This window comes from Anomaloglossus baeobatrachus, chromosome 1 (assembly GCF_048569485.1).
Source record: "Anomaloglossus baeobatrachus isolate aAnoBae1 chromosome 1, aAnoBae1.hap1, whole genome shotgun sequence".
Lineage (NCBI taxonomy): Eukaryota > Metazoa > Chordata > Amphibia > Anura > Aromobatidae > Anomaloglossus > Anomaloglossus baeobatrachus.
Genome location: NC_134353.1, coordinates 860,822,943 through 860,967,121, shown reverse-complemented (window position 1 = coordinate 860,967,121; position 144,179 = coordinate 860,822,943). Strand labels below are relative to the sequence as shown.

General features: G+C 45.8%; 1 protein-coding gene across 1 annotated transcript; it reads right to left on the bottom strand.

Moving 5' to 3' along the window:
- Positions 1-34,072: 34,072 nt before the first annotated feature.
- Positions 34,073-136,308, bottom strand: THBS4 (thrombospondin 4). The gene is made up of 22 exons (XM_075325819.1): positions 136,054-136,308; positions 123,317-123,520; positions 120,548-120,795; positions 115,908-116,010; positions 113,146-113,228; positions 112,927-112,978; positions 109,538-109,731; positions 104,069-104,206; positions 91,675-91,752; positions 90,506-90,661; positions 86,991-87,095; positions 86,532-86,639; positions 83,878-84,037; positions 83,643-83,761; positions 76,996-77,048; positions 61,948-62,141; positions 52,840-53,018; positions 52,126-52,174; positions 49,267-49,463; positions 40,344-40,516; positions 36,075-36,214; positions 34,073-34,527 (listed from the first exon to the last, which is right to left on the bottom strand). Exons 1-22 carry the CDS (start codon positions 136,136-136,138, stop codon positions 34,475-34,477), a joined length of 2,871 nt encoding a protein of 956 aa, XP_075181934.1. The 5' UTR covers positions 136,139-136,308; the 3' UTR covers positions 34,073-34,474.
- Between the last annotated feature and the right edge of the window lie 7,871 nt (positions 136,309-144,179).

Here is a 144,179-nt window from a genome sequence, read left to right as displayed (position 1 = left end):
CAATTAAAATTAGTATGTGCCACCAGAAAACAACAATCATGGTTGTCATAATCTCATAAATACGGAACAAAGCTAATGTTTTCATTGAGACCAGATGGATATAGAGGAGGAGTCAATGCGAAATCTAGAAGTGACATCAAAAATTTTTTTGAATTGAATTCTTTAAATCAGAATGAGTCAAATATTCGGATTACCTATCAATGGTCATCAACGAGTATTGATCTTCTGGACGTGACACTAAGGAGAGACGACCAAGACTTTATACAGACAGACCTTTTCAGAAAACCATCGGCTACGAATGCCCTATTGCATGCGACTTCCTCCCACCCTAGGTTTATGATTAATAGTATCCCCACCGGACAATTTTTGCCCTTAAGACGCATCTGTTCAACTGACATGGACTTTGAGCTACAATCAAGGGATTTAATGATGAGGTTCAGGAATCGAGGGTATAGTAGGAGAGTCTTAAAAAGAGCATACCATCGTGCTAAACACTCTGCCAGAGAGTCCCTCCTTTACCCTAAGTATGATAAAGACACACATACTAAGGATGTAATAAGATTTATTACGAGTTATAATTCTGAATCGGAACATATCCGAGTGTGTCTGAAGAGGGCATGGCCGATTCTTCAAGCTGACCCGGTTTTTGCTAAACTATTACCTAACGAACCAAAAATAACTTTCCGTAGATCAAAAAACCTAAAGGACCTTTTGGTTCACAGTCATTACGAGGATAATAGACAGAGAACCCTCTGGGATTTACCCCCCAAAAGTGATCAAGGTAGATGTTCCCCATGTGGTACTTGGCATGGCCGAAACACGTGTAGGGCGTCCTGTGTACCCGGCTCCATTCCTGCCTGCCATAATCCTGCTGTCACGCTTAGGTAAATACCTGCATAAGCTCCTTGGATACAGTGGTTGCCTTCTATGGGAGGCTGCTCATAGACTCTTGCCCCTATTGGGTTTAGCAGTCTCCATTATAGTGGGTCTATATACAGCATCTTGCTTCAAATGGAAGTATCTGACTATTTGAATTTATAATGTGTGCATAGTGGTTTTGTATTGCCATATCGTTGCAATTGTATCTTATAGTATTATATCTATGCATCACTTATAGTCAATTGGCCTCTTGGATACAATCCTATTTTTGATCCATCATCTATTGGAGTTTATAATAGCTATGTTTATCTTGTAATGACATATAATCTAACCATTTTATATCTATAGTGACTGTGGTAAATTGATGCATGTTTGCATGCACCCGGGAATATTTGTATCTCCTTTTATGGTGTTTTAACCCCTCACTTGACCAATAAAATAATTCATTCACCTATTGGACTTTTTGATCGTGTTTTCTCTCTCTTTGGTCAATTATTCTTACTGGTCATGTATAAGGTATTCAGCTGGTAAAATAGACCTGTTTAAAGGGTTATTTTCATCTTTGTTGCTCTGGAATGAACCGCTCCCCCGCCTCATGCTTCATGCTTGCTGGGGATGGAGCACTCAGATGCTGCACACAGAGGAAACGTTGCCTCTGCAAAATCGGTGGGGTGCACTGGCACAGAAGCTGGTGGGATTGGGAGCTAATTGTGCCCTTCAACGATTAGGAAAGTTTCGGGTCACACGGGTTTGAAAGAGGGGCCGTTCTTGTTTAGGAGACTGGCAGCCGCCGATAGACTGCGGTTGTGGCCTGGACTTACATAAACAGCAGTACACAATAAAGTTAAAAATCCCTCAAGAAGAAGATTTTTCATAACGAATAGCCAAGTTGCTTGTTTTTATCCCTACAATTCAAAAGTAGGGTAACTTAGATATTTCCTTATTTTTTAACGAAAAGCACATTTTTTTCAATGAAGCTAAATTAAATTAAACAGAAATACACTCTATACATTGTTAATGGGGTAAATGATTATTCTAGCTTCAAACATCTGGTTTTTAATGCAATATCTACATAGGTGTATAGAGGCCCATTTCCAACAACCACCACTCCAGTGTTCTAATATTACATTGTACTTATGTTTTAGAAGGCTGTTTATAAATCCCTTGAAAACCCTTGTGCAAGTATGTTAACACAGCTGAAAACAGTTTTGCTGAGTAGAGAAGCTTTAAAACTGACCTTCCTTTGAGCTAGTTGATAATCTGGAGCATTACATTTGTTGGTTCCTTTAAACTCTCAAAATGGCCAGAAAAAGAGAACTTTCATGTGAAACTCGACAGTCCATTTTTGTTCTTAGAAATGAAGGATATCCCATGCGAGAAATTGCCAAGAAACTGAGGATTTCCTACAACGGTGTGTACTACTCCCCTCAGAGGAGAGCACAAACAGGCTCTAACCAGAGTAGAAAGAGAAGTGGCAGGCCCCGCTGCACAACTGAGCAACAAGACAAGTACATTAGAGTCTCTAGTTTGAGAAATCAACGCCTCACAGGTCCTCAACTGCAGCTTTATTAAATAGTACCCACAAAACACCAGTGTCAACATCTACAGTAAAGAGGCGACTCCGGGATGCTGGCCTTCAGATCAGAGTGGCAAAGAAAAAGCCATATCTGAGACTGGCTAATAAAAGGAAAAGATTAATATGGTCAAATGAACACAGACATTGGACAGAGGAAGATTGGAAAAAAGTGTCATGGACAGACGAATCGAAGTTTGAGGTGAACTATTTAGTGAAGAAGCAGGCGGCTGGTATTCTATCTGTAATGGAGAGACCAGCCCAGTCACCAGATCCCAACCCTATTGAGCTGTTGTGGGAGCAGCTTAACCGTATGGTATGTAAAAAGGGCTTCTGGAAGCATGGGGTGAAATATCTTCAGATTACCTCAGCAAATTAACATCTAGAATGCCAAAGGTCTGCAAAGCTGGAATTGCTGCAAAGGAGCATTCTGTGATGAAAGCAATGTTTGAAGGAGAAAATTATTCTTTCAAGTAAAAATCATTATTTCTAACAGTCAATGTCTGGACTATATTTGATATTCATTATGCAACTCATTTGATCAATAAAGTAGGATTTTTCATGGAAAAGACAAAGTTGTCTGGGTGACCCCAAACTTTTGAACTGTAGTGTATTTTGCAATTTTAACTATGATGATAGTAACTTTTTTTTTTTTAAGTCCCACTTCCAAGGACTGCCTTAAAGGGAATCTCTCAACAGGTTTTTGCAGCCTCATCTGACAGCAGCATGATGTCGGCAAAGAGACCCAGAGTTCAACAATGTATCATTTAGCTTACTGTGTGCAGCTGTTCTGACACAGTGAAAGATTTTAGATTTTGCATGTAGCAGTTCTGGGAGAGCTGGCTTTCAGTGTTCATTTCCGTAGACAAAAGCTGCTAATCACAGAAGGGTGCTGAATCTGACTACAACTCAATTAATGCTACAATTAGTGCTGCTAAGATTCACTAATGATAAAGATAAAAGGCTTAAACTTAAGGTACTGTCACACATAACGAGATCGCTAGCGAGATCGCAGCTGAGTCACCGTTTGGTGACGCAGTAGCGATCCCGTTAGCGATCTCGTTATGTGTGACACTTACCAGCGATCAGGCCCCTACTGTGAGATCGCTAATCGTTGCAGAATGGTCCAGGCCATTTTCTTCAAAGGCGATGTCCTGCTGTGCAGGACACATCGCTGTGTTTGACACTGTGTGACAGGGTCACAGTGACTGCTGAGATCGTTATACAGGTCGCTACTGCGACCTGTATTGTTCCTGCATCGCTGGTAAGATCTGACTGTGTGACATCTCACCTGCGACCTCCCAGAGACTTACCTGCGATCCCTATCAGGTCGCATCGTTTTCGGGATCGCTGGTAAGTCGTTGTGTGTGACTGGGCCTTAACATTGCAGGTAAACAAAAGCAGACTATACGATAACAGCACAGGGCTGAATTTTCTGTTATATAACTCTTACAGGATGCTGTCTTCAGATTACATTGCAGAAACCTGCTGATCGAGTCCCTTTAAAAATGCCTCAAAAAGGCTGGAACCACCTGCTTTCATGTGCAATTTACCATAGGTAAATTTCACCCCTTTGAACATCAGACATGACTGAATTTGCCAGAATTGGGTACAAAAAAATGGGATTGTTTGAAGAAAAGAAACTATTACCATACTGTGAGACTGATGTGGGATTAGTGGATGAGGGCAGGTATATCTCACCCCGGTGTCGGTCCTATGTGACTTAGCCTGGTCAGGATCACCTGGTTGCTAATGGATTAATGGGAGGTGAAGGACTGATGTAAAAGGAGTCTGAGAAGTTGGGGGAGGGTCTCCATCTGGGAACACAGTAAGCCTGTCTGTGTAGGAGACACTTGTGAGGAGCAGTGCCTGATGTTTGTATGGTTTAGCTGGAAGGGAGAAGCCCTCCAGTTGGTAGTTAGGATAACACCGTGTATAGTTAGTGCCGGACAGGCAAGGATTTATTTTGTTGGTGTTTTTCTTTTGTTTATGCTTCACTGCAATAAACCTGACCAATCGTCAGTTACACCTTGAATTCGGCTGTCTGCCTGAGGTGAATACGTGCCCTTTGAACCCAGCAAAGGCGATCCCCGAGCGTGTTACCACAATACATAATCCATTTTTTTTTAATAATCCCATTTATTTCAAATTGAAATAAATATACTGTATATCTTAACAAATAAACAGTAATTATATCCCCTTTAAACTGACCATACACGAGATAGCCATGTTTTCTGACTCCACCATAAACATATATGCCCAAATTGCCCCTACATACCCTGATAAACGGCCCTTATGCTGTAGATATTACATTGGTGTTCCCCCAACTAATCGTGAGATCCCTATCATTGACTCCCCAGTAGGTTGTTTACTCAATAAGTTGCACAACAGAAATGTGTCTCCAACACATAAACACAGGAGTACTTTTTCATAAAATGTCAATTTTTATTAAAGATATAGAAAAAACACAATTGTTTAAAAATACAATATTCATCAGTATGTGAGGATACGCCCTTGCCTCCATCCCGCTGAGGAAGCGATAGCGATACGCGTTCGGGACTGGGAGTTACTTTCCTTCCCTCCACTGTCTGCGCCCGTTGCTTCGTTCCTGTCCACATATGGGTAAGCTTTTAATCATGCTTTAGACTTCATTGAAAGATTGTATAAGTCTGATACTTTCCCTGGGCAGCTTTGTTAGCGACTTACTCTTTACTTGCAGGCAGCAGATCCCCTAAATTGTGTATCATGAACTAATGGGTTTAACTGTTTCTGCTGTTATTTTAAATGCAATATGCCTTCTGTTTGCATTTAATTATTGGGCGCATACATACACTATTGTGGGGGGTGGTTGTAAGTAGAAGTCCTCCTTTTGTATCCTCACATACTGATTATCGCAGCACAGGAACATTTTTTTTACGCATCCAATTGTGGAAATTATTATTATTATATAGACCTACTGATTAAAATTAACTTTTTGGGAAATCCCCTTTAATACTAGTTTCCAGAGTACACAGAGAATGCTCATGGTTGTGGATTCATTATCAGCACTTTGTCCATTTTTATTTCTTAAAAATGTTTGGTTTAACAAGTTATCACCTTTCTCCAGGACAGATGATAACTTGTCATTCAGTCGGAGTTGGATCAGACCACTGGGACCTGAATTGATAATTAGATCATGGAACTTTTATTCCTGTTACAAGATGGTAATGCAAGTCGCTGTACCGTCGCGACATTCATTCTCTAATGGGCTTCTGGAAATAGCCGAGGCCAGTGCTGGATAGCCCAAACAAGGAATAAATAGAGCACAGGCCAAACAGGCGCACTTCTCCATTCTTATTGGGATAAAGGTTCCCATTCTGCAGTCCCAGCAATTGGACCCCCACCGATGAACAATTTATTACCCATCCTACACATAGGTGATAACTTATTGTAACCCCTATAAGTCGTAGTAGTCCATTATACAACCTGAAAAAGCTGAAGCCCTATTACACAGGGATCCTGCTTCATGCACCGAACTGGTGAGACACATTCACTTCCACATTCATATCCCCCCATGGTAGAGGATTAGATGTGTAACAATCCACAGGTGTAACAATTCAGTTCATGAAATTTCTTCCTTCCTAAATTTCCATGATCACTTGTGAATGTCATTATTGAAAGGTCTTAGCAACCCACAGCAAGTCAGCCATGAAGTGAAAGCCACGTAAAGGTACAAAGTGGTGTCACCAAGTGCTGAGGAGCAGAGGGCATAAACGCCCAAACCTCCACTGGTGTTAACAGCACAAAAACGGCGCACAAGGAGTTTCATGGCTTTGGTTTTCATGTTTGAGCAGCTGTAAGCAAGCCTTATATCACCAAGCACAATGCCAAGCATTGGAGTGAATGGTATCAAACCACTACAGGACTCTCTGCAGCAGTAAAAAGGTGTTCTGTGGAGTGACATTTTTCTCTAGCAGTCTGAATGAGTCTGGTTTTGGCAAATGCCATGAGAACATTACCTGTCTAACAGCATTGTGCCATCTGGTGGAGGAAAGATTACACCATAGGGTTGCTTTTCAAAGGTCTGTGCAGGATCCCTAGTTTAAGCAAAGGCACGTCTTAATGTTTTAACATACCATGACCTCATGGAAGATTGCAGCTTCCACCTTTCTGGGAAGAGTTTGGGGAAAGCCCTTTTCTGTTCCAACATGACTACCACAGTGTTCAAGGCATGATCAATAAAGGCACAGTTGAAGAATTTGGGTGTGTACGGCTACCATGTGCTCTGTTGTGCATCATTTTCAGCTGTATACGTCTATTGAAGACGGACACCAAGGCATAGTAGACTGTCTGGGTGTCCGTCTCCAGTAAGCGTATACTCCCGAAAATGATTCACAACAGAGCACATGGTAACTCTCTTTGCACCATTATGTCAATGGCCCCATAGGCGCATACATCCGAATCTAGTTTTGCGGGGGTTCAGACAGAAGCCCCGATGGGATCACTGAATGGGGAGAGGAACAGAGTGTGAAAACGGCCTTAGACAAGACGATCTGTGGCATTCCTTATGCTAGAAATCTTACTCTCTGACTGGAGAATGATTTGTGTTGATGTGCACGGAGGAGCACACCACTTGTCGGACGCTCCTGATTGTTCCCCCCCGCAATACATCTGTGTACGTGTGTTGTATGAGTGTATTAATATAGTCACTGACTGCCGTCTTCTCTGGGATCAAGCGCCGTTCTGCTCTTCTTTTGAGTGATGTTATCACTCTTCAGACTTTCCAGGTCTCTCTGTGCTGTGCATGACCCATAAATGGCTTTTAGTCTACAGTGTGTCCACCCATATCCTGTCCACCGCCATTAACTTGAGAATGGCGGCAGCTATAGGCATAGAAGTGGTGTCTAGGTATAGTAAAGTAGACATGTGCTACACAATGAAACCACCTACAGCGCCACTTGGTGGGAAACAACGGAGTTAGCATTTTTATTTGGAAAACGGAACGTGATAGAGAAAAAAAGTGAATTACAAAGTTGTAAGGCATCATCAATTCAATACGAATCGACACCTTGCATACAGAAATGCTATGATAAGAACGTGTAAAACTCACAAGGCTGCGGACATGAAGCGATACCTCATGGAGACCTTCATACAAGTCATTGGGTATGATGGCTGCGTGGAGTGGCCTCCACGCTCACCTGACCTGACCCCATTGGACTTCTTTCTGTGAGGTCACATCAAACAGCAGGTGTATGCGACCCCTCCACCAACATTGCAGGACCTACAACGACATATCACAGATGCTTGTGCAAACGTGTCACCTACCATATTGCACAGTGTGCAGCAAGATACAGTATGCTGTCCAGAGTCCAGATGTGCATTGCAGCTGACGGTGGCCGCTTTGAGCATCAAAGTTAAATGAGCGCCATATGCGTGACAAGCATTCAAGGTTTCGGAGGGTCAGGGGTTTCATATCATAGCAATTCTGTATGCAAGGTGTCAATTCGTATTGAATTGATGATGCCCTACAACTTTGTAATTCACTTTTTTCTCTATATCGTTCCGTTTTTGAGATAAAAATGCTACCTCCGTTGTTTCCTACCAGGTGGCGCTATAGGTGCTTTCATTGCGTAGCGCATAGCTACTTTACTATATCTAGACACCACTTCTATGTCTATAGCTGCCGCCGTTCTCAAGTTAATGGAGGTGGACAGGATATGGGTGGACACTATAATATAATCCACTATCTCATTGCTAACTTTCATCTTGATCATTTAAAATCCAGTTTCCGCTCCTTACACTCTACTGAAATGAAATTGCTCTTACTAAAGTCTTTAATGATCTACTAACAGCTAAATCCAACGGTCACTACTCCCTGCTGATTCTCCTGGATCTCTCTGTAGTATTTGACTCTGTACATCATCTGCTCCTCCTCACGATGCTTCGCTCTATCGGGCTAAAGCACATCACTCTCTCCTGGTTCTCTTTCTTTCTACTTCTCTATTTGCTCCATTAAATACATCTTCTTCTTCTTCTCTTCCCCTTACTGTCAGAGTTCCTCAAGGTTCAGTCCTAGGTCCCCTCCTGTTCTCTCTATACAGCACTCATATTTGACAAATCATCAGCAGATTTGGTTTTCAGTTCCTATGCTGATACACATCGTCCACTGACATCACCCCTGTATTACTACAAAATACTAGTGATTGTCTGCTGTCTCTAACATGATGTCCTCCTTCTATTTAAGGGTGCATTCACACGAACATGCGACTCGTACGATCATCGGATCGCATCACTTGGCGCAGCTGGCTTCTCTCCTGACAGGAGCCGGTCTGTTGCATGTATTTCTATGCAGCTGAAATGCTCCTGTCCAGAGAGTTTGCAGCCATACCACATGATGCCGATGCGAAACTTGCAAGTGTGACTCCGGCCTAAAACTGAGTCTGTAAAAACTGAACTCTTTTAGTTTCCACCCTTTCCTAACCTTCCTAAACCTAATATTGCTATTTTCGTGTGTGGGGAGTGCTAACATGCTATTAAATGCCCATTACCTAGCGTCATCAGTGGTGATGCACGTACCTGTGTCTGTTGTGATTACATCGGACACCGGGTAGTGCGCATGATCAGAAGTCCCTAGCACTTCCAGTCATATGCACTAGACGTCTCTGAAGCTGGGACGCGTAAACCCGGCTTCATAGTGTCAATGACGAGAAGTTCTGGGACTTCTGATCACTGAGCCGAAAACCAGCGTCAGCTAAGGAGGCAACAGAAAGGTGAGAGCGACCATGCCTATGACGCTGCGCATTCATTAGCATGTTAGCACGCATGGTTACTTGCTAAGTGGGCCGACTAGCCAAGGTAAATAATGCCTTTGCGACTAGTCCCTGACCTCGTTAGCATATCATAAAGGATCTTTAGAAATACTTTTTCTGAAGATCCCTTTATCTATTTTACTACTGTATAGGTTGGGACTGCTAAGCAGGGATTAGATATATGCACCCAGAACCACTCTTGGTTCTGGGTGCATATTACACTTGACAGGTTCCCTGTAAGTTTAGTGAGATCTGCAAGTTCTTCTCATTTTTTAGGGCATAATTTAGAGGACTCCACCTGTCATTTTTGGTCTGTTTGGACAAACTGGAGCGCTAAAGTGAATTTCAGTTTGTGCCAGTTTGGGTTCTAGTTTTTATGTAGCTTACACTTGTCTGATAGTTGTCTTCTGTGCAGTACATATTGGATGAAAAAGAAATGGTCAGGATTAAATACAGCCGGCTTTCTGGAGTGGAAACCTCTCATCAGTTTGTGGTTGCTGCTGTCTGCTAACCTTACAGAAGAATATATTGCAGATCTATAATTTTGTGTCTCATGGAACAACCGCAGCATACATAGAGTCTTCTCAGAATCATATAATGCTAAAGTAAGAATATTCCTGGCAAGAGAAAGCATGTATACATAGGATAGAACATAGCATCGTATGACTCCCAGAAGTTGACCTCAGTGTATCAAAATAGTATGGTGCATGTCCTTAATAAATACCGTAAGTATATATCTTTATATATCTGTGTCTTTCCTTTGTAAAATGTAGCTAAATAAGTTACCCCTACAATTATCTAGAAACCAATGAGAAAGATCTGTAGAGTTTGCAGTAAAAATATCCTAGGTGTATATATAAATATGTGTACATACAAGTACTAATCTGTCTCTAGTACAACTATTAAGGTGCCTTTGTTGTGTGACGCTCAGAGGAGTGCGTCATATGTAAATGTGCTGTCTGCTTTAATAACCATATACAATATATATATATACATATACAGTATATATATATATATATATGTATATATATATATAAATATATATATATTTATTTATACAGTGTATATATATATATATATATATATATATATATATATATATATACATATATATACTAGCTGTACTACCCGGCTTCGCCCGGGTTAATAACTGCTGTTAACAATATAGAATGCATTAACAAAAATATATTCTGCACACAAAAAACACAAAGCAAATAGATAGAAATGTAATTATTAAAAGGCAAAAACTAAGCTAATAGCAGCATTTCACAACATATATTTCATCACCACAGATATTCCACACAGATTTAACTAAATTGGCCAAGTAATGTGCTCCGTCTGTCTCTTTCCAGATCTGTCTCTTTCCCCGTCTGTCTCTTTCCCCGTCTGTCTGTCTCTCTTTCCAGGTCTGCCTCTTTTCCCGTCTGCCTCTTTCCCCGTCTGCCTCTTTCCCTGTCTGTCTCTGTCTGTCTCTTTCCCCGTCTGTTTCTTTCCCAGTCTGTCTTTTTCCCCGTCTGCCTGTCTCTGTCTGTCTCTTTCTTTGTCTGTCTCTATCTATCTCTTTGTTTTTTCCCCATCTGTCTCTTTCCAGGTCTGGCTCTTTCCCCGTCTGTCTCCCTGTCTCTGTCTGTGTCTTTTCCTGTCTGTCTCTTTCCCTGTCTGCCTGCCTTTGTCTGTCTCTATTTCTCTGTCTCTTTCCCCGTCTGTCTCTATCAAGGTCTGTGTCTTTCCCCATCTATTTTTGTCTCTCTGGCTGTCTCCTCCTTTCCTGTCTGCCTGTCTCTGTCCCTGTCTGCATGTCTGTCTGTCTCTTTCCCTATCTGTCTCTTTCCAGGTCTGTCTCTTTCCCTGTCTGTCTCTATCTCTCTGTCTCTCTCTATCTGTCTCTCTCTATTAGTCTCCCCACCGACATCTTATTACCTCACATATAAGCTTCTTATACTATGAATGTCTTTTGTTCCTATAGCAACCAATCACAGCTCCTACTATTAACCTGTGGTTCCAGGCTCCATTTACTTTAATGAAGGCATGTTTTTTGGAGAGTAATTGTAAAGCGCGGGGTTAAATTTTCCTGTCAAAACATAGTCTATGATGTTCCCTGGGTCACATGAGGTGTCTGTGCAAAATTTTGCATATATATGTGAGTACACCCCTCACATTCTTCTAAATAATTAATTAAATCTTTTCATAGGACAACACTGAAGATATGACATTGTGATACAATGTAGTCAGTGTCCAGTTTGTATAACAGTGTAAATTTAGCGTGCCCTCTATATAACTCAACACACAGTCATTAATGTCTAAACCACTGGCAACAAAAGTGAGTACACCCCTAAGTAAAAATGGCCAAACTTTGCCCATAGTGTCAATATTTTATGTGGCCACAATTATTTGCATGCACTGCGTTATGGGCATGGAGTTCACTAGAGTGTCACAGGAGCCACTGGATCCTCTTCCATCCTGCACAACAACGTCACAGAGCTTGTGAATGTGGAGACCTTGCGCTTCTCCACCTTCTGTTTGAGGAGGCCCCCACAGATGCTCAATTGCTCAAGGTTTTAGGTCTTGAGACATGCTTGGCCAGTCCAGCATCTCTACCCTCAGGTTTTTTACTAGGGCATTTGTCGTCTAAAAGGTGTGTTTGGGGTCGTTATCATGTTGGAATACTGCCCTGCAGCCCAGTTTCCAATAGGAGGGAATCATGCGGTGCTTCAGGATATCACAGTACATGTTGGGTTCGCATTCATAGTTCCCTCAATGAACTGTAGTTCCCCACAGCCGGCAGCACTCATGCAGCCCCAAACCATGAAACTCCCACCACCATTCTTGACTGTAGATAAGACACATTTGTTCTGAGTGGAATCTGTCTTGTTAAACCACTGTATGGTCTTGGCCACCGTGCTGCAGCTCAGTTTCAGGGTGCTGGCAATCTTCTTATTGCCTGGGCCATCTATATGTAGAGCAACAATTCTTTTTTTTTCCAGATCCTCAGAGAATTCTTTGCCATGAGGAGCCATGTTGAACTTCCAGTGACCAGTATGACAGTGTGTGAGTGATAACACCAACTGTAACACACCTGCCCCCATTCACACCCGAGAGCTTGTAACACTAATGAGTCACATGACACCGGGGAGGGAAAATAAATAATTGGGCACAATTTGGCCTTTTTCACTTAGGGGTAACTCTTGGCTTTATGCCATGCCCTGACACACCATGCAGGAAGTCTGCTTCATACTGAAGCCCTTGGTTTCTTGACCACAGTCCCCTGATGACTAAGTGAATTAAGAAACGCGTTGGGAGGTCTAAGCACAAACTAAGGTCAGAGTGTTGCCATTTGAGGGGTATTGTGAGGCTGAAGGGTCTGCCCCCCCCTCTCTTGGACAACCGTTTGCATCATTTATTTACCATAGCAGGGCCTATCTATTGGTCCTAGTGACTGTTTTAAGCACTGCATATTGAAGTGTGGTATATCTTGGTGTGCATATTAGGGTGACAACTGTTTGGTCACCTTATTTTTTACGGTTACGGTGGGTTACCTTGCCACCGTGCCGGCGTCCTAACTTAGTAATAGTTGGAGCCTGTTTCGGGCCCTAGTCATTTAGGTTGGTTTTACAACCTTCTATGTTGTGTGGTCAATTATTTTCTTTTATTATAAACTATTAAAGGTTATATTTTAAAATTGTTACCACGTCACTTTGAGACCATATCTTGCTTTGCTAATTGTAGCTATATTGGGTAAGCAACTGACACGAATTGTTCATTACTTTAGTATATAGACCAATGTTATTGAATGACGACAGTTCATCGTTCACAGGGACAGTTTTTATCACATGAGCCGAGTGTACGGGTGGAAAAACAAATTGAAGTAGTATGCGCTATTCTTATGTATATCTGTTAAAACAAGCCTACTCACATACACGAGTGCACACAAAAAATTTGGACCACATAAGAATCATCCACATTGCATACGATTTTTATGGTTACATTGCAATTTTTAACAAAGGAAACGTTTGGACTTTACAAAAAAAAAAGAAAAAAGTGTTGATGTTTAAAAACAGATGCCATGATGATGTAAAACTTGAGACATGGTCGACTCACAGATGTAAGATTGATGACAGTTCAGATGAAATTTGGACAACTTTTCTTACGCCGTTTCTTTCGAAACCCGGCCTTATTTAGAACCTGGATTATTGCATTGGAAAAAGTGGCCCCAGATCCTGCACCATTTAACCCATTACTGACATCCACCATAAATGTTTGGAGCAAGTCGGTAGTGGGTGAATGGAGCCCCATACCTGGCAGATAATGGTTGTGGCACACAGCCGGGACCTGCCTCTACCAACTGTGGGTGGAGAGGAGCTCACAACTGTTAAAGGGAACCTGTCACCACTTTTTTTGGCTATAAGCTGCAGCCACCACCGGGCTCTTATATACAGCATTCTATTGTGCTGTACATAAGAGCCCAAGCCAGGGGTATAACATAAAAAACACTTTATAAGGCCCGTTTTACACGTCAGTGAAAAACACAGACGTTTTTCACTGGCGTGTAAAACACGCACATGTCCCTGCGTGTGCCGAAAATCACGGCACACGTGGGTTGTCTAAGTGCAATCCGGGCTCCGTTCTCCGTGGCCCGTGATTGCACTTAGAGATTCACTCACCTGTGCCCGCTCCCGCTGTCCATGGTGCTGATCGCTCCCGCGACGCAGCATCCGGCCGGCGGTGACCCCCGCAGCAGCTGCTTCCGGGTCGGCTGTGTCGCGCATAATGAATATGCGCGACAGTAATGAGCCGGCACAGAAGGAGCAGGGAGAACGGGCTGCAGAGGACATCGCTGGACGCCGGGTGAGTTAAAATGTTTTTTATTTTAAAAGCACGTTTTTTTCTGGCACGTGTTTCACGGACCACACCACTGCGTGGTCCGTGGGACATCAGTGATGCCAGAAAAAAATGGACATGTCTCCGTGCAGCAATCATGCACACGCGGGTACGCTGCACGGAGACACGTGTAGTGACAAATCACTGACGTGTGAGCAGACCCATTCATTATAATGGGTCTGCGTATGTCAGTGATTCTGGTACGTTTAAAAAAAAAGCACAAACGTACCAGAATCACTGACGTGTGAAAGGGGCCTAATACTTACCTAACGGTCACTCGGTTGCCCAGATGGGCGTCTCCGTTGTCCTGTGCCGGTGCTGCCACTTTTGGCCATCTTTGTGCTCCTACTTCTCTAGCCGCGGTGCATGACGGGTCCGACGTCATATACACTAGCCAGTATTCAGATCCTGAGCAGGGCAGATGAAAGTATTGTAGTGCACCTGCGCAGGACCGGCGAGTGTGTGTATGACGTAGAAGCGTCATGCACACAGGCTTCAGAAAGAGGACGAAGATGGCTGAAAGAGGAGGCGCCAACACGGGAGAACGGAGACGCCGATAAGGCTCATCACCCGACCGTTAGGTAAGTATTTTAAAGTGTTTTTTTATGTTTTACTCCCGGCCTGGGCTCTTATATACAGCATGTTAGAATGCTGTATATAAGAGCCTGGTGGTGGTGGCCGCAGCTTATAGGTCAAAAAAGTGGTGACAGGTTCCCATTAACCTGTTAATGTCACTGTCAGAATTTGATAGCGGCATTTAACAGCACGTCGGCATAGGGGAGCCATGTCGGCTAATCTCCCATGCACAGGAGTGCACATTCTCTCTGTTGAGCGCTCCTCCTGTTTTCTCTACAAGAGAGCTACTGCTAGATTCTGTTGGTGGCGGCTTATTTCTTCAAAAATAAAAGGATCAGCAGGCTGAAATTGGACATTTTGGACCCTTATCTCTCCAACATCATCTGTTGAGGGCCCCCATTACGCATTCAACTGTCAGCCAAACCCATGGGTTCATTTAACATTAGTCTAATGTGTATAGGGGAGCCTTAGCATGTATGAGTTTCCTGTACTAACCCCTTATAACTCCAGAAAAAATATCAAAAGGAGGTAACATTGCGAAAAAAACCACCATAATTCTGCCATTGTTGTTGGGTTCTGTTTTTACGGCATTCATTGTATGGTAAAAATAATCTGACAACATGATTTTCCAGCTCAGTAAGATTATGTTGACACATAAAGTATCTATTTTATTTAGTTCTTTTAATCATTTAAGATTAAGAAGAATAAAAATGTCATACTTGGTGTAGCCGCAGGGATTTAACTATAGTAAAAACTATACATTTTTGACCTGGTGACAGGTCCTCATTAAATTTTCATGTATTTTTTTATTTATTTTTTTTTGTATGTATTGTATATATTTTTGTTTATTAATCGTTTTATTTGACACATTGCAAGAAACAAATTAAAAAGATAGTCATGTATGGTATTGTTGCAGCCTGAAAAAAAAAGCGTATGTGTACAAATAGAAGGTGAGCCTTAAGGCCCCGTCACACGCAGAGATAAATCTTTGGCAGATCTGTGGTTGCAGTGAAATCATGGACATATTGTTCCATTTGTACACAGCCACAAACCTGGCACTGATTGTCCACAATTTCACTGCAACCACAGATCTGCCGCAGATTTATCTCTGTGTGTGACAGGGCCTTTACTGGATGAATTACACATCTGGATTAGAGTCCCAAGTCACAAGCAAAATGCCAGTGGGAGAATTAATGCTGAATATCTGTCTCATCAGACTGTGAGAGAACAGAGATAATGTACAGGAAGAGATAAAAAACATAACATGAACATAGCAACCAAATGAAACTACTTCAATACTTTAGGGTAAAAAGTTAAACCAAAGCCCCCAGACTGTGTGGAATTTAGCTGGACATCCTCCATTATGATATATGACTTTCTCATATAATGTAGTGGTATAACCAACATTTTCATCCTATTAGTTGTGGGGGTCTGTCAGCCATCCAGTGGAGAACAATTGTCTTCCTGGCTAATAATAAAGCTTGTCTGAGAAGATTCAGCAATGATGCTGTCTTTGTGTTTTATCTAACAACCCAAACAGCCCCAACTTAAGTTCGCCCACAACATAGGAATCAACACTATGGAGGACATAAACCCAAAAATATGGAGCTAAAAGTAGTCTACAATGAGACAAGTCCATATCAAATTCCAGAGATCAGCAATCGGAGTGTAACAATGATGGCATTCTGCAGAGGGGGTTTCTCTTCATCTTGCGCAGCCGAAGGTGTCTGGTAGGTTTGATATATAGTATAATGCTGAATCCTCTTATTCATAGCCAGTGAGACCAGAAGAAGCAAACACATCATGATCTGTCAACAGGGAGGAAATTAAATCTTTTCACCTTGTCCCCACTGACATTGGGGTGTCACATGTGACAAACCGTTATGTGGTTTCTGGCCATAGAAGGTCACAACATCTGGTTGCGCAGAATTCTCACCGACTTTCTATTGTTCCCGCTGTCAGTATTCATTGGTATAGGTAGCTTTCCTGCTGGATTCATCTCTCTCCCTTTTGGACCCAGCAGGAGCTCGCCCTCCACCCAGCTGTTGATTATCAGTATTTCCTTGGTGTTTAAATTCCCCTTCCTTCCCTTGAACTGTTCTGGTGATATATTCAGTTCCTTCAAGCAGGTGGTTTGTACTCCTCTGTGCTATCGTTGCTTGAAACTCTGCTGAACTTCTATCTGAGTCATCTAATGATAAGTAGTTCACGCTTTTCCCCCTGTGTGTCCCCCTTGTGTCTTCTACAGTGGTTAGTGGGGTTGGCAAAGAGCTTATCCTATTCGTTCCCTACTTAGGGCCCAGCACTAGGGCTACCTAGGGTCAGGTATCCGGCTAGGTGCATAGGTGCGGAACCTATCTAGGGTGGTGAGGAACCTCAGGGACCAGTCATAGATTTGGTCAGGGATCACCATCTTCCCTTTCCCTGAACACAGGGTTTCCCTTCCCTTTCACTGTACGTTTGGTACTTCCTCGTACCTAGTATGATATGGGGAGAATCCAACCTTGACCAACAAAACATGTGTATAGTGCCTTTGTGAGAACACAAAATATTTTTCTATATGCTTTTCTACTGTGAGAGTACAATATATATATTTTTCTATATGATTTTCTATGATCAAGCTTTCTTTTGTATATGAGGAGCAAGAAGAAGCCTAAAAGCCTGCAGCTGATGTCTGATATAAGGAAACACAATGAAGAGATTGATAATAATGATGACTAACTGCATCTGTGTGGCTGCGTGATAAGGACTCTAAGTTATGGAAAGCAGAAGAGGAAATTCCCAAATATGGACATAAACCTCATATGCTTTTGCATGTGCTTCTAGTTTTACCAATGGCATACCGCTGGGTGTTTTTGTAAGAGATCAACCCACTAGTGATATATACAAAGGCTTGTGTAATAAAAAAATAAAGCACTTGGGTGTGCACCTCCTCATATTACTGAACAAGGAGCTGATGCCAACTACATCTTGTGTAGTCTAAATTCCTCCTTGCTAGCATTCAGTAATGCTCGATTTGAGATTTCAGCAGACATTTGCTGTTAAGGAGATTTCTGAAACTATGGAATGTCTCCTTATCACCTTGAAAAACTATTCAAGCCCTGTCAACCTTTCCATGTTACACCTACAATCTTAAATTTACTTTGTCGGAATTTAATTTAATATACCAACCCAAAATAACAAGTATTTGTGAAGTGTAATGGAAATCATATGGTTGTGATTATGTAATTACAGCTGTTCTGTGAAGGCCTCACCAGTTTGCTTGGGTACACTAAGGATTAACCAGCATCATGAAAACCAAGGAATACACCAATAAAGTTGTGAAGAAGAGTAAAGCAGAGTTTGGTTATAAAATAAAAATAGCCCAAGCTCAGAACATCTCATGGATGATTACTCTTCAATCCATCATTCAAAAATGGGAGTATGGCACAACTGCAAAACTACCACGAGATAGCTATTCATCTAAGCTGACATCATAAGGAAGGAAGCGCACTAATTATAGAAGCAGCCAAGAGGCCCATGGTTATTCTGGAGGAGCTGCAGAGATCCACAGCTCAGGTGAGAGAATCTGTCCACAGGACAACTATTAATCATATACTTCACAAATCTGGACTTTATAGAAGAGTGACAAAAAGAAAGCCATTTTTGAAAGCAAGTCATAAGACTTCCAGGTTGCAGTTTGCAAAAATCCATTTAGAAGACTCAGCTAGGATGTAGAAGAAGGTGCTTTAGTCAGATGAGACCAAAGTAGAACTTTTTTGGCTAAATGCAAAACAATATGTGTGACGGAAAACTAACCCTGCATATCACCCTGACAAAAACATCCCACCGTTATAGATGGTGATGGCAGCATTATGCTGTGTGGGGATGCTTTTCTTTAGCAGAGACAGGGAAGCTGGTCAGAGTTGATGGGAGGATGGATGGAGCTAAATACAGGGCAATCCTGGAGGAAAACATGTTAGCGGCTGCAAAACACTTGGACTACTGCATAGATTTACCTTCCAGCAGGACAACGACCCTAAACATACTAAAAATGGATGGTTTAGATTAAAGCATATTCCTGTGTCTAAATGGCCCATTCACGGGGCGTGGTCTGGCCATGGAGGAGAGCAGACACGGGTAATACCGCTCCCGAGCTGAAGCCGGCCCCAGGACCACATTACCTTACAACACACAGCCAGAAAACCCCCCAATGTCGGCCAGACAGAGGGGGAACAAACGTAGACCGGTTCCAGACCTCTCGGTGTCCTCCACTCCTGGAATTACACGCTTTCTGAGAAGCTCGTCAGGCCCAGGGAAGCAGCAGACTGACCTTAAGATGGCGCCGGCAGCCTCTCCTGCAGCTCTCCCAGCGTGGCGGGACACAGCCGGAGCAGAGCAGGACACCAGAGCTCATGGCACTGAACACTCAGCAGCGGTGCGATTAACTGAAACAGAGCGGGAGCAGGAGCTGGGAGAAGAGGAGATGCCCCAGACTGGACACCGTGCAGATATATCAGGCAAGATGGCAGCAGAGATACAGGAGGGGATGGAGCCACATGGCCTGAAACCGCAGGAGGTAGGGAAAAGGCAGCGACAATCCAGCGGGGGGGAGGAGGACACAGGTAGCAGACCTCTGGGACCAGGCGCAATGCGGGTTAACACAGCCAGCCTTCCACAGGTAGATCCCTTGCATATACCCCCGGGCCTGCAGAGAAGCACAGGAGGGCAGGCATCAGGACCTGTGGCCATGTCACACAGCTCAGTTAATAAGAGATACTGCTGCCCTCCTGAAGTTAATGCAAATAATAATATACAGCAAAGGAATAATGATGAATCCCCTTTGGCCCCTAATATTGATATGAATACCACCATGTCAAGCAAGCAGATTATAACATCCACAATGTCTCTGCCATCCTCCCCCGAAAGAGGACTGCTCCCTCCTATACTCAGGACCCCTGCCTCCAGCTTAACAGGAGAGGTGTCACAGAGTTGTTCACAGCAAGAAGATTGTGTATGGGATGATTTAAAGGCACGGATACGGACCATCCCTACCAGGGAGGAGATGGAGAATTATATTACAAGAATGGAGGCCACATATAAGGCAGAATCATCTGCGATAAGAGGAGAAATGCAACAATTGACAGAAAGAATAGAGAAATCTGAATACCGCACAGATACGGTTTCACAACTAATTGCCACACAGGACTGGGCTCTAACTGAACAGGCCTCCCAAATTGAACACCTGACGGACCTACTTGACGACTTAGAAAATAGAGGAAGGCGCAACAATATTAGAACAAGGGGCATCCCTGAATCGGTGGGTCTGCAGGAACTGGACAGAACACTGCACCATCTGTTTAACTCGATGCTAGGCCTTCCTCCAGATGCTAAATTAGAATTGAACAGAGCTCGCAGAGTGCTGGGCCCAAAGCCAACACAAGGAACTAACCCACAAGATGTCATATGGAAAGTTCACAAATATAAGAAAAAAGAGGATATCCTACTTAAAGCACGCCAGATGGGGCAAATTATACTGAGAGATACTCCTATTCTGCTCTTACAAGACTTTTCTCGTCATACTCTACAAAAAAGGAGAGTACTGAAACCTCTTCTCGATATTTTGAAGCAAGAAAATCTTCTCTACTCATGGGAATTCCCCTTCAGACTGCAGGTATGCCAGGCAGGCTCCCTGCGAGTGCTCCGTAAATCTAGATGACCTCCTGGAATTCTGCTCAGCCCTACGGATCCCTTTGGTTCACATTTCTCCAGTGGACTGGCCTTGTGTACATAGAAGAGTTGAGAATTCGTCTGCTCCGATGCCTCCGCTGCCACAACGAGCCCGAGACCAGAGGAGCAGTGACGTCCCCCCGCAGGGGAGGAATCAGAAGACCTAATACCTCATCTACACCGCAGAGATGAAATACACTAATTTGAAATCCGTCGAGTTTTCTCTAAGTACTTTCTCTACAATAGATCCGGAAGAGGGCCTCTTTGGACAATCTTCATATTGACTGCGTCGAGTGACTGATCTCCACTATGACGGCAATATTTCCAAGAATCATACACTTCCTACTGGTTTTCATAATATGTTATCATATACATATATCTGCACTATCATTGAAGGATGTCTGGTTGTTGGTTTATGCTTATGCTTTTGTTTTTACTTATCTTTTCGGCTGTTGATGTTTTTATGTGATCTGACAAAGGTCTACCATATTCAACACTTGGTCTTGGGGCTGGTCCGGCGGGGAACAGGTCCCTGGTGGAAAGACCGTCCCTCCTTTGGGTCTCTGCTCGCTGCAGGCAGGAGTAGATACTAGTGACCCCCTTCTATATATATATTTAAACATCTTATACATATTCTACATCTACTAATCTCCAACATCTCTTCTTTTCCCTCCCATCGGCTCACTTCTTGAGTACCGTACTTAGATACATATCTGTATATCTACCAATACTTCCCTCTTCTCTCTTCCCCCCTTCCCCTTTTCTTTCTCTCCCCCTCCTCTCTTTCAACTATTTCTTTCTTATTCTCTCTCTTTCCCTTTCCTGCCCATCCTAACCTACTTATCTGAACGTAACCCACTAGATCTCTTCTCTTCCCCGTTCCCTAGTGTTTTACCCGTACCCTCCCTATCATCTGTTTCCCTCCCTCTGACCTCTGAGATCCCTAGAGCAACATGACAACACTTAATTGTTGCTCGATTAACATACGAAGCTTTAATACCCCTCAAAAGCGTTCACAGGTCTTATACTCTTATGCATAAGAAAAAAGTTCATGTCCTTATGGTCCAGGAAACACACTTTAAGAAAGATCATGTACCCACATTTCGAGACAGATTTTTTCCGGTGTGGTTCCATAGCACTAACCCGGAATCTAGATCTAAAGGGGTCTCGATTGCTCTCCACAAACAACTGGTACATACTATATTTGACTCGAGCATTGACGAACAGGGTCGATATGTTTTCCTTAAGCTGAAAATAGCAAACTCGCTGTTCGCACTGGCAAATGGGTACCTTCCCAACACTAAATCAGATTTCTCATTGCAGAACCCTTTTGGCATTACTCTCTGACTTTGCAGAGAGGACGTTGGTAATAGGCGGTGACTTCAACTTCACAATGAACTCGGCCTTGGACTCATCATCTGGACGGAACACCACTCGTATCAGGGAACTACATGCCTTGAATCGGACTCTTCACGCCCTCCGGCTGATCGATGTGTGGAGAATCCTAAATCCTCAAGGTAGAGATTACACATACTATTCCCCACCACACAATACATCTAGCAGGATAGATCTTTTCTTGGTAAGCCATGGGGCCTTGGCTTGGAAGCCAAGTGCTGAAATAGGAGAAATCCTCTGGTCCGACCACGCCCCAATTTACTTATCCCTACAGGTACCATCCTTTCTCCAAAGCTCGTGGACCTGGCGGCTAAACAATAACCTACTCAAGGACAATCTTTGCCTAGAGGAGTTGAAAGCCTCAATTGACTCCTTTACGCAAATACACAGTTCTGACCCGACTTCTTTGCCTACCCAATGGGAAGCGCTGAAGTATGTACTACGTGGAGTACTGATCAAACATGGCTCCAGGATCAAGAAGGAAAAGGCGAAGGAGGTGGGGGAGTTGTTGACACAGATCCACGAGCTAGAAAATCTGCACAAACTAACACGTACCTCAATGGTCCTGGCCGAATTAGTCCTTAAACGGACAACTCTTAGAGACCTGTTAGATCAGAAATATTCCCGGCACAGAGAGAGACTCCAAGGCTATTCCAAGACACATCGTCTGACAAATGCCCCCTGGCACGACTATTACACCCCCGGGCCAACACCTCTTACATCCCATGTATTACCACTAGAGGCAACAAAAAATCCCAGGACCCAACAGAAATATTGGAAGTCTTTCGGTCTTATTATGAAGACCTTTTTAACATCAAAGGACAGTACTCGGAACTACAGCCCGAGGTTTTGGCAGGGAAAATTGAGAGATATGTTCAAGAAACAGCCTTATCCCCCTTAATCTTGCGGTTGAGGCTCTAGAGGGAGATATACTGGAATCTGAAATTTGTAATGCAATACAAAATACCCCCTCAGGAAAGTCCCCGGGTCCGGATGGGTTTACCCCGGCCTTTTATAAAATATTCAAAGACCAATTAGCCCTGATTATGACCAAAACGTTTAACTCAATCAATGAAGAGACATGGCTATCACCACAGTCCTTGGAGGCCCATATTAGTGTGATCCCTAAGCCGGTGAAAGATCCATCACTAGCTCCGAACTACAGACCTATATCTTTATTGAACATAGATCTTAAGCTTTATTCCAAGATACTAGCTGACAGACTGGCCCCTTTTTTGCCCTCTGTTATCAACTCGGACCAGGTAGGGTTTGTTAAGGGCCGTGAGGCAAGAGATATGATCAAAACTCTGTCTCTCATTGCCAGGGCTAAGAAGGGATTAATCACAATGGGCCTTCTGAGTATCGACGCTGAGAAGGCCTTCGATAGGATCCATTGGGGCTTTCTAAGGGCAGCTTTGAAGAAATTGGGTTTGGGACCCCGGTTCTTACAGAAGATTAATGCGCTGTATGATAACCCATCAGCCAGAGTAAGGATTAACGGAACATTATCCTCGTCCATCGCGGTGAGAAATTGGACCAGACAAGGTTGCCCCTTATCCCCTCTCTTACACGTAGTGGTTATGGAGCACTTAGCCAACTCACTTAGAGGAAATATAGACATTAAAGGGCTTCAGATCGGTGAGAAACACCATAAAATTGCATTATACGCAGACAATTTGCTACTGTACATCTCCCAACCCCATAGTTCGTGCCCAGCCATAATGAAAGAATTTGAAAGATTCAGCCTCCTTAGCAACTTTAAGGTTAACCTTACAAAATCCGAAGCATTAAATATCTCCCTGCCACAAGATGACGTTTCAAGGGCGATGACCAACTCCATTTAAATGGAGGTCTTCCGCCATCAAATACTTGGGCATCAATATACCGGCGGATGTCTCCAAGCTCTACACGCTCAACCATTTACCACTGCTGGAGAGTGCAATCAAGAACTTCAAATCTTATGAGGGCTAAAATTATCATGGATGGGCAGGATGAGCGTTATAAAAATGGACATCCTGCCACGTTTCCTATATTATTTTCAGACTGTCCCCATTTTCCCTCCCACCAATTTTTTCTGTAATCTTCAGTCTGCCACCATTCGATTTGTGTGGGGTAGACTGAGGCCTAGGATTAACCTTCGCACCCTGACCCTTCCTAAGGCATGTGGTGGAGCTGGTCTTCCCAATTTTAGGGGCTACATGCAAGCTGCGGCTCTATCCCGCCTAGTGGACTGGCATTTTAATAAGGACTCTAAGCAGTGGATACAGGTGGAGCAGGAGGGATTGGAGATAGCACTTAGACACCTCCCGTGGCTACCTATCACTGACCTCCCGGAAGTAGGGCCGTACTCAGACTTCATCAACGATGCTCTTAGGGTTTGGCACACAATATCCAATAAAATCTCTCCCTCACAACACATTGGTCCCCTCACACCTTTATTCTCCACACCATCATTCCGCCCAGGATATAAACAAAGAGGCTTTTTCGGCTGGAGGGCAGAGGAAGATATCCGATTGGGGAACATTCTGATCGATGGTAAGTTACCTACCTTTCAATTACTTTGAGCTCAGCGCCCGGGCAGGGGAGTGAAGTGGTTGGAGTTTTTCCAGCTGCAGACCCTTATCTCGGCACTGGGATCCAATGCACGAGTTCGAGACACCTGTAGTGCCTTTGAAGAATTATTTGTGAGAGAAGGCCAGCCTGAACGTCCGGTTTCTCTGCTATACAGCATTCTCAATGGAGTTGGAATGTCGGGCAAATGAGGCTACCAGTTGGCTTGGGAAAGTGAATTGAAACAACACATTTCATCAGCTGAATGGGAAAAATGCTTTTTATTCACACACAAATTGTCAGCTACATGCTCCGCACAGGAGAAAAACTTTAAAATTTTAACGAGATGGTACCAATTTCCATCTAAGCTTCACTCAATATTCCCCTGGGTGTCTGCACTGTGTTGGAGATGTGGACGGGAGGTTGGTACAATGACACACATTTGGTGGGAGTGTGACAGAGTTCAACAGTTCTGGTAGAAATTTCTTACGAATTATCAACTCATAACTGGGAAAACAGTAGAGAATTGTCCCAAGATAACACTCCTCTCCGTCCTGCCTCACTCAATTGCATACCATAAGCGTGACATCTTACGTTTCTGCCTGGCGGCGGCGCGCTCCATCTTTCCTAGATACTGGAAAACTCCCACAACTCCTCCTATTTCTGAGTGGTGCATGGAGATGGCAACTATTTGTAGGATGGAGGAGCTCGCCGCCGACACTAGTGACAAATTTTATAGGACCTGGAACAAATGGATACTGTTTAGGGATTCACCAGACTTTCACAAACTATTTTAATAAAGTAGATCTAAGAGGCACCTCCCCCTCCCCCCCTCTCTCCCCCCCTTCTTATTCTCTTCTTGCTATCTATTCTATGCCTTACGTATCTCTTATATCCTAATTTACTTTATGCTCATGATGCTTACTTCTAAACTCATAAATAAAGATAATAAGGAATATCATAATCTTGAGGAGTTCTGATTGCAAGTTTAACCAAGGAACAGAGAAACTGCTTTACATGTTCTCCCTCATTTTACATGTGGTAATTTCTACTCCAGGGATTCCCCTTCTTAGTATTAGCAACTTGAGCATTTCCATCATTTTTGAATATTTGAATATAAGTATCTGTCTTGCAATTACAATGAGTTTGTTGATCATTAATACATGTCTCAGTAACTAGGAAAATAACTGATAAGTGATATGCTTCTTGACTGTGACATCGGCTAGCTGCTCACTTTACATGACTCTTTATATGACTTTGTCTGTGACTTTATTCTATTAATAATTTCAATAAAAATAGATTGAACATAAATGGCCCATTCACAGTCCAGACGTAAATCCCATTGAGAATCTGTGACAAGACTTGAAAATTGCTGTTCATAGACGTCTCCATCCAATCTTACATTAGCTAGAGCTAATTTACAAAGAAGAATGGGCAAAAATATCAGTCTCTAGATGTGGGAGACAATCCCAAAAGACCTGCTGCACTAATTGCAGTGAAAGGTGGTCCTACAAAATATCGACCCAGGGTGGCTTAAAACAAATACACATCACAATTTTCAGATTTAAATTTTTTTAAAAAATGTAGAACTCCATGTATCATTTCCTTTATACCTCACAAATACATTTAAGTTTGTGGGTGTTTCGTGGGGGAAAAAAAGCAAAAAGTTCATGGGGTGTGAATACTTTTTCAAGGCACTGTATGAAGACCTGTAATTAGCCCTTTAGTGTCCTGGTATGTAAAAATACCAATAAAGAGGATATTGTGGCTTTTGTTGTTTTCACGCCACTTACTCCTAGCTATGCCAAATTGGGTAGAGCTAGGGCGTAATGCCATAAATTGTCTAATTTAAGAAATCGCTGGTCTTGATGAATCAGGGCCATAGTATAGGAATCTTGTTAAGCAGCAGTTGAAAGCAGCTTCTAAAGGACCTTGAGCTGGGCATTGAAATAGCACTGCAGCACAGTTTTTTGGAAGAGAAGACAAAACAAGGTAACTAAAGTGTATTCCAAAATATTTATACCTAACTTTGTAACTTTTTTGTATACAGTACAGACCAAAAGTTTGGACACTTGTCTTACCCTTATAGCAGCTGGATTTTAATGTTCACTGGTGGGACCCGCTCGCAATCCTGGATGAAGCAATCCACAGAGTGTAGAAGGTATATAACAGAAAGAGATCCGGCGGTAGTCCTCAAGAACCAGATGGTAGTATAAAAAAATGAATTTTTATTAGAGAAAATGAGAATAAAATCCAGCAAAATATAAATGACAACACGGGACGTTAGTCAGAGACTAGTTTCGGCAAAAGCCTGCCTTCTTCCTGTCTGACTCAGACAGGAAGAAGGCTTTTGCCGAAACTAGTCTCTGACTAACCTCCCGTGTTGTCATTTATATTTTGCTGGATTTTATTCTCATTTTCTCTAATAAAAAAATCATTTTTTTATACTACCATCTGGTTCTTGAGGACTACCGGCCGATCTCTTTCTGTTATATACCTTCTAAAAATTGTAGATTCACATTGAAGGCATCAAAACTATGAATTAAAATATGTGCAATGAAATACTTAAAAAAGTGTGAAACAACTCAAAAGAGGTCTTATATTCTAGGTTCTTCAAAGTAGCCACCTTTTGCTTTGATTACTGCTTTGCACACTCTTGGCATTCTCTTGATGAGCTTCAAGATGTAGTCACCGGAAATGGTCTTCCAACAGTCTTGAAGGAGTTCCCAGAGATGCTTAGCACTTGTTGGCCCTTTTTACTTTACTCTGTGGTCCAGCTCACCCCAAACCATCTCGATTGGGTTCAGGTCTGGTGACTGTGGAGACCAGGTCATCTGGCGTAGCACCCCATCACTCTCCTTCTTAGTCAAATAGCCCTTACACAGCCTAAAGGTGTGTATGGGGTCATTGTCCTGTTGAAAAATAAATGATGGTCCAACTAAACGCAAACCGGATGGAATAGCATGCTGCTGCAAGATGCTGTGGTAGCCATGCTGGTTTAGTATGTCTTCAATTTTGAATAAATCCCCAACAGTGTCAGCAGCAAAGCACCCCCACACAATCACACCTCCTCCTCCATGCTTCACGGTGGGAACCAGCCATGTAGAGTCCATCCATTCACCTTTTCTACAAAGACATGGTGGTTGGATCCAAAGATCTCAAATTTGGACTCATCAGACCAAAGCACAGAATTCCACTGGTCTAATGTCCATTCCTTGTGTTCTTCAGCCCAAACAAGTCTCTTCTGCTTGTTGCCTGTTCTTAGCAGTGATTTCCTAGCAGCTATTTTACCATGAAGGCCTGCTGCACAAAGTCTCCTCTTAATAGTTGTTCTAGAGATGAGAAGGTGTGTCCAAAGTTTTGGTCTGTACTGTATATAAAAAAAACTTTAGTTGTTTTTTAATGAACATTATTTCTGGCAATACTTTGGATTTTACATGCCCAGTGTACTTGAACATGAGTGGTTGGTCACTTTAAAAATACAGTAGGACCAAAGCGAAGAAATGTATATGTGGCGCCCCTGACCTGGTCAGGCACCACTGAGTACTGCACCCATGCTGGGGACAGTACAATACAGGTAATCCAGAAGGCTGACCGAGGTGTGACTACACAGGCGCATAGTGATCAGGTCTCACACATGTACCTTTGGGAGGACCCCTGGGGATCCCAGGAGGGGGCAAAGCCTTCACCTCCACTTGAGGAGTGGAGGGGGCGAAGCCTCCATCTCCACTCAAGGGGTGTGGTAGAGAGCCTGGTTGCTAGGTGGCGTAGGCAGGCACAAGGGGAAAAGAGAAGGAGGAGTAAACAGTCTGAAGCAGAGTGTGGAGGAGTGAGGAGCATGGAAGTGGAGCTCAGACAGGAGCAGCCGTGCAGGTCCCACGAGTGAGCGAGTTTAGTGCAGCAGTCCAGGAAGAGCAGAAGCAGACCCTGGAGCTGTTGCAGTCTAACAGCGTCCGCGCAGTGACTACCGACGGGGGAGAACGGTCACCTGGTAGTGCTGCCCGAACACCACACACAGCTAGAGAGAGCAGTGTAGTGGAAAGTAAGGAGACTGTCAGGGAGTACCAGGCCCAAACGGGCGGCAGATCCCGATGCGGGGATAGATCCACCTTTCCTTGCTAAACCTGCCGGTGTGGGGCCCTTAAAGCCCACGCCACAACACCACAAAAGCCGCAGCCACGTAGCCACAGTTAGGGCCCATAGTTCACAGGAGGCAAGCAGCTGGAGTGATCTGGTCCAGGCGACAAGCAAACGGCAAACAAACGAGGGGAGCAGCTACTTCCCTGGGTGACCCCCATAGGGACTAAAAGTCGGGGTTACCACAAACCACAGAAGGGCTAAGGAAGGCGAGTCGGTAGCCACCCTCATCAGTCAGCCTGAAGGATACCTGGTTCCAGCCTGGTTCATCCCAGCTACGCCCGGGTTACTCACCCTGCCATCAACTGTGAGTAAAACCCCTGAAAGACATTCTGATTGTGTGGAGTTATTCTGCGCCTTGTGGTTCTACACACCTACACAGGGCCCTGGGGCTTGCCTCACTCTCAGGAGGCTGTTACAACTGACTGCACCCACCATCGGCCCCAGGCATCCCTTAATCTGCAGTTGCGGTCCCCACTGACCGCAATTCTGAGAGTGGCGTCACGACAATCCTAAAAGAAGATCTCCTACCTGTGACAGGATCCAGCCGAGTGGAGTCCCTGAAGGTAATGCACCGACACAACACTGGTGGGGCTTCACATCTGGCGTCACGAACAGGATAAGGACTAGACCTGTTCAGACAGGTGACCATGTGCCTGGGCGGTCCGCTTGAAAAATTGGAAGCGCCGCCATATTGCCACCATGAAAAGCGCGCTGAAAAACAACAGCAGCCCGCGCTGGGAGAAGTTACCGCCCACGAAGAGGTGTGGCTACCCAGAGATCCCCTGCAGAGTCCTGACCTCGCAAGTGATGAGAGCGGAGGCGTTCAGAGACGTCGGGACAGAAAGGGAGCCAGAAGCCTGCTGCTGGAAGAGGCAGAGCAGAAACTGAAGAGCCTGTTACTGGAGGCAGCGACGAGTCCACTGCTGGGAAATCGTGCAGAGGAAGGCGCAGAGGAAATGGCGTCTGAACGCAGAAACCCAGAACCAGGCTCCGCTGCCTGGTGGTATCGGGAGCTTGCCCAGTTCTGCGACCGACTGGAGACCCGGGTCGTGGAGCAGATCAGAGAGGAACGCATGGAGCTTCTGGAGATGGCTGCAGCGGTTCAGGCCTATGAGAGGGGAACCGCACGACGAGTGCCAGACCGGACGGCGACGACTCAGACCCCGATGGTGCCACCGATGGGTGAGTCCAGTGTTGCCCCTGCCAGCGCGAGTGCCCCGACCCCTGCTGCCACGCCCGCGGTCCCTGAAGAGGCGCCCGGCGCGGCGACGCTGAAACAGGCCGCTGCCATGCTAGGCCCGGCCCGCCAAGACCCCACCGCAGCAGCGACGCCCGTCCGCGCCGCAAGTGAGGTGCTGGACCAGGCCGCAGCCACGCCAGGTGCGGCCCGCCAAGCTCCGATCGCTGCAGCGACGCCCAGCCCAGCCTGCATAGATCCCATCGCAGCTGCGACGCCAATCCAGGCCGCCGCAGCGATGCCCTGCCTGGCCCGCCAAGAACCGGCCACAGTAGCGACGCCCGCTAAGACTCCAGCTGCGACCCTGATTGAAACTGCAACGCTGATCCAGGCCGCCGCCATGTCAGGCGCGGCCCGCCAAGACCAGGCCGCCGCCATGTCAGGCGCGGCCCGCCAAGACCAGGCCGCCGCCATGTCAGGCGCGGCCCGCCAAGACCAGGCCGCCGCCATGTCAGGCGCGGCCCGCCAAGACCAGGCCGCTGCCATGTCAGGCGCGGCCCGCCAAGACAAGAATGTACCACTGTTTACCCCGGCCTGCAAGGCCAGAGCAGACACCGCTCCCCAGTCTAAGGAAGTCCCTGCTAGGAAGTCCCTGATAGGAGAGGACCCCGAATACTGGAAGCTGAAGGCTGACCTAGAGGCCCAGTTCCCACAGGAGATGGTGGATCGGTATCTGCTCCCTCCGCACACCCCCAGGAGGATTCCGGCAATATCCACGTCAAGGAGTCCCCCGCCCGGGCCTGCTGATGACCACCCATCCCCGGCGCTGCCACAACAGGAGTGCTCCGAAGAACTAAGGGGGAGAGGAGGCCAGGAAGCTGAGGAGCTGACCCCGGAGCCATCAGCAGTGGATCCATGCCCAGAGCCAGAGATGCTGCCGTATTCCCGCTGGGATGAAGAGGAAGAGTTGTCCAGAAACCTCACCTGGGGGCCTGCAGGCAGTGAAGTAACAGCCCAGCAGAATCCAGCCCGTAGGACACGGCGCCGTAGCAGAACCAAGCTTTCCCCTGCACCGCAGTCTCCAGAGCAGAAAGACGAAGTCATGGCCAGAGACTTGGAAGAGAAACGGTTCCTAAGAAGAGCCAAATCCCAGGTTAGAGGTCCACTTTGTCGTGGTGTAGTAGAGGATTTCAGTTTGAAGAGTGGATATGGCTTCATAGTAGCTCCTGGTATAAAAGAAGGCATATTTGTGAATAGAAGGGATGTTAGAGCCCATTTGCCCAGAGGACATCCAGGAAGGAACCTAAGAACAGGAGATTCAGTGGAATTCACCATGCACCAAGGAGAACGAGGATGGTATGCATTGGATGTTACACCATGTTCCAGAAATCCCTACAGTGAACCTGCTGTCTCAACAGAAAAAGAAACAGATACAGAAGAAGAAGGAAAAGACAGAGATGGAGAAAGCAACAGGTGCCGCAGCCCTACAGGCCCAAGCCCTGGTAAGGAGGAATCCATGTAAAGTAAAGAAAGAAGTACAGCAAGTTACAGTTTTGACCAGTTTGCAACGTTTATAAGTTTAAGCATGTGCCCACATAAACTAGTGTGAGAAACCCATAAACCTTAAGGCTATGAACTGGCTATAGCCACAAACTCTCGCAGTGTAAATAGTTACCCCAGAGGTACCACCACCAGAGCCAGCCTGTTTAGGGGCTTGGCTCACCTGCAACCAGGGAGCACGTCCGTTTATGGGGCCTTGGCTCGCCTGCAACCAGGGAGCACGCCTGTTTATGGGGCCTGGCTCTCCACCACAAAGAGGGTACCTGGTCGGCACCAACTGTGGAGGCCGCCTCTGCATCCTGCTGAGAAGAGGCTGAAGGCGCGGCTTCACCAGGCCAGGTATGCCCTGAAGACCACCAGCCCATGAAAGCCGCCTCTACATCCTGCCAGAAGTGGCTGAAGGCGCGGCCAACGTGAGAGGGTTTTGGGTGGGTTAACGGACTTGTGGGTGGAGGGTGGTGATGTATGGTACCTGGTGGTTTTAAAAGTTTTACCATGTTTTAATGTTTTATGCATTTTTAAAATGTTGTCTTGCAGCCCGAGGACGTGCTGGTGATAACTAAGGGGGAATGTGGCGCCCCTGACCTGGTCAGGCACCACTGAGTACTGCACCCATGCTGGGGACAGTACAATACAGGTAATCCAGAAGGCTGACCGAGGTGTGACTACACAGGCGCATAGTGATCAGGTCTCACACATGTACCTTTGGGAGGACCCCTGGGGATCCCAGGAGGGGGCAAAGCCTTCACCTCCACTTGAGGAGTGGAGGGGGCGAAGCCTCCATCTCCACTCAAGGGGTGTGGTAGAGAGCCTGGTTGCTAGGTCGCGTAGGCAGGCACAAGGGGAAAAGAGAAGGAGGAGTAAACAGTCTGAAGCAGAGTGTGGAGGAGTGAGGAGCATGGAAGTGGAGCTCAGACAGGAGCAGCCGTGCAGGTCCCACGAGTGAGCGAGTTTAGTGCAGCAGTCCAGGAAGAGCAGAAGTAGACCCTGGAGCTGTTGCAGTCTAACAGCGTCCGCGCAGTGACTACCGACGGGGGAGAACGGTCACCTGGTAGTGCTGCCCGAACACCACACACAGCTAGAGAGAGCAGTGTAGTGGAAAGTAAGGAGACTGTCAGGGAGTACCAGGCCCAAACGGGCGGCAGATCCCGATGCGGGGATAGATCCACCTTTCCTTGCTAAACCTGCCGGTGTGGGGCCCTTAAAGCCCACGCCACAACACCACAAAAGCCGCAGCCACGTAGCCACAGTTAGGGCCCATAGTTCACAGGAGGCAAGCAGCTGGAGTGATCTGGTCCAGGCGACAAGCAAACGGCAAACAAACGAGGGGAGCAGCTACTTCCCTGGGTGACCCCCATAGGGACTAAAAGTCGGGGTTACCACAAACCACAGAAGGGCTAAGGAAGGCGAGTCGGTAGCCACCCTCATCAGTCAGCCTGAAGGATACCTGGTTCCAGCCTGGTTCATCCCAGCTACGCCCGGGTTACTCACCCTGCCATCAACTGTGAGTAAAACCCCTGAAAGACATTCTGATTGTGTGGAGTTATTCTGCGCCTTGTGGTTCTACACACCTACACAGGGCCCTGGGGCTTGCCTCACTCTCAGGAGGCTGTTACAACTGACTGCACCCACCATCGGCCCCAGGCATCCCTTAATCTGCAGTTGCGGTCCCCACTGACCGCAATTCTGAGAGTGGCGTCACGACAATCCTAAAAGAAGATCTCCTACCTGTGACAGGATCCAGCCGAGTGGAGTCCCTGAAGGTAATGCACCGACACAACACTGGTGGGGCTTCACATATACCATGTGTGTTGCCCCTGGACTATCAGGTCGTCACAGGGTACTGCACAAGCTGCCCTTCCGTGCAGTATTCCGCCTCCCTCTTGGTTCTGGGTCCCTAACCAAATGGTGTTGCCTCCAACAGCAAATCAAATCCTAGATACACCCTGCACCACACCCACCAGGCACACCAGTGGACGGCTTGAGTGGAATAGAGTCGCCCACCTGAGGGGTCAGGGAGGGGAGGGGAGGAGTGTAGTCAGTTGAGTGTTGAGAGGAGAGTTGGGAAGTAGCCCTCGAGCTGTGAGGAGCTCAGAGGAAGTCAGGAGTGGTGACTCCTGAAGGAACCGTCTAGGTTGCAGACGGTAGTCTGGGCCTAGAGAAGTCGGACCCCCGGTCGCAGGGGATTGTGGCAAAGGGGCCTGGAACTGTGGAGGAGGACAACCGGCAGCCTAGCACTATCACCGGTCCGGGGCCGAAGGCACAACGGGGTACACGGACCCTAGGTAGGGGAATAGCTTCAGGCATCCCGACAATTCACCTGAGGAGAACGGAGCCTTTATGATCTGTTCCCACCTGTTCCAGAATCGGGGCATTAGCGCAACGAGGGAGATAGGACTTTCCAAATCCAAAATGGTCCAGAAAATCCCAAGCGTGAGCCCTGAGACCAAGCTTGCATACTTAGCCATAGTAGGGAGCGGGGCCCGGCTAGTTCCATGCTACTGGGCCAACAAGTTGAAGTCAAACTAAGTGCCAGGAGGCAGGTCACGGATCACCAGGCAGCACCATTGGGGACGGGACCCGGACGAGCTCCCCTCACCAGCAGCGGTACCCAGAGACTTGGTTTACCCGGTTGTCAGTGTCTGCTTATGAACTGAGTACGAGAGTGACCCCTGCACCCCACGGCTCCCCCTACACTGAGTCCCGGGGCATCCCCCCTACCCGTGGAGGGTTATGACACCTTGCTGCCCCACTTCATCACCTCGGGTACTCCCAAAGGCAGCGGTGGTACTCCCAAATTACTGTACACCATGGGTGGCGTCACGAACTATATATCAACTCCCCTGTAAATGTCCCCCTTACATTTGAGTGGCCGCACGACCCCCGGGTCTGGAGACCCTCGAGCCACAGTGAACCCGGATCCAAGCAGCTTGGCTGCTGGCACGGAGGCGGCACACATGTGGTATGTGTATGCGCCCGACACGGGACAAAAGTAATGTGTCCCTAAACTAACCTATATTTAGAGGTAAAATCTCTAGCAATTGATCAGAAATGATGCTTCTGAGATATCCTGACAACTTACAGCGTACCCGCTATCCTTTATTGTATCGGTTTCCTTTCATATACATTCATGTACAGTAGGTATAAAAAGAACTTTGTTACATCAGACATTGTTTCCTTATTAACAAATAAAAATGTGATTACAGCAAAACAAAAAATACACTTCTTCTTCCACGGCTCTACATTCCTTTAACTTGAAAACTGCTGAGCTTGAAAAGCTTGAAAGTCCTCGGGGATTGTGTCTGGAAATAAAGAAGAAAAACACATTATCCCAGAGTGTTTCTCTACCGGTACGAGGAAACTATAGCAATTAGATTTCTGAAAAGTGAAATATTTAGTATCATTAGATATGCCTATGACACAACATGCTATTTGTGGTTTGTGTAAATTTGCAAAATAATGATTCAGGTCGACATGCAAATTCCTTAATTATTATCATGAGACTGAAGTCTTGGTCAGGAAGATTTATACCTTTGCCATCTTGCAGCCAACCTATAGTGCATCTAATGTTGGCCATTCTGGGGCACTTACCATTAATGAGATCATAAATTTGGGTAATATCCGCAACATTTTTCCCTTTCATCAAGTTTTTTTTATATATATAAACATAGTGTTTTTTTGTGGAAGGCCAGGCTAAAATGAGCATATAAGAATATTGTCTATTTTTTAGATGAAAAAACAGACAGACAAACAGACTGGATGACATACGGATGGCACACAAATCTAAATAAAGAATTATCTAAATATTAAAAGGCCATATACATTTTCCTATGTTAATAATTGTAAGGGATCAGTGAAAAACACATCAAGTATGGATGGTAACCTGTCTGTGATCCATTTTTGTGTGCACCCATTGACTTATAATGGGTGAGTTTTATCCACATGTGTAAGTGTTCATGTGAACTACCACGCTGACTTGCATTGGTCTGTATGCTGTCTATATACCATATGTTTTGCATATGGACAGCACACAGATGTTTAATACACCCGTCAGAAAGAACTCTTAGCAACAGGAAGTCTTATAACTGTGATAACTTTTTCCCTGTCATTAACCAAATCAACTGTACTGTAAAGTTCGAGATCCGTACCAGACCTTACCCTGAACACGGAAGTTCATGTTACTGTTCAGGTAAGACCACCAAGATAAGAAAAAGAAGCAAAATGGGGATTAAAGCGGGACAGTTATACTTTCCAAGTCTCCATGCGGCTGTCACACTGCTTCCTGGTCCACTCATTAAATCTCATGAATATTCATTGCTTTCCCAGCCCACCCTCTGTGACAGTATCTGTGATAGGTTGCAGTCAGGCTTCTGGCATCTGTGATTGGTTGCCCTCACACTAGCTGTCTGGGTACCCGAAGTGGAGTGTAAAATAAATAAATAACTTGAAAAATGGCATAGGGTCTTCTGTATTTTGATACACCGTGCAGATAAAGCAGACAGCTGGAGGCTGCAACCACATTTGTGTGCGTTATCTTGGCTGTGTATTGAAATACAAGGGACAGTTTCATACTTTTCCACGCCTCTTCTACACCACCTAGTGGCATGTTTGGATGGTGGGCCTCCATTTGATGAGAGAACATCTTGGTAAATGGCCAAAAAACCTTCCAGAAGCACTGCTTTCTGGAAAGATGTGGGATGCTTCCGTAGCATCCAAGAAATGTGACAATTTTTGAGGGGAGCCGAGAAGTTCAATTCTTTTTATGAGTGACTTCTAGATGATTGGGGAAATTTGGCATGTATGGACTTGATGGTTCTATTAAATTATTAAAATATATGAAAAAATTTACCATTACAACGATACTTCAGATTAGACCAGATGATGTTTTCCTGTGAGAAGCAGAATACTCCAAGTCTTCCTCCACGCATAGTGGTGTCTACAGTGACTCCTGAATCTGCTACCAGCTCCGTACCTTCATAAAATCTTGCCCTGGAATTAGATCATAATGTTATTTAATCATATTTATATAAATATGCATACATGTATAGGTAGCGCTCAGCATAAATGAGTACATCCTCTTTAAAAACTAAGATTTTAATCAATATCTTTTGACATGACTAAAGACCGCTTTATACGCAGCGACATCGCTAACGAGATATCGCTGGGGTCACGGAATTTGTGACGCACATCCGGCCTCGTTAGCGATGTCGTTGTGCATGACACTTATGAGCAACCGCTAACGATCCCAAATACTCACAAAATAATTGATTGTTGACACGTTGTTCATTTTCCAAATATTGTTGCTCGTTCTGGACGCAGGTTGTTTGTCGTTCCTGAGGCAGCACACATCGCTACATGTGACACCCCAGGAAAGACGAACAACAGCGTTCCTGCGTCCTCCGGCAACGAGTTGGGAGTGACATTCATGCGGCTGCTCTCCACCCCTCCGCTTCCATTGGTGGCCCACTGTGTGACGTCACTGTGACGCTGCACGAACCGCCCCCTTAAAAAAGAGGTTGTTCGCCGGCCACAGCGATGTCGCTAGGAAGGTAAGTTCGTGTGACGCGTACCTGCGATATTGTTCGCCACGGGCAGTGATTTGCCCGTGACGCACAAACGACGGGGGCGAGTGCTATCGCTAGCGACATCGCTAGCGATGTCGCAGCGTGTAAAGCGGCCTTTAGTTTTATAGAACATTTTTTAACCCATAACATGAAAGTAAGGTTAATAATATAAGTTTAATTACAAAATCTTCAGTTTTACTGAAATTAGCTGATACTAAAATGAGTACACCAAACAGCAAAACTACTAGTGTTCTGTAAGACCCCCATGATTTTTAAAGAATACTGAGTCTTCTAGGCAAGGACTGAACATGTTGGCGGCATATTGCAAAATCTATAATTTTTCATTCTTCAAGACCCTGGATGCTGGATGGAGAGTTATTATGACAACTTGTCTCTTCAGAATTTCCCATAGGTCTCCGATCAGGGTCAGATCAGGAGACATACTTGCTCAATCACTCTCACTGTTTTCTTAGTCATATATGCAGCAGTAGCCTCATATGTGCGTCTTGAAAAAATGCACGTCGACCAAGGGCATGGAGTGATCGAAACATCTACTCCTTTCAATATAGATCAGTACATCTGGGAATTTATGATGCCATCAACGAAATGTCGCTCCCCTATGCCAGCAGCCTCAAATAAGCTCACTGTCACCAGAATGTGTCCCTGTAGGCACCATTAATTTTCCTATCTATGTATGCCACACCTTTGCAATGGTGTACTGTTTTGAAGCCATCAGTTCCCAAAACATTTATCTTGGTCTCATCCCTCCAGAGAATAAAGTCTCAATAGTCTTCACTTTTTTCAGCATGAGCCCTGGAATTCTAGGTGGGCTTATGTGCATGGGCTTTAGGAGAGACTTCCTTTGTGGACACCACCCATGCATGCCATTCCTCCGCAGTGTACGCTGTATTGTATCATGGGAAACATCCCATATGGTTTGGCTTTCAATTTCTTAAGCTAACTCCTGTGAATTTGCATATTGATTTGTTCAACCCTTCTCATCAGAAGACGCTCAAGTTTAGGTGTGAACTTCGGTGGTCAGCCTGGACGTCTCTGTGAAATGCTTGCAGTTTCATCTTTATTATTTTTTTGTAAAACATTTCTTACTGTATTCTGACTGATAAGTAAAGCTTTGCTAATCTTCTTGTAGCCTTCACCTTTCTTGTTTAACTAAATTATTTTCTTTCTCAGGTCTTGTGACATTTCTTTTCCATGTGGTGCAATTGCTGACAGCATGAAGTGGAAGGGGTTTTCTTTGCTATCTACAGCCTTTTTATAGTGATTTTTATGCTGGACACCTGTTTAATGAACCGTTAAACGTAACTGTGGTTGAATTCTTGTTAATTACAATTTTCTCATCTAAACTTTAGCTTTACTCCTAATGCGGGCTTTACACGAGACGACTGATCGTGCAATGCATCGTCGGGGTCACGGTTTTCGTGACGCACATCCGGCATCGTACACGATGTCGTCTCGTGTAACACCTCCTAGCGACGCAGTGTCGCTCACAAATCGTGAGTCGTGTACTCGTCGCTAGGTTTCATAAAATTGTTTAATTTAAATGGCAGCGGTTGTTCATAGTTTCCGTGGCATCACACGTTGCTCCGTGTGACACCCCGGGAACGATGAACAGCAGCTTACCTGTGTCCTGCGGCTCCCACCGGCTATGTGGAAGGAAGGAGGTGGGCGGGATGTTTACATCCCGCTCATCTCCGCCCCTCCGCTTCTATTGGCCGGCTGCCGTGTGACATTGCTGTGACACCGAACGTCCCTCCCACTCCAGGAAGTGGATGTTCGTCGCCCAGAGTGAAGTCGTCCGGAAGGTAAGTGTGTGTGACGGGGGTTAAACGAGTTTGTGCGACACGGGCAGCGATTTGCCTGTGACGCACAAACGACGGGGGCGGGTACGATCGGTCGTCCCGTGTAAAGCAGGCATAAGACTTTCATTGGGGTGCGCTATTTGTTGCAACATGGTCTTGAATGACTTTGTTATGAAAATTACTTTTTTGGAGTGTGCAAAATAACAAATCTTGCTTGTCATCAATGGCCCACACTTGTGGGAGTATTCTGTAGCATGGTATCCTATAAAAAAATGTTGATTCTGAAGAAAACTAAAGGTTTTCTGACAAATCTGTTGTGCGTACTAATTTATGCTGAGCACTCATTGAAAATATATACGGTATATCATTGTGAACAGACAGGCAGTAAATCCATCAAGCATGGTTTTTGTATTAGGTCTTGCAACAGTGAAAACAGCTCTTCATGGACATCTACACACTATGCAGGGCCGTAACTACTGCGTTCGCAGGGGTCGCCATTGCGATCAGGCCCGGCAGGTTGGGGGCCCACGGCCTCCCGGCAGATCAGCAGCCAGCTCCTTTCAGTGAGAGAGAAGCTGCGCTGATCTGTCGCAGATCACGCGGCTGCTATATGATCCGTGCCACTGCCGCTGACACCGGACCCCCCTCCCCCGTCATTGCACACAGCATTGATGAAGCATAGAGTGGCCTGCGGCGCTCTATGCATCATCATTCTCCCCCTGTGTCTGCGCAGTGACGTCACTCCTGTGCGACTGCTGTGCTGAGAGCACAGAGCGCAGGACGGGAGGACGCTGATTGGAGCAGCAGGGGAACAAAGAAGACGTGAGGACGGGGCAGCGGTGGAAGGAGGAGAGAGGTGAGGACAGAGCAGCGGGGGAAAGAGGAGAGAGGTGAGTACTTGTTGTTGTTTTTTTTTTTTTTTTTAAATAAATTAGTAAGTACACGGTGGCCAGAGGCCTGAGGGTGCTGCATTATACATGGAGGCCTGGGGAGGCTGTCTGCATTATTATACATGGAGGCCTGGGGAGGCTGGCTGCATTATTATACATTGAGGCCTGGGGAGGCTGGCTGCATTATTATACATAGGAAAGCTGGGTGCTGATAGAGGGATTTCAGATCATGGGAAACCTGAGTGCTGAGGGTAAGAGCCAAGTGTCAGCATCATTATCACGTAGCCCGAGTGTCAGTGTCATTATCCCATACCCCAAGTGTCGGCGTACGTGGAGAGGGGTGGGGGGCCCTGGTCTGAACTTTGCACCGGGGCCCATCAAACTCTAGTTACACCACTGATACTATGGTATATATTTTAGGCTATATTCACACAACCATGTAAAAAAAAAAATTGTACAATCAATTTTCAACCAGAAAAAAAAAAATCTGAAAAAATTGAATCTATATGGCAACTGTTTTTATATATCAGCAGTGACTAAGATTTACAAGACCAAACAATCTTTCCTATGTCAATAATTTACCCATAAAAATTGGATGCTATACAGATGATTTGACTTGAATACGTGAGTCTCATCTTCTTTAGGACATTCAGATTTTTTTCTTGTGAACATTCAGTCCATATGAAAAAAATGTTCGTCTGATCAACCCAATAGAATAAAATTGGTCCTATGGCTGTCCGTGCGCAGTCAGTTTTTTTACGTACAGTACTTGGACCGTAAATATTAAATATTGTCTTGTGTACGTACCCTTATGCAAAAGTATTCATCCTGCTGAAATACTGACCTAATGTATCCGATCTGAGGTCTGTGCTGCAGGAACCAGCGGTAAGACACCTTGTCCTTCCAGCCGACATTTCTTGGGTCTTTCCACAACAGCCTCACTTGGTCATTGGTGTCACCAGTGTGCCACAAGGAGTTTCGAAGATGTTCTCCGGGCCCGGTCTTTGATTTGACCGCCTAAAAGCACAGAGATTGCAGAACTAATTAGCAAGAATCTGTCATCTTAAACACAACATTGTCAAATTACAATTCTCAATTTATTTTTTCCAAATGTATAGAAATAATTAAAAAGCAATCTTGTGAAAAGTTTTCACTGGCCGGATTTGTCTTATTATTTGCATTTGCAATTATATTCTCTTTATCTAATTTAAATCCTTTTTTTTTTAAAAAAATCAAAAAACAAAACAACAAAATTGGGAAACAGAAGAACCAACCTTACTGACCCTAGCAACTGATCAGGAGCAGTTTAGTTTCTCAAGAGTGAAAGCTTGTGGTTTCTGGCAATAGAAGGTCACAGCATTTGGCTGCACAGAATGCTCCTTGACTTTCCATTGTTCTTGCTGTCAGTATTCATTGGTATAGGCAGTTTTCCTGCTCAATTCATCTCTCTCCCTTTTGGACCCAGCAAGAACTTGCCTTTCACCTAGCTGTTGATTATCAGTATTCCCTTGCTGTTTAAATACTCCTTCCTTCCTTTGGACTGTGCTGGTGATATTTTCAGTTCCTTCAAGCCTGGGTTGCAAGCAGGTGGTTTGTACTCCTCTGTTGTATCATTGCCGAAAGCTCTGCTGAACTTCTATCTGAGTCATCTAAGGATAAGGAGTTCATGCTTTTTCCCCTGTGTCCCCCCCCCTTGTGTCTTCTATAATTTTTTAATGGGGTTGACGGAGAGCTCATCCCACCCATTCCCTCTTTAGGGCCCAGCACCAGAGAGACCTAGGGTCAGGTATCCAGCTCGGCGCATAGATGCGGAACCTATCTAGAGTGGTGAGAGACCCCAGAGACCAGCAGTAGGTTCACGCAGGGATCTCCATCTACCCTTTCGCTAGACACAAGGATTCCCTTCCCTTTCGCCGTTGGCTTGGTACTTCCCCGCACCTAGAATGACAGGTTGCTATAGGTAACAAAGCCAATTTAGTGAGTCCAGTGGGGAATATTTATTAGCCCATTAAAGGGGTTGTCCACTACTTGGATAACCCCTTCTCATTCCCCTTATTTGCCCCTGTAAAATTAAAAAATCATATACTCATCTCCGATGCTGCCATGGTTCCAACGATGTCTGAAGTCTAGTTCCCGGGGCCCATGTGACATTGTTATGACAAGCCTGCCCCAAGACCAATCAGAGACGATTTCCTTCTCCCTCACTTTGGACATTTGTGCAGGAAGTCAGCGCATCGTTCGCATCCTGCTTAGCTGTCCAAAGGTTGGGAGACAGCCGCCAGGCGCTGATTAATCGCAGGGCCTGTATGTCATGACGATGAGTTTCCAGTAAAACTTTGGTACTTTTCTCTGCTGTCCATAGCATCCAGCAGACTAAAGCACTGTCCATGTTTTTGTTTACATTTTCCGCCAGTTAGTATTGCGCATGTTTTAAGAGGCTGCCATGCGAAGTATTAACTGGTAGATGCTAGAATGTATGAGCTTTTGGTAGGTGTGATGTAATTTCCATCACTTGTTGTCGGCATTATGTGATGCCCTGGCGCCGCCAGGTGGTCACAGAGGTACATTACACCCTACATAACACCTTCCCACACAAGGGTTCCACCAGCCACAAAATCCTAGCCACCCCCCTAGGCTAAGAAGGACACACCAGAGGGCAGGACCAGTCGGATTGGGAGCGCCCACCTAGGGGTCTTGAGGATCCGGGGGCGGGAACAAATCAGATCAGTTTTGAGTTTGAAGTTGGAGGTCAAGTGGAGAGGAGTGACAGTGACAGACTGTCTAGAGGAAAGCTGAGCCTAGTGAGGGTAGACAGGGTAGTGGCCCTGGTCTACTGGCTAGGTGGCAAGCAGTGGACCGTGTCCAAAGACGACGGGAATATGGTCGCGGGAGATCCAGAGTGGACCGGGACAGGGTTGGAGCCCGTCGGTACCAACAGCGGAGATCCGGTCCGGAAACCATGCACAGGCGGGGTACCTGGACCCTAGTTAGACGATGGTTGCAAGCTCCTTCTCTAATTCACCAGGCCAGGAGCAGGTTTCAAGCCTAGCTCCAGAAGTTTAGCCCACATAGAGCGAACCGACAGCCCACCACGGGGGATAGGGTATCCGAAATCACCCAATGAAATCCCAAGGGTCAGTGTTCGCGGGCAACGGCTCCTCAGGTACACAAGACACCGGGAGCGGATTTTTCCCGTTCCACACGGGTTAAATCAACACAAGAAAATTGCAGTGTGCCGGAGGAAGGGACATCGGTACACCAGCCCGGGTGTGGGACCCGAGTACACACGGACGCGGCAGCCGGCCACTGACACCTTGGTTTACCAACGGACTTGTGTGCAATTATTCCACAGTGAGTACACCAACACTCCCCGGTCCGGCCTGGCGCGACACCTCCGGCCTACATCACTCCCTGTGTTCTGGACACTGAGCCCCGGGGAATCCATCCCTACCCACAGAGGAGTTAACATCCAGCTGTTATCCTATTGCCCCCGGTGCTCCCCAACCGCAGCGGTGGTGCTACATCTCACCACACACCGTGGGTGGCGTCACAAAGTACTTTCAGCAATCCCGTACATATACGTCCCCTTTTTTATTTGAGTGTCCGCGCGACCCCCGGGTCCGGAAATCCCTCGAGCCACTGCGGATCCGGATCCGAGCAGCCCAGCTGCTACTGACGTGGGGGCGGCACAATTACTTCCAGTCAGGAGTGCAGAGTGCCATTTGATGGAGTGGCTTGAACTTAGGTGAAATGTGATGTGCACTCCCCATATTTAGCCCTTGTTCACTGCATCAATGAGAAGCTGCAAGGGAAAAGGGACAAATGGTAGTGGGATTTGGAGGGTCTATAATGGTGGGGGAATACCTTTGGTGTCATTTCTCAGTGGCTATAATACAGGGAATGTTTGGGATTTGTGGGGTCTATAATGTGGAAGGAAACCTGTGGTTTTGGGGGCTGTACAATGCTATAGGGATGTATGTCGTGGGATTTGGGAAGGGTGTGATGTTGTAGAATTTTGGGGGTGTGTGCGATGCTGGGGGATACCTGTGGTGGGGTTTGTGGGTTTATAATGTTGTGGGTATGCCTGCTGTAAAATTTTAGTGTCTATGATGCTTATGGTGAGATTAATGGTGTGTGCAATCTGGGGGGAGGCGCTTTTGATGGGATTTTAGGAATGTGCGATTATGGGGGGATGCCTGTGGCGGGATTTTGGAAGGGTGTGATGCTGGAGAATGGCTGTGATGGAATTTTTTGGCGTGGGATTTGCATGCTGTGGGATGCCTGCAACAAGATACTGGGAGTGTATAATGCTGTGGAGGGAATCTAGGGTGTATGTGATGCTGGTGGGAGGCCTGTGGAGGGATTTTGGGGTGTGTGTGATGTTGGGGGGGGTACCTGTGTTGGTATTTAGTGGTCTAAGATGCTGATAGATGCCTGTGGTGGGTGTTTGGGGGTGTGTCTGTGAATCTGGGGGAGTAAATAGCAACTGGGGGCAAATTTGCCCCCAGTTGCTATTTACTGCTCTCTATTTAGGGGGACTTTTTGAAGGTAATTGCTATATTCCTGTGAATCTGGGGGGACACCTGTGGTGGGAGTTTGGGGGTCTATAATGTAGTGTAGATGCCTGTGGTGAGTTATGGCGTGTGTGCAATGTCGCGGGCGGGGAGGGGACGCTGCGCTCACCACGCTCGGGTCCGGCGCTGCTGCTGCTTGGTGGCTCGAGCGGTTGGCCGGATCCGGGGACTCGAGCGGCGCTCCTTGCCCGTGAGTGAAAAGGGGAATGGTTTTGGGGATTTATTGTCCGTGACGCCACCCGCGGTTGTGATGAGGTTGTGACACCACCGCTGCTCTGGACGGGGATCCCGGGAGCGATGACAGGGAGCAGCTTGGATGTTGGTTCTCCCCTCCGTGGGTAGGGGGGTTGGTTGTCCCAGGGCCCGGTGAGGGGTAGGGATGGCAGGCGGGTTACGGGGCCTGGTGAGGTGCAGGATCGCGGGGGCAGCGCTGTGTCGCACGGCACAGTGGTACTCACTCAGCCAATGATGAATGCAAAGTCTCCGGTAAAACAAACGGCTGGATGGACGGGTCCCACAGACGGCTGCGGTAGCTCTCCCGGTAGGTTGGTGGTGACTGCCTTTCCCTGCACCTGTTTTGTGTTCACGGTTCCAATGGCTTCCCACCGGTAACCCGCTCCCCAGCTTGGATGGATGCTGAAGGAGTCCCTTTTGCCCACAGGCTCTGGCCCTGGGAACTATAGCCTTGGCGGTGACTGTATTTCCCTTTACGGTTTGACCTGTTGCCTTCAATCGGGTCTTGACTGCTGGGAAACCCCGGAAGTTCCCTTCGCTAACGGATTTGACCGGTTTTACGGCGACTCCTAGCCTGGTCGGGGTCCGTAAGCCCTGCCGAATGGTGCTGGCCTCTCTTTGCTCCCTGATCCGGTACCGTCGGGCCACCGCCCGTCCCCGGTCCTTACGGTTCGCTTCAATCAGCCTCTCCTGCAGACGGTCACCACCGTCTGCCAACCTTGCTGTATGTGCCCGGGCCACGCACCCGGACATGGTCAGTCTCCTCTACTGCCACTTCACTCCTCGACTCCACTGCACTCTCCACTTCAACTCCTCTTACTGATCTGACTTCTTTTTCCCGCCTCCAGGACTGTGTACCCCTCGGTGGGTGGGGCCAACCACCTGGCCCACCCCCTGGTGTGGACATCAGCCCCTGGAGAGAGGCAACAAGGATTTGTGTTTGACCTAGATGTGCCTAGCCGGGGTGTGGGGTGTGCCGTTGTAGCAACTGTGACGTCTTGGCTTGTCCAGGGCGCCACATGCAATGCTGTGGGTGAAGCGTGTGGTGGGATTTAAGGGACCATAAGGGTCCCTTAGCCCTACAACTAATTGACAATGCTTGAATAACCCTACTAGCCTAGACCTAGTACCCAGTGACAGCTGTCGTTTAGTCCTACAACCCAGGGACAGCTTTCGTATAGCCCTATTACCCAGGGACAGCTGTTGTAAAGTCCTATTACCCATGGACAGCAGTCTCCATAGCCCTTCTACCCAGGGACAGCTGTGGTACAAGCCTACTGTCTAGGGACAGCTCTTGTATAGCCCTTCTAATCAGGGACAGCACTTGTACAACCCTACAACCCAAGGTCAGCTCTTGTATAGCCCTTCTACCCACGGACAGATTCCTTCCAGTTTATCCATTGCAGTCCATGCTCGTACCATGTTGTATGGAGATCTGCATGAGCCCCTATAATTAACAGATGCCCTTTGAAGGCAACTATAAGGGTATGTGCACACGATCCGGACCCGCTGTGTCCTGGATGTGGCAGTTCCTGACCTGCAGGGCCACTAGTCTCCTTTGCTCCATGATCCGGCCTTGGGCAGTTGCGGTCTCTTGCTGTGTTCTCCCTGCGGAGATCACTTGCGTCTCCGCAGCAAAAAATTGATGTTACACCTCGGGAAACGCACCGCAGGTCAGTTTTTGCTGCAGGAAAAAACAAGCACATCCATTGTGCTTCTACAGTACAACGCAGCATTTTGGACGCAACGAAAACACGCTGCATCCAAACCGTTGTGAACGCTAATCGTGGGCACGCAGCCTAATGCTGATGTGGCCCTCTGTGAAGATGAGTTTGAAACCCCTGCTATATGCTGTATACAGATAAAAAATTAGTGCCTTAAGTATAAAATCAGGGAATGGTACAAGTACTGACAGTAAAACAGGTTATATTAGAATAAAAAAAATTTGCAACAGGTATATGAAATACAATCACAATATTATTTAAACACTTATTTCTATTGATACATATTGGCCACCGTCAACAATATCTTAACCTAAATCCCTCTATGTCAGTGTCACTCTACTTGTGACTGTTGTTTGCTATCTCAATAACACCAAACGGTATACAGGCCCTAATGGGGTCAGAGACACTACCTGCAAGGCTGTAAGTTTAATTTTATTGGGCAACTTCTCTCACTCAACTTGCTGACCGCCTTCGCTACCGGAAGCGTGGCCTCAGTCTCCATTCAGTACCATACGTCTGAGAAGGGAATCATGGCCCGGCTCAGTCGAATCTTTGCTATGGGGAGATAAGGTATGCACACCAGTGACTATGTAAGGGGAATACATGAAATAGCAGAAACTGCTGTGTGAATACTGACTTGAAAATCCAATAGCTATATGTAAGAGTGAAAATGTGAAAAATGGAATCTGCATTACTGCCATGAACATATGAATCAAGAGAAATTTAGCTACTGAATTGATCAATGCAATAGAGCCCCAACACTACGCCAAAGTATTTCTCTACGTTGGGGTCCCTAGCTTGTGTGTGTCCTCTCATGCAGTTAAAAAACGTACCGTGTATGGGAAGCTGAGACCCAGGCTATTTATGCTTATGATATGGATTGCCAATCCATATCATACGCATAAATAGCCTGGGTCTCAGCTTCCCATACACGGTAAGTTTTTTAACTGCATGAGAGGACACAAACAAGCTAGGGACCCCAACGTAGAGAAATACTTTGGCGTAGTGTTGGGGCTCTATTGCATTGATCAATTCAGTAGCTAAATTTCTCTTGATTCATATGTTCATGGCAGTAATGCAGATATCATTTTTCACATTTTCACTCTTACATATAGCTATTGGATTTTTCAAGTCAGTATTCACACAGCAGTTTCTGCTATTTCATGTATTCCCCTTACATAGTCACTGGTGTGCATACCTTATCTCCCCATAGTGATGTTTTTTTAGGTTTTTTGCACCCAGTTCAGACTTAGAATGGTGTTCCAAATGTTATTCCTTATTGTCAGTCGAATCTTTGGACTTTTTCCAGGGGTGGTGTTCGGTATTCGGGTTCTTTCTGGAGTCAATGTATGGTATTTGGTCTTCGAGTTCCTTCTGGAGTCTATGTTCAGTACTGGGTGTCAGAGTTCCCTCTGGAGTCGATGTTTGGTTCAGGTTCCTTCTGGAGTCTATGTTCAGTATTCAGTGTTTGGTCTTCAGGGTTCTGTAAGCTGCTACACTGTAAGCTGCTCTGCTGCTCACACGACTCCTTCCATCTAACTCTTGGCACCAACTTCTCCCCTTCTTGACCATCTTAGGCTTTTATAATTAACAACTGCTCCACAATTATCACCTGACCCTGCATCTTTACTAACTCTTCCATTTAGGACACAAACACTTCAGTCTTTAGTTCCTGTTTGCGCTTATTGCCTTCGGCCAGAAGATGGCAATCTTCATTTGCAGATACACTATGTATGAAGGCATCCTAATGTCTCATTTTGCGCACTAGATGAGATCCTCATCAGTGTTTCGTCCGTGTCAGTTTTTTACATCAATGTTTAATTTGTTTTTACTACAATTTCTCAAACTTCTCCTATCAGTCAGTGAAAAATGGACAGCACTAGGATGCAAAAAAATCAGTGTGCTGTCCAGGTTTTAAACTTGAATGGGCTAGTTTCATCCGTGACTCGGATCAAACACAACAATGCCTCCGCTTTATGCCAGCACTCAGTCCACAAAGAAACTCAAACACGTGAATAGCCCTACAGACTATAATAGCTATGTGAAAAAAAAACGGATGTCTGAATGATGCCTATACAGAAGGCAGCACTGGGATCCATAATTAGGCCTCTGGCAGTGATGACAGCCCATCGGTGCTCGGTGATTGCATTGTGATGTGCAATGGGGTAACAGAGGGAGCCCAAATACCATATTATTCAACAAACTTCAATAAATATAATGCTAAATCTTCTGCAAAGGATTTTTCATTCTGAAGTGTCCGAGAGTCTGACTTTATGTCCTACTTTCCTCAAGTCGTTTTCAGAAAAAGGGGGAAAACAGTCTATTATTTTTTCACCATATTTGCTATCTAAAGGAAGAAAGAGACAAATATAGAGACCTTCTTGCAGAGATACTTATGTTTTTACTCAGATTGTTATTCAGTTCAGAATCAGTCTGATTTTATAGACTGTGAGCTCTCGCGGGCTGGGTCCTCTCTCCTCCTATACCAGTCTGTTTTGTACTGTTAATGTTGTACGTATACCCTCTTTCACTGTAAAGCGCCATGGAATAAATGGCACTATAATAATAAATAATAATAATAATAATTTTTCTATTTTTTTCAGAAGTTATTTAAAATTCTGATTCAGTTTGGGAGAAGGAAGGTGAAGTGACTGAGCCCTGATCTCTACACTCCTCTTCTCCCCCCGTCACTGGGTGTCTAGTTTTTGCTTACAGATGACAGTATACGGTGTAATGTATAATATAGTATCCAGGTAAATAATAAGATTTTATTTTTCATTTTATCATGTGCTGCATATCACGTTTATTCTGCCCTAATAGTGCAGGGAAAGATGCCATCTTGCTATATTGAGCTAAGTGCGGGAAGACTGATTTCGGAATGACTTCACTTCTCTGTTACTCAGGGAGAGTTGCCATATAAGACTCATAGCTCTGGAATGATACTCTTACTGTACACACCTACCATCCGCTAATCACATTACATGGACACAAACCAAGCGCTGACCTCACACACCTCCCAGTGCAACTGGAATATTTACCAAGATGGAGCCAAGGAATATCCAGGCCGTCTAATCATAAAAAGATCTCTGTGCTGAACTCATAAGAAAACTAGCCATAGGAGAGCGCATAGACCTATTTTGTTTTACTATTTTAGATTATAGATATATATTAGGTGCTCTAGATATAAAAGTAGCACAATGAAGGTGGCTGGATGGGTTCATAGGTAGGAGATTACCTTGAGCTGAATTCCAGGTTCTGCGACGGCTCGGAAAGGAGTGGCCTGCCAATATGTCTGCTCTGTCTGCTTCCACATAACCACGTAGAAACTAGAACTGTCCTGGTAGCCAAATATGAATCCGGCATAGTCGTCATCTGTGACTGTATTCACATGGAAAGTGCCTTCAAAGTCAACACCATTAAAAGCTGTATAGCCTGAGGAAAACACAAAGATGACACAAATTAATCCCATACTCCACTGGCCTGATGATGAAATCTGTTAGCCCAGCACTGGTGGGTGAAGACATGTTTGCAAGATTTTCAGATGTTCTGGATGATTTAAGTGTAATAAAGGGAGTGTGCAATCCCAAAACTCGATTAAAACTACTTATACCATCCTATAGGGGACTTAGGGGTACTTTGCACGTTGCGACATCGCTAGCATCGGCTAGCGATGCCGAGTGTGATAGTACCCGTCCCCGTCACACATGCGATATGTGGGGATTGCTGCCGTAGCGAACATTATCGCTACGGCAGCATCACACGCACATACCTGCTCGGCGACGTCGCTGTGACTGCCGAACAATCCCTCCTTCAACCTTCACCGTGACGTCACTAATCGGCCGGCCAATAGAAGTGGAGGGGCGGAGAACAGCGGGACATAACATCCCGCCCACCTTCTCCCTTCCGCATTGCCATCAGGACGCAGGTATGGAGATGTTTGTCGCTCCTGCGGGTTTACACACAGCGATGTGTGGTGCTGCAGGAACGACAAACAACATCATACCTGCGGTCGACCCGACATTATGAAAATGACCGACGCTACACAGATCACCGATTTTCGACACTTTTGCAATCGTTTATCGGCGCATCTAAGATTTACACGTTGCGATGCCATTACCGGCGCCGGATGTGCGTCACTAACGACGTGACCCTGACGATATTTCGGATGCGATGTCGCAACGTGTAAAGCACCCCTTAGACCCTATAAATCTCATAAGTGCAGTATAGATTTTATCAACTGTTGTATTACATAAACAATTGAGGGCATTTCAGTACACCCGACACATGAACAAGAGATCAGTGCATTATTCCACCCCATCAAGGAAGATGTAGCTCACCGCCCCTTATGCCAGTGTCACACTGGCCTATGACTCGCATGAGTGCAATGCGGAAAAATCTTGCATTGCAATCAAATCAATGTTAATCAATGAGGCAGCTCAGATATGTGAGTTTTTTCTCAGCCCTAATTGGACTGAGGAAAAAAAAAAATCGCACCCATACAAGTCTATGGGGGCCAGTGAAACATCGGATGACATCCAAGTGCAGTGCGATATACGCACATGCTAACAATGGAGGAGATGGAGAGATGAATACCTCCCACTCCTCTGCAGCTGTGATCCAATCGCAAGATACTTGGCTCACACTAGCAGCAGAGCAGGAGCCGAGGGTCATTAGCATATCGCATCCTTTGCTCTTGCATTGGATGCCATACGCTAGTGTGACTCCAGCCTTAGCTGAACTGACAGGAAAAAATGGAAAATGTGTTTCTTTTGGAAAAGATTGCTTTTTTAATGGCTCTTCAGACGAGAAAAGAAAAAAGAAAAAACAGTTGTTGGCGTTTCGGCTAATACAATAGCCTTTCTCAATAATCTGTCTATGTATACAGGGTATAATAAAAAAAAATATATGCATGGAAAACCTCGTCACCAGTTTGACAATTCCGTGGTCTGATACCCAGGAGGTCACATGATGTGGGGACGAGTCACATGACTTGTGCGCCATCATGTCCGGCGATGTGTGTGTGTGGGAAATTTGAAAATCAATCGCGACGGTTGTACATTTTTTGACCTATAAAAAGCTGGCTTTTGACAACCCACAATCACTTTCTATTATACCCTCCCTTGAGAAAGTCCAACGCAGGACGAAACGCGCGTCGGGCAGCAGGCAGGCAAATTCCACAGACTCTACACATAGGTAATGCACACTTAAACTCCTCTCTTATACCATGTATTTCAATTACAACACTCATACAACTGAGCACTATGCACTTTATTTTTTGATGGCTGTTTAAAGAAATATTTATGGGAAATATTTTGTATTTTATTGGGTTCTTTTCTAGGTTATGCATTCATTAAAATTTAAAATAATTTAATATTTTTGTATTCTCTTACCTATTTATAGTAGTCACCCAGGTATTTATATTTGCACATACCGCCTTTTGAATTTCCCGGTCTATAATTGAATAGTTTTGCGCCTCCATTGTTTTTAATTGTTTGTGTCTATTTTTTAATATTTATTTAAATAAAGAAATATATCTTTTATTTTGGGGGGTATTGACTCATATGGGCAGGTATATATGATTTATTTGTCCACGGGGGTCTTTTTGAGATAACTATATTATGGGTGCAGCTTGTGCGGCCGCACATGAATCCAATATGTTGTGGGGTCTATTTCTACCTCCAAAGTAGGTGGATTTGTACATATTGATAAGCTCTTGGCTACAAAGGGCCCATTTCTTGTCCAGGGACCCATTGTGCCCGCTAGTGGGAGAGAGATCGCCCTGACACTGTGTGTGCGTGTGCCTGCCTGGCTCACGTAGTGTCAGTGTGAGAGTGCAGGTTCCTCCCTTTAACCCTCACGCACACAACATGAAGAGTGCACAATGGCACATGACGTCCCAAACTGCTGTATGCTATGTAGCCGTACTGGACTCCATGTGCCATCATACAAAGATCCACCAGGTGCCAGATTTACAGAGCTTTTCCCCGCCCCAGGAGAAATATAGTCATCTACATAAGGCCTTATGGATCTGATATGTAATTTTCCACTATAATTTTTAGTAATGACTAATATGACAGCACTAGTGATGACATACCTACAGCAAGTCCTGGGTCACTGTTCATTGTTTGTACAATCTCCATTCCCTGTAAACAGACGCAAAAAGGAAAAGGAATATTTGTTAATGCAAAAGGTATAATAACTTTTGTATCCATGCTGAACCACAAGGGGTGGGGCCTCAGCCAACATAAAAATAATGTTGCTTCCTGGTATCAGCTATGTTGGCTGAGGCCCCAATCCTTCTGGTCACATGCATATGACATCACCACAGGTCCTTCTAATAATTCTATAATAAAATTAGCAAAAAAAGGGGGGGGGGGAACAACAGGCAAGGGGGCAGGAATCACTATCAAAACCCACCTCAGCTATTAGCTGCTTCAGCTGCTGTCAATCAAAAAACTGTTCATTTTACAAGCTTTACTTGCTTGTGTTTCAAACCTATACATCCGAGCTGACAACTAAAGGTATGTATAGAATCAGCATGATAGTGCCAGTATAGCACTGGCTTTAGGTAATATAGGACAATCCTGGTGATTGGTGTGCTTTAAGGGGTCTTTAAGGGGTTAAAGGTGAGACTATACTTAAAAAAAAGCCACTTCTTTATTTTTGCCCCTTCTTTTCATACAAAATGAATATTATTGATAATAAACATTAATGTCTGTGTATCATACACCACATCCTGATATCAGTTATCCTAGAAATGGTGCCAATCTATCCATCAGCTGTGCCTGGTTTTATGTACATGTCTCACCTGGTTCAGAACTATCCAGTTGGGATCGATTTGGGCATCACCCTCGGGATCAAGAACAACAGTCTGATAGGCTCTAAAGTCAGTGAGAGTGATCTCAGCATTTTCTGGGCAGACATCAATGCGATCAATAATTGTGTCCTGGTCAAAGTCAGACTCACAGATGTCTCCAACACCATCATCTAGGCACAGGAGAAGAAATGTCAGACATTAGGTTTAGGTCTATCTGATTCTGAAAATCCATTTTCAATTATTCTAATAGGAATTCTGCATTAATAGACGATTTTTCTGAATTCAAGATATAGAGAGAAGAGTAGATAAAAAGATCGTATTTGGCCCCAGAGGACCTGGATCAATCTTACGTTACATAAACAGGATATTAAAGTGGTTGTGTGCTAAAGAAATATACTTGTGTTCCAAATATAAATACACCTTACTATTTTTTTGGAATCACAAAGATGCCGGGATCAGCAGCAGTCTCTGCTCTGGTTAGGTCTACTTTTTACATTGCTGTGTGTAAAAGGCGCTGGCTGACTGCTCATTTCAATAGCTGAGCCTGACCCCTAATTTATCATCATCAGTATATACACAGAGAAGGGGCCTGGCTCAGATTGCAAAAAGCCAGCCCCCTTTACCCACAGTATTGACGTCAACAATGGAAATGCTCTTTACTGTTGAGTGGAGCTGCCATGACAGTTACTGGGTTTGGAAACATATGCAAATGCAAATATACAGCAAGTTGTATACATGTTTATAAGGAACACATATAAAGATAATTTCTTGTAATTGGAAAAAACACTTTAATTTTAGTGCAACTGTATAATGTTCATAACCCCTGTGGTAGCAATGAAGCAGAATTAAAGGGAATCTGTCAGCAGGTTTTTGCTACACAATATGAGAGCAGCATGATGTAGGGGCAGAGATCCTGATTCCAGCGATGTAACAGTTACTGGGCTGTTTGCTGCAATTTTTATAAAATAGGTGTTTTCTCTGTTGCAAATTTACCAGTTCTCTGAATGCTGAGTTCTGAATACCCCCCCACACCACTGATTTTCAGATTTCTGTGTACACTGTGCGCAGGCAGAAAGCTGTCAATCGTTGGTGGGGCGGAATTATACAGAGCTCCTGAATATGAAGGAATACATGTCAGCAGGTTTGCTTGTGATAAACTGCTGCTGATAAAACTTTAGCAAAACTTTAATAAGTAGCCTAGTAAGTGACATCGCTGGAATCAGGGTCTCTGTTCTTACATATGGTGCTTTTGAATTAATTTAAAGGGAATCTGTCACCAGGATTATGCTACCTAATCTATCAAAATCCAAGTGACCGATTCCCTTTAAACAATGTTTCTTCAAGAGACATTCTGTAATCAGCCTATTGTCAGGAGACTGTTGTGCACTAGGTAGTGGAAAATACTAAAAGCAGGACTTGCTGAATAGGGTTCCTTGTCCAAAATGTCCCTGCCAAAGACCGAGATAGGAGTCTGGAGCCTTGGCAAACTTTCCAAGCTATGAACAATCATGATGGTTGTCCAGTTGGGCCAAGGTTCCTCTCTGCCCGGGATTTCTACCTTTCATTTGTGTAAAATTTTGGGACATAGAAAACCTACAATATGTTTCAATCAACTGAAAGGATTGATGCAACTACAGTTTTTTTATGATGTTGATTTCCTACGGTGAAAGTGATGAAAGGTTCTTTTTACAGGGGTACTCCCATCTCCAAGATCCTACCCCAATATGTAGTAGGTGTATTAAGAATAAAATTATCAAATACCTTCAATTAGAAGAAGGGAATTTTGTTTACTTACCGTAAATTCCTTTTCTTCTAGCTCCAATTGGGAGACCCAGACAATTGGGTGTATAGCTTCTGCCTCCGGAGGCAACACAAAGTATTACACTTAAAAGTGTAAAGCCCCTCCCCTTCTGCCTATACACCCCCCCGTGGATCACGGGCTCCTCAGTTTTGGTGCAAAAGCAGGAAGGAGGAAACTTATAAATTGGTCTAAAGTAAATTCAATCCGAAGGAAGTTCGTAAAACTGAAAACCATTCAACATGAACAACATGTGTACACAAAGAACAACAGCCCGAAGGGAACAGGGGCGGGTGCTGGGTCTCCCAATTGGAGCTAGAAGAAAAGGAATTTACGGTAAGTAAACAAAATTCCCTTCTTCTTTGTCGCTCCATTGGGAGACCCAGACATTTGGGACGTCCAAAAGCAGTCCCTGGGTGGGTAAAATAATACCTCGTAATAGAGCCGTAAAACGGCCCCTTCCTTCAGGTGGGCAACCGCCGCCTGAAGGACTCGCCTACCTAGGCTGGCATCTGCCGAAGCATAGGTATGCACCTGATAGTGTTTCGTGAAAGTGTGCAGGCTCGACCAGGTAGCCGCCTGACACACCTGCTGAGCCGTAGCCTGGTGCCGCAAAGCCCAGGACGCACCCACGGCTCTGGTAGAATGGGCCTTCAGCCCTGAGGGAACCGGAAGCCCAGAAGAACGGTAGGCTTCGAGAATTGGTTCCTTGATCCACCGAGCCAGGGTTGATTTGGAAGCCTGTGACCCTTTACGCTGGCCAGCGACAAGGACAAAGAGTGCATCCGAGCGGCGCAGAGGCGCCGTACGAGAAATGTAGAGTCTGAGTGCTCTCATCAGATCCAACAAGTGCAAATCCTTTTCACATTGGTGAACTGGATGTGGACAAAGAGAAGGTAAGGAGATATCCTGATTGAGATGAAAGGGGGATACCACCTTAGGGAGAAATTCCGGAACCGGACGCAGAACCACCTTGTCCTGGTGAAACACCAGGAAAGGAGCTTTGCATGACAGCGCTGCTAGCTCAGACACTCTCCGAAGTGATGTGACTGCTACTAGGAAGACCACTTTCTGCGAAAGGCGTGAAAGAGAAATATCCTTCATTGGCTCGAAGGGTGGTTTCTGAAGAGCCATCAGCACCCTGTTCAGATCCCAGGGTTCTAACGGACGCTTGTAAGGAGGGACTATGTGACAAACCCCCTGCAGAAACGTGCGTACCTTTGGAAGTCTGGCTAGGCGCTTCTGGAAAAACACAGAGAGCGCTGAGACTTGTCCCTTAAGGGAGCCGAGCGACAAACCCTTTTCCAATCCGGATTGAAGGAAGGAAAGAAAAGTGGGCAAGGCAAATGGCCAGGGAGTAAAACCCTGATCAGAGCACCAGGATAAGAATATTCTCCACGTCCTGTGGTAGATCTTGGCGGACGTTGGTTTCCTGGCCTGTCTCATAGTGGCAATGACCTCTTGAGATAACCCTGAAGACGCTAGGATCCAGGACTCAATGGCCACACAGTCAGGTTGAGGGCCGCAGCATTCAGATGGAAAAACGGCCCTTGAGACAGCAAGTCTGGTCGGTCTGGTAGTGCCCACGGTTGACCCACCGTGAGATGCCACAGATCCGGGTACCACGACCTCCTCGGCCAGTCTGGAGCGACGAGGATGGCGCGGCGGCAGTCGGACCTGATCTTGCGTAACACTCTGGGCAACAGTGCCAGAGGAGAAAACACATAAGGCAGTTGAAACTGCGACCAATCCTGAACTAATGCGTCTGCCGCCAGAGCTCTGTGATTTTGAGACCATGCCATGAATGCCGGGACCTTGTTGTTGTGCCGGGACGCCATTAGGTCGACGTCCGGCATCCCCCAGCGGCAACAGATCTCTGGAAACACGTCCGGGTGAAGGGACCATTCCCCTGCGTCCATGCCCTGGCGACTGAGAAAGTCTGCTTCCCAGTTTTCTACGCCCGGGATGTGAACTGCGAATATGGTGGAGGCTGTGGCTTCCACCCACAGCAGAATCCGCCGGACTTCCTGGAAGGCTTGCCGACTGCGTGTTCCGCCTTGGTGGTTGATGTATGCCACCGCTGTGGAGTTGTCCGACTGAATTCGGATCTGTTTGCCTTTCAGCCACGGCTGGAACGCCTTTAGGGCAAGATACACTGCCCTTATCTCCAGAACATTGATCTGCAGGGAGGACTCTGGCTGAGTCCAGGTACCCTGTGCCCTGTGGTGGAGAAAGACCGCTCCCCACCCTGACAGACTCGCGTCCGTCGTGACCACCGCCCAGGATGGGGGTAGGAAGGATTTCCCCTTCGACAATGAAGTGGGAAGAAGCCACCACCGAAGGGAGGCTTTGGCTGCCTGAGAAAGGGAGACGTTCCTGTCGAGGGACGTCGACTTCCTGTCCCACTTGCGGAGAATGTCCCATTGAAGTGGACGCAGATGAAACTGCGCAAAAGGAACTGCCTCCATTGCTGCCACCATCTTCCCTAGGAAGTGCATGAGGCGCCTCAAGGGGTGTGACTGGCCTTGAAGGAGAGATTGCACCCCTGTCTGTAGTGAACGCTGTTTGTCCAGCGGAAGCTTCACTATCGCTGAGAGAGTATGAAACTCCATGCCGAGATATGTCAGTGATTGGGCCAGTGTCAGATTTGACTTTGGGAAATTGATGATCCACCCGAATCTCTGGAGAGTCTCCAGAGCAATGTTCAGGCTGCGTTGGCATGCCACTCGAGAGGGTGCCTTGACAAGCAGATCGTCTAAGTAAGGGATCACCGAGTGTCCCTGAGAGTGTAGGACTGCTACCACTGTTGCCATGACCTTGGTGAAGACCCGTGGTGCTGTCGCCAGGCCGAAAGGCAGTGCCACGAACTGAAGGTGTTCGTCCCCTATGGCGAAACGCAGGAAGCGCTGATGCTCTGGTTCAATCGGTACGTGGAGATAAGCATCTTTGATGTCGATTGATGCTAGGAAGTCTCCTTGGGACATTGAGGCGATGACGGAGCGGAGCGATTCCATCCGGAACCGCCTGGTTTTTACGTGTTTGTTGAGCAGTTTTAGGTCCAGAACAGGACGGAAAGATCCGTCCTTTTTTGGCACCACAAACAAGTTGGAGTAAAAACCGTGACCCTGTTGCTGAAGAGGAACAGGGATCACCACTCCTTCTGCCTTCAGAGTGCACACCGCCTGAAGAAGAGCATCGGCTCGCTCGGGGGGTGGAGATGTTCTGAAGAAACGAGTCGGAGGACGAGAGCTGAACTCTATCCTGTAACCGTGAGACAGAATGTCTCTCACCCAACGGTCTTGTACCTGTGGCAGCCAGGCGTCGCAAAAGCGGGAGAGCCTGCCACCGACCGAGGATGCGGTGTGAAGAGGCCGAAAGTCATGAGGAGGCCGCTTTGGAAGCGGTTCCTCCGGCGGTCTTTTTAGGACGTGACTTAGACCGCCATGAATCGGAGTTCGTCTGACTCTTCTGTGGCCTGTTGGACGAGGAGAATTGAGACCTGCCCGCGGGCCGAAAGGACCGAAACCTCGATTGTACCTTCCGTTGTTGAGGTCTCTTTGGTTTGGGCTGGGGTAAGGATGAGTCCTTTCCCTTGGATTGTTTAATGATTTCATCCAATCGCTCACCAAACAGGCGGTCGCCAGAAAATGGCAACCCGGTTAAGAACTTTTTGGAAGCAGAGTCTGCCTTCCATTCACGTAGCCACATGGCCCTGCGGACTGCCACCGAATTGGCGGATGCTACCGCCGTACGGCTCGCAGAGTCCAGGACAGCATTAATGGCGTAGGACGCAAACGCCAACGCCTGAGAGGTTAATGACACCACCTGCGGAGCAGAGGCACGTGTGACTGCATTAATCTGCGAGTGACAAGCTGAGATAGCTTGGAGCGCCCATACGGCTGCGAATGCCGGAGCAAAGGACGCGCCGATAGCCTCATAGATGGATTTCAACCAGAGCTCCATCTGTCTGTCAGTGGCATCTTTGAGTGAAGCCCCATCTTCCACTGCAACTATGGATCTAGCCGCCAGTCTGGAGACTGGAGGATCCACCTTGGGACACTGAGCCCAACCCTTGACAACGTCAGGGGGGAAGGGATAACGTGTGTCCTTAAGGCGCTTAGAAAAGCGCTTATCTGGACAAGCTCGGTGTTTCTGGACTGCCTCTCTGAAGTCGGAGTGATCCAGAAACGTACTCATTGTACGCTTGGGAAACCTAAAACGGAATTTCTCCTGCTGAGAAGCTGACTCCTCGATTGGAGGAGCTGGGGGAGAAAGCTCCAACACCTGATTGATGGACGCTATAAGGTCGTTCACTATGGCGTCTCCCTCTGGCGTATCTAGGTTGAGAGCGGCTTCAGGATCAGAATCCTGATCTGCTACCTCCGCTTCATCCTCTAGAGAGTCCTCCTGCTGAGACCCTGAGCAGTGTGATGAAGTCGAGGGAAGCTCCCAGCGAGCCCGCTTAGGCGGTCTGGGACTGCGGTCCGTGTCAGAGACCTCACCTTGGGACCTATGAGTCACCTCAGGAGCACTTTGCTGCTCCAACCGAGGAGGGCCTGGGGTCAATGATTCAACAGTGCCCGGGGCCTGTGTTACCGGCCTGGACTGCAAGGCTTCTAGTATCTTAGCAGACCATTTATCCATAGTCTCAGAAAGTTTGTCAGCGAATACTGCAAACTCCGTCCCTGTCACCTGGACAGTGGTAGCAGGTGGTTCCACTTGGGCCACCAGTGGCAGAGGCTCCGGCTGAGTAAGTGCCACAGGGGCCGAGCATTGCACACAATGAGGATAGGTGGAACCTGCCGGTAGTATAGCCGCACATGAGGTACAGGTTGCAAAGTAAGCCTGTGCTTTGGCACCCTTGCTTTTTGCGGACGACATGCTGTTGTCTCCTCTGAGTACAGTCCGGGAGGGTATATAGCCAAAAACCAACAGTGCGACCGTACAGAGTAAATATATAGCATATAAACCTATATATATACACTTAGGCACCCAGGGGGGCCAGCACCTAGAAACAGGTGCGGCTTACCGACCGCCAAAAGCGGTTGTGTGACCACCAGATTCCCTGCCTGGATCTCCCAGAGCCGTGTTGTCTCTCCTCTCCAGCTTCAGAAGTGCTGACAGGAATGGCTGCCGGCGTTCTGTGAGGAGGAGGGGGCCGTGGGCGTGCCCTAGAAAGTGCGGGAATCTGGTGCCCCACGGTGCTCAGTGAGGGGGGAGGAGGATACAAAGTATGCTCCAGCCCTCAGCGCTGACGTCCAGTGCAGCGTCCCTCCCTTCCCCTGACTGGCAGGCCCGGGGGCGGGAATATGCGGTACTAGGCCGCAGAAGCCGGGGACTAGAGTTATAAGCGCGGCCAGCGAACAAGCGCGGTCAGCGCGGTAGTCCCGGCGCACTAACACGCCCAGCAGTGCTGCAGCATGTATGACACAAGCGCTCCATGCGCCGTCCCCAAGGGGACACAGAGTACCTCACAGTAGCAGGGCCTTGTCCCTGACGATACCCAGCTCCTGTCCAGCAGATTCCCCAGGGGTTGCGGAGGGAGCACGGTCCCAGTGTCTGGAGACCGATTAGGATCCCACTTCACCCAGAGCCCTGCAGGGATGGGGAAGGAAAACAGCATGTTGGCTCCTGCCTATGTACCCGCAATGGGTACCTCAACCTTAACAGCACCGCCGACCAGAGTGGGGTGAGAAGGGAGCATGCCGGGGGCCCTATATGGGCCCACTTTTCTTCCATCCGATATAGTCAGCAGCTGCTGCTGACTAAATTGTGGAGCTATGCGTGCATGTGTGCCTCCTTCGCACAAAGCATAAAAACTGAGGAGCCCGTGATCCACGGGGGGGTGTATAGGCAGAAGGGGAGGGGCTTTACACTTTTAAGTGTAATACTTTGTGTGGCCTCCGGAGGCAGAAGCTATACACCCAATTGTCTGGGTCTCCCAATGGAGCGACAAAGAAATGTAGTTTAGTTCTCCTGATATAGCCATATCTCTTACCTCATGTGCAGGGGATTACAGCAGTGGTTATGTCCATAAGCAACTAACTGACTAAAGGCCGCTTTACACGCTACGACATTGCTAAAGCGATGTCGTTGGGGTCACGGAATTTGTGACGCACATCCGGCCGCGTTAGCGATGTCGTTGCATGTAACACCTATGAGCGATTTTGAATTGTCGCAAAAACATTCAAAATCGCTAATCGGTGACATGCCCCCCTATTCCCAATTATCATTGCTGCTGCAGGTACGATGTTGTTCGTCGTTCCTGCGGCAGCACACATCGCTATGTGTGACACCGCAGGAACAAGGAACCTCACCTTACCTGCGGCCGCCGGCAATGCGGAAGGAAGGAGGTGGGCGGGATGTTACGTCCCGTTCATCTCCGTCCCTCCGCTTCTATTGGGCGCCCGCTTAGTGACGTCGCTGTGCCGCCGAACGAACCGCCCCCTTAGAAAGGAGGCAGTTCGCTGGTCAGTGTGACGGGTCTGAGTGATGTTGTGCGCCACGGGCAGCGATTTGCCCATGTCGCACAACCGATGGGGGCGGGTACGCACGCTAACGATATCGGTAACGATATCACAGAGTGTAAAGCGGCCTTAAGGGTACGCTCACAGGAGTGAATAAATCGGACGAGTGCAATGAGAGAAAATCTCACATTGCACTCTGACCAATGTTATTCAATGAGGGAGAGGCGATGGTCAGCTTTTTTCTCATCCAGATTATAGATGAGAGAAAAGTCGCAGCATACTGCGATTGTCAGCGTGAGCCGTGTCACTCACACCCATACAAGTCTATGGGTGCAAGTGAAACATCGGATTGCACTCGGATGACATCCGAGTGCAGTGTGATAATCGCATCAGCTGACAATGGAGAAGATGGGGAGATTAGTCCCTCCCTCCCCTCCGCAGCTGTGATCCGATTGCAGGATCGGATCACAGTTGCATGACACTCGGCTCATGCTGGCAGCAGAGCCAGAGCCGGGGGTCATTAGCATATCGCATCCGATGCACTCGCATCGGATGCCATACCATCGTGTGACTCCAGCCTAACTGTCCCTATATGAGTGGACGTAACCATGGATACCTAAACTGCAATGCCCTGCACATGAAGTAAGAGACATGGCTATATCAGGAGAGCTATACTACATTTCTAATTATCGGTAATTGCAAATATTGCTATTATTACACGTACTACATATTGGGATAGGATCTTGGAGATGGGAATACTCCTTTAATGCAGCGGAAAATATTAGATATTAAAGATATCACCGGCTAATGTTCTAGTATTATAATGCTTCATACTGTTGTCATCTTCTTGTCCAGGGTTGGGGACTAGTCTGCAGTTGTCAGGGCCTGGAGGGATAATATCTGGTATTCCATCATTATCATCATCATCATCACACTCGTCTCCCAGGCCGTCCTTGTCTGTGTCCAACTGGGAACTGTTAATGACTGTGGGGCAATTGTCTGAGCTGTTCTGGTGGCCGTCCCCATCACTGTGTAGAAGAAATTAAGATACGGACGTGATATACAGGTCAGATCATAAACGGAAATTAAACATGACAGCCTAAATTTGTTTTACGTTAGTACCACTGCAACCGATCATTGAAAGTAGAAGTCACAGTAAATGATACGATTAACCCCTTGCCAACCAAGCAATTTTCCATTTTTGCACTTTTGTTTTTTTTCTCCCCTTTTTCCAAGAGTCACAACTTTTTGGATTGTTCCGTCCACCTAGCTACATGATGGCTAGTTGTTTTTTTGTGTCAAGTTGTAGTTTTGAATACTACCATTCATTTCACCATTCAATGTACTGGAAAATAGGAAGAAAATTCCAAGTTTGGTGAAACTGTGCAAAAAAAATGATTGTTTTTTGAGTTTTGTTTTAATGGAATCCATTGTGCAAAAAAATGACCTGACAATAATATTCTACAAGTCAGTACGGTAATAACAAAATTATTTATGTGGTAAAAAAAAAATCTGAAGTTTGGAAAAAAAAAAATCTGCTTGTGTCGTCATTTTACAAGACCCACAACGTTTTCATTTTTCCATCAATGGATTTGTGTGAGGGCTTGTATCTTGCGGGACGAGCTGACATTTTGGGTACATATGATGGATTGATTGCTTCTTTATACATATTGTTGCAGTTTTGCGGCGAACAAAAGAATTCAATTCTAGAGTTTTTATATTATTTTTCTCATTATGCAGATTGATGATCAGGTTAATTAATTTTATGCACCAATACCAAATATGTTTTTTTTATTATAATTACTTTTTGCATTTATTTTTAATTGGGAAATAAGGGGGCAATATAAATTTGTATGTTTTTGTTATTTGTTTCATAATAAAAAAATAGTTTAAAATTATTTTTATTCTGTTTTTTTTAGTCCCTATGAAGTCCACCTTGAACACTCCAGGGGGTCGGGGGAAAATACTCGTCATCGGGCCGGTGAGGATCAGGGGATGTCACGGGTGGCCCTGCCCGCTTTCATGACCCCGAAGTGTACAATAAAGGGAAGGGGTGGTGATGGATGATGGTGGAGGTTGATTTCTTGACGCCGCCTGTGGTGTGTGGCCAGGGAATTAGCCACCGCTGCTGTCACTGTCCTCCGGGGGAGATGGTAGTAGCAGCTGAGGTATTTCTGCTCCCCACAGGTGGAGCGGGACCCGGGGAGGATGATGAGGGGAGTAGTAATGGCGGGTGCCGGCGTCGGAAATAAGAGGCGGACACAGTTTCTGCGGGTGCCAGGTGTTTTACTCACAGTTAATGCCGCTCGCCCGGGAAGTACCGGTCACCAGCTGTGATGGGCTCAGTCAAACTCGGATTCTTTAGAGGTCAGAGCCGGTGAATTGGACGGTGGGACCTTCCTCCTGCGCTTGGTGTGGATCCCTGTGGCTTGAAGCTCTTGGGGACCCCTGGTTCTTGAAAAGTGTTTCTACTCCCTGCCCGTATGTGGGTGCTGCGGGTCCGATGTGGGGTCTGCCTTGGAGCACGACCCCGGAGCCTTTCTGTCACTGTGCTCCAGGAACTGTGGGGGCTGGAGGAACATGCAATCCCCCAAGCCTGCAGATTTTGGTGGACAACCTGGAGTATAATTCACCCTAGGATTCTGCATCCTGTCAGCGCCGGTCCCGAGGGAGCAATAAACTCTCCCCTTGGTGACCATATTAACTCCTGCGTCCCACCAGAGCCACTGGTGAAACCGACTGCTCTCTTCCTCTCCTGCTGGAGAACTCTCTAACTATTGTGTGGGCTCCTAACTTCCCCTGGCGTGTTGGTGTCCTAAAGACCCAACCACGCTGGCGACACCTTTTGACCCAAACCTAGCCTGGTCCACTGTAAAGGAAGAACAACCTGTATGTGTGTATGAGTTGTGTAAGTGAAACCGGCACCGACCTTCTCTGGACCCGGGTTGAGCACTGCAGCTTACATTAGGTGCAGTACCCTGTGGTGACTGAAGCCTCAGGGGCGCCACACACCCATAGGGTACTTTTCACAGGAGGCCTAAGATGGATGCAACAAGGGGCTTCAGAAGACCCCTGACTACTGGGAAAATCCATCAGTTCCCCAGGATTGCATTGTTGGGAGCCCTTGATCACACGCACCTGTGAACATGCTATTTAAATGGCACTGTCCAAGAGAATTTAACTCGTGCTTTATAGAATATTATTACATTTTATGTTGAGAAGTAGTTTAAGCGTATCTGTCATTAGTTTTCACAATATCAACTGCAAATATTATTAATTAGATTTTTTTAGACCTGATGAGTTTCATGAAAGGCCCCCTTCACACATCAGTGATTCTGATACGTATGTTGCAGTTTTTATACCTACCAGAATCATGGACATCTGCAGACCCATTATAGTCAGTTTCTCACTGACTGTGTTTCCATGCGGCGCACATGCATGTCCGTGTGTTCCACATGAAACATGTTCATTTTTCTCCGGCATCACTGATGTCACACGGACCACACAGTGGTGTGATCTGTGAAACACCTACCAGAAAAATAATGTACATTTAAAATAAAAAGCTTTTGTAAACTTACCTGTCTCCAGCAGCTGCGGTCTCCTGCTTCCAGGTGGGCTAATTGTGCTCATGATTATGTACTGCACAGACGACTAGGAAGTAGCTGCAGCGATGAGACAGCAGCGGCCCGACACAGGAGGGCAGGAGATATCAGCACCATGGACCTCAACGGCATGGACAGGTGAGTATAAGTGCCTGATCTCCATGTATTATTACGGATAGCACACAGAGATCACACGTGTGCCAAAATCACGGCACACGGAGAAATATACGCACCTTTAACATGTCAGTGAAAAACGTGTGTGAAGGGGGTCTTACAATGGCTGTGTAATCCTTCCTGAAAGTTTAACTGCTCACCTCGTCTGATTGACAGCTCCTAAAGGGGGCTTTACACGCTACGATATCGTTAATGTTTGGTCGTCGGGGTCAAGTTGTTAGTGACGCACATCCGGCGTCATTAACGATATCGCAGCGTGTGACACTGACCAGCGACCTTAAGCGACCTCAAAAATGGTGAAAATTGTTCACCATGGAGAGGTCGTCCCAAACTCAAAAACCGGTAAGGGTTGTTTATCCAGGTGGTTCATCGCTCATGCGGCAGCAAACATCGCTATGTGTGACACCGCAGGAGCGAGGAACGTCTCCTTATCTGCCACCGGCCACAATGAGGAAGGAAGGAGGTGGGAGGGATATTACGTCCTGCTTATCTCCGCCCCTCCGCTTTGATTGGCTGGCCGCTTAGTGACGTTGCAGTGACGTCGCTGTGATGCCAAACGTCCCTCCCCCTTGAAGGAGGGATTGTTCGGCAGTCACAGCGACGCTGCCGACCAGGTAAGTATGTGTGACGCTGCCGTAGCGATAATGTTCGCTACAGCAGCGATCACAAACAATCGCATGCACGACGGGGACGGGTACTTACACGCTCGCTATCGCTACAAATTGCTAGCGATATCGCTACCGTGTAAAGCCCCCTTTAGAGTCCTTTCTGCTGCTGAGATCTCACACTGTTCAGGACAAGCTGCAACTGTTAGCCGGGGGGGGCACGAATGCTGAGTACACTTGGTCTCATGATCTTACTCACTCTATAGCTGGACTTACCAGCCACATACAGCCATTCTGACATAGATTTTAAATGTCAATAGACCAGTCTCAGCGATCTAAGAAGTCTATATAATAAAGAAAAAAATCAATAGATATGTAACAATACTGGGATGTGGACAGAGAGGAATCTACAAAGTAAGTTATTAAAGGGAACCTGTCATATGAGAAAACACTATTTGCCTGCAAATATGGGATTAATCTACAGATTAATAGTATTCTGAACCTGCCCTGCGCCAGCACTCAGAGCCCCCTGCCGAGAGGAAATTAACTTTATTCCTCCAAGCAGCGTTCGGCTTCCAGTCATAGGGGTGACACCTGTGCAGTTTCAGTCCCCGCTCAGTGTACTGAGAGCGGCGGCGGCTGTAACCGCACCCCCAGCACTGACTGAAAGTCGGGTCTAATGCAAAGTGGCTGTCAGTTAGTACGGGGGATACGGTTACAGCCGTTGGTCACTATACACTGAGCAGTGACTGACCGCACGCTGACGCCACCACTATGACTGGAAGCTGAATACTATCGGGAGTAATAAAGTTAATTTTGGTTTCAAAACGCTATTAACATGCAAATTAACCCTATATCTGCAGGTATATAGCGTTTCATTTACATGACAGGTTACATTTAAAGGAGGTTTAATAAAATTACCAACTATCCACATGATATATGATAACGTGAAGACCTGGATGCTGGGGTCTCCACTGACCAAAAGAACGGGGATTACCAGTCAGTTATCAAGCAGGAGCAATACGTGTGAGCAAACGTGGTAAAATACCACGTGACTCTGGTATCATCAAATGACTGCGCGGAGAGGGACTGTAGCAATTGTCCAATGTGGGTTTTTTTCCACTTTATAGTGTAGATTTGGCAAAATTGATGTGATCTATAGACTTTGGCAAACCTTCATGAATAGAGAGGAATGTTTTTGTTGATCACGTTACTCCATCTAGTGGCCAGAGCCATTGTAGAATATAAAAAAAATAGATTAGAGCTTTATATTATTACAGTATTACGCTGTGCTTATATAATGTCATTAATTCCTCAGCGCTTTACAGATATCATCATCACTATATAGGACACTATATAGGGACTATATAGGGACTATACAGGGACATCACTCATAGGAACTATTGAAGCTCACAATCTAAATTATCAAGTGACATAAACCAATGTGTTTTAACACCTTCACTCTCCTGACCATCCAATTTCTTAATTCTGACCAGTGTCACGTTATCAGCTAATAACTCTGGAACACTTCAACGGATCCCAGTGATTCTGATAATATTTTTTCCTGACATATTGAACTTCATGATAGTGGTAAATTTAGGAAGATTATTTTTTGCATTTATTTGTGAAAATATTGTAAATTTGCCAAAAATTGTGAAAATTTCACAATATTCAAACTTTTGATTTTTATGCCTTTAAACCAGAGAATTATGTCACACAAAATAGTTAATAAATAACATTTCCCACATCTGTACTTTACATCAGCGCCATTTTTAAAACATATTTTTTTTGTTAGGAAGTTAGAAGGCTTAAAAGTTTATCAGCAATTTCTCTATTCTAAAAACTGCACCCCTAAAACTGCTCAAACCCACATCTAAGAAGTTTATTAACCCTTTAGGTGCTTCACAGGAACAAAAGCAATGTGGCAGGATAAGATTAAAATTTTACGTTTTCCCACAAAACTGTTATTTTAGCCCCAAATTTAGCATTTTTTCATGGGTAACGAGAAAATCCACCATCCAATTTGTTGTGCAATTTCTACTCAGTATACAGATACCCTACATGTGATGAAAATCTACTGTTTGGGTGCACAGAAGGACTCAGAAGGGAACAAGTGTTATTTGACTTTTAGATCGCAAAAGTGGCTGGTATAATTAGCGGACACCATGTCGCATTTGGAGAGTCCCTGATGTGGCTGAACAGTTGAAGACACCCACAAGTTACCTCTCAACGAATTTATCTATATCAGAGGTCTCAAACACACGGCCCACGGGCCGCATGTAGCCCCTCAGGCTGCTTGTTGCTGCCCACAAGCACGTACCCTCCCTTGACAATCGCAGCCGATGCAGGGGCCGCAGCCATCAGCGCTTTATTTCAGATAAATGTTTTTTTTTGGCGCTGCGCCGAGTCAAGCTCTCTCTGTACTATTCCAATGGCAGCCACTGGCCAATCAGAGGTAAGCAGCTGATACGTATGACGGCACCTGCTTGCATCTGATTGACCAGCGGCTGCCATTGGCATAGTGCAGAGATGGCTTGACTGTGAGCGGCGGTGGGAAAACGTTCCTCTGAATTTCAGATGAATTGCTGACAGCGGCCACGATTGTCAAGGGGGCTCGTGACTGCGAGCCGCAAGAAGCAGGGAAGAGGACGCTGAGGGAACAGAGGGCAAGTGAAAAGAATGTTTTGGTGCATGTGTAGAATAGCACAAAAGGGGACCAGGATGGGACATTGGTAGAGTGGGTGTGTAGAATGGCACAATTGTGGACTAGGATGGGACATTGTTAGTGTGTGTGTGTGTGTGTATGTAGAATGGCACAATAGGGGACCAGGATGAGACATTTCCAGTGTGTGTGTGTATGTAGAATGGCACAGTAGGGGAACAGGATGGGACATGGCTAGTGTGTGTGTGTGTGTGTGTAGAATGGCACAACAGAGGACCTGGATGGGACACTGCTAGTGTGTGTGTGTATATATAGAATGGCACAATAGGGGACTAGGATGGGACATTGCTACAAGCAGAAGATTAGTAAAGGGGACATTACTACAAGAAGAGGACCTGCATGGGCCCATTACTACAGGATGGGCCCATTACTACAGGATGGGCCCATTACTACAGGATGGGCCTATTACTACAGGATGGGCACATTACTACAGGATGGGCACATTACTACAGGATGGGCACATTACTACAGGATGGGCACATTACTACAGGATGGGGACAAGGATGGGCATACTACTACTACTGCTGCTGCTGCTGCTACTACTACTACTACTCCTCAAGGATGGGGCACATTTGTAAAAGGGGCAAGGATGAGCACATTACAACAGGATAGGAAATTTACTACAGGATGAGCACATTACTACAGGATGGGGACATGAATGGGGCACATTACTACAGGATGGGCACATTACTACAGGTTGGGGACCAGGATGGGAACATTATCTCAAGAAGGGGAACAGGATGGGGCACAGTACTAAAAGATGTTGGCCAAAGTTACTATGTGGTGCTAATTGTAAAACTATATTACTTAAAAGAAAGGGATAAAATATAAGCAAAAAAAAAATAAAGCATGAACATTTTTTTTACTATCAAAAATGTTATATATATAAAATGTGTGCCGCCCCCACGTCAGTACTGTGAAGCCCCACAGGTGTAGTGTCGGTGCATTACCTTCAGGGACTCCACTCGGCTGGATCTCCGTCACTGGTAGGAAATCTTCTGTTTTGATCGTGACGCCACTCTCAGTATTGCGGTCAGTGGGGACCGCCACTGCAGGTTAGGGGACGCCTGGGGTTGATGGTATGTGCAGTTAGTTGGAATAGCCTCCTGAGAGTGAGGCAAGCCCCAGGGCCCGATGTAGGTTTGTAGTACCACAAGTCGCAGAATGACTCACACAGGCAGAACTGTCTTTCAAGGGCTTTACTCACATTTGATGGCAGGGTGAGTAGCCCGGGCGTAGCTGGGATGAACCAGATGGGAACCAGGTATCCTTCAGGCTGACTTTATGAGGGTGACTACTGACTCGCCTTCCTTAGCCCTTGGTGGTTTGGGGTGACCCCGACTTTGAGTCCCTATGGGGGTCACCCAGGGAAGATGCTGCAGCCTCTCTCCCCCTTTTGGTTGCCGTTTGCTTGTTCCCCGGACCAGGCCACTCCAGCTGCTTGCCTCCTGTGACCTATGGGCCCTCACTGCGGTTACGTGGCTGCGGCTTTTGTGGTGTTGTGGTGTGGGCTTTGAGAGCCCCACACCGGCAGGTTTAGCAGAAGAAAGCTGGATCTATCTTCGCTTCGGGATCTGCCGCCCGGTTGGGCCTGGTGCTCTCTAGCAGTCTCCTTACTTCCCACTCCGTGCTTTCTCTCTAGCTGAAGCTGGCTTTCAGGTAGCACTCCTAGTTGACCGTTCTCCCCCGTCAGTAGCCACTGCGCGGGCGCTGTTAGACAGCAACAGCCCCACAGGTCTGCTCCTCACTGAGCCCTCTGGAGTTCTCTGCTCTAACTGACTCACTGCTCCTCCTCTCCTGTTCTTGCCTACGCCACCTAGCAACCAGACTCTCCGCCACACCCCTTGAGAGGAGATGGAGGCTTTTGGCCCCCTCCACTATTCCAGTGAAGGTATAGGCTTTGCCCCCTCCTGGGACCCCCAGGGGTCCTCTCATGGGTACATGTGTGAGACCTGATCACTATGCGCCTGTGTTCCACACCCCTGTCAGCCTTCTGGATTACCTGTATTGTACTGTCCCCAGCATGGGTGCAGTACTCAGTGGTGCCTGACCAGGTCAGGGGCGCCACATTCCCCCTTAGTTATCACCAGCACGTCCTCGGGCTGCAAGACAACATTTTAAAATGCATAAAACATTAAAACATGTAAAACATTTAAAAGCACCAGGTACCATACATCACCACCCTCCACCCACAAGTCCGTTAACCCACCCAAAACCCTTTCACGTTGGCCGCGGCTTCAGCCACTTCTGGCAGGATGTAGAGGCGGCTTACATGGGCTGGTGGTTTCAGGGTATACCTGGCCTGGTGGATCCGCGCCTTCAGCCTCTTCTGGCAGGATGCAGAGGCGGCCTCCACAGTTGGTGCTGACCAGGTACCCTCTTTGTGGTGGAGAGCCAGGCCCCATAAACAGGCATGCTCTCTGGTTGCAGGTAAGCCAAGGCCCTATATACGGACGGGCTCCTCCTGGTTGCAGACGAGCCAAGCCCCTAAACAGGCTGACTCTGGTGGTGGTGGTGCCCTTTTGGTGTAACTATTTACACTGCGAGAGTTTGTGGCTATAGCCAGTTCATAGCCTTAAGGTTTATGGTTTTCTCACAATAGTTTTTGTGGGCACATGCTTAAACGTTGCAAAACAAAACTTTTCAAAACTTCAACTTCTGTACTTCTTTCTTTACTTTACTTTACTTTACTCTACTCCTCTTTACCAGGGCTTGAGCCTGTATGGCGGTGGCACCTGCTGCTTTCCTGCTCTCTGTCGTCGTCTGTGGTCGTCTCATCTGTAGGTTCCTTGTCTTTTCTTTCTTGATCTTCATCTGTGTCTTTATCTCTGTCTTTTCTTCCTTCTCTTTCTTTAGGACTTTGTGTTACGTCCAGGGCATACAATCCTCTTTCACCTTGATGCATAGTAAACTGTACGGAGTCTCCTGTACGCAGGTTCCTTCCAGGATGTCCTCTGGGCAGATTAGCTCTGACGTCTCTTCTGTTGACGAAGATACCTTCCTTTATGCCAGGTGCTACGATGAATCCATATCCACTTCTCAGATTAAAATCCTCCACTACTCCTCTGAAAAGGGGTCCTCTGGCCTGGGCTTTGGACCTTCTCAGGGCTCGTTTTTCTTGCAGGTCTCTGGCGGTGACTTCTCTCTGCTCTGGAGATGACGGTGCAGGGGATAGTTGCGTTCTGTTGCGGTGTGTCTTACGGGCTGGATTCTGTAGGGTGCAGCTCACAAACTCCCAGGTAAGGCTTTTGGGCAGATCTTCTTCTGCAGATGGTGTCAGGTCTTCCTCATCCCAGCGAGAATAAGGCAGCATCTCTGGCTCTGGGTATGGCTCTGGAGTCAGCCCCTCAACCTCCTGGCCTCCTCCCCCCCTTAGTTCTTCCTGGCACTCCTTGGGTAGCAGTGCTGGAGATGGACTTCTTTCTGCCGGCCCAGGTGGGGAACTCTTTGCCGTGGTTGCTGCGGGAGCTGTCGGGATACTCTTTGGGGTGTGCGGAGGGAGCATGTACCGCTCCACCATCTCCCGTGGGAACTTAGCTTCCAGGTCGGCTTTTAGCTGCCAGTATGCGGAGTCCTCACCTACCAGGGATTGCCTAGCAGGGACTTCCTGAACCTGGGGAGCCTTGTCTGCTCTGGCCTTGCGGGCCGGGGTAAATGGTACGTCAGCCTTGTCTTGGCGGGCCGCGCCTGGCATGGCGGCGGCCTGGTCTTGGCGGGCCGCGCCTGGCATGGCGGCGGCCTGGTCTTGGCGGGCCGCGCCTGGCATGGCGGCGGCCTGGTCTTGGCGGGCCGCGCCCTGTATGGCGGCGGCCTGGATCGGCGTCGCAGCTGCGATGGGATCCGTGCAGGCTGGGCTGGGCGTCGCTTCAGGGACCGGGTCTTGGTGGGCCGAGCAGGGCATCGCTGCGGCGGCCGGGGCTTGACGGGCCGAGCAGGGCATCGCTGCGGCGGCCGGGGCTTGACGGGCCGAGCAGGGCATCGCTGCGGCGGCCGGGGCTTGACGGGCCGAGCACGGCATCGCTGCGGCGGCCGGGGCTTGACGGGCCGAGCAGGGCATCGCTGCGGCGGCCGGGGCTTGGCGGGCCGAGCAGGGCATCGCTGCGGCGGCCGGGGCTTGGCGGGCCGCACCTGGCGTGGCTGCGGCCTGGTTCAGCGTCGCCGCACCGGGCGCCTCTTCAGGGACCGCGGGCGTGGCAGTAGGGGTCGGGGCACTTGCGCTAGCCGGGGCATCACTCGACTCACCCATCGTTGGCAGCATCGGGGTCTGAGTTGTCACCACCCGGTCTGGCACTCGGTGCGCGGCTCTCTCCTCGTAGGCCCGAACCGCCGCGGTCATCCATAGAAACTCCTCGCGTCCCTCTCTGATCAGCCTTCTGACCCTGGCTTCCAGTCGATCGCAGAACTCGGCGAGCTCCCGACACCACCAGGCAGCGGAGCCTGGCTCTGGATCTCTGCTCTCAGACGCCATCTCCATTAGCAAGCTGCTGGCTTCTCTTCTGCTCCGCCGTCTCCGGACGCTTCCGCTCTCTTCGCTGGCAAGCTCAGAACTCTGCAGGGGATCTCTGGGTAGCCACACCTCTTCGTGGGCGGTAACTTCTTCCAGCGCGGGCTGCTGTTGTTTTTCAGCGCGCTTCTCATGGTGGCAATATGGCGGCGCTTCCAATTTTTCAAGCGGACCGCCCAGGCACATGGTCACCTGTCTCAACAGGTCTAGTCCTTATCCTGTTCGTGACGCCAGAAGATGTGAAGCCCCACAGGTGTAGTGTCGGTGCATTACCTTCAGGGACTCCACGTAGCTGGATCTCCGTCACTGGTAAGAAATCTTCTGTTTTGATCGTGACGCCACTCTCAGTATTGCGGTCAGTGGGGACCGCCACTGCAGGTTAGGGGACGCCTGGGGTTGATGGTATGTGCAGTTAGTTGGAATAGCCTCCTGAGAGTGAGGCAAGCCCCAGGGCCCGATGTAGGTTTGTAGTACCACAAGTCGCAGAATGACTCACACAGGCAGAACTGTCTTTCAAGGGCTTTACTCACATTTGATGGCAGGGTGAGTAGCCCGGGCGTAGCTGGGATGAACCAGATGGGAACCAGGTATCCTTCAGGCTGACTTTATGAGGGTGACTACTGACTCGCCTTCCTTAGCCCTTGGTGGTTTGGGGTGACCCCGACTTTGAGTCCCTATGGGGGTCACCCAGGGAAGATGCTGCAGCCTCTCTCCCCCTTTTGGTTGCCGTTTGCTTGTTCCCCGGACCAGGCCACTCCAGCTGCTTGCCTCCTGTGACCTATGGGCCCTCACTGCGGTTACGTGGCTGCGGCTTTTGTGGTGTTGTGGTGTGGGCTTTGAGAGCCCCACACCGGCAGGTTTAGCAGAAGAAAGCTGGATCTATCTTCGCTTCGGGATCTGCCGCCCGGTTGGGCCTGGTGCTCTCTAGCAGTCTCCTTACTTCCCACTCCGTGCTTTCTCTCTAGCTGAAGCTGGCTTTCAGGTAGCACTCCTAGTTGACCGTTCTCCCCCGTCAGTAGCCACTGCGCGGGCGCTGTTAGACAGCAACAGCCCCACAGGTCTGCTCCTCACTGAGCCCTCTGGAGTTCTCTGCTCTAACTGACTCACTGCTCCTCCTCTCCTGTTCTTGCCTACGCCACCTAGCAACCAGACTCTCCACCACACCCCTTGAGAGGAGATGGAGGCTTTTGGCCCCCTCCACTATTCCAGTGAAGGTATAGGCTTTGCCCCCTCCTGGGACCCCCAGGGGTCCTCTCATGGGTACATGTGTGAGACCTGATCACTATGCGCCTGTGTTCCACACCCCTGTCAGCCTTCTGGATTACCTGTATTGTACTGTCCCCAGCATGGGTGCAGTACTCAGTGGTGCCTGACCAGGTCAGGGGCGCCACAGTACCAGCCAAGCTACTCCGATCCGGAACTGCAGTGTGGCACTAGGGGCTCTCCGGACCCGGAGGTCACGAGGACACTCCGAATAAAAAGGGGGGGGGGAACGTATTTGTACGGGATTTGCCGTACGCAGTCTGTGACGCCAACTACGGTGTGTGGTAAAGCGTGGTACCACCGCTGCTGTTGCGGGGCTATGGGGCGGCAGCTAGCTGTTAATCCCTCCGTGGATAGGGATGGTTGCCCCGGGGTCCGGTGACTCGGTGCAGGGAGACGGTGATGGCAGGGACCGGCGCGCCTGGTCAGACCAGGGAGTCTCAGTTTACTCACAATTAAATGAATCAGACAAGTCCAGTGGTTAACCAAGGTGCTGGTGGCCGGCCCACTGATGCTGACCCGTGGGATCTACTGGGCCTTGGCGGATGCCCTATCCCTCTCGGTGGGTGGTTGTCTGCTTTTGGGACTTTGGTTGGGACAGGACCTGTAATCCTGCCCTCAATTGGTTAATTAGCTAGGCCGTTGGTTCCGGTCCTGGCTTCAGGGTCCAAATACCCCCTCTGCACGGTTTCTGGGTCGGTTCTCCGGTGTTGGTACTGGGGAACTCCAACCTTGCCCCGGTCCACCTCAGATTTCCAGCAGCCGTCTTCCCATCTCCTGTCAGACACGGACCACCGTCTGCCACCTAGCCAATACGCTGGGGCTCCAACCCCGACGCCTCTGCTCTCAGTGCTGAGCTTCAGACTTTCTCCTCCTAACTCCTCCACTACCACTTCAGACCTCTACTCGGCTTGAACTACAACTTGAACTCCCTCTGTGGCTTTTCCCACCCTGGGCTCTCTAGACCCCTAGGTGGAAGTTCTCCATCCGCCTGGTCCCGCCCACTGGTGTGCCTTTCCTTCCCTGGGGGGGGTGACTAGGATTTGGTTGGCAAGGTTTAACCCTGTGAGGGAAGGTGTTGTGCGGGGCCTACACTGTGTGACCACCTGGCGGCGCCAGGGCATCACATATACAGTACAGACCAAAAGTTTGGACACACCTTCTCATTCAAAGAGTTTTCTTTATTTTCATGACTCTGAAAATTGTAGATTCACATTGAAGGCATCACAACTATGAATTAACACATATGGAATGAAATACTTAACAAAAAAGTGTGAAACAACTGATAATATGTCTTATATTCTAGGTTCTTCAAAGTACCACCTTTTGCTTTGATTACTGCTTTGCACACTCTTGGCATTCTCTTGATGAGCATCAAGAGGTTGTCACTGGAAATGATCTTCCAACAGTCTTGAAGGAGTTCCCATAGATGCTTAGCACTTGTTGGCCCTTTTGCCTTTACTCTGCGGTCCAGCTCACCCTAAACCATCTCGATTGGGTTCAGGTCTGGTGACTGTGGAGGCCAGGTCATCTGGCGTAGCACCCCATCACTCTGCTTCTTAATCAAATAGCCCATACACAGCCTGGAGGTGTGTTTGGGGTCCTTGTCCTGTTGAAAAATAAATGATGGTCCAACTAAACGCAAACCGGATGGAACAGCATGCCGCTGCAAGATGCTGTGGTAGCCATACAGGTTCAGTATGCCTTCAATTTTGAATAAATCACCAACAGTGTCACCAGCAAAGCACCCCCACACCATCACACCTCCTCCTCCATGCTTCATGGTGGGAACCAGTCATGTAGAGTCCATCCGTTCACCTTTTCTGCATCGCACAAAGACACGGTGGTTGGATCCAAAGATCTCAAATTTGGACTCAACAGACCAAAGCACAGATTTCAACTGGTCTAATGTCTATTCCTTGTGTTCTTTAGCCCAAACAATTCTTTTCTGCTTGTTGCCTGTCCTTAGCAGTGGTTTCCTAGCAGCTATTTTACCATGAAGGCCTGCTGCACAAAGTCTCCTCTTAACAGTTGTTCTAGAGGTGTGTCTGCTGCTAGAACTCTGTGTGGCATTGACCTGGTTTCTAATCTGAGCTGCTGTTAACCTGTGATTTCTGAGGCTGGTTACTTGGATAAACTTATCCTCTGCAGCAGAGGTGACTCTTGGTCTTCCTTTCTTGGGGCGGTACTCATGTGAGCCACTTTCTTTGCAGCGTTTGATAATTTTTGCCTCTGCACTTGGGGACACTTTCAAAGTTTTCCCAATTTCTTGGACTGACTGACCTTCATTTCTTAAAGTGATGATGGCCACTTGTTTTTCTTTATTTAGCTGCTTTTTTCTTGCCATAATACAAATTCTAACAGTCTATTCAGTAGGACTATCAGCTGTGTATCCACCAGACTTCTGCACAACACAACTGATGGTCCCAAGCCCATTTATAGGGGATAAAATCTCACTTATTAAATCTGACAGGGCACACCTGTGAAGTGAAAACCATTTCCGGTGAGTACCTTTTGAAGCTCATCAAGAGAATGCCAAGAGTGTGCAAAGCAGTAATCAAAGGAAAAGGTGGCTAGAAGAACCTAGAATATAAGACATATTTTCAGTTGTTTCACAATTTTTTGTTAACAATTTCATTCCACATGTGTTAATTCATAAATTTGATGCCTTCAATGTGAATCTATAGTTTTCAGGGTCATGAAAATAAAGAAAACTCTTTGAATGAGGTGTATCCAAACTTTTGGTCTGTACTGTTAATAAATAAGCAAAAAAATGATCAAAAACAGTGATCCAAATGTGCAGAGCAAAAAAAATATGGTACAAAAAAAATGTCACTTTGTCCTGCAATGAATGCAGCACCCCAAGTCATCTTTTCTATGTGTCTATGTTTTTCTTTTACAGATGGAACAAAAAAAGTGCCCTATTTTTATGGACTGTTCTGGAATTTCTGGACAGTTGGCACCCAAGGATACAAAATGTACATAGTAACCCTAATGATAAATATACTATACCTGTCTTGGTTCGTGTCACAGGAATCTCCCACCAGGTCATTATCGATGTCGGACTAAGAAGACAAGAAGAGATATGTGAAATTATATTCTGGCTTAATAATGATTATATGGCTATTGGGCAGCATGGTGATATCATATGTGTACATGCTGTACACTGTGCCATTGTGTGCTTCTGCACTGTCTGAGCACCTTGTATTCTGAGTTGTATTGGGCTGGCAGGTCGGGGTACAGAGTGGCACCACATGCCCTACCAGAGTTAAAGAGGAGGTACCATCATTCATATAGGCCCAGGAAAAGAGCTGACATAAATTAGAGAATTGTTGAGGTAAAACAGTGTTGAATTGCTTGCAGGGGGCTGTGATTTGGATGTCTCTTATGCGGGCGTCACACGAGACAATCTATCGTGCGATATGTCGTCAGGGTCACGGTTTTTGTGACGCACATCCGGCATCGTTTGCGACGTCGTTTCGTGTGACACCTACGAGCGTCTCAGAACGATAGCAAATCGGTTACAAATCATCGTGTATCGTTTACACGTCGTTTATTTTTAAAGAATCGTTTATTCTTCTTTGCGCTGGTTGTTCATCGTACCCGGGGTAGCATACATCGCTCCGTGTGACACCCCGGGAACGATGAACTGCAGCTTACCTGCGGCCGCCGGCAATGCTGAAGGAAGAAGGTGGGCGGGATGTTTATGTCCCGCTCATCTCCGCCCCTCCGCTTCTATTGGCCGGCAGCTATGTGACGTCGCTGTGACGCAGAACGTTCCACCTCCTTCATGAAGTGGATGTTCGCCGCCCACAGCGACGACGCTCAGCAGGTAAGTACGTGTGACGGGGGTTTAACGACTTTGTGCGCCACTAATTGCCCGTGACGCACAAACGACGGGGGCGGGTACGATCGCTCGTGCGATCACACGATAGTTCGTATCGTGTGACACCCGCATAACTCACTGATGATTGACTTTGTAATCATGAGAATGCCAGGAGACACTCGGCAAAACAATAAGAAGTGGGTGGTGTAACCCCACAAGTACTGTTGATAGATTAGATGTGCAGGCTGAGGGTTGGAGGTAGCCTTCCTGAGGACCCAAAGCAGTACTGAATGACAAGTCACTCCAGGCACAAGCTGCCCCCCTGGGGTACCAGCTTCCCCAAACCCAGTGAAGAACTAATCCAAAAAGAATTGTACAGTTAAAATTTGCTAACTCTCAAAGAGGACCGATCATGAGAATACTGGTCATGTGTCCCTATCATGGATGGAACGATACTGCCTATGTGTGACCAGTGTTTCATTCGTGTTAGTCTATGGAAGCGCTAATGCAAATGCATGATCATCACTCTCACAGGGGATACATTTTTATGTGTGGGATAACTCATTTAAGTCTAGCAATGATCAAGTTTAATGTGTATTCCTTAAAGGGAATCTATCACCAGGTTTTTGCTGCCTCATCTCAGAGCAGCATAATGTAGGAAAAGAGATTGTGAATCCAATGATGTATCAGTTTATTGGGTACAATTGTGATACAATCAGAGTTATTAGATGCTGCATGTAGCAGAGATCAGAAAGCTAAGTGTGACGCCCTGGCAAAACCAGGGAGTCACAAATGACTGTGCCCTCCACCAAGGGTACAGGAATCGCCTCCTCCTTGGGATTTAACTTCACATCCCACACACAGGGTTACACCGAGCCGACCAAAACCCTAGTCACCCCCCCCATGGCAATAGGGACACACCAGTGGGTGGGACCAGGCGGATAGAGAACGCCCACCTAGGGGTCCTGAGGTGCTAGGGGAGGGATCAAGTTAGAGCAGTGCTGGACAGGGAAAGGGACAGTCGTGTTGTACTGAGCAGTCAGTGAAGTGTAGTCAGGGGTTGGAGCCCCTGGACTACAGCAGCACCTGCAAAGGACTAGGTGGCAGACGGCAGAGCAGGGCCACAGGAGACAGGAAGACGGCTGGACCGGGACAGGGTAGGAGCCCGCCGGTACCGACACCAGAGAACCGACCCGGAAACCGTGCACAGAGGGGGTACTTGGACCCTGAAGCCAGGACCGGAACCAATGGCCTAGCTAATTAACCAATTGAGGGCAGGATTACAGGTCCTGTCCCAACCAAAGTCCCAAAAGCAGACAACAGCCCACTGCGGGGGATAGGGCATCCGTCAGGGCCCGGTAGATCCCAAGGGCCAGCGTCAGCGGGCAACGGCTCCTCAGGTACACAACACACTGGGAGCGGATTTCTCCCGTTCCACACGGGTTAAATCAACACAAGACAAACACACAGTGCAGGAGAAAGGGCCCCTGCCCTGTCAGCCCGGGTGTGGGACCAGCACACTCCTCCAAAAGGCTCCCGGCATTTGGCTTTGGTTTACAAAAGCACTCTGTGTTTACTGACCATCCACATCAGTACAGCCTCATCCAGCACCACGACTACCAACTGTAAGTGTTCTATTTCCTGCCTCCTAAAGACTGCTTTCTGCAATCCCTGCCACCACCACTACTCCCAACTGGGCCCTTGGACTACACCTCCCCTACCCGTGGAGGGGATCCCACCTTGCTGCCCCCCTCCATCAGTCCCGGGCACGGTCCCCAGAGGCAGCGGCGGTGCCACCATCTCATCACCGCAACCCACGGGTGGCGTCACAGACAATCCCCAGTAAATATCCCCTTTTCACTTGTGGGCGACGGACGGCTGCGCGAGCCCCGGATCCGGCTGCCACACGAGCCACAGCCACTGCTTGGATCCGAGTGCCTCGAGCGGCCCCCCGGTTGTGATCTGTCCCCCGCCCGCGACACTAAGCCCAGCCATACCCCTGATTAGCAGCTTTCTATGTACACTGTATATTGACAGTAAACAGTGCTGGAGGCAGAATTAGACCAGGAGGAAAGCAGGCAGCTAGGCCAGCAGTGATAATCGGCAGCTGATAAAACATTCATTGTATTGGAAACACAGCACACAGCCTAATAAGTGACAAATCACTAAAATTAGTATCTTAGCCCATACTTCATGCTGCTCTCAGATTACAAAGCAAAAACATGCTGACAGTTTCACTTTAAAGCTTACTGTGCCACTCTGAATTTGCAACCATCAAGCATGTGTGCCTCCTTGTGGAAAAAATGGACTACTGTTAATAAGAGACAGGAGAACTGATTCAAAGGCTCCAGTCCATCTGCCAGGTCATTTATCTGAGACGACTGGACAGGAGGGTCTGCAAATCTCCTTAGTTCTTAGCTTTCTAGTTTCCTTTTCCACATTTCTTATTTTGATTAGGCAGGCTGGCATGACGTCTTGTGTACATCACACTGCGAAGATGAAGTTGTGCCACCCAGGACAATCAAAAGAAGAGCCCAAAATGCCGGGAGGTAAGGAGATTCACAAGCCTCATGTGTAGCATCAGAGCTAACTGACCTGGCCGATGGGCAAGAGTCCTGTGAATACATTTTCCCATCTCTATTGTTAATATTACATTCTGCAACCAATTATTAAAGGGAATCTGTCAGCATGATTTCACACCCCAACACACCTCAATTTATATGTACATGTAGCTCTTTCACAGGCAAGTAAAGCAATACATTTACATAGCCAGTCTGTTCCTCCATTACTGAGAAATCAGCGTTTGTATTGATATGCAGATAAGGTTGAACAACTAATTGTAGATTTAAGCCTCTGTCACTCCAGATTTATTCCCCACCCAACACAGCCTCCTCCTGTTTGATGTCATGCCTCGAATTTGATCCGGCAGCCTCATGTGATGTAATTTGTTTCCCTCTCCACTGAGCCACAGTCAGTTTTAATTGCTTGTTCTGAAAAATGTGTGTGTGTTCATTACCTTTCTGCCGACAGGTGTTTCCAATGCTGTAATTCAGATTGCCCTATCACCAGATGGGTGTAACTATTTAAAGCTTCCCCAGGCTTGATTTCCCACTGGTGATATTTCTGAAGTGGACCTTGCTTGGAATTACAGCCTGTCTGCCAAATGCTTTTTTTGGCAGACTCTAACTTTTGGTTTACTTTATTTTTTACTCTGCACTTTCCTCAGATTCTTAAGGCTGGTTTCAGACGTCCGTGTTTTAGGTACGTGTGACATCTGTTTTTAACATGGATGTCATGCGTACCCTTGTTATCCTATTGTGTACTCACACGGCCGTGTTTTCACACGGACCGTGTGGCCCCGCTATTTCACACGGAGACGTGTGACATCAGTGTGACATGGACTGGAGAAAACACGGGTTTTTAAATAAAAAGATTTTCTATATTTACCTGTATCCAGCGATGCTGTCTCTGGCTCTGCTGCCTCCCGCTCCTGACCCCCGCTCATTATTTTCATTGATTATTCACTGCAGTGAGCAGCTGGGAGCAGGGGCATCGCGGTGACAGCGCTGGAGACAGCACCGCCAATGACAGCATCTCTGAGGACAGCATCGCTGGGGACATCGCTAGTGACAGATGAGTATCCTGCCAGCAGTGTGTGTGCAGGGCTGTCCAGGAGGTCATCGGATTTCACAATGAACTCTGATGACCTCCTGATGACACCCCTGTGACAACTGCACTACAGCGAGTGTCACAATGGTGACTTCCAGGTGTTCATGAGAGTTCATTGGGAACTCCGATGACCCCCTGGATGTCACTGCACAAACTGCTGTCTACTCACCTGTCACCGGCGATGTCCCCCGCGATGCTGTCCTCGATGGTGCTGTATCCAGCCTGTCCCCGATGCTCCGGCTTCCAAATCCTTGGGCAGTGAATAATCAATGAAAATAATGAGCGGGGATAAGGAGAGGGAGGCAGCAGAGCCGAAGACAGCATCGCTGGATACAGGTAAATATAGAACATCTTTTCATTGCAGAGACACGTGTTTTACCCGGTACGTGTCACACGTATGCAAACACGGATGTCACACGTGTGACACACTCATGACACACGTGTAACATGTATGACAACCATATGATACACATACGACACACGTGTGACCATAACCAGGGGTGGGATTCAGCCGGTTCTGTCCGGTTCTGGAGAACTGGTTGTTAAAATAGCAGCTGGTTCCCCGAACCGGCAAGAAAGAGCTTCGGCGATCCGGTTTCCTGTATTTATTTGTGTTAGTGTCTCTTTAAGATTCTAGCACAAATAAATCCCCGCACCTCCGCGCCGCACTTCCGGGTTCAGTGGAGCCTGTCGGCTCCCTGACCTGGCGGGCAGAGACGCGCTGACACTGGCACGGCAGCATGGGGAGGTCGCTCCTCCCACTGCCGTCTGTCAGCGTGCAGAGTGCCGCGGAGGAGGACAGAAGACAGTGAAGAGGCCACCACTGCTGCAGGTAAGCGCTCAGTGAGCAGAACATGCAGGGGAAGAGGGAGAGGGGCCGCATTAGGATGGGAACTATATGGGGAGAGGGGCCATATGGGACAGGATCTGCAAGGGAGAAGGAGCATATGGGATGATATCTGCAGGGGAAAAGAGGCCATGATGAGACAGGTTCGACAGGGGAAAAGGAGCACATGGGATGGGATCTGCTGGGGAAAGAGGCCATAATGGGATGGGATCTGCAGGGGAAAAGGAGCACATGGGATGGGATCTGCTGGGGAAAGAGGCCATAATGGGATGGGATCTGCAGGGGGAAAGAGGCCATAATGGGATGGGATCTGTTTGGGGAAGGTCGTCCGTTCCAATTTTAGCAGGGCTCCTTTAGTAATAATTTTTAAAAACTGTAGAAAAATCATTTAATACAATATGACTGACAGTGACTGGAACAACTGGTGCTGGACAGGAGAGTGAAGGTGGAGGAGGGGAAGGAGATTTTACTTTAAATTACTTGTATTTTTTGGTTGAGGAAAGTGAATGAAAATGGGTGTGGCTAACAAAATGGGTGTGGTTACATAATGGGTGTGGTTTTCAAATGGGTGGGGTTTACAGAGAACCTGTTGTTAAAAATTTGAATCCCACCCCTGACCATAACCATGCGTGTGACTGGTACCTGATTAAACATGGACGTTTGAAACCAGCTTAAGAAGGTATGCGATACCTTCTGTACCTGCTTAGGAAGCAAAGGCCCTTTAGGGACTGCGCAGCTGGGACCACTCATCTGTACAAAAACTAGGCGGGTCAGGTGCAGTAGTTTTGAGTTAGACATTAGTGTACTTTATTTTCCATGTGTGCACTATAGTGTGCATAACACTTCACTGATGGATCCTTTGCCTTACGTTCAACAGCAAAGAGGCTCTCAGTCAAGCAGGAGGAGGGTGCACTGGGCAGTGAATAGAGCTGGAGTGACAGAGGTTTCCAATCTTCTGCCTCATTTACATATTAATTCAAACACTGATTTCAAAGTAACAGAGGAATGGACTGGCCATGTAAAGGTATGCTGGACTTGCCTTTGAAAGAGTTACATGTGTATATAAATAGTCTGGGGGTAAAATCCTGCTGACCGATTCCCTTTAAGGAGAACTCCGCAATCATATCTTACAAATGAACACCAATGAAAGAAAAAGCCATTAGACACCAAGAAATAAATCCCTTTGAATGTGAATGGGCGCTTAACCACTATACAGGAGTATTACGGCACAAAAGTGCTTGACACCCGCCTAGAAGCTGTAGGTCAAAGATAAATCTGCAGGCCATTGTCCTCACGCTACAGCCCATCACCACTAACCTGATTTGGATTAATGATGTCAGGGCAGCTGTCACAGGCATCACCAACGCCATCTCCATCCTTGTCCTTCTGGTCTATGTTAGGGACACGCTGACAGTTGTCCAAGATGTTCTTGATACCTTTTTATAAAAATACATGAGGTCAATGGGCTAATTTTCCATTTTAACTGTACTAAAGTATTTTCATGTTATTGCAAATGTAAGTGCTAGTAAGAGAAATGTCATCATCTATTTACCATCGCCATCCATATCATCGTCACAGGCATCACCATCCCCGTCATTGTCTGTGTCTCTCTGGTCATTGTTTAGTTTAAATCGGCAATTATCACAAGCGTCCCCAAATATGTCTTGATCACTATTTTTTTGATTAATATTAGCCACAAGTACACAGTTATCCTTAAAAAAAGAAAAAAAAAAAAAAGTAAAAAGTAATGTCATAAGCAGCATAGCCACGAGCGTTGTACCACAAAGACCAAACATTGTAGGGATTACTGGTGTCAATGAAGACCTACAGAAAAGGCCTTATCTTAAAGACAGTCAATAAAGAGAGAAAAAAATGATCTGTTTCTGTACCGCCCCGCGGGCTCGGCTGCGACCGCCGAGCCGCTCGGATCCGTGCTCGTACGGTGGGTGGTGGCTCGAGCACCTCACGGACCCGGGGGTCACGTCGCTCTGCAAGGGGGTTGGCGCTACATGCAGGGACTTCAGTGGGGAAATTCCATGGCCGGGGCCGCGGTGGTTTGGTAGGGGTGTAAGTTCGTGACGTCACCCACGGGTTGTGGTGAATAGATGGATACCACCACTGCCGTTAACTAGGGCTCCCGGGGACGGTGTTGCGCAGCTTGGTGTTGACCCCTCCGTGGGTAGGGAAGTGATGGTCCCGGGGGCCCGAGGGTAGGTGAGGAGGCGTGGGAGCGGGTGCGTACTGGAAGCTGGTGCGGTGCAGCGCGGTGCGCGGCTCGAAGGCACTGGTGTACTCACTATGACACAATACATGGGAGTCTCTGGTAAACCAAATGGGATGATGAACGGGGCCCGCAGCTGGCTGCAGCTTCTCCCTGAACGGGTTGGTGGTTTCCGCCTTTCTCCTGCACCTTTTTATATGAATGTTTGACTCCTATGCCTAAACAATGGTAGTCCGCTCCCCGGCTTGCTGGTTGTTGGAAGAGCCCTGTTTGCCCGCAGACGCTGGCCCTTTGGGTCTCTATGCCTTGGCGGTGGCTTTACCCTGTATGGTTGGGCTGTTGTCTTCTAACGGGTCTTGTGTGGGATAGGTCCTTAAGTCCAGTCCTCAATCAGTTGATTTGACTCGGCCCTGTCGGTTCAGGGCTTTGTACTGGGTCTGAGTACCCCTCCTGGTGCTCCGGTTTCCAATCGGTTCCCCGGTTCGGTACCGGCGGGCCACCGCCCGACTCCGATCCCTACGGTTCCACCCGCTGTAATCCCAGCTCCTGCAGGCGGCCACCACCGTCTGCCTCCTTGCCAGAGAGGACTGGGCTCCGACCCAGCCACCTAAGTAGACTATTGGCAGGCCTGGTCACAGGTCTGCCCTTGAACTCAACCTTTCTCCTTCACTGTCAAGACTCAGCTACCTTCTGCACTACAACTAGAACTTCTGTATCTTTCCCGCCTCTAGGCCTGTGAACTCCTCGGTGGGCAGAGCCAACTGCCTGGCTCCGCCCCCCTGGTGTGGACATCAAACCTGGAGGGTGGTGACAAGGGTTTTAAGTTTGGCTGCTGTCACCTTTTCAGGGAGGGGGTGTGTGTGCTTGGGACTACCTGGGACGACCTGACTAGTCCAGGGCGTCACATTCCCTGTATATAATACTGGATCCAATCACTTAGTTATCTTAGTGACATTAATAAGATTTTTTGTTTTATAACAGCCTTTGGCTTGATCTTGAGCCATCTTGACATGTTGGCTGAACACGCTATAGGAAGATCAATCTTGTGCAAGTCTAGATAGGTCCACCAGGGTCTTCTCCATCATTATTTTGATTGTATCAAACCATTGGGTATCTGATCTTCCTCTTCGCCTTTTTTCGAAAATAATGTTCTCCAGTGATTGCTCTCTTCATATGATATGTGCAAAGTAGACAAGTCGTAGCTTGCCTCGAGTGACATGTATGGCTTAATTTGTTCCAAAATTGATTTGTTTGTTCTTCTTGCCATCCATGGTATTGCGTATAACACTCATTAATAAGATAAGGAGCAAAAGAAGAATAGATTTCAGAGTTTCACAAGTGCATTGGTTGTGTGTGTGATCTTTGGTTATAGACAAATTAAGGGAGACAAAAAGCACAGATAGGGTCTTACCCGAGTAGAATACTGGATATGAAAGGATCAGGAAGGCTCGCCATGTGCAGCCAAACCGTACCTCCTGGTTTCGAACTTGACCCAAAGTACAGTGGAAGTCACTGATTGGCAGTTCAGTTTTCCGCTTACATACAGCCAGCCATAAGCAGATCACTTCCAGGGGCGGGTGTGCAGGATTTTTCCATTTTTTTTGGGGTGTGCACACTACATCTGATAACAATATTGTTACCCGCAGTGAGAGCCGATCAAACACTACAAGCAGCTCACACTGGGCCGAGCACCGAGTGTACCCGAGCACCGAGTGTACCCGAGCACAGCGATGCTCACACGAGTGAAGTTCATATGTAAATCATCCGGACTCTGAACCCGAGCTGTGGGGTTGTTTTTGTTAAAAAGTTGAAAACCGAACACCAAACCTTGGGTTCGCTCATATCTATTAACAAGCACTTTGCAATTTTTCCTATTTAAGAATATGAGACGTCCCCTTTACCACCCTATGAGTATAGGGGATTAGGATATGGAAAACATTTTTCATTCCCCACTGCATTCAATAAGGCTCCAGAGTGCAAATGACCTGCTCGTTCTGAATACCATCTCCATCTGCATCATCGTCGCAGGCATTTCCTATCCCGTCCTTGTCAGTGTCTTCCTGGCCAGAGTTGGGAACGTACATACAATTGTCCTGAGAGAGAAAAGCACAGAACAGATACATATGTATTTATATATTGGAATCGGATCATGTTAATAAGCCAAGGCGACAGTATTAGGCTCAGTTCAGATGAGCGCTGAACTCTGAGGACCAAACACATTGCGCAGGAGCAGCCAACAATATACATCCACTAGTCTGGTCTGTAAATGCTAACATATTTTCACATTGACCTGTGGTCCATGTGTAAATTTGCCCATGTGCATCATGTACGCAAATATTGAGTGTGATCCGTTCTCCAAAATTGCGCTCATGTAACTTACCCTTATGCTGGGTTCCTGGTTTTTATTATCTATTTTGCAAAAGATTCAAAATATAATTTTTTACCTTCTTGCACTTTGCATCACTGCATGAAAGAGCGGCATCAGGATATCCATCAATATCAGTGTCTTTAGCACAGACGTAGCCATCACCAGCCCAGCCGACTGCACACTGTATGCCAAAAGCAAGAGGACACCATTACACCATCTAAACTGTACAACAGGGTATATTACTATCTGTCCAGTACGCGTCATCCCGAAAGATATAGCAATCAAAAGTACCTTATCCTTTTTTTTTGGGGGGGATGGGGGTAATTCATACTCCTATTTTAGAATTTTACTAAATATACTTTTCAAATTTGAGAATTGTTTTTTAAATAACTTTCGTAATGCTTTCCCAATTTTGCAGTTGTTATTTGTTTATATAACTGGCCAATTAATTGTTTTAGATTTACAGCATTTTCTTTATAACGCATTTTTTCACATACAATTACAGTTTTCACCACTAGGTGGCAGAAAGACCAAACTCAGAGACCATATGAATGTTTTACATCTTCCTTTGGGGAAAGCCTTTCTGCTTGCGGAGACTGACAAACCAATCTGGCTATCAGTGGTGAGGAGTCTTATTGCGGCAATGCTCCTCAGGAAAATATTCAATTTTCTCTTCAGAGAAGAAGGAGACAAACTCTAGCACCACCTATTGGAAGTAGCAATCCTAGAAGTCAAAAGTGACTCTCCAACGAGCCTTTTCATATGACCTAAGATTTATGCCAGATCAGAACCAATTGAATATTTCCAGAGGAGCATTGCAGCTATAAGACTCCTCCCCACTGACAGCTAGATTGGTTTGTCAGTCTCCGCAAGGAGAAAAGTTTTCCCGTGAGAGCCCAGTAGAGCTTCTCATTCAGGCAGATCAGACCTCATACTTTGTACTGACGAGGGACAATCATCCTGAAACACTGTGTCTGCAAATTGACGTTCTGATCTGGCATAAATCCTAGGTCATACGAACAGGCGTGTTCACTTTTGACATTTAGGATTGCTACTTCCAATAGGTGGCACTAGAGTTTGTCTCCTTCCTCCGTGAAGAGACAATTTGATTACATCTTCCTAATGTATTCTAAGATCCTAATGTTAGAAATGAGGCTACATCCTATCTCTTACAGGCAATGTCCACTTTCCTTTTGAAGGCGCTTCAGAATTTCTCATCCTTTTGCGTCATTACTGCTTATGTGCGCATTGGAATATATTCTGCTACATAAGTAAAAGTTACTATTGATAAGTTATTGACAACCGTCTTATTATGAAATCTTTGGGGGTGAGATGTTATGAGAGGAATTTTTGACTTTTTTTATGGCGTGCGCTTTTGTTTCAATCCCAACAGATATTGCGCCAAATATATCAAATTGTTTTTAAGCCTATTTAGAAAAAAATAAAATAAAATGTGCATAAAAATAAAAAAAAAACTTAAGGAGTCAATACAGAATCCGCTTCTTGTATTCAAAATAGACTATGTTATGTCTTGTTAGACTTTTTGAAAATCAATAAAGTTTGTTATAAAATTAAGAAAAACTTTTGAATAAAAATCTGATAAGATACACAATAGTATAAAATAGTATAAAAGAATGACTTTTTCTCAGACATGAGGCAAATGTTAATATGGAAATCTCTATTAGTCATCATTGCCCAGGCGGGGAGGAGCCATGAGTAAAAATGTAGGGATCTTTTAAAAAAAGTCTCATGTCATAAAGTTCATATCAAAAAGCATCTGGCAAAACAAACCTCACCCACCTTCATCAAAAAATAGTTGAACTGTCACCTAATTAGATGAAAAAGTTACAAAAGAATGGGGCAGGTAATACAAGATAAAAATGTGCGAAAAATAGAGTACGGTAAAAGGAAAAATAACTGGACCCTTTAACAAGCATTGCTACATGAATTCAAATTAGGCCTCATTCGGAAGTCTTTGTTGCACGTATTTGTTCTGTTGTTTTCAAGGAGAAAACACATATCCATTAGTCTATTGAGCTTTATTTTTGGCTGTATACGCCTATTGGAGGTGTGAAGCAAGACGTTGTCTAATGTGTAGCACCCATGGGGCAGGGGTTAAATGTTCTCGTCGCTAGGCCGGTGATGTCGGGTCTGGGATGTCACAGGTGGCCCTGCCTAGCTTCGTGACCCCGAGGTGTACAATAAAAGGGGAGGAGGATGGAGGATGGGATGATGGAGTTTGAAGAGGTTGGGAGTTGTGGTTGTCTCGTGACGCCACCAGTGGTACGCGCCCAGGGATTAGCCGCCACTGCGGGTAATGTCCTCCGGGGCTGGTGGTGTTGCAGCAAGGATGGTTCTGCTCCCCACAGGTGGAGCAGGCCCCGGGGAGGATGATGAGGGACTGTAATGGCCGTTGGCGTCGAAGCGTAGGGAGAAGGCGCCGGCAATAAGAGGCTGAGTCACCTGCTGCGGTTCCAGGTCTTTTTACTTACAGTTCAAGTGCAGCCTCAGGGTACCGGTCTCTGCCGTGATGGGCCCTAGCCAATCCCAGATAATTCGGAGGTCACCGCCGGTGTTCCCACTGTGTGTCCTTTCTGGTCAGGGTCCCTCCAATCCCGTGGATGGAATGTGGAACGGGCTTCGGGTGTTTCCTGCACTCGCCACAGAACCTGGGTTGAGCTGCCTGCTCCAAGCCGTGGGTCCTGTGGTGCTCCCAGAAGTGTGTAGGTAGAAAGAATATGCCTGGACCAAAGTCCCAACTGTGCTCCTCACCCCAAGCTATGCCCGGGGCTAACTAACCATGAGTGAAGATGCTCCTTCCTTTTCCCCAAGTGGTGCCCGCACCCCAGGTGGTTGTCCTAGTGACCGTGAAAGTCCCATGCCTCGTGATGGCCACCCCCCTATCTACCCCAGGCCAACCCCCTGGTGGGAAAGTACCTAACTGTGTGTGGTTTGTGAATCTTAGAAACACCAGCAATTAACCTATTCCTTAACTGGGATAAGTACCGAACCTTAAGTGAGGGCAGTACCCTGTGGCGACTGAAGCCTCAGGAGCGCCACAAATGCATCTTGGTGCCCACCTCAACTATGCGCATAAGGCCAAAGATGATGCATGACAGAGCACACTGTGACTTGATTGATATTAAATTTTAGGATTGCTGCTTCCAATAGGTGACAGTCGAGTTCAAGTATTTAATTTCCCAAAGGAGCATTGCATGGCCTATTAGTATCCTCACACTGAATTGTCACTCTCCACAGGGAGACATTACCTCCAAGAACTCAAAGTAGTTTTTGACCCAGGAATCTGATGACCCAGTTAAGGTGCATCCACCTGGGACTGTTATGCAACAGATTTACCAATGTAGATTTGCAGGCAGAAAATCCATCGTATTTTATAGTACCGGGATTGTGGATGAGGTTTAATGAAACATTACCTGCATGCTATAGAGAAAATTTGTGTTTACAATGAAGAATGAGAATTAGGAAGCAAATCTACGGCGGTTCTGCAACAAAATCTGCAAAGGTTTTTGCTGTCTCCTGATTTATTCTTGCAGTAGAGTTCTTTTCTGTATTTCCCTTTGTGATACTCACAACACAGGTTATGTCTCCACCCTTCTCCTCGTTACACTGGGCATTGGCATGGCACGGGTATTGCCCTCTGTTCCAGCAGCTCTTCTTTTCTGCATTGCATCCTTTGCTCTGATCACCGACAAAGCCTTCTTTACAAGCTCCACAGCGGAAAGAACCCTGAACAACAAAATATTACTTCTGTTATCTTGGTTTATACCGACATATACACACAAAAACGTAGCAGTGACATAACCACACATAATACATGTAAGTAACACACACGTACATAACATGCCTGTTTAGTATAGGCGTGCTCCAACAACTGCCCATCTGACAACTATCAGAGACCGGGAATGGAAGCGTTCGGGAATCCTATAAGCCCAACCTGGGCATCTGCTGATCATGCCACCTGTCCAAGTCTTAAATACTTGTAAACATATTAACACATGGCCCCACTAGAGCCATGGGTGAAGTTTTGGTGTAAGCTGTGGACACCGACCCCCTGACCTGTACATGATCAGATGATCTGACGTGTCAATCTTTATGTACCAGCTGTATTTTCTTTACAGCCTTTTTAGTGTGATTGCATGTGCCTTCATACCATGAGGACTATATAAAACACGTATAGAAGAAGTAGGAAAATGCTGAAAACGGATTCTTTCAGCAGAGTTATGGAAACTTACAAACAGATTTAATATTTTTGTTGCCCATAGCAACCAATCATTTTACAAAATGAAAGCTGGAGTAGGAATGTTGTCGGGCAACTGTCCAGAAATTGTAGGACACTCCATATAAATAGGACTCTGTTTTGCCATTTCCATAAGAAAAAAATGAAATGTGTCCATAATTTTATTTAAGCTGGAAAAGCTGGTACAGAAAATTGTGACTCCAAATGTCGTCAATGTACCGTACACCGTGACTGCCGATGGTGTCTTAATATTAATATTATGGGCTCTGGACGTCACGTTTATCACTCATAATATTAATGGTTTAATAAGCTTTTCTACTATGTCTGTAAAAAACTCTGGCTCTGATTTTTCGGTCAAGTAGTGTTAAACATAATACATAATCAACTTGGCGACCCTGAATGTTCCTATGGACAACAAATAGATTTTTTTCTATTTGATACTTTTCAGAAATCTCCCAATTATATAGACTCAGATATCTATCACGGTGAGGAGGCTACTTACCATGGTATTTGTGCAAATAGAGTTAGCGACACATCCGCCATTTCTTCCATTTTCGCATTCGTTGATATCAAGGCAGATCTTTATGGAAATATGAAAAAAATCACATTCACTTAGAGGAATGAAATATGTTGTAGTATAATAATATTGCAAAGCTATAGAAGAAAACAAGTAAACCTAATGAACCTTTCATGTGATTTATTGTGCCTGCTTTTGCTATCGTATTCCACAGCACTGTACAGACATTGTCAACACTCTCCCCATTGGGGTTTACAATCTAAATTTCCTATTAGTATGTCATACAAACAGAGGAGAACATACAAACTCCTTGCAGATGTCCTTGTTGGGATTCAAACCCAAGACCCCAGCGCCACAAAGCAATAGTGCACTGCTAACATCTAAGCAACCATGCTGGACATATCACCTGTTGCTTCATATACATGGGATAGTTAACAGGTTAAGGCTTCTTGGGAGCACAGAGGATGAGGAGGGCACTCAGGTATAGATTTACTAGTCCTGTCCTATACACCTGACAACTAACTAGCTAGGGAACAAACCACTAACTGTCACGCTGGGTGTGGGGAGCGACACCCAGCAAGTAGACTCCTGGGAATAAGGGAGGCTGAAACACAAAAAGAGGGGGTAACCAGGGGCTCCTGCGCTGACCCTGACACTGGGGGGGCCTGCACTTCCCCTCAAACCACAGGTACCTAGGCCTGCACTTCCCCTCAAACCACAGGTACCTATAAGGGTTAGGAGGTGTGGCCTGCTAACATGCCCCTGTCTCCTAGCCAGACCCTAGGACTAAATCCCACCACCCACCAATTCACGGAGTGAAAAACAAACACAAAAATAAACAGCAAAAGGGGAAAAAGGAAAAACAACAACTTATCTTGAGAGGGAATCTTCAGAATATACAGCAACAGTAGTCTAAAGCCACATGCACTCCTGAACAAGCGACTTCTCCAAGTGAAGAGTATAACCCGCACTGGAGGAGTAAGAGGCCCCACGTTATAAAGGCCCTTTATTACCAGCTGAAGGAAAGGCTCCTCCAACCTGGCAAGGAAACCTAAAAAAAGCCAAAGTCAAGCCCTTAAAGGGACAGCGTCCATTAACGTCTGGACAGTTGCCAGGCCCTTCTGCACCTGGTCCCAACAGCAGCACCTGAAGGTCCAAACACATCCATAACACTAACTAACTGAACACGTTGATCAGGCACCTTACCTAGTGGGAAAGTGCGTTAAGGGCGATAGGCTGAGAGGCACTTCCAGGAAATGGCGTGCTGGCCCTATAAGAAAAGGGCAGCGGTACGTGTGCACGCCCTAATAGCACCCCCAGAGAACCTGTGCCGCGTGCACAGGCCCCAGGAGTAGGAAGCAGGAAGCACCCACATGGAGGTCCGCGGGGACGCCGGGCAGCGTGGTGAGAGCAGGCCGCGCCAGTAAGTGTGCATCCCTGCGAGAAGGAGAGCGAGGGTTGCAGGGACGCCAGCACTACAATTTCTCATTTTGAGCTGTGATGCAGCTCAAACTCGCCAGTGTAAGTAAATTACATTGTGTAAAAATGGATAACACATAGATGTCATCCAAAACCTGACAAATTGACCAAAAATGGATGTAGCACATCGAAGAAAATGAACTATTTTTCAAGTATGAGAAAAAAAGGAGGTGAAACAGGCCTAAAGGGCCATTTACAATCTGTGACATCGCTAACGATATATTGTCGGGTCACGGTGTTTGTGACGCACATCCGGCGTCGTTAGCGACATCGCAGCGTGTGACAGGCTGGAGCGACCTTAAACAATCGCAAAAGAGGCAAAAATCGTTTCTCTGAGAGAGGTAGTTTATTTATGAAAAATCGTTGTCTGGTCAGTAGCGATGTTGTTCCTCGTTCGTGCAGCATCACACATCGCTATGTGTGACACCGCAGGAGCGACGAACATGTCCTTACCTCCGTCCACCGGCAATGAGGAAGGAAGGAGGTGGGCGGCATGTTCCAGCTGCTCATCTACGCTCCTCCTCTGCTATTGGACAGCTGCCGTGTGACGTCGCTGTGACGCCGCACGAACCGCCCCCGTAGAAAGGAGGCGGTTCGCCGGCCAGAGTGACGTCGCAGGGAAGGTAAGTCTGTGTGACGGGTGTTAGCGATGTTGTGCGCCATGGGCAGCGATTTGCCCGTGACGCACAACCAACGGGGGTGGGTACGCTCGCTAGAGATATCAGTACCGATACCGCAGCGTGTAAAGTGCCCTTTACACCAGAACATTTGTCAAACTGTTACATTTAGATGACTATGGGGAACTTTTTTTAAAGTGATGGAAGAAATTTATGTAGTCTTCTGGGAAGCAGTGTGTTCAAAATTTAATAACTAAGAAGGAAATGGCTCACATTTATCAATGTCCTTAATGGACATAGTTTTTTTAAAAGCTTTAGAGAGGTTGAAATTCCCCAAAATTTTATGAGTTTGTACCATTTAAAAATGTGGTACAAATATAGCCAATTGTTCTCTCCTTTTTTCCTAGGACATAAGAAGACAAACTTACTAACATGCAACCCAAAACGAGGAACATTTTAAAACCCAACCAACTGGACACAAAGTCTCCCAAAAGGAAAACAATTTTGTTACAAGTTATTACTAGCTGTAGTACCCAACCTTGCCCGGGATAGTAACTAAGTCTCTCTCTCTCTGTCTCTCTCCCACTCTCCATCTCTCCCACTCTCCATCTCTCCCACTCTCCATCTCTCCCACTCTCCATCTCTCAAAACAGCCAATATATTACCTCAGACATCCAAACAGTAAGTAAGAGGGGTTTTTTTAGCGCGGGGTTAAAATTTCCACTGAAAACATAGTCTATGACCTTCTCTGAGTCAAATGAGGTACAAAATTTCGTGATTGTAAGTGCGAGGATGCGGATTACTTTAGCGGACATATACACATACATACACTCAGCTTTACACAAGTGCATCTCAATAAATTTAGAATATCATCAAAAAATGTATTTATTTCAGTAATTCAATACAAAGGGGAACACATATATTATATAGACTCATTACACACAGAGGGATCTATTTCTATGTATTACATAGAGTCATTACACACAGAGGGATCTATTCCAAGTGTTTATTTCTGTTAATGTTGATGATTATGGCTTACAGCCAATGAAAACCCAAAAGTCATTATTTCAGAAAATTAGAATATTATATAAGAACAACTGAAAAAATGATTGTACACTCAGAAATGTTGGCGCCTCCTGAAAAGTCTGTACAGTAAATGCAGTCAATACTTAGTCGGGGCTCCTTTTGCATGAATTACTGCATTAATGCGGTGTGGCATGGAGGCGATCAGCCTGTGGCACTGCTGATGTGTTATGGAAGCTCAGGTTGCTTTGATAGCAGCCTTCAGGTCGTCTGCATTGTTTGGTCTGGTGCCTCTCATCTTCCTCTTGACAATACCCCTTGTAGATTCTCTATGGGGTTTAGGTCATGAGAGTTCGCTGGCCAATCAAGCACAGTGATACTGTGGTTATTTAACCAGGTATTGGTACTTTTGGCAGTGTGGACAGGTGCCAAGTCCTGCTGGAAAATGAAATTTCCATCTCCAAAAAACTTGTTGGCAGAAGGAAGCATTGAGTGCTTTAAAATTTCCTGGTAAACGGCTGAGCTGACTTTGGTCTTGCTAAAACACAGTGGACCTACACCAGCAGATGACATGGCTCCCCAAACCATCACTGATTGTGGAAACTTCACACTAGACCTCAAGCAGCTTGGATTGTGGCCTCTCCACTCTTCCTCCAGACTCTGGGACCGAGGTTTCCAAATGAAATGCAGAATTTACTTTCCTCTGAAAACAACACCTTGGACCACTGAGCAACAGTCCAGTGCTTTTTCTCCTTGGCCCAGGTAAGACGCTTCTGGCATTGTCTATTGGTCATGAGTGGCTTGACACAGGGAATCTGACAATCTTAGCCCATGTCCTGGATACGTCTGTGTGTGGTGGCTCTTGAAGCACTGACTCCAGCAGCAGTCCACTCCTTGTGAATCTCCACACATTTTTGAATGGCCTTTTCTTAACAATTCTATGAAGGCTGTGGTTATTCCGGTTGCTTGTGCACATTTTTGTACCACACTTTTTCCTTCCACTCAACTGTCCATTAATATGCTTTGATACAGCACTGTGTGAACAGCCAGCTTTTTTAGCAATGACCTTTTGTGGCTTACCCTCCTTGTGGAGTGTGTCAATGACTGCCTTCTGGACTTCTGTCAAGTCAGCAGTCTTTCCCATGATTGTGTAGCCTACTGAACCAGACTAAAGCCTGCTTTACACGTTGCAATTTCGCATACGATATCGTATGCGATTTGCAACGCCCCCATCGTATGTTTGGCACGTTCAATTTGTTGAACGTGCCGCACATACAAGTAACCCCCCGTCACACGTATTTACCCATCCATACGACCTCGATGTGGGCGGCGAACGTCCACTTCCTGGAGTCGGAGGGACGTTCGGCGTCACATCGACGTCACGCGACAGCCGGCCAATAGAAGCGGAGGGGCGGAGCTGAGCGGGACGTAAACATCCTGCCCACCTCCTTCCTTCCGCATTGTGGACCGGGAGCCGCAGAACGTAGGTAAGATCTGTTCATCGTTCCCGGGGTGTCACACACTGCGATGTGCGCTACCCCGGGTACGATGAACAATCTGACGTGCAATTCTAGAGAAAGGTACGATGTGTATGCGATGAACGTTTTAACGTTCAATCGCAATCGCACGTACCTGTCATACACTGCAATGTAAGGCGGGCTTTGCACGTTGCGACATCGCAAGCGATGTCGCACGCGATAGTCCCCGCCCCCGTCGCAGCAGCGATATCTTGTGATTCCTGGCGTAGCGAACATTATCGCTACGCCAGCTTCACATGCACTTACCTGGCCTGCGACGTCGCTGTGGCCGGTGTCCCGCCTCCTTCCTAAGGGGGCGGGTCGTACAACGTCACAGCGACGTCACACAGCAGGCGGCCAATCAAAGCGGAGGGACGGAGATGAGCAGGATGTAAACATCCCGCCCACCTTCTTCCTTCCGTATAGCCACCGGCGGCAGGTAACGTGATGTTCCTCACTCCTGCAGCTTCATACACAGCGATGTGTGCTGCCGCAGGAACGAGGAACAACATCGTACCTGTCGCGGCAGCATAATTATGAAAAAGTCGGAGCCTGTACCGATGATACGATAATGACGCTTTTGCGCTCGTTCATCGTATCATCTAGGCTTTACACACTACGATGTCGAAAGTGACGCCGGATGTGAGTCACTTTCGATTTGACCCCACCGACATCGCACGTGTGATGTTGCAACGTGCAAAGCCGCCCAAACTTACGATGCCATATGTGCGTCACTTACGACGTGACCCCGCCGACACATTGTAAGATACATTGCAGCGTGTAAAGCAGGCTTAAGGGACCATTTTAAATGCTTAAGAAGTCTTTGCAGGTGTTTTGGGGTAATTATTCTAATTTTCTGAGATAATGACTTTTGGTTTTTCATTGGCTGTAAGCCATAATCAACAACATTAACAGAAATAAACACGTGAAATAGATCCTCTGTGTGTAATGACTCTATATAATATATGCATTTCCCTTTTAGTATTGAATTACTGAAATAAATTAACTTTTGATGATATTCTAATTTATTGAGATGCACTTGTATCTATTGTTTATTAGAAATCTTTTTATGGAACAACACTAAAGATATGACACTTTGATACAATGTAAAGTAGTCAGTGTACAGTTTGTATAATAGTGTAAAAGCTGCTTTACACCAGACAATCTATCGTGCGATAGATCGTCGGGGTCACAGTTTTTGTGACGCACATCCGGCAACGCTGGCGATGCCGGCCTGTGTGACACCTCCTAGCGACGCAGTATCGCTCACAAATCGTGAGTCGTGTACTGGTCGCTAGGTTCCATAATATCGTTTAATTTAGTTGCTCATCGTTTCCGGGGTAGCACACGCCGCTCCGATGGGCACCCCGGGAACGATGAACAGCAGCTCACCTGCGTCATGCGGCCGCCGCCGGCTATGTGAAGGAAGGAGGTGGGCGGGATGTTTACGTCCCGCTCATCTCCGCCCCTCCGCTTCCATTGGCCGGCGGCCGGGTGACGTCGCTGTGACGCCGAACGTCCCTCCCACTCCAGGAAGTGGACGTTCGCCGCCCACAGTGTGGTCGCACGAGACGTGTGACGGGGGTTACCGACTTTGTGCGACACGGGCAGCGATTTGCCCATGATGCAAAAAGGACGGGGGCGGGTACGATCGATTGTGAAATTGCACAATCGGTCGTACCGTGTAAAGCAGCCTTAAATCTGCAGTGCTAAATGTGTGATTTGGTTCTGTTTTATGTAGAAAATCTGATCAATTGCACTATAAGGCTGCGGCATGCTCCCGCAAGGCTGGGCACCACGATCAGTGTTTGCAGCGTTTTGGACGCAGCATGCTTCAGCTGCGTCCAAAACTCTGCATTGTACAGTACAAGCATAGTGGACGAGATTTCTTGAAATCTTTTTTACTAGTAACGGTCCCCTGAAGGGACCCAAGTAACGTTGCACACTTTTCTACCCAAAATTATCATCTAGGTTTATGTATGTGGTAGTATTGCATTTTTTGTCTTCCTTTCTGTAATTGTATCACAACAGAGGTAAAAAGGGGATTCAATTTGCTACTTTTATCTGGGAGATCCAGACAAAAAAAAAACAATAATTAAAAAGATGGATGTTCACTGGCACATTTCTGCCTATAACACGACCCATTTACACAAGTCATTTGGTCCTTTTATATGGATCAATGCAAACTGAATGTTGACAAATAATTGTAAATAAGATTTGATTTTTTTTGTCTCCATACAGTTTGTATATTGTGGGCACATTCGCTCCTTACACAGTGGATGATTTCTAGACCTGCATTGAAAAAAATCCAATCAGCTGATGAACTGCTGTTTCCACTCACTTTTTTGGCTGATTGAAACATTGTTTACCAGAGAAATGATTGGGAATGAGCATTTATATAAATGTTCCTTCAGTCAAGCGTTTATGTAGTGAAGCCCTAAACTGGCTGTCCCTGTCATGTGCAATAAGGGGATAACTGGGGAGCAGGGTTCCTAGATTGGCCCTCAGGCTAGGGGGCCATAGCTGTAACTTAATGCAGATGTACTTCTGATGGTGAAAAGGTCTGGACCGCCAGCCTAGCCCTGCTCTGCACCTGGCCAGCGCTGCTCTAGTACCACCTCTACCCCACCCCTGGGGAGGGCCATGACAGCAGTGATTAAGCTCACACAACAAGACAGACAGGAAAAAAACAAAACTCAAACTCACTGCACACACAGAGGTATAGACAATACGTGCTCAAGATGAAATAAAAACAGGATGGAAATAAACAGATAACAAGAATATTTCCACAACACACCAAATAACGCACAGAAGATATCCAGCAATTAAAACACCACAGCACAAGGACCAGTGTCGCTCAAGCTATAATCGTCGTGGGAGGATCAAATCCACTATCTTAAAAAGGGCAGATAAATCTCTCACAAGATGTGACTCCAGGGACAATCAACAGGCTAGCAGGACTTAACTCTTGCAAGCCTGAACCAAAGAGAACACAGTTTGGTGGACGCCCGAGCCTGTCTGAGAAACTCAAAAGCCTAACAAGAGACCTGGAGTGTAGTGTTAGAGTCTGCTCTGTGAACAAGGTCAGATGCCACCCTGACACCCGGTGAGCTCTCACCTAAACCTCGTATGACAGTATAGCGCCCCTGACTACATCAGGGTGCTACAGGGAACTGCATGCTGTGCCCCAGGGTGCAGGGCCTACCCCCCCATGGTTCCAGGTTCCCATCAACATTGTCACTGACATCCCTACAAATCCCTGGCACTACAAATCCAATCCCAACCATGCCTCACACCAGGGCTGGACAGACACACCAGTGGGTTGGTCAAGTTGGAGAACGGCCGCCCACCTAGGGGTTAGGTAGACTGGTGAGAGGGGAGAAAAGGAGTTGAGTAGTAGCCCTCAGAGAGTGAGGAGCAGGGGAGTTGGAGCTCTCAGGGAGGGGACAGGTTGGGTCGCACATGGTGGTCCGGGACCACAGGAGTCGGGGACCAGTATTAGGAACACTCGACAGGAGTGTAACAGACGCAGTCTAGTAGGACTGTAGGCACCAGAAAGCCCAGCCACCTTACCGGTACAGAGCATGGCGGGGTACAGGACCCTAGAGCAGGGAAGAGCTTCAAGCGCCTTGGTAATTAACCTGTGGAAGATAGTCTCTTTATGAACTTTCCCCAAGAGCTCAGAGATTGTAGGCGTCAGCACAACATGGGGGATAGGGTTCTCCAAAATACACAACCCACTAAAATCCCAAGTGCCAGCCACCAAGAGCACAGCTGCCATAAACATGGGTAGCAGGGCCCGAAAAGCTTCAAGCCGAGGGGCCACAACGGTCAATCAATTTGTGCACGGAGGCAGGGCTCCGGACTTACCAAGTGACACTGGTGGGAGCGGGACCTGGACGGGCTCCCCCTGTAGAGACTGCGGTTCCTAGAGTTTGGTTTACCATCTGTGTGAGTGTCTGCTTATTCCACCTGATTCAGCACCACGACTACTGCACTGAATAATCTGACCCCTGCACTCTGCTTCCCAAGGCCAAGCCACCCGTTCACCAAATCCTCACTATCCGGGGCCTTCCCTACCTGCGGAGGGACTGACACCTGGCTGCCCCACACTCCCTTCAGCAGCAGCGGTATCCCCTTTACCGCTACCCGCAGGTTGCGTCACGAACATTCATCCCCTGTAAATATCCCCTTACATTTGAAGTGGCCGCAAGCCCCCGGGTCCGAAGAACTTCGAGCCACAGCATCCCCGGATCCGAGCAGTTCGACTGCTGCTGGGGCTGCACACCAGTCCCCTACCATACAAATTGAACCAATGAGTCGAGGATGGCTTAAGAACAAAAGCACTATAGCTTTTTTTCAGCCACCATGGAAATTGAGTATGTTTTAAGTCAAGGAAAAACCCTTTCAGTCAGTATCCTCTGACCTCAGCTCTTATTGTTGGAGGTCTCTGGTTTTTTGCTCCCTTCTCCCACTTACATCTATCTGACACGGGACCTATTCCTGTCACTTCTAAGCTGGACGAGCCTGGCTAAAGCAGTTGATAGAATCCATATAAAAAGTAATCTGACTGTATATGCTTTTATACAAAATTACTTCCATTTGCTAGTGCCAGTAAAAAAATGCTTTTAGTAATATTAACCATCTAGTCTACATAGTGAGTGGGCCGGTGGCCTACTGGTAGTAGTGGCAACTTTACACATCGGATACTCTCACCTACAATATCATGTTAAGGACAAACACCAAGTTCATGGCATACAAGGACAAAAAATGCAAGAAGGATTCATCCTGCAGAACCAGAGGAAGCCAAATGTTGCTCATCAGTCTCTAGCTCTCATCTTTAAATCATACAAATGAGCCATTGCTTCCACCTAAGTAGAGCAGACAATTATTCCTCAGTCTAGTCATTTTCAATACAGGAAGCCAGCCTTAGGTACTGCAATCATATGATCGCCATGTGTCATGTCTGCTTGCTTTCCTGAAAAGTTCTCAATGTTTCAACCACAAGTTCAGCTCCATGCCGTCAATGTATTAGTTTCCCCTCACAAATATTAGCATATACTTTGGTTTTCCCATCAATTTAAAAATAATCATTCACGTTGTGTATTTTTCCTCCAGAAGGTCAAATATTTTTCAGTATATCTTTGTGTCTGCTACATTGTAAAGGGCAAAATGCTCATATATACTGACAGGCCGTAAAATTGAGCCCTAAATGTGCAGCAAAATAACCTAAGCTTTATAAAATATAGATGATGTGTGAAATTTGTCCCACTGGTAGAAAAATACTGTTGTCATAACAAGTAAAATAAATCTATGCATAACTCAGCTCTCCAATCCTTATTCCATGTGCTACAACTTCTTAGTCCTACTGAATTCTTAACAGTTTTGAGCTCTGTTCTCATTAGATTTTAGCCACATGTACATATATCTAAATGTATATGTAGGATTCTATACACTTTAAGCTGGAATCACACTTGAGAGTGACTCACGCGAGTCTCACATCACATCACCCAGCACTGCCGCCGCTCTCCGGACAGCAGCATCTCAGCTACATAGAAATACATGCTGCCGACCCGCTCCGGTAGGCCGCGCCGGGTGATGTGATGGAGAGTCACTCGCAAGTGTGACTCCAGGCTTAAAGGGGTCATCTCAAACTTTGAAGTTATCCCCTATTAATTGGATACAAGATAACTTCCTGATTGCTGGAGGTCAAACTGCTGGGTTCCCTGTGTGAATGGAGCGGAGGTCGATCATGTGCATTGTTGCTCTATTCTTTCTTATGGGAGTGCCGAATACCATCCAAGGACAGCGATAATTTCCAAACTTAAGAATATCCCTTTAAGCATGTCAGTGGAGTGCCCTTTTGATATTGTTATCATAGACTCAATCATGGGATTCCACGATACCAGAAAGAGGTAAAGAATCTAAAGATATTACTTACAGACCGGCCAACATAAATAAATTCACTACTCTGGTTCACTACTCGGATGCCATCCTTTTTAGGATACTGCCAAGGAGGCTGGATTTACTCTGGGCTGCTGATTTTCAAATGAATACAAGAGTCAACACACATATGGTTGTCTTGAGGAAGGAGTCAGATGTACACTGAAACGAGTTGACAAATAAATCTCTTTTTCCTGAGTTGAAGTAATTATTACTCCTATTAACATTTTCTGGGATTCATTCTGCGGTACCAGTGAGGATTAAAGAAATACACAGACATGTAATTTCCAATGCTCTCCAAATGATTTTAATGAGAATCAGATCATTTATAGTCCTCAAAAATATAGGCGTACCTTGCATAAAATTAGGCGTTCCTTACAAGGTAGCAAATAGTAGAATACAAAACTGCATAATAAGTAAAGACACTCCCAGCATCCAGCCAACTAAGCCACAACCCCTGAATAACTTTGTTTCAAAAGTGAAATCCCATACCCTAAGAACTTTTTGTCAGTCTTAAAGACATTAACTCCTTCCTCACTTTGACACCTGATATCTTGACTCTTGGATTCTATTGAAAATCAGCAGTGTAAATCCACCCACCATGGCAAGAGTAAAATCCATGTTAGATTCCATCTCCTTTCTGCCACAGCCAATGTACAGTAATGAGTTTGAAAATCCTCAGCAAGTCCTAAAATCTCTAGAGATCTTTTTTGGCAATATGTGAATTATATTCTAAAAACCACATTTACTTCTACTGAACTGTAGTGAGGTGTGCCATCAGAGAGAAGTGGAATATAGTTTACGTTTCTTTTTTTAACCAGTTCTATTGTGTAATGAATTTACATGTTCAAAAGGGCTTCTTTATGGATATGCACATATGAACCAATACAGCGCAGTACTGCAGCCCCACTTTCTAAAATTTGGCTGAGGGTAAAAAATTTTTAGAAGTAGTAATAGAGAAGTCAAATACTTTTAGTCTAAACAGATACAAACGTAGTCTCTTTGGCTTCTTATCAGTAAATGTAATGGTTGGGCACTACAGGTTTAGTGAAGGTGCTACAGTGGTAGTGGAAATCCACAAAAAATGTAGAAGAAAATAATCCTGGCACTCCAAGAGATCCAATCAGAAGGTCAAACATGGTCTAAACACTCATTCTTATGGTCATCACTGCAAGATAAGCTTCCTGATACAGACAAGCCATGACCAAGGTCCACAGACCGAAATGTTGGCCAATATACAGTACATATTGAACCTTTGTGCTTACCCACAAAAAAGCCATATTTGATTTACTTATTGCATCTCTTAGAGTGTTGTGGATATTTTCTTCTACCTATCAGTTGACGGGGCAACTCCAGAGCTGAGCATTTCCAGCCTCCTGTTGCCGTCGCTGACACCAAGAACAGTTGATCTGTGGTGGTGCCAGGTGTCGGACCCAAGCCAATCAGACATTGATGACCTCTCCTAAGGATACATCATCAATGTTAAAGTAGTGGACAACATGTGTAAGTGACCGCTAATGCCACACCCATTATACGAAGCAGAAGAGGGGTTGAGAAACGTTCAGTGCAGATTTGCACATGAAGGAACCGCACACTGGGCACTTACAATAGCAGCATTACGGGGAATAAAATTTGGATGCCTCGATCATGTAACCTACATAACCATGGATATCCTGTAACCATGGTTCATCCCCTTTATCCATCACCAATATAGCACTGTCAGGAGATCTGAGTGGGCAAAACTGAAGACAGGATCACTTTAAATGGTGTCTATCTTTACGTGTTGCGAGATCCTCTTACCTGTTTATTCTGCTTGGCATAACTAGCGCCAACCCCTTGTATTACCGGCCCTGTGTACCCAGGGGGGCATGCCTCACACCTGAATCCTGGCATATTGTTTATGCATCGAACTCCAGGGAAGCAAGGGTTCAATCGACACTGGAACAAAGGACAAATAAATTAAAAACATTAGGACATAGGACAGTTACATATTGTACTGTAAAGACACCAACGTGTTGGATATTTAGTTTATAGGAACACAAACTTCAAAATGCACAAAAAAATATAAATGTCCCAGTAATTCCTCTATAGTCTTATTCTTTTTGTGTTACTTCGATCCTATTTTATCTCACTGCAAAATGATAAAATTATGCTAATTAAAACCCTTGTGACCTATGGACTTAACCATTGTGAAACCTCTTTGAGATGAGAATCCAAAATTGTATTAAAAACATAGAGAAGTGGTCTTCTTAAAGGATATAGCTAAGAATCATAGTATATGCTGGAATTGAAAATTTGCTATAGACAAATCAAGGGTCTTCTTAAAATTGGTCTTTTAGGGAAGCTTTTCAGTTCCCGTACATATCAAAATCTCTGTTTGCTATCAGCTGATGGAAATATTATTCAAAGGCCAAAAACTATTTCTTCTGTCCCTCCCAAATGGGTACATGAATGCTCATGAGAATAAGGGGGTACTTTACACGTTGCGACATCGATAGCATCGGCTAGCGATGCCGAGCGTGATAGTACCCGCCCCCTTCGCACAAGAGATATGTGGTGATTGCTGCCCTAGCGAACATTATCGCTACGGCAGCTTCACACGTACATACCTGCTCGGCGACGTTGCTGTGACTGCCGAACTATCCCATCTTCAAGGGGGAGGTGCGTTCGGCGTCACAGCGACGTCACCGCGACGTCACTAATCAGCCGGCCAATAGAAGCGGAGGGCCGGAGATGAGCGGGACATAACATCCTGCCCACCTTCTCCCTTCCGCATTGCCGTCGGGACGCAGGTAAGGAGATGTTTGTCGCTCCTGCGGGTTTACACACAGCGATGTGTGGAGCTGCAGGAACGACAAACAACATCGTACCTGCGGTCGACCCGACATTATGGAAATGAACGACGCTACACAGATCATCGATTTTCGACGCTTTTGCGATCGTTTATAGTGGAACCTAGGATTTACACGTTGCGATGTCGCTACCGGCGCCGGATGTGCGTCACTAACGACGTGACCCCGACAATATTTCGGAAGCGATGTCGCAACGTGTAAAGCCCCCCTTAGAGTTTATTCTGTGACTTCATGACACAAACTGGACAGATTTTTGGCCCCTGGAAGGTAAACAATATTGTTTTGATTTATTGGGAGCAAGCAGAAATCTGGAAAATTATAAGCAATGTAAATGCACATTTGATAAAGTTGCAATACTCTTCTCTATACAATTAATGAAGGAAATGTCTGGGACTTTTGCACTGATGGCCTATTCTTCGGATAGGTCTCCAATATTTGATTAGTGTGGGTGTGATATCGGGCACCACCGCTGATCAGCTGTTCCTGGTGCCAGCTAGAAGGGCTTAGTTGAAGAGTTACACACCACAAGTTCGTCACAGTATAGTGTCTATGGCAGTGAAGTACCCGGCCATGTAGTCACTATACAGTTGATGAAGCTGGGCAGCTCCGCAACCAAGCACTTCAGGCTGGTCGCAGCAACTGATCGGCAGGTATGTCGGGTGTCACACCGCCACCACTCAGATATTGATAAAGTAGTTTTAAAAATAGGCCATTAATGTAAAGGTTTCGAACATCACCTTCAAATGGATTCTGTATGTAGGATCAACCCTACAAAGCCATCTATATAGGCATGTTGGCTGTAGAAAAATGAATCAAATGATGCCTTCAGGGACAGTCTAGTGCAGAGGACAATATGGCTACATTACTACAAGACGGGCACAATATGGGCACATTACTGCAAGATGGGCACATTACTGCAAGATGGGGACAATATGGGCACATCATTACAAGATGGGGACAATATGGGCACATTACTACAAGGGCACAATATGGGCACATTACTACAAGGGCATAATATGGGCACATTACTATAAGATGGGCACAATATGAGCACATTACTACAAGGGCAGAATATGGGCACATTACTACAAGATGGGGACAGTATGGGCACATTACTACAAGGGCACAATATGGGCACATTACTACAAAGGGATGATATGGGCACATTACTACAAGATGGGGACAAGATGGGCACATTACTACAAGATGGGGACAATATGGGCACATTACTACAAGGGCACAATATGGGCACATTACTACATGATGGGGACAATATGGGCCCATTACTACAAGATGGGGACAATTGGGCACATTACTACAAGATGGGCAAAATACGGACATTTTATTAAAAGGGCACAATATGGGCACATTACTACAAGATGGGGACAATATGGGTACATTACTATAAGGGCACAATATGGGCACATTACTGCAAGATGGACACAATATGGGCACATTACTAAAAGATGGGCACAATATTGGCGCATTACTGCTAGATGGGCACAATATGGGCACATTACTACAAGATGGGCACAATACGGGCACATTACTGCAAGATGGGCACAATATGGACACATTACTACAAGATGAGGACAATATGGCTACATTACTGCAAGATGGGCACAATATGGGCACATTACTTCAAGATGCGCACAATATGAGCATATTACTACAAGATGGGGACAGTATGGGCACATTACTACAAGATGAGGACAGTATGGGCACATTACTACAAGGGCACAATATGGGCACATTACTACATAGGGACAATATGGGCACATTACTGCAAGAGGGGCACAATATGGGCACATTACTTTAGGATGGCACAATATGGGCATATTACTTCAAGGGCACAATATGGGCACATTACTGCAAGATGGGTACAATATGGGCACATTACTACAAGATGGGGACAGTTGGGCACATTACTACAAGATGGGCAAAATATTGACATTTTATTACAAGGACACAATATGGGCACATTACTACAAGATGGGGACAATATGGGCACATTACTACAAGGGCACAATATGGGCACATTACTGCAAGGGCATAATATGGGCACATTACAAGATGGGGACAATATGGGCACATTACTGCAAGATGGGCAAAATACGGACATTTTATTACAAGGGCACAATATGGGCACATTACTACAAGATGGGGACAATATGGGCACATTACTGCAAGATGGACACAATATGGGCACATTACTAAAAGATGGGCACAATATTGGCGCATTACTGCTAGATGGGCACAATATGGGCACATTACTACAAAATGGGCACAATATGGGCACATTACTACAAGATGGGCACAATACGGGCACATTACTGCAAGATGGGCACAATATGGACACATTACTACAAGATGAGGACAATATGGCTACATTACTGCAAGATGGGCACAATATGGGCACATTACTTCAAGATGCGCACAATATGAGCACATTACAACAAAATGGGGACAGTATGGGCACATTACTACAAGATGAGGACAGTATGGGCACATTACTACAAGGGCACAATATGGACACATTACTACAAAGGGACAATATGGGCACATTACTGCTAGATGGGCACAATATGGGCACATTACTTTAGGATGGGCACAATATGGGCATATTACTACAAGGGCACAATATGGGCACATTACTTCAAGGGCACAATATGGGCACATTACTGCAAGATGGGTACAATATGGGCACATTACTACAAGATGGGGACAGTTGGGCACATTACTACAAGATGGGCAAAATATGGACATTTTATCACAAGGGCACAATATGGGCACATTACTACAAGATGGGGACAATATGGGCACATTACTACAGGGGCACAATATGGGCACATTACTACAAGGGCAAAATATGGGCACATTACTACAAGATGGGGAATATGTGGGCACATTACTACAAGTGCACAATATGGGCACAATCCTGCAAGATGGGGACAATATGGGCACATTACTATAAGGGCACAATATAGGCACATTACTTAAAGGGCACAATATGGGCACATTACTACAAGGGCACAATATGAGCACATTACTACAAGATGGTAACATTACTAAAAGATGAGGACCAGGATGGAAATATAACTACAAAATGTTGGCCAAAATTACTATATGGTAGTAATTGTAAAACGTTGGTACTTACAAGAAGGGGATGAAATGTAAAAAAAGAACCACCCAAAAAAAAACACAAAATGGCACTGGGTCCAGCAAAGCAGCAAAGACTGCGGCCCCCAAATCATTATTTTTCCGTGTGCGGCCCTTATACTCAGCCGAGTTTGAGACCCCCTGGTCTAGGGCATCCATTTTGAAAAGGACAGCTGTGACTAGCTTTGTCAGGATGAGTCTTTGGGGTTAACAAGGGCCATTGAAGTCAATAGGGCCTTTCTAGGGTAAAAACAAAACTATTTTTTCTGAGGAACAGGAGCCATTTGGACATGAATTGATATGGACCTCAAAATGAGTGAGATTGTTTCAATTTTATATTACCCTATATTTTCCTACTAATATATAGGCATATAGATCTGGGTTTTTCTGTAGGATGACATAAAATATTGACTCATACCAATATTAATTGAGGTCTTTAGCAATATGGACCACCTCTGTAAAACTGACCACAGTCAGGAAGAATTATGATACATATGTCCTGCTACAAGTAGTTTTGAATATTTTTTAAACATGTGTTTGCTTTCTTTATTTTGTGTGTGTTCTTCCTCTATTTATACCTAATGGACAGATGGTTTTTAAGATTATGTCTTTTTGAGGGATTGTGGCATGAACTATTTTTAAAGAAGCCTCCCATCAAGTTTTTATCTTCTTAATATATTGCAATCATTATATTATATAGCACTGTGTATTTGCAGTTACCCATTTTGTCCAGTAAATTCTTCTCTTTTCTCTGCTCTATTTAGAAACAGGAAGTCTCTTGTCCTTGCAAGAGTAAACCCCTCTTCCACTCCTGCCCAGCTGCTTCGCTCTTCCCCTGTACCATTGACTTTTGTATTGTATTGATTCATGACTTATGCAGGGAAAACAGACTTCCTGTTTCTACATAGATCTTGGAAGGATTCAGCTAGTCAGTTTTTAATCATGAGATGTCATTACCTTAATGGAAAACAGAAGAATTAACTGGGTAAAAACACAAAATAAGCAATTGTAAGTTCACAGTGCTATATAATATGGTGACTGCAATATATTAAGAGGATAAAAACTTTAACGGGAGTGCTTCTTTAAGCTATTATTAAAGGTTATGTTTTACTTACACTCGCACTTTGCTATAAGCTATCTCATAAATAGTGAATAGAATAGAATAGGCTCTTGACAGTATATGGAGATTATTGCTTCTCCATTCCTTTTAATCTGTGCTTTGTATCCTATCATTACAAATCCATCTCAGATTTAATACCTCATCTACATCAGTACAAATTACGCCATTGCCAGTGTAACCTTCAGGGCACGGTCCGCACTGAAACCCATTTCCTGTATCTGTGCATTTTACACCCCGGAAACATGATGTTGCATCACATCGTCGCTTTGGAGGTGTAGTAGGCTGTGGAGGTTTCGGAGCTGGTGTTGGATATGGATAGTCTGGAGTTAAACCTTTATTGAAAGAAAAAATATGTTCTAAAAAAAATTAAAATAGAAAAGACCACATAAAAGTAAAAAAATGCTTAGAAGTTACAAAATCACTTTGGGTGTGTGTATACAGTGTCTTTTTCAGGCGGACAACGTACCACACAAAGTAGTAACAAACAACATTTCCTATATACAGTATATACTTTATGTCAGCATAATTTTTCAAATGGCCTTTTATTTCATTAGGATGTTAGAAGGGTTAAAATTTTGCCGCAGTTTTTCATCTTTTTCAAGGAAATTTCCAATCCAATTTTTTACATACCCATTCAGTTTCTAAGTGAATTTGAGGGGTCTATATATTGTGGGAAAACCCCAAGAAGTGATACCATTTTAAAAAATGCACCCCTCAAATTATTCTAAACTGCAGTTAGGGAATTTGTTAATCCTTCATATCCTACACAGGAATTAAAGTAAAGTGAATTTAAAAATTACATATTTCCACTTAAATATTGCTTTAGTTGTGATTTTTTTTCATTTTCATAAGAGGTAATAGAAAAAAAATAGACCCCATAATTTGTTACGGAATTTTGTCCCGAATGTGTGGCAATATCCTATATTTGGTCAAAAACTGCTGTTTGGGTGCAAGGTGGGACTCAGAAGAGAAGAAGGCTGTATTTGGCTGGAATAGAATTAGAAACATACTGTCTCATTTGCAGAGTTCCTGAGGTAACAAAAAGCAGAAACCCCCACAAGTGACCCCATTTTGGAAACTAAACTGCTCGAACAATTCATCTATGGGTGTGTTGAGCATTTTGAACCCACAGGTGCTTTGCTGAACTCGATAACATTTGGGAGTGATCATGAAAATTATATTTTTTCCAGTAAAATGTTTTAGCCCCAAATTTATAATATTCACAAGGAGTAATGGGAGAAAATAGATTCAATAATTTGTTACACATTTTTTTCCAAACAAGCAAATATCCCAAAAGTGGTCAAATACTGCAGCAAAATCCTTAGATAGGTGACTCCATTTTGGAAACTATAACATTTTAATGGTAATTATTATTTTTTATTACGTACAATTTTTTTTCAGTTACATAAAGGTTAATCAGTGAAGCTGGACCCCACAATTTCTTCCAAATGTGGTGGTGCTGTATATATCGTCAGAAACAACTATTTGGCCACATGATAGGACTGAGAAGGTAGGAACGCTATTTAGCTTTCAGAGTGCAGATTTTGCTAAAATAGTCTGCAGAAAACTGGAGCCCAGAAGGCGGCAGAACAGCAGAAAACCCCTCAAAGTGATTTTATTAATTACACCTCTCATTTAATTCATCCATGAATACAGTAGCTATTGTGATGAGGCAGGTGCTTTCACTTTGTAAGGCCTCTTTCACACATCCGTGCATTACATACACGTGTGTGATGGTCTGTAGGGAAGGTACATAAGGCTATCCATGTGTCCATGTGCTAGCAGTTTGACATCTGGATAGCCCATGGACAGCATGAACTGGTATACTTACCTGTCTCTGGGGTTGCTTTTACTGCCAGGTCCGTGGTCAGTGTAGTAAATATGCATGAGCTTAATGAGCGAGACCCGGAAGTAACAGCAGAGGCAGAGACAGCAGCGTTGGAGACAGGTAACTATTAATTTTTTATTTTTTTTAAGTGACATGTGTTTTCTATAGTACATGTCACACTGATCACATCAGTGTGTGGTCCGTCTGACATCTGTGCTGTCGGCAGATAATGGACACGCCGTGAAAAGCTCTCGGACACATGTGTACTCCAGACAGACACATGGTCCGTGTTAAAACATGGATGTGTGAGTAAACCCATTGAGGCGTACTAACATGCTAATAAATGCGCAGCGACGCTGGACATACCTCACTCTTGATGGCGGCAGGCCACTGCGCATCATCCAGAGTCCTCTGCACTTCTGGTCATGTGCACTATACTTCACTGAAGTCATGAAGCGTACACCCGGCATCAGTTTGATGTGCATGACTGGAAGATAAAAGGACTCCGGATCTTGTGCAGTGCGCATCCATCCTCCGCTGGCTGCCATTATGAATGAGGTATGTGCGGCAAAGCTGCGCATTCACTAGCATGTTAGTACTCCCACAGGGGAGTGCTAGTGTGGCGCCCTGGACTAGCCAGGTCGTCACAGGTACTACAACACACACCCCCACCCTGAGACAGGCACATCAGCCAGACACAAAATCCTTGTTGCCTCCCTCCAGGGGCTGATGTCCACACCAGGTGGGGTGGAGCCAGGCGGTTGGCCCCACCCACTGAGGAGTTCACAGTCCTGGAGGCAGGAAAGGAAGTCAGATCAGTTAGGGAAGTGGAAGTGAGAGGAGCGAAGTGAGGAGCAGACTGACAGTGTCCGGGTGTGTGGCCCGAGCACCAAGAGCAAGGTTGGCAGACGGTGGTGGCCGTCTGCAGGAGAGGCAGATCAACGCGGAACCGTAGGACCGGGGACGGGCGGTGGCCTGCCGGTACCGAACCGGGGAGCGAAGTGAAGCCAGCACACACAGGCAGGGTCTACGGACCCCGACCAGGCTTGGAGTCGCCATTAGAGGTCAAATCCATCAGTGACCGGAACCCCAGGGGTTTCCTAACAGCCAAGACCCGATTGAAGGCAACCGTCCGACCAGCAAAAGGAAATACAGCTACCGCCACAGCTAGAGTTCCCAGGGCCAGAGCCTGCGGGCAAAAGGGCTCCTCCGGCACATATATACGCTGGGGAGCGGGTTACCGGTGGGAATCCATCGTGACCGAACATACACAAAGGTGCAGGGAAAGGCAGCCACCACTAACCGTCCAGGAGAAGCCACAGCAGCCGGCTGCGGGACCCGTCCATCCAGCCGTTTGGTTTACCAGAGACTTTGCGTACCTTTGTTGCTGAGTGAGTACTACCGTGCCGTCTGGCACCGCACTGCGCAGTCCAAACGACCCTGCACCCATCCAACCCTGCCTCCCCGTCATCTCACCGGGCCCCGGGACCACCAACCCCTACCCACGGAGGGGGAAAACAACATCCCAGCTGCTCCCTGCCATCACTCCCGGGATCCCCGTCACCATCAGCGGCATTTGCTGAGGGCTTTTTCAGGCAGTTTTCAGAAAGGACCTTCTCCAAACTTCCCTGAAAAAAATGTTGTGTGAACATTACCCTTTAAATAAGCTTTTATGTTTTTTTACTTAAAATGTACTTACCACAAGCCTGACATTCTGAGACTGTGTTCCTCAAAAACATTGTCTCTTTCACCTTTAAAATATAGAATAATCATTTAAAACAGTTTCCATGTTTGCTGTTCTATTCAAATAATAGTATAATGAATTTATGTTATGTTTCATGGATTTTCTATAATTTCAGCATATCATCTTTATCACAGTATTCATATTGTCTTTAAACATTACTAATTTGTCAGGTACCTGTTGTCTCACAACATCCCTGAGTTCTCCGAGTAGTTGGTTGAGTTGAGAGATTTGACCCACGAGCTGCCTGCTGACATCCCCTGCACAAAACATATCTACACGTTACAAGTAACTTAGAGATTTAAAGAGTAACTATCAGTTACATATTTTTCCTATTAATCAATAGTATAAGAGAATTAGGAAATTGCTTTTAAGGGTTTGTTACAGAGATAAGAAAACGTGATCTCCACTGTATGTGTGCTGTGCATGGAAGACATTGTGTCATGCATCGGTCTCTGGACTTGATCCGGTGATTTCTACCTGCGTGGTCAGTTTCCTTCTCTGCTGAGCTACAGCCTACTTAGTCGCTGTCCACATGCCGATGGTTCTTTTATCTTTGGTTTGCTGCCACTCAGGTGTTCTCACTTTTCTATTTGGTCTGTCCTATCACAGCTTGGGTGGGGCTTTTTATAGCCATCTTGCACCAGCCTTCTCTGCTGGCTATATTTTCAAGGTGGATTTATTCTAAAAAGCTCCAGTCCTGTAGATAAGGGATTTTGCCTATTAAGCAGAGACCAGTATTGTTGTTTCTCTATGTTTTATCATTTGCCTTCCCTACACCTTTCTTCTGTTTTAAGTTGGTAGGAGGTTACCCTTGTTTGCAATTATTATTCTCCTTTTTCCCCTTGTGCATATGTTTTAAGTTGCTCACCTTGGGTTCCCATCTACCCCTTCACACTTTCCTAACTTTGGTTAGTTGTGTGTAGCTACCTCCCCTCTGGTTCCTCAGGAAGTACAAGAAACAACTCGATGGCTTTTAAGGGAGCCAGAGCTGAGCTGTGGTATTTAGATCAGTGGCTAGGGATTTTCTAGTCTGTGCAAGAACCAGCAGGGTGTGAGAGTGGCTATAGTGTGGTAGGCTTTATTTCTCCTTGTACCCGTGCTTGAGTAAGAACGTGCATAAGACATTCTAGTATCTATTTCTCACCAATTCTGGCGCTCAGGGAAGTGAAAAAACTTAAGCCTAATGAAGGACAAAAATGGTAAAATGGACAGCTATAAGTCATATAATGAACAGTAATAGAGTCAGAGTCATTCCTCATGCAGACACATATGAATGACAGCTAATGCCAAAAAGTCACCCAAACTGATGAAGTATATTTTCAGGGAAGACAGTTGTGCTGACTTTGTAAAAACTACCATATAAAGATGTAATTACTTCAAATATTAAAGGACCTTATTCACATTAGATCAACGTCGACTAAGCACATCAATACTGGAATGATCAGCTAGCTCTAATGTGTATACAGGCCTCCTGGCTCTTCCCTGCAACAACGTTTTGGGGGGAGAAAGTATCCGACACAGTGGATTTCAAACGGTGGTCTTTGGGAGATATGCTGCTGCCAGAAAAGTGTGGCAGACGCTCTCACTGAGAGAGCAGGAGTGCTTAGAAGAGTGGAGCATGTATGGGGGAGAGATGGCTGTTGAGCAAGATAGTTGTCAATTGAGCAATCTTTAGGCCAACAGCTGTCTAAGGTGTATTGGGGGCTTAAGTCTTGTTACATGGAGGAAATGCTGTATTAAAGAAATAATTCTCTTTGTGGTCCAGTATAACTGACATTGTTCAAATAGCAAAGAATGCAGACAGGGTTAACTCAAGTGATAATGCTGTGTGTGGTACCTTATCAAGTATTATAGTATACAAATAGCACAAATACACATAGAAAAGCCAAGAAATAATAGAAAAAACATTGTGTGAGACTGGGGATAAAACCATCAGGGTCAGTGGTGCCCCTCGAAGTAGTGAAAGACCATGGGCAACCAACGTGATTAAAATATCATCTTAATTAGAAGACGCCAAGCTGAACACCTAACCAGACTCTTAATCAGGGGTTCATGGGACTATACAGCATAATTCTTGATTCTCTGCATCCAATACATATGCAATAAATAAATAAAGGTAATATAATTGTTTTTAGCTTCCCGGTTGTCCTCTTTCTCTGAATACAGACGACAAACATGCACTTGTGTAGTCTGGTCCTGTAATTACGTGTTAAGGCCACTTTACACGCTGCGATATCGGTACCGATATCGCTAGCGTGGGTACCCGCCCCCATCGGTTGTGCGACATGGGCAAATCGCTGCCCATGGCGCACAACTTCGCCCAGACCCGTCACACTACTTATCTGCCCTGCGACGTCGCTGTGACCAGCGAAACGCCTCCTTTCTAAGGGGGCGGTTCGTTCAGCGTCACAGCGACGTCACAGCTGCGTCACTGAATCGCCGCCCAATAGAAGTGGAGGGGCGGAGATGAGCGGGACGAACATTCCGCCCACCTCCTTCCTTCCACATTGCGGGCGGGAGGCAGGTAAGGAGAGGTTCCTTGTTCCTGCAATGTTACACGTACTGATGTGTGCTGCCGCAGGAACGAGGTACAACTTCGTTACTGCTGCAGCAACAATATTAGAGAATGGACCCCCATGTCACCGATGAGCGATTTTGCACGTTTTTGCAACGATGCAAAATCGCTCATAGGTGTCACGCAACGGCATGGCTAAAGCGACCGGATGTGCGTCACAAATTCCGTGACCCCAACGAGATCGCTTGAGCGATGTCGCAGCGTGCAAAGCGGCCTTTACTCTTCCATCCGCCTCTGTCTTAGATTTGGGGTCAGAGGTAGTATACATATAGTAGGGTTGTCTGGGCAAATAATATAGTCATCAAGTTGTTTGTATTTTAACTGATGGGGATAGCACCAAAGCGTATTTATCAAAACCCACCTGCATATTGTCCGGGTTCGCTCTGCTGCATGAAGCACTCCTGTATTGATGCTACTTGCGTGAGAGAACCACCCAGTACCAACTTCAGTTCATCCATAGAATCCTGCAGATACAACCACAAATGTAATATATTAGTTACTAATGAAGGAAGATATGTAACCGGTTTAGAAAAAAAAACCAGCGAAGACGAAAATAAAAAATGTATGTATAAGGGTGAACAGGCTACTTTCAATTGTCAGGTCAGGAAATAAGTGAAACATTATCTCCCTTTACAGAACAAGTAAACCTCTAGAATTTACAGGTATTGGAAGAAAATTGATTATTTTAGAGTGGAAGACACAGCTGTACGTATGAAATATACAGAACACAAGACTGAAAATCTTTCAATCTATTGCATCTACTGGATATATATTATTTCTTAAATTTTTGCTTGAAAGTGGCTAGAAACGGGCAAAATTTTGCCATTCAATCGTTTTGTTGCTTTGTATTTTTAAGTTTAGAATAAAAGCTTTTTTCATAAAGAGAACAGTTCTGGTGTTTCAGAAATAGACTCTATGGGTGTAATGCCGGCGACCCTGCATGCTTCCTCTCCCCCCTTCCGGCAAGGACGCCGATTAACTCACCACTGCGATCCCCCTGCTGCTCTACCTGTTTGTCAGGAGCTGCACACGCTCCTATCTGGGCCATATAGGTCTCCAGATATGTCCTATAGGGTATGTCCATGTGTAAGACGGTGCTGGGCCCCTGTGCGGGTGTGTGGGCCCTCAAGACATGGATTGACATATAAAACAATAATGTACATAATGTTCATGTGTGTAATGTGTTTATGCTTTACTTACAAATGTGGCCACCTAATTCCTGGTGTTAGATACTGTTTCTTAGCAAGATATTGGAGGTTACCTAGTGACAGGAACAGTGAGACAGCAAACAGTTAGGAGCCATGGGACGTCCTACAGAAGTGGTGGCCAGCCGTAGGAAATAGGCTGACCCCATCTCAGTTTAGTTAGTTAAACGTTGAGTAAAAAGAGTGAAGAACGAGTAGTGAACAAGCCAGCTGAACACCAGAGGTCGACAGACGAGGTGGCTGTGGCAAGGCCCAAAACCAGTATTAGAGACTCAAATGCAGGACGGGACAACAAAGTACCCCTTTTTCCACCATAGTGAGTACCAGAGTCTAACCCGTACAACCCAAGTAGTGACTATTTCCAGCAGTATCAGTTCTATAGCGAATTCCTGACATAGACTTGGGTGAACAGGTCAACACAGAGAAAACTCAGTAGATGAGCTTTGTCCAATGGAGGTTGGTAACTGCTAGCAGGAGTGGGACCGTTAGGGATGGAGGCGATCATGGCCATGCGTGACACCATGACTTTACTGAGTGGAACCCTGGTGTTAGGCAGTGAGGTTGAAGACAACCGAGCAACAGCCATAGTACCTGGGATCATGGAGCAGTCTGCAGTAGAAGTGTTCTTTAAAGTCAAATGTTCCATACTTACAAAGTTCAAGTGTTGTGCCCACAGTAATGATGTGAAAGAGATACTGTGTGTAAATAGTACTAAAAGACTGTTGAATAAGAAATCTGAAGCTATGTCCATGAATCCCCAGTGGAAAACCCCTGGTTCGTACGAGGGCCTCAGCAAAGGTATGGCTTGCACACACAAAGTCCACACACTCCACCAGGAATCATAGCAACCTTCCCTTTCCCCTTGCTCTGTGGAGAGGACCAGGGTATGGGCCCAGGAGAGAGAGAGAGGCCGAGCCAAAATAGAGGGAGCCCCTCATCTGCAACTACGCAGGTGTCTAGCCCGTGCCCCGACTTGCCCTTTCATGCGCATGCTCCCTGTTTCTTAAAGAGGCAGTGTGTGCATGTCTAAAGTCTATTGCTGGGAGCCTCAATATATTTTAGGCACCTTCCCTTTTTGGGAGGTGCCTGAGCAATAGGTCACTTACTACGTTAGTCAGTTGCTCTGTGAACCTGAATCAGTTCAGCCTGAATCCTGCACATGACTTGTTCCCTGTACCTGTTCCCGTCTTGTCTCCTGCCTGTGTTCCAGTACCTGTCCAGTGTACCCATACCAGTGTACAAGCCAGTACCAACCGTCCTGCCTGTACCATCTATCCAGTCTGTACCTGTCGTCTTGTCTGAAACCCTGAGTCCAAACCTGCATTCCGAACCCCTGGGGTCAGCTGCTGCAGAATCGGCTACTGCCCTGGAGTGGTACTTAGCGGCTACGTCCAGCATAATCAGTGGCTCTAGTGAAGATAAAGTAGTCGCAAGTCACACCCCACCAAGGTAAACCCGGTCTCGTGACACAGTGAATCCACACCCACCAGTATGACAATTATGTAGTTGGATTATCCAGAGATTAAAAAGTGTCCTTCAGGAGCAGTGTATATTTTAGAATACTTAAAGGGACTTATGACCAGTATCCTTCCATCTGCTGCTAAGATAGTTTGTGTTGTGCCTAGAAGTAAAGATGCCCCGACAACCAGTCATCTGTCTACTTAAGCCAGTGATCAGCTATAGCATTTAGGTGAGCGATGAATGGGACATCATTACACCAGTGGTGACTTTCTGACTATCAAGAGAAAACCCTGTTAGAATGGGTGAGATAGCATTAGATGTTAACTCAATAAAATTATTAAAGGGATTTTCTGCTTTGGATAAAGCTTATGTCTTAAAATGAGTTGTCCTTTCTTTATTATATAAAACAAAATCCAGAAAGTTGTAACAAAAATAAAATAATATCTGAGCCGCTAGGCATGTTTATAGCTGAAGTCAGTGGTGATCAACAGGTTTTGCTGTGACCTCCAGTTGGCTATATCAGGTATATGTCAATCTGGGCCAAGAAGTGAGTACAGAGCTATTCTCTGCTGGCCAGCTTTAGTAACTGGCAGATCAGTGCAGCAGGCCACAGGCAACAGAGTAGACAGATATCATGAATAAATCAAATATACTGAAAGTGGTATCACTGTATCCCATTGATCACATCTGGGATGTCATCGGATGGTAATTGCAAAGGGAGCTGCAAGGAGCTAGTCTTGACAATTTCCATGCCAAAGTAATTCAGTATCGCAAAACATTCCTAAGAAAACCATTAACAACCTTAGTAATAGAAGCTTAAGCATATAAGTGTGGGGAATTCGGCATGATGTTGTCACGGGTGTGTCATGGTTGACAGACAATCCTGTGGTGTCCGGCTGTAGAAGGTCGCAGCATTTGGCTATACAAATTGCTTCCTGACATTCTATTCTTCCTACTATGGTTGAAATAGTATCCTATGTATGTTCTCTGCTTGGGGTTAATCTCTTTCCTTTTAGGACCCTAAGGATATCCTCACCTTTAAGCTGTTAATCATCATTTCTTCTCCTTGTGTCCTTAAATATCCACATTGTCCCTTGGTGTTTGCTGGTGATAGAGTAAAATTCCTATATGGCTTGAGTGCAAGCACTCGGCTTGTAATCATCTGAATGATCTGAAGAAACAATGTTGTGTGTTGTTGTTCCTCGCCCTGAGTCTTCTTGGAGATAAGTTGTTGGTTCACTTCCCCCTGCTTGTGCTCCCTGTGTGTTCTTTAGAACTTAGTGGGGTTGACTAAGCACTCATCCCATCCGTTCCTTACCTAGGGCCCAGTTCAGGGTCAGGTCAGCCAGGTACAGGTATCCTGCTCGGCGTATAGGTGCGGAACCTATCTAGGGTGAGTTAGGGGCCAGCGGAAGGTTGGATCAGGGGTTACCATCTCCTCCTTCCCTAGACACAGGGTTTCCCTCTTCTTTTTACCATTCGCTTTGTACTTCCCCGTACCTAGCGTGACAGTGGTGCTCATACTCAAAAGTGAGATGTTTTGAACATTTTGGTTCCAATTATTCATCAATTGTATCTCATTATCATGTTTATCAATTCCATAACTATTCCTTCTTGGTGTTGCAATTTAAATGTTGAGGAGTGTATTTTAACATCTTGGTCAATTTTGTTAGAAAACATTAGAAAACAGGCAAAAGACAGAATACAAATAATTATTTTTATAGGGGCTTTGCATTTTTGTCTCATCATATAAATTCAAATTGTCTCTCCAGTAAAGGAGACAAACTCTAGCACAGCGCCACCTATTGGAAGTAGCGATCCTAAAAGTCACAAGTGGATTTTCAACAATCCTTTGCAATATGACTCAGGATATATAAGCCAGATCAGAATCCCAATTTGCAGACACGGTGTTTCGGGGTGCTTGCCCCTCGTCAGTGCAAAGTATGGGGGTGTCTGATCTGGCTCATGAGAAAGCTATGTGGGGACCACGGGGGAACACTATTCTCCTTAAGGAGACTTTGCGAGCCAGTCTGGCTGCCAGGTAAGGGGACTTATAGCTGCAATGCCCCTCTGGGAAATATTCAAATTGTCTCTCCAGTCTCTCCATATAAATTCAATCCCTTAATGAATCATGATATGATAGACACCAATAGCCCCCATTAGATCCTACTAACTATAATAGGGTCTGCTGGGTTTACATTATGGTGTTTATATTATTTTTTTACCCATTATGAGGAACTTGTGGTGAAGGCCCCTAATGAAGCCTCCAGACTGGGAAATATGAACAGAGGTTAGGAAAATTCCTGCAGACTATATCTCCTTTACGTTTCCTTACCTGTGCTTTTTTCTGCAGAGACCTGATCTGCACAGATCCTGTGTTTAGGGTGACTCCCGAGAGCGGTCGGGGCAGGTCTTTGACAGCATCCACTTGGTCACAGTCCAAATAGAGCTCAGCAGTGCTGGGCCCTCGATGTAGCCCACTGAGATGTAGAAGTATGGAGTGCTGCTTCCCATCAGCTAGATCTATATTGCTGAAGATGACAGAGTTCATCTTGCCATCACTCTTGAGGTATCGAAGGGAAGCTGAGCCAAAAAATGAGAAACCCAGTGAGAAAGCAGAAAAGACAGATGTATAAATGTATCTGCATCTAGTATGTATCCAAGAGAAATCTCATCTATGTGTTCACTAGAACCTTCATACTTGGCATAATTGAATCTGTCCATCTCAATTGTAACCAGGGCACCTTGGATCGATTTGTGCTCGCTGTAGTGTACACTACTTTCTGTTGACATGCCCACCATATCATGAAGGGTCTAAATAATATAATCAGAAAAACGTACTTCTCTATGGTCCTTTATGGTGCATAATAAGTATCTGAATCCTTTACTGATGTCTCTCAATTGGTTTATGCATCAACTATGAGATCCCGTGTGTGGCTCTGATTGCCCAAGTCACCAGGGCCGGTGGTGTCCCACTTCTTACGCCGGTGTTCAGAATATTTAGCGCTAGACATGAGATGACTTCATTTGTATGCAATGGATATAACTAGACACTACTACTGTAAATGGACACTATGTGGGTGATACTATATTGCACTGCCAGATGGGAATTCCTATTCAATCTGTGCAATATTATTCATAATTTAGACATTGAACACTTAGCAATTGCAGCTTTTTTGACTTTTAGAGTAGTATTGGCCTTTAATTCTTTTGTCTAAAGATCAACAGGAGCTTATGACCCATCCTACAATTCCATTCATTATTCTTCAGGATGTCACAATAATTTGACAAATTACTGTACAAGAAAGTAGGGCCTTCAATGGCATGTCATTTGGTAGCCACCAGTAATAAATTAGTGTATAATAAACTATGGGAGGAGAGGGGATTAATGTCAATTTTAACTTATTCATAATTTCCTGGATCACCTGCTAAGGTCATACTAGAAAACAGCGTCAAACTGAAGTACCCTGGGCCCACCAAAGAAAATCGTTCTTGGCGCCCACTATGTAGCTACATAGAAATAAATATAAGACCACCAATTGTGTGGTAAACGTGCTAATATCAGGTATCAGGGTATAATATCTCAAGGCTTTTTTCTTTTACCGCTGGAGTGGGGGTTCTCATCTAAGGTCCCTGACCTTACTCTTATACCATCTCCTGGCCCTGTCATCAGCTCATGAAGTGCTTACCTTCCCCACTGTGCCCTCGTCACCTCCGTGGCTCTGCGTTGCCTGTAGCAGTGTGATGAGGTCACAACTTGATGACCTCATCACGCTGCTGCACACTGGGCCATGGATGACGCACCTGTGGCCTGCTTTGCTCCACTGACCCTGGTGCCAGCACATGGCTAATTTTTGTGCAAAGCGCATCACATGCAAATTAGCTATGTGGTAGTGCAGCTGTGGAGGGGAGCCCAGCTGGTGCTTAATGAGGCCCCCATCTTCCCAAGGCCCCATCAGTAAGGGGATTGGCGGCCCTGTCAGCCAGTGCCTTGGCCACCGGAGGATCCTCCAGTGGGTCAGTCCGACCCTGCTAGAAAATAATAAGTAGAGGGAATTCTACGAGTATATCTATATTGAAAATATGATTACTTATCTCAGATATGATACGGTTGCCACCAATTATAAAAACATCCATGACCACCGGCAATTGTTCTTAGACCCACTTGTCAGTAGAATGAAGTCATCCCTTATACTTATGCTGATAGCAATTATGCGGGCGTCACACGAGACGATCTATCGTGCGATCTTTAAAACGATGCGACACGCCCATATCGTTGATACGACTTGCCAAGATCGCACATAGGTCGTTTACTAGGCGTCACACGTATACATCTCACCAGCGACACAACAGCGATGGGTGATATATTGATTGATCCTGCCGGTCATGTGAACTCCGTCACACAGCATTCCTTTAAACGATTTTGGCTACGACATAGGCGTATCTTTGTTCTCTGCATACACCCCGCCATGTCTTGGCCTCTCCCTCTCCACGCCCAAAGGTTTAAACTTGTCAATAGTGTGTACGTAATTTGTTTCTTGATTGGTTGTGTGTGATATAAAAGGACGCATTTGCTAAGTACAATAAAGCACACAGCACCGCGACAAGCCACAAAGGACGACAAATAAACTTTATGTCCGCCTTTTAAACCATACGTGACAAATCAGACCGCATTTGCGAAAACCAATCACAGCAGGGGAGGTGTGTTGCATTCGTACAGCCGACACGCCCGGCTCGCTGATGACGGATGGCCAAACGACGTTGTTGGTCGTTGGCAGGGTGTCACACAGAGAGATATGTCGTCTGCGAACTCAAAAGCAAGCAATTTTTTAAAAATGAACGACGTGTCAACGATACACGATTTGCAACCGAGTTGCAATCGTTCAGAGTCGCTCGTAGGTGTCACACGCAACGACGTCGCAAACGATGCCGGATGTGAGTCACGAAAACCGTGACCCCGACGATATATTGCACGATAGATCGTCTCGTGTGACGCCCGCATTATTCCGTAGAACCTTAGGGACTATAAAACGATCAGCCATAACAGTAAAACCATGATTAGTGAATTACTAAAATAGATTATCTCATTATCTCATTGATTTACCTTTATTTAATCGTCCCATCACTGTGAATTCAAAGAAGCGACTGTTGTCTTTTGTGGAGTAAAGACCAAACAGAGTGGCTGTAGATTTAGGCTGCAGCTTAAACGTGGACAGTATATACACTTCATTCATGGAGGGATTGTTGAGCGCCTGTTGAAGGTAGTGCGTGATCTGTCTCTGGACTGAAGGTGACAGGAGATCAAGGGCTGGAATGGGAATGCAAACAAATCAAAATCCAAGAAATTGTAAAGGTAAATCAATTCAGCATATTAATCAATCTGCCCATTCTTGAATCAACGTACATATTCATAAACATCTGGACTTCCCATAACTCATTAATTATGCTGACCTCATAATATTAGGAACAACCCCTATTTATGAATTAAGAGAGAGCATACTGTGAATTAAAGGGTGTTTCAATATCATGTTAATAATGTTTAAAGGGTTTTCTCCATTTCAGACATTTATGCCATAAGATGTGCTATAAAGTCTAAAGGGTGGTTTACACGCTGCGACATCGCTACCGATATATATCGTCGGGGTCACGTCGTTAGTGACGCACATCCGGCGCCAGTAGCGACATCGCAGCGTGTGACAGCAAGGAGCGACGATCAGCGATCGCAAAATCGTTCAAAAACAGTGATCGTTGACACGTCACGCCTTTCCTTAATATTGCTGCTGCCACAGGTACGATGTTGTTTGTCGTTCCTGCGGCAGCACACATCACTATGTGTGACACCGCAGGAACGAGGAACATCTCCTTATCTGCGTCCACCAGCAATGCGGAAGGAAGAAGGTGGGCGGGATGTTACGTCCCGCTCATCTCCGCCCCTCCGCTTCTATTGGCCGGCCGCTTAGTGACGCCGCAGTGACGTCGCTATGACGCAGAATGCACCTTCCCCTTGAGGGAGGGATTGTTCGGCGGTCACAGTGACGTCGCTGACAAGGTATGTGCGTGTGACGCTGCCGTAGCGATACTGTTCGCTACGGCAGCGAGCACCAAATGTCGCACGAACGACGAGGGCGGGTGCTTTCGCGCTCGACATCGCTAGCAATCGCTAGCGATGTCGCAGCGTGTAAAGCACCCTTTATAGTTGTGGGTCCGATCTTTGACATAAAGAAGAAGAATACTGGCTAAATACCAATTAAACTAGCGAGACTGTCTAGGAAAAAAAAAAAGAAAAATTGATCTGGCTCATTTAAATAACAGTTGCTAGTTGTGTAGATAGAATTTAAGTGAATCTGAGCTCCAGGTTATGCTTTTTAGGCAGCTGAAAAAGAAATTTTTGACTTAAAAGGAATCTGTCAGCAGGTTTTCCCTATGTAATCTGAGGGTAACATGAGGTAGGGGGTAGAGATGAGCGGACCTATGGGAATTCGGTTTGGCTGCTTAACCAGGAAATTAGAGAAAGTTTGGTTTGGGACCCGGACTTGACCTGAACCCCAATGGGAGTTACTAATTAGGCAGTTTGGGTCTCCACCAGCCATTAACAGATCAATTCCGGGGGCGGATGGTGGTGAGGTTTTTCCATTATTTTTTTTTGTTGGTGCACACTACATCCGATAATGCTGTTGTTACCCCAGTGTGAGCTGTTGAAATCCTGCAAGCAGCTCATACTGGGCTGAGCACTGAATGTACCCGAGCACAGTGATGCTCACGTGAGTGGTCAGCATATGTAAAGCACCCGATCTCCGAACCCGAACTCTGTTGTTTTTTTTTGTAAATTCTGTGCTCAGTACGATCACCGAACAGTAAACCTTGGGTTCGATCATCTCTAGTAGGGGGTGAGACACTGATTTCAGTGATGTGTCTCTTATTAAACTGTGTGCTGTAGCTTCTATAGAATGAGTGTTTTATCAGCAGGAGATTATCACTGGAAGACTAGCTGCCCCTGTGCCTCCTGGTCCAGGTATGCCCCCAGCAGTGATTAGCAGCTTACTGTCAATATACAATGTACACAGAAAGTTGCTAATCAGTGCATGCTACATCTAAAAACTGTGATTGTGTCATAACTACTGCATCCCATAAACTAAATAATACATAATTGGAATAAGGGTCTCTGTCTCTTCATTATGCTGCCTTCAGATTGGGAAGCAAAAACCTGCTGTCAGATTCCCTTTAAGGTTGAGAAGTATAGACTTAAGGCCGCTTTACACGTTGCGATATCGGTACCGATATCGCTAGCGTGGGTACCCGCCCCCATCTGTGGTGCGACACGGGCAAATCGCTGCACAACATCGCCCAGACCCGTCACACTACTTACCTGCCCGGCGACGTCGCTGTGACCAGCGAACCGCCTCCTTTCTAAGGGGGGCGGTTCGGTCAGCGTCACAGCGACGTCACAGCTGCGTCACTGAACCGCCGCCCAATAGAAGCGGAGGGGCGGAGATGAGTGCCCACCTCCTTCCTTTGCATTGCGGCTGGGAGGCAGGTAAGAAGAGGTTCCTCGTTCCTGCGGTGTCACGCGGAGCGATGTGTGCTGCCGCAGGAACGAGGAACAACTTTGTTACTGCTGCAGTAACGATTTTTGAGAATGGACCCCCATGTCACCAATGAGCGATTTTGCACGTTTTTGCAACGATGCAAAATCGCTCATAGGTGTCACACGCAACGGCATCGCTACAGCGGCCGGATGTGCGTCACCAATTCCGTGACCCCAACGAGTTCGCATTAGCGATGTCGTAGTGTGTAAAGCCCCCGTTAGACTTGACATTCTTTCATTTACAAAATTCACATAAAAAATGGCATGTTTTTATCTCCTCTTCTTTTTGTCTAAAAGCAATGTAAACTACAGAGAAAAAAATTAGGCTTTTGATAAAAGAGCTTTAGAAATACTTTTTCCAAAGATCTCTTTATGTATGCTACTATATCCTGGGACCGTTAGGCAGGGATTACTAATATCCACCCAGAACTGTTCGTGGTTCTCGGTGAATATTACACCTGACAGGGTCCCTTTAACCAGATGAAATGCCTATTCTCTGCACTTTTCTATATAGAATTACAATGACCAGGGATCAGTGCTAAATGGTATTGAACAATTAGATGAAACTGTAACAAAGTCCTGGTGGGACCCAACTTGAAAATTATAGATGCTTTTATTCTACAACCTGTAAATACCATTTAATATATATATATATATATATATATATATATATATATATATAAAAATAAATATAAATATATATATATATATATAAATATATATATATGTATATATATATATTACAGACCAAAAGTTTGGACACACCTCACCTCTAGAACAATTGTTAAGAGGAGACTTTGTGCAGCAGGCCTTCATGGTAAAATAGCTGCTAGGAAACCACTGCTAAGGACAGGCAACAAGCAGAAGAGACTTGTTTGGGCTAAAGAACGCAAGGAATGGACATTAGACCAGTGGAAATCTGTGCTTTGGTCTGATGAATCCAAATTTGAGATCTTTGGATCTAACCACCGTGTCTTTGTAGAAAAGGTGAACGAATGGACTCTACATGGCTGGTTCCCACCGTGAAGCATGGAGGAGGAGGTGTGATGGTGTGGGGGTGCTTTACTGGTGACACTGTTGGGGATTTATTCAAAATTGAAGGCATACAGAACCAGCATGCCTACCACAGCATCTTGCAGCAGCGTGCTATTCCATCCGGTTTGCGTTTAGTTGGACCATCATTTATTTTTCAACAGGACAATGACCCCAAACACACCTCCAGGCTGTGTAAGGGCTATTTGACTAAGAAGGAGAGTGATGGGGTGCTACGCCAGATGACCTGGCCTCCACAGTCACCAGACCTGAACCCAATCGAGATGGTTTAGGGTGAGCTGGACTGCAGAGTGAAGGCAAAAGGGCCAACAAGTTCTAAGCATCTCTGGGAACTCCTTCAAGACTGTTGGAAAACCACTTCCGGTGACTACCTCTTGAAGCTCATCAAGAGAATGCCAAGAGTGTGCAAAGCAGTAATCAAAGCAAAAGGTGGCTACTTTGAAGAATCTAGAATATAAGACATATTTTCAGTTGTTTCACACTTTAAGTATTTCATTCCACATGTTTTAATTCATAGTTTTGATGCCTTCAATTTGAATCTATAATTTTCAGAGTCCTGAAAATAAAGAAAACTCTTTGAATGAGAAGGTGTGTCCAAACATTTGGTCTGTACTGTATATATATATATATATAATTTTTTTTTTTTTTTTTAATCAAAACATAATTCATTTACTTCTCTTTAATATATTATCTCTGGCACTGACAGAAACGGAGAGAAATTGGCTCCTGTGCAATAACAGTATGATGGGCCCTTTGCAGTCCAATAACTCATCATAATGCACAATCCCACCTACTTTGGAGACAGAGATGGGACCCCTTACGTCTTGGGCCCCTGTTGCACCCCAATGATACAGTATATTCACCCCTGAGCCCTAAAATATATTATGAACTCACATCGTGCAATTCATGCCTCATATCAAATACTGCAATTAATTGTAATACTACAGACAATATAGCACTATATGACTGATGGGGGAGTAATAGATTAGCCCCATTAGCATGAATACATCTGAGCTGCACTACCAGACACTAACAAGAGTGGCGCTCTTTCCAGAAATGAAGCAGTAGAAGTAAACAGTGTCTACAGAATATGATATTTCCGTTATTCCGAAGGATGGCTAATATCAGTACTCAGTAGCAGTTACTGGCATTATGTACAGTAGCGTGTCTGCACATTTTGCTACATAGAAAACGTCTTGCGTGGCATTAGACAAGGGAAGCTTATTAAAATACTGACTGGGCAATGGAAAGTATGCATGATGGCATTCACAGTCCATTCTTAGAACCAGAAGAATGAAAACAGATGTTGGCACAGTCCAGATAGACTGCAATTATCATCATAGGTTTTACAGAACAGCCTATTGTGCATTGGGACCATAAACATCACCGAGGTACGCCCTCGAGGTAACACAATTTATTAAGAATAAGAAATGACACTACAATATCTCCTCAAACACAACTAGATTCTGACGGGCCGTGCAGATTTGCAGCTGTATAAAGTATTTTATGTTGCAGAGTTTACTAAGAAAGTTAAGTCGTTCTAAATGTTACCAAATTGTTTTTTTACTCGCCTATATCAGCATTAATTTCCACAGACATCATCATCTCAGTCCCCATTGGAATTCCAAATCTTAATGACCGATCATCATATCTTTGGCGTGTGGGAGGAAACATCCACCTGCCTCATAGGGACATAACAGAACATCACATTTGGATTATTTGCTGGCAGCCATGGCTGCAAACCGTTCACATCTAAAATTACATTACGCTCTTTGCCAAGATAGGTGTAATGTCCTGGCAGTGAAACGCTCCGAACTGGTCATTCTGTAATAGCCTCGAAATGTTAAGATAGTCTTTAAATCATAAATAAGCAACAAATCTGCCTTCCAGGACTCTACATCTATCTACGGGCTGTAGATGTAGGTGCCATTAGTTAGTAGCTGTTGCATATTCATGGAGCCAAGCTTATAAAATTACATTAAAATTAGTTGTCTTATTTGGCTGGTACTGCATCGGTCTCCTATTCACTTGCATGGAATAGAGTTGCAGTACCATCCACAGCCATTATACAATATACTGACTGCTGCCAGTTTGGGGAATTTGTCAGTCAATCAGTGGCCTTCTGACGAAGCCCTTTGGTGAGACAGCGCGCGTCAAGGCTCTGACCAACGCCTGGTCTGCCTCATCTCTTCCCTGCTGCCCCCACTATGACCCAAGGTATTGTGTTACTTTTTTCATTTTGGTTGCCCTTGGAGGAAGCACTTTAGGGTGATTTAGACATTTCATTTGATTGTCATATACACTCTCTCTCCCGCAGCCACTGTTGTTTGTACAGTATATATATGTGACGCCCTGACAAAATCAGGGTGTCACAGATGACTGCACCCCTCTACTAGGTGCAGGATTCCCTCCTCCTTGACCCTCCATCACAACCCCCATCCAGGTACACAACACCAGCCATCAAACCCTAGTCACCCACCATTACAATAGGAACACACCAGTGGACGGGGCCAAGCTGATGGCGATGCCCACCTAGGGGTTCTGAAGTGTTATGGGAGGGGCTAGTTTCAGTCAGAGAGTGACAGTTGGGAGAATTAGAGTTGAGGAGATGGCGAATAGGGTAGCCAGGAGTTGGAGCTCCTGGGCTACCAGAGGACTGGACAACTGACTAGGTGGCAGTCAGTAGTCAGGGGCCCCAGGCGACGGAGATCCGTTTGCAGGATACCTTACGTGGACCAGGGTAGGGTCGTAGCCCGCCGGTATCGACAGCGGGGATTCGGTCCGGAGGCCGTGCACAGACAGGGTACCTGGATCCGGAGGCCGTGCACAGACAGGGTACCTGGACCCTAGGGCGAGGAGCAGTTTCAAACACCTCACCAATTAACCAGCCTGGGACAGGATTTCAGGTCTTGTCCCACAAGAGGCCCAGATAGAGCTAGACGGAAGCCCAACAAGGGGGATAGGGCTCCGCAATTGCCTGCTAAAATCCCACAGGTCAGTTCTCATGGGCCACAGCTCCCACGGACAAACACACCGGGAGTGGACTTCCCCGTTCCAAGCGGAGTAGTCAAAATCAAGGACACAAACCTAAAGTGCAGGAGGAAGGGCTCCTGTCTGCTGTACCAGGGTGTGGGACCCGAGCACACCCCTCCGGAGGCTACCGGTTGCCGGCAGTTTGGTTTACCATCTGGACTCTGTGTCAAGTTATTTTAGAACTGTGAGTACACCAACACCACCCGGTCCAACCCTGCAGATTGCGCTCCGCAGCACCATCCCACCTGTACTGGGGTCCCGGGACAACACCTACCCTACCCGTGGAGGGGATAACATCCAACTGCCCCACTCCATCAGTCCCGGGCATCACCTCCAGCGGCAGCGGCGGTGTCACCAACAATCACCGCACACCACGGGTGGCGTTGTGGCGCCCTGGACTAGCCAGGTCGTCACAGGAACTACAACACCCACCCCCACCCTGAGACAGGCACATCAGCCAGACACAAAATCCTTGTTGCCTCCCTCCAGGGGCTGATGTCTACACCAGGTGGGGTGGAGCCAGGCGATTGGCCCCACCCACTGAGGAGTTCACAGTCCTGGAGGCGGGAAAAGGAAGTCAGTCAGTTAGGGAAGTACAAGGGAGAGGAGAAGTAGTAGTGGAGGAGCAAACTGACCGTGTCCGGGTGTGTGGCCCGGGCACCAAAAGCAAGGTTGGCAGACAGTGGTGGCCGTCTGCAGGAGAGGCGGATCAATGGGGAACCGTAGGACGGGGGCCGGGCGGTGGCCCGCCGGTACCGAACCGGGGAGCGAAGTGAAGCCAGCACACACAGGCAGGGCCTGCAGACCCCGACCAGGCTTGGAGCCGCCATTAGAGGTCAAATCCATCAGTGACCGGGACCCCAGGGGTTTCCTAACAGCCAAGACCCGATTGAAGGCAACCGTCCAACCAGCAAAAGGAAATACAGCTACCGCCACAGCTAGAGTTCCAAGGGCCAGAGACTGCGGGCAAAAAGCCTCCTCCGGCATATACACACGCTGGGGAGCGGGTTACCGGTGGGAAGCCATCGGGACCGAAGATACACAAAGGTGCAGGGAAAGGAAGCCACCACTAACCATCCAGGAGAGGCCACAGCAGCCGGCTGCGGGACCCGTCCATCCAGCCGTTTGGTTTACTAGAGACTTTGCATACCTTTGTGGCTGAGTGAGTACTACCGTGCCGTCTGGCACCGCGCTGCGCAGTCCAAGTGACCCTGCACCTATCCAACCCTGCCTCCCCGTCACCTCACCGGGCCCCAGGACCACCAACCCCCTACCCACGGAGGGGGAAAACAACATCCCAGCTGCTCCCTGCCATCGCTCCCGGGATCCCCGTCACCAGCAGCGGTGGTGCCCAACCTCACCACAACCCGTGGGTGGCGTCATGGACCAAATCCCCAAACCAAACTACCCCCTTTCCCTCACGGGCGAAGAGCGCCGCTCGAGCCCCCGGATCCGGCCCACCGCTCGAGCCACCGAGCAGCCATCGCAGCAGCGCCGGACCCGAGCGTTAGCGAGCGCAGCGGCGCCCTTCCCCGCCCGCGACAACTTGGCGTCACGAACAGGATCTTACCGTTCTGCCGGCTGGTAGAAGTGCGCCTTGTGCCCCGCCAGCGGTGTCCGGCCGAAAAATTTCGGAGTCCGCCATCTTGGGCGCGAAGATTTTCCCGCTCGAGCAGTGGAGGCGCGAAAGCCGAAGCCCCGCCCCTGAAGAGGAGGTGCCGAGAAAAGACCAAGGGGGGACGCGGATGGAGAGATGGCGGCGTCCTCGGGCTGGAGCGTGGGAGCGCCTGCCACCGGAGCGTCTAAGCTCTGGAGGGACAGAGGAGGAGTAGCCTTTGAAGACTGCGGCCCAGGTGAGCTCCCTGCTGGGACCGCTGCGTGGCTGGAACGGGAGCTGGGCCGGTTCTGCTTGAAGGTGAGGGCGCAGAGCTTGCAGCAACTGCTGGACTGGAAGGCGGACGTGCGCAGAATTGTCGCCGTTGTGTGGGCCCGTGAGCAAGGGGCCGCGGCGGCCGTGCCGCGTCGTGATCAGGCCACCCAAGTTCCTGAACCAGCCTTGATATTGTTAGGCTGGGGGCTCCCCATAACGTGGGGCTCCCCATCCTGAGAATACCAGCCTGCAGCCGTATGGCTTTATCTGGCTGGTATTAAAATAGGGGGGGACCGCACGCCGGTTTTTTTATTTATTTATTTCTCTGCTCCATAGTGACACGCCCACCGGGGAAAGCAGGGAATACGAGATTGATTAATGAGCGGCCGGCTTTTTCAAAAGAGGAGTTTAGAGAACAGCCGTGTAGTGCCGCGCCGGAGATCGGGGAACGGTAAGTATGAGAGAGGGGGGGAACTGACCGATAGACAGCGAGAGGGACAGATAAGACAGAGAGACTGACCGACAGACATAGAGGGAGACCGACCGACCGACGGACTGAGGGAGAGAACGAAACAGAAAAAGAAAAAAGACCGACATCACATGAAAAAGCACAAAACGTACAGGGAGCAAACAGAGATGCGTCCGTGTCTCTCGGACGTGCGCACAGACCCATTGACTTTCATTGGGTCCGTGCTGCGTGTTGCGTGCTGAAAACGGACATGCTTCCGTGCAAAACGGAGACACAAACGTAGCACGCACAGGGACCCACGGACCTTAATGAAAAACGCACATGTGTCCTCAAATATTAAATAACATTGGTGCACGTTTGGCCGTGTCTCCGGTATATACGGAAACGGACCAAACACGCACGTGTTTCACGGATGTATGTTTCAGGCCTAAGGAGGTGTAAAACATCAAAACTAGGCAGATTAATTATTTTGGAATCTGTATGTGAAGCCTAATGATAGCTGTAATGCCAGTGATATCTTTTGTCACCCAAAATAAAAAAAATCTTGATTTGAGTAAAGAAATAGAAAGGATGCAGTTTATTAGCATTTTCTAAATAGTTCTCTGGGCAAATAAATGTTATTACCATTCAATGAGAACATGTCCCTCACGTGTAAATGATGTACATGGATTATCTGAGCTTTTTCACTATTACAAATCTATTCCCTAGTGATCATACGGGAAAAGCCAAAGATTACAAAGTCAATGGTTTTTATATGATTAGAAAGATATATTTATTTCTGATTGACATCCTAATACATTTTATAATGTCACCGGGGCGAAAAAAATTGGTCCAACAGTATTCATCCAAAAAAGCCAATCCTATGAGGGAGAAATACATCTTTCCCAACTCCAATCATCCAATCAGAATAAATCTTTGGATGAATGACCCATCTCTTTTCAGTAATATTTATTTAGCAACCATTACTTGTCATATTATTACTGTCAAGCTGTGATTGTGGGATAGCGAGGGACAAGAGGCTCCTATGCTGTCCCTCACGCTAGGGGACCCAAGGCCATGCCTGTCCTAGGGATTACCCCTGATGGTGGAGATGCTGGAGTCCCGTGCCTTACTATACTCTTGAGTAAAGCTGATCTGTTACCCCCAGGGAAGGAAGGGGCAGGACTGTGATGGAAACACAGATGAGACAGACAGGGAGAACAGAAACTCAGTCACAATGCACACTCTCAGGAACAAACAATAATAAACTAAAGGAAAAACAAGAGAAGTAATGTAGCAACAAAAGGACAACAAGGGAACTGCATACAATAATATCACAACCACCAGTAAGCCTGGATAAATCCATCGCTCCAGGTAAGGTATAATCAAGCTATAGCTGGCACTATAAGAACTGTCCAGCCAGCATATATAAAAGAAGACCAAATGTGACTGGCTAACCCAAAGCATGTGACCAAGGAGATTAACTCTTGCTAGCCTGCCTATGAACTACAGGTCTGTGAGTCCATACCCAAGTCACCCTGTGTTGATCACAGACATCAAAGAACGTAGTGGGCAGAGTGAGTGACATTTTCCCAGATCCTGAGGTTGCCATGACAGTCGACCATGCTTGCAAATACCTTCTTGTGATAATTACACCAATTAAGTGAATCCAGATCCATTTTAACAGCTTAGAATTAATTCACAACTTCCTTTGGCAGACAGTAACGGAGAGGACGGAGTAATCCTATAGCTGCATATACATTAAATGGAAGTAAACTCGGGACTACAGAACATTAGAAAGACTTGGGTATTCTCATTACAAATAAGCTGAGCAGCAGCACTCAATGTCAGGCAGCAGCTGCTAAAGCAAACAAGATTTTAGGGTGTATAAAAAGAGAGATTAGATCCCGTGATCCCAATGTATTGTTACACCTCTATAAATCACTTATAAGGCCACATCTGGAATACGGGATCCAGTTTTGGGCTCCACATTTTAAAAAGGACATTCAGAAGATAGAGTCAGTTCAAAGGTGGGCAACTAGACTATTACAAGGAATGGAGGCAGCCCATATGATGACAGGTTGAAAAAGTTAGATATGTTTAGCTTAGAAAAAAGACGTCTCAGAGGAGATCTCATTTATATATATATATATATATATATATATATATATATATATATATATATAATACTTGTGTGGTCAATTACTCCTTCCAAGAAAAAACAATACTAAGGACCAGGGGGCATACACTGCAAGTGGAAGAAAAGAGATTCCGGCTGCTAAATAGGAAAGGGTTCTTTACAGTTAGAGCAGTCAGACTGTGGAATGCCCTACCACAAGAGGTAGTAATGGCAGATACTATAACAGCTTTTAAAAAAGGGCTGGATGATTTCCTCAGTACACACAACATTGTTGGTTATAAATGATTTAATGACAAAATATATAATTGGTGGAGGAAGGTTGAACTATATGGACCTAGGTCTTTTTTCAACCTATGTAACTAAGAATTCCATAGTTTCTCTGCTCTTACAGTAAAGAATCCCTCCTATGTATGTTTATATTGAAACTTTCCTTCCTAAAGATGTAGACTATGCCTCTTGTTACAAGTAGAATATAGGGTATAAAAAGATCAACAGATCACCATAATATATTACAGTTATTAGATCAATTTTTTATTAAATAAACCAAATTTTTGATCATCTTTGAAGTTACAGCAGTACATTTTAATTATGATTTGATTGCCCAGTTGTATACCAACTTCATACCTGCAATGAAATTCTTCTACATTGGTGCGGAAATACACGATAGTTCATAAGTGTCCTTAGCATGTAAATTAATTTTTATTTTGAGACATACGATGATCTTATTTGCCTTGTCAGCAGCTGCCTGGCACTGGTTGCTTTACTCTTAGTTTGTCCATGGTGACATGTAATAATGCTAAAAAGCATAACCTTATATCTGCAACTATCAAACCTTATTTATCACTTCTCAGTCCAAGTCTCCAACTAATCTAAATCCAACTGTAACAGAACACTGTCCTCTTCTATTTGATGATGATTGTTATTCTTATTCATTTATCACAAAAGACAGAAAAAAAGGAGTAAATATTTGTAAAAAAAAAATTAAAATAAGCATTAAATTTCATTTTCCAACACTCATCACGAAAATTGCTTGTATCAGTTGAAATATTCTGCATTTACAATGTACATTGCCATACATATATAACTTATCAATATGATTAAGCATTTGTGATTATTAAATTAAACGATCTTTAACATTCAAAGTCATTAAACCAATGAAGAAAATGTCTAATATGTATTATAACGACAGATTGCGATCAGATCGGTAATCTTAAATCATATGTATTTGACCATCTAAACTAAACTATTTAGAATTATAATAATTATAACTATTATAATTATAACTAAAAAGTTAATAAAATTAATAAAAAGACATCCTTGTAACACTTGTCAATGGAAACATAGGTTATTTAAAAAAAAAAAGAAAAAAAGAAAAAAAATAAATAAATTAAATATATATATATATATATATATATATATATATATACATATATATATATATATAGTTATCCGTATAGTTTCTCTCATCCGCTCGCTTTCTCTCTGTCTCTCTCTATATATATATATAGGTATTTGTAAATACATTTTCACTCTCTCCCTCTCTCTCTATATATAGATATAGCTTTTTATATATATATATATATATATATATATATGTATGTATATATATATATATATATAGATAGATAGATATATCTATATAGATATATCTATCTATATATATATATATATATATATATATATATATATAAAGGTATTTGTAAGTAAATTACCTTGGTAGTTTGTCTGTGCCTCACATCCCCAGTATAATCCCAGCACCACCTGCAATAGAGGCAGCAAGATTTTCCTTTTTGGCATTTTCTTCTCTGCTGTGTGCTGTCCAGGACCTGCAGCTTGCTCTGTTCTGAGGCAGTGGAGAGCTCCCCAGCAGAGGGCAGGTCTACAGAGATCCTGGGAGCAGAGGAAGGACTTGGGTCTCCTCTAGTAAACACACATGGCCACCAGAACTCTTCTTGGGGACACTGAAGATCTGCCCTCACTCCTTCAATGTTTATTTGGCAATCCAAAAAAGAGGTGGGATCTTGGGGGAAACTCCATCTAGACTTTAAATCCCAGGGTGTTTATTATTACATCTGTCTTCAAAGAAAGTGTAAAAGTACTAGAAGGATGCAAAACACTTCTTGCCCGGCACAGTGAGGTTATACCAAGGAGTTTAGATTTCATGCTTTAAAAACATTCCCAATTCCATGAGGAGATCAGTCGATCTGAGCTGTGTAAATTAGGTCATTTTGTTCAGGAAATGTTCCCGTTGTAGAGCTATGAGGCCCTAATGCAAAATAAATGATGTCCTTATTTTTGGGTCCCACCAGCCACTTCACCTGGAACCCAGTTCAATTTTTCTGTTTGTTCCCCCTTTTAGTTATTATTATTATTTATTATTATTATAGCGCCATTTATTCCATGGCGCTTTATTACACTGTTGTTTCATCGTATGTGTGTGATTTACTCAATATCGACTTTTTATTTTTACCCATAAATTTATTGTAATACAAACTGTTTTTTTTTTCAATTTCTTATAACTTAACTGAAATAAGTTTCATAAGTGAACACGAGATCCTGACTGTATCATATTAGGTGACCATCGATAGTTACACTGCTTGGCATAAATGAATACACTTTGAATAGTAATAGTGTTTTTCAAAAAATTAGGCGGCCTTTGCACATTGCGACATTGCAAGCTGATGCTGCGATGTCGCACGCGATAGTCCCCGCCCCCGTCGCAGCAGCGATATCTTGTGATTTCTGCCGTAGCGAACATTATCGCTACGCCAGCTTCACATGCATTCACCTGTCCTTCCTAAGTCCCTCAGAGCGACGTCACACGGCAGGCGGCCAATCAAAGCGGAGGGGCGGAGATGAGCAGGATGTAAACATCCCGCCCACCTTCTTCCTTCCGTATAGCCGCCGGCGGCAAGTAAGGTGATGTTCCTCGCTCCTGCGGCTTCATACACAGCGATGTGTGCTGCCGCAGGAACGAGGAACAACATTGTGACTGTCGCGGCAGCGTAATTTTGAAAAAGTCGGAGCCTACACCGATGATACGATAACGACGCTTTGCGCTCGTTAATCGTATCATCTAGGATTTACACACTACGATGTCGAAAGTGACACCGGATGTGCGTCACTTTGGATTTGACCCCACCGACATGGCACGTGCGATGTTGCAACATGCAAAGCCACCCTTAGTCCTCACCCAAAAATAAGCCCTAGCAGGGATTTTTAGCATTTTCAGAGCATGGCTTAAATATAAGCCTTACCCCGAAAACAAGCCCTATGTCACTGTTCAATAATGAAATGTCCATGCAGATAAAAAAGATACTGCAGAATACTTCACTATAGACAGCGGGCACCCCGTAATCATTCTCACCAGGTACCATGCGGCTGGACCTGCAGTGATCGCACCCCCTGCAAACATGAGATCTCACACAATCACCCATCAGATCGCAAACACGATCACACATCAGATCGCACACATACACACTCACCACATCCAGCGATACCTATTTCTTCTGGCCAGGAGAATCCTCACACGCAGAATGGTGGAACACAAGGACCTGCGGCTGCGGATGTAATGCATACAGGACCTGCGATGCGTAACTCCCTCCCATCTTTCCCTGCGGCCGGAGGCATTCTGTACCGCCGAATGTGGTGAGTGACTAGTGAGTGTGTGTGTGCAATCTGATCGGTGATTGTGTTTGTGCATATGGGTGTGTGTGTGTGTGCGTGTGCGTGTGTGTGCACAATCTGATGTGTGTATGTACAGTGCTTTGCAAAAGTATTCAACCCCCTTGAATTTTTCAACCTTTTCCCACATTTTAGGCTTCAAACATCAAGATAAAAAAATTAAATTTTATGGTGAAGAATCAACAACAAGTGGGACACAATTGTGAAGTTGAACGATATTTATTACTTATTTTAATTTTTTGTAAAAAAATGAAAATTGGGGCGTGCAATATTATTCGGCCCCTTTACTTTCAGTGCAGCAAACTCACTCCAGAAGTTCATTAAGGATCTGTGAATGATCCAATGTTGTCGTAAAAGACTGATGATGATAAATATAATCCAATTAATTAAATATCCAAATGATAATGGTTAGTGCTCAAACCCAATGTTCCTATAATTCTGCAGCTAGATTTTCAGGCAAAACCCCTAAATTTGCCTAGGGTCAGACTAAAAAACTTAGAAATAATTCCTATATATAAAATCAGCGCTGAATTAAGGGTTAATATTAATTATTTATTTCTATCCTTATTCTAGTAAAAAACTTGTGATAATGATGAACAAGAGGGCACATAAATACACATAAACAACAGTACATAAACGTTAGAAAAATTATTCCTCTAAAAGGTTGTGGAGCCCCGACCGGCAGCTGCCACATTCAGATAGAAAAAATTGATTAGGATTAAAAGCGATTATAGTGAAGAAGGGTTTGGACTTTTTTTTCACAGATGAAGAAATTGAAAACTAAAAAATAAATAATAAAAATATCCAATGAGTATTTTTCCAGTGATACGGTCCGTTAAGGTCAGAACAGTATTTTTAGAGTTTTTTAAAACTTCACAAGAAGAGCTACAACTCCTCCACCTTTTGCAGATATTAATAAAAGCCACGCGCTCCACATAAAACCAAGCTCCCTTTGGTATGTTTAAACTTCCCGCACTCCTAGCGCTGAGCCACAGGAGTAATGCAGGACTGCAACAGTGCACCGGGACACCCGTGACGGGTACCCAGTGCAGGTTACCTGATAAACAATACCGGTCAGGAGATCCCAAGGCAGTGCAGTCTCTGCGCGCTGTAGCTTTCTCGTGCCTGGATAGAGTTGTTTAGAGTTTTGTGTCAGCCAGAAGCAGGGGACCACGGCGTGCAGCATACCTGCTGAGAGGGCCCGCCGGAGATCACAGGAAGGACCTGGGAGCCACGCAATCGTCCGGGGACTGGTAAGTATGTATGTGTGCCTAAATGCCGGATGGGAAATGCGCACCTGGATCAAATCATGGGTGCTATATAAGGTAACCATAACAAGTATGGCACATACCTCCTGATGAAACCGGCAGTGCGGTGAAACGCGCGTCGAGGTTGGGGCAGGTGCAATCGGTGGCATTACATAGGACCTTTACTGCTTACTAATGGCTACAGGTAAATTTACTTATCTATGGGGGAACACTGTTAATGGAAGCTACTGATGTGGGCGACCAATCCCATACTTATTATAGGATAATACATATGTGGTATGGACTGTTCTTGACCATTGTGGCCACGAGGGGTACCTCCACATGATACAATATAATCAATAGTAATTTAATCAATAGCACGCCATCAGAAAACGAAAGATCTATACATATACTATGCCCCACTTATTGAAGTCCCTATGCCGTTAGAATATGCCTATTTACTACATGTCTATTTGCATATAGGACATTACTGAAGGCTAATTGGTCCAGATAGTGTAATTGCCACCAGAGTTGCACTACTCCCTTTAGTGCGGTCATACATCCCTCCTAATATTCCAAATTTCATCCTATGCATAATGAATTTTATATAATATTTGCACGAGCACCTTTGTATTAATAAATTTCTACCTTTTTGAACATTAAAACTAAGATTCCAGAGTCTTTTATAGGTTGCAATTGAACTATATCAGGAATCTGCCTTTGATAATGAGAGGCCATGTATAGGTAAACTGGTAAGTATGAGTCTCCTGGGAAGGGGGAGGTGTCTGCCATGTTTGCCGCTGCACACATCTGCTGGCACGGTCTCATCAGACTTTGTTCACACTACAGAATCTGACAAGCAACCTGAGGCTTCTGGATTGTTCAGCCAGAGCTCGGCATCGCTAGTTCTGGTTCACTGGTCTTCAGCTTTGCAGGCGTTAATTACTGCAGACTTGTGAGTACTTAAGAATTCAGGTTGCTAATTATTGTTATTATTATTTATTTATAGAGCACCATTGATTCCATGGTGCTGTCCATGAGAAGGGGGTTACATACAAAATACATATACAAGTTAACAGTCGACAGACTAGTACAGAGGGACGAGGGCCCTGCCCTTGCGGGCTTACATTCTATAGGATTATGGGGAGGAGACAGTAGGTGGGGTGTAGATTGAGCGGGAGCTCTGCACAGTGGTCGGGTGGCAGCTCCGCACGGTGGTCGGGCGGCAGCTCCACACGGTGGTCAGGCGGCAGCTCCGCACGGTGGTCGGGCGGCAGCTCCGCACGGCGGTCGGGCGGCAGTGAGTTCATTGTAGATTGTAGGCATTTCTGAATCAGTGGGTTTTCAGGTTCCGTTTGAAATTTGCAAGGGTAGGGGATAGTCTGACGTGTTGAGGCAGCGAGTTCCAGGAGACTGGATATGCTCGGGAGAAGTCTTGGAGTCGGTTGCGTGAGGAGCGAACGAGAGAGGAGGGGAGAAGGAGATCTTGGGAGGACCGAAGGTGACGTGTTGGAGTGTAGTGGGAGATTAGTTCAGAGATATAGGAAGGAGATAGATTATGCACAGCTTTGTAGGTCAGTGTTAGTAGTTTGAATTGGATACGGTGGAAGAGTAGGAGCCAGTGGAGGGACATGCAAAGAAGAGAAGCGGGGTGGTATTGAGGAGAGAGGTGGATCAGTCGGGCAGCAAAATTAAGGATGGACTGGAGAGGGGCAAGCTGTCTCCTCCCTATTTAAAGCATGGCTGGTGTCCTGAATGTGAAGGTGGTTATCCTGTTTATGATGATCCATGTTGCGCTTTTGTGTGGTGTCAGCGATTCCCTGTTGTGCGTGGTGTCAGCGATTCCCTGTTGTGCGTTACTTCCACCCCTTTTTCGTTATTCCCCAGTACACATATTGTCTCTCCTGTGTGTTTTGAGTGCTCTATGTACGAGTTTCTGTTCTCACTTGTCCGTATTGTTTTGTGGGGTTTTGTCTTTGTGTTTTCTGGCCCACTCCAAGGGTGTGGGAAAGGGGGACTAAGATCAGGGCACGGACAGGAGTTAGGGTTACACTGGTAGCTCGGACCTGGTTACCATCAAGCCTAACTCTTAGATAAGGGACAGCGCAGTGTCTCACGTTTGAGGGCCAGTCTAGGGGCCCCTGTCCTGTCATTACATACCCTGTCACAAAAAGGGAGGTGACAAATGAATTCTCTGTGAATTCAGGAGGCCATCAATGAAATGTCGCTCACCAGCACCAGGAGCACTCATGCAGCCCCACATAATGACACTGCAATCATAATGCATTTAGAAACAATGCACATCTAACAAGCACACAGAGTGATAATGTCTAGAGCAGTATACCTGTGAATTCATGATATCATCAATTAAATGTAGCTTCCTGACACCAGCAGTACTCATGTAGCCCCACATAAGGACGCTGTCCCCACCATATTTCAGTATAGGCAACCACTATACCAGACATCCCTTTTGATTAGTGGCACAGTAGTCTTTTGGATTTGAAAACATTCTTCAGTCAGTTTAAAGTTATATCGTATGCAACCTATGAAATGCATTTCTGGGTTTTTCCATATATGCTGCTGTATAGTTTATGTGTTATGTCATGTCTGCTAGTGATCAAACACGTACATGGCTAATGACTTATGAAGGAAATGGCTTAAAGAAAATACTAAACATATTCAAACCAACGCACATGTTCGTTAATAAGATAGCTGTTTATGTTGGGTCAGTTCCAGTTAGATCTGTAGTCAAGGTACTTTGATTTTCCAATTCAGTTCATGATCTGTCTCATTCCTCTAAGTAGCTTGATTTATGCTGTCGGTAGAAGTATAAAGAACTAACCTTCTTGAGTAATTATAAATAAAAACAAACTGGGCTGATTTACTCTCCAGCTGTTGTTATTTGTATGATCATGTGGTTTTCATTTGTAGCCCATCCAGTCCAAAAAAATCCTCAATGTGTCCTGGGCAATCCATGGGTACCACGGTGGTTCTCGAGAGTTCCACACACTGATGTAGCAGCATAAAGGAATATTAAAAGTAGATGTAAAGAGACAAAAAGTTCTTCAGTGGCACTGGTCTACAGCCAAATTGGTTTAGAGAGGAAAAAAGTTGAACTCAACTAATTTTGTGGTTCTGAAAACGAATATGATGCATAAATTTGCTGATTGGCTCTAATTTTCTGGGTCCAGACGAGGTTGTAATTACTTATGACACCTTTCCTTCAGGCTTATAGAAAAATTGTTTATTATTTCATTATCACTATTGCATTGTTAGTATTTAGTCTATTACATCATCTTTTTAGTCTATTGAGCCTTCAGTAGTCTATCAATTTGGGATGACCAATCAAAGATTGCCAACTCCGCATCGATGATGTAATCCTACTTACAGTTTCTTCACCTACTTTTATAAATGCTCTCTGTGTAAGGTATACAGTTTTAGGATATCTTAGCTTAGTTTTTTAGCATAGTTACATGTTTCTATATGTTTTTTTCATATACAGTATGCCTTGTTCTTGCATTAACAAAGTAGATATTTTTTGCTACATATGCGGAGAAGTCACTTTTGCGTCACAAAGGCGAAACTTCTCTAACAAGATAAAAAAAAAACATACAACCTGTATTTTGGCTGCAGAATAGCAGATCAGGATGAGAGTTGGCCTCCACACATGCTGCAATAGATGTGCGTGACATCTACACATTGGTTGCATGGGAAGAGGCAATCTATGCTTTTTGCAGTCCAAGTGATCTTGAGAGAGCCAAGATTCAAGTGATCCAAGTGATCTTGAGAGAGCCAAGATCAATTACCAATCGCTATTTCTTCATGGTGCCTTCCACCAGGAAAGGAGTTTCAAGGAAGACGTGGACCTTAGAGTATCCAAACCTTCCACCTGCAATACGTCAAGTACCACATAAAAAAGAACTGTAGGGTCCAAAGCACTAGAAACATTTTCAGTCTAGTCAAGTGAGGAAGAAGAGGGCACTTGGTGTCATGAAGCATCTTCCTCTTATGACCCAGACTTTCTGTCAACAACCTCAACTGAACCGCACCTTATAAGAAAGTGAACTTAATGATCTTCTTAGAGATTTGGATATGCCCAAGAGTAAAGCTGAGCTCTTAGGTTCCAGGCTACCACAGTGGAATCTCCTAGAAGGCGAAGTTTAGATTTCATTGTTCTGCAAGATCTGGACAAATACTTCTTCATTGAGGGCCATTTTGTGGCATGCAACAACAACAAAGAAAGCACTAAAGATAGGTCATAATCCAGAAGAATGCAGCTTCTTCATCAATTCGTTCAAAAGAAGCCTAAAAGTCGTCTTGCTGTATAACAGCAATGTGTGAACTAAAATTCCAGTTGATTATGCAGTCCACATGAAAAAACCTATGATATGAAACAGCTGTTGAGGTGCCTGAACTATGACCAACAATTGTGGCCACTTTGTGGTGACTTAAGGTGTTTGCCTTCTTACTTTGTCTCCAGGGTGGATACACAAACTACTGCTGCTTTCTGTATGAGTGGGATAATCATGCAAGATAATATCTCTACAACAAGAGAGACTGGCCTCTCCAACATTCACTTCAGTCAGGGAGGAAAAATGTCCTGCATCCAAGCATTCGACTCACATAAAATTTTGTTACCACCATATCATATTAAGTTGGGCCTAATGAACAACTTTGTAAAGGCAATGGCTAAAAATACAAAAGCATTCTTCAAGTATCTCATTGAAAAGTTTAGAAGGTTGAGTGAAACAAAGATAAAGAAGGAGTCTTTATTAGACCTCAGATTCGTAAGCTTCTTCAACATGAGGAATTTCTCCATTTGTTGCAGGGCAAGGAAAAGGCTGCATGGATAGCATTAACCTTAGTGGTAACTAATTTTGGGGAAACTCAAGAGCAGATAACTATGA

Bases quoted from the DNA above. Each gene is read 5' to 3' on its own strand.
- THBS4 (XM_075325819.1), bottom strand. From the start codon at position 136,138: ATGCCAAAAAGGAAAATCTTGCTGCCTCTATTGCAGGTGGTGCTGGGA. The intron at 49,464-52,125 runs GTATGTCATCAC...TGTTTTCCTCAG, and splicing joins TGACCCAGGACTTGCTGTAG to GCTATACAGCTTTTAATGGT. The intron at 36,215-40,343 runs GTCAGTATTTCA...ATCTAATTCCAG, and splicing joins CCTCAGATCGGATACATTAG to GGCAAGATTTTATGAAGGTA.